Source organism: Carcharhinus amblyrhynchos, chromosome 31 (genome assembly GCF_965287045.1).
Source record: "Carcharhinus amblyrhynchos chromosome 31, sCarAmb.v2.hapA, whole genome shotgun sequence".
In the NCBI taxonomy this organism is placed as follows: Eukaryota; Metazoa; Chordata; class Chondrichthyes; order Carcharhiniformes; family Carcharhinidae; genus Carcharhinus; species Carcharhinus amblyrhynchos.
In genome coordinates, this window is record NC_137354.1 from 11,155,317 (window position 1) to 11,268,141 (window position 112,825).

Here is a 112,825-nt window from a genome sequence, read left to right on the forward strand (position 1 = left end):
TTCTTGAACTGGGTAAGTCGCAAATGGGAGTTCTGGAAACCTGGGATGCATTTAAGAAGCAAAATTGGATTGGAGGGTTGAGGGAGGTCAGCATGCTTTTCCAACAAGGGACTGTGGCTAAATTGCCACAAGATGAAGCTTGTGAAGAAGGGAGTGGGGCAGGCACAATGGGAATGGGATTGGGCTGGGTGGAGCTGGAGGTTGGGTGTGGGTGGGGCTGGGGATGGGGAAGGCTGGGGAATGGTGTGGGGGGTGGGGAGCGGGGGGCGGCTGGGGGGATGGGGAACGGGGTGAGGCTGGGGAATGGGAACGGTGGGCGGGGCCGGTGGACAGCGGGCGGGGTTTGGGTATGTGGGGGCGGGGTTTGGGCATGAGCGGGCAGGGCTGGGGGAACAGTGGGTGGGGTTTTGGGTGTGAGGGGGCGGGGACCGGGGGACAGTGGGTGGGGTTTTAGTGTGTAGGGGCGGGGCCAGGGGGGACAGCGGGCTGCAATGTGGTGGACAGTTTGAGGGCAGGTGAGCCGTGGCGCGCGCGGGTGGTAAGGGGCATTGTGACGTCAGCGCCCCTCTCGTGCGGCCAGCTTGGAACGACGGCTACGGCAGTTGGCGAGGCGGCGGGAGGGAGAGCGGGCGATACGGGAGCTGTCCGCCCCAGCGAGCGAGCGGTTATCAGCTCACCCGCTGTGTGTATAGTATCGTGTGTCCCAGAGATCGTAATAAAAAGTGGGCGGCCAGTTAATTAATTAATTCAGTGTATTTATTCTTACCCCGTTGCGGGGGGCCCGGCCGGGCTGTACCGCCGCCGGGTTTCAGCACCCCCCCCCACCCACCTTGGACAGCCAGGGCAGCCTCAGGCCGCCTCACTCAGCACCAGCCGCTGTCACTGATGGAGAGGAGGCGGGTGGGTTGTGCATCCTGAGCTATCACTAGTTTAAAAGTCCCATCTCATTTATTTGTTTCTTTATTCCTCCCTTTCTCAGGCCTGACGGGTGTGGTTTGTAATTCCTCATTCCTGAACAAGTTTAATCCGATTGGTTTCTCAATGTCAAGCCCATCCTCACTGGGACTTGCTTTCGTGTTTTTTTTTAACTGAAATCTTGTTAGTCCTGTTTCTAGGCAGAGCTCAATTTATTGTGATTTCTCCAAATCAGCATCTGGACAATTTGCCCCCTTGACCTGCTGAGTGTTTCCAGCATTTTCTGTGTTGTTTTCCTTTTACTGCTGTTTTTTACTTAAAGACACAGCCACAGTTTTATCTGCAAAGGATTTTCCCCCTTTTCCCCTGTCCTGCATCATATTCTCTGGTGTTTCCCCCTCCAAGGATCTATCTTTGGACCCCCCCCCCCCCCCCCAACCATCCCACACAACTCTAATCTTGACTCTCCACTGACTCCCAAATTGTTTGACTGCTTTTAAAACATACACTTCTGGGTGGGTTAATGTGGATGAGTTGGGCTGAAGGGCCTATTTTCTGTTCTGTATATCTCTGGCTCCCATGGGTGGAATTTTCCTGTCCTGCCCACCATGGGCATTGTAAGGGGTGGGACAGAAAATTCAGCGAACTTTGCAAAGGTCTGTTGATCTCGGGCAGGAATTTCCAATCTTGGGATGAGCATGGCTGGAAAATCCTGCCCTGTAAGTGGAATTCTACTCCCAATGAAACAGATATTGGAAAGATTGAAGCCATTGCCATTGTCCCTACCACAAACTCCAATCCCTGATCACCTAACTCCATTAGCTCTACCCCACCTTAATCCCTTTTTTCATTTTATTAATTTTTTTTACTATTCTCTACCTTTTATTTCTTTGTCTTTCTTCATTTTTCTCCCCCCCACTCTTTCCCCTACTTTTACCCCCCTTATCTTTTCTCCCCCTTTGCTTCCCCTTCCTCCTTTCTCTAAATGTTACCTTCTCCACCCCCCACATTTTCTGTCACAGCTTACCTTCTGATTTCACCTTCTCTGCTATTCGATCATTCACACCCTTTATTCTCTCTACAGACTAAAATTGTCCTAATTTAATTTGAGTTTGTTTATTTGGTTTGACCTTAAAAGAGGATCTCGAGCAGTCTTTTCCCCTGGTTTCTGTGGCTATGATTCATCTTTCATTCCCTCACCCTGCAGTATAAATATCTCCCACTTTCTATTCCTTTTAGCTTTGGCTCGAAACGTCAGCTCTTTTCTCTCCTTATGGATGCTGCCGGATCTGCTGAGATTTTCCAGCATTTTCTCTTTTGGACTCCATTTCCTTGCTAACTGTCTTGGCCTGAACCAGACTGTTTACGACCTTGGTGTTGTTATTGACCCCCAGGTTGGGCTTCTGACCACACATTAAGATTGCCTGTTTCCACTAATGTAATGTTGCCCAGATTCACTCTGCCTCCACTAATCTGCTGAAACACACATTCATGCCCTCTTTGCTCTTGACAATCTTGAAGCATTCCAGTTCAGTCTCCTATGTTCCACTCTCTCCTCCGTAATCTGTAGTCAATGACCTATGTTGACCCCTGGCTAAGCAAAGCCTCATTTTTAAAATTCTCATCTTGTTTTCAAATCTATTTCTGGTCTCACCCCTACCTATGGCTGCACCTTCTCTTGCCCTCCAATCCTCCAATATGCCAACACTGCTCCAATTCTGGCTCTGAGCATTCTGGTTTTAACATCTCCAACATCCATGTGCCTCAGTGACCAAGACCCGATGTTATTACATATATCTTTACTTAGTTATGTAAATATTTCATTTGTTGTAGGGGTTTGTTAGCTATTGTTATTGTGAAATTAACTTATAATACACTAAGCAGATATTTGTGAAATAGCTAATGAACTAATTTATGTCTACCATATGTACCAATGTATCAGAGATGTTTTGTTATAAAACATTGGCTTTAAATTACTCTGTAATAATGCAAGTTTGTATTAACTAACATAGAGGCGCACAAAATACAAATTGTAAATTTAGTTTTGTGTCTCGGTTTTAATGATTTGCCCCAGCTGTGTCGTATTAGAATCAAAACTAGGGAATAACGTATTTCTGAGATGATGCCAGTGATTGCAAAACACAGGCTGATGTTTTCAAAATGTTAACAGTGATCTGTCTTATTTTTGATTTCATCACTACTGCTTACACAGTAGCTCTGACTGATCCATGCTATAACCTGCATGAGGTTGGTGAAGAGATGCTCATTGTATGATTGTGAATGAGGCTTGATCTAAGACTGAGGTGAAGTAGATACTAATGGATGGAAATATATTTCTTCTGTTCATCTGGAAGTTAGAATTATGACTGCATTATTCAGATTCTGTGCTGAGTCCATGTTCTCTTTGGTTAACTTTCAAAGAAATACTTAGATTTGTAGTTTTAGATTTCAGGATGTTCCAAAGTGCTTTATAGTGAAATAAATACTTTTGAACTGTAGTCACTGTTGTAATGTAGAAAAATGCAACATCTGGTTTGCACATAGCACGTTTCCCCAAACAACAGTGTATAATATTGACCAGTTAAATTGTTTTTGGGATGTTGATTAAGAGATAAATATTGGCCAGGGTGCCAGGGATAACTCCTCTGCATTTCTTCAGAATAGTGCCATGGGATCTCTTGTGTCCACCTGAAAAAGCATGTAGAGCCTCCGTTTACAGTCTCGTCACAAAGACAGCAGCTCCGCCTGTGCGGCACTCCCTCAGTTCTGTATTCGGATGTCAGCCTGCATGGTCGTGGTCCCATCTTGGGATATGAAACCACAACCTTCTGAGGTGGGAGTTGTGACCAATCTGCCCATACTTCAGCTTGTTACCACTAACAGTGGCCCAGCAGTGTACCAATCCTATCTTAAAATAGTGAATGTTATTGTGGCGGGCAAAAAAAGCCCAGGATTTATCAAGTTCTGATTTTGCCTGTGGCAGACCTCATCTCACACTCAGCTTTCATAACAAAAAAAATGAGTCCTAAGACTAATCTTTCAGTAGGTATTAAGGTCACTGCCAAAGTAATTTGTAGCGCTGCAGCTACCAGTATGTGGAATGAAGCAAGCTAAGCAAAGTCGTTGATAAATGAGTAAGAACTACAATTTGTTATTTTTATAATTTTTAAATTCTGATTTCTCTGTTTTTATAGGTTTGTACATAGCAGCAAAAACAGCCATGAATCACCTGAGGGCATTGACTGCAAAATTTAAAGCCCAGGCTGTCAAGAAGTTAACACAACACAATGTAGCCATGAGGCCAGTATTACAGAGTAGGCTTTACAGTGTACCTCAAGCTTCAGAACCATTCCTCAATGGCAGTAGTTCAAATTATCTTGAGGAAATGTATTATGCCTGGCTTGCAAATCCAAAAAGTGTTCATGAGGTAAGAATTGCTCTGTTCTTAAGTAAAAGCTTTTAATTTTGCTAAGTAATTAGTTAATTGCAAAGTTATAGTGCACTGTAAAGCAAAGTAGTGCAATTTGTAAATTAAACTGAAATCCTGAATTAATTGATGCAGATTATGCATGTACATATAGATATGCAGGTGATTAGCAAGGTAAATATGTGGGGTTACAGGGATAGGGCCTGGGTGGGATCGTTGTGGGTGCAGACTCAGTGGGCCGATTGGGACCTCTTTCTATATTGTAGGGTTTCTATGATTCTAGCTTATATAGATTTTAGTTATATTCAGAAATCAAGTGCAAAGAAGCACCTTGTAGTATCCACAATTGACAGTTTAGCTATTATGTGAACATACTGTAGTGTGGAGTGATGATCAAATACTGGTTGCTGATTTGAATTGTATGGTACATATTGTTGCTTAAGATTTTAAAAAAAATCTTGAAGATAATACTTTGAGTATGTACGTAGCAAACTGGTTTAGATTAACATAAGCACTGAAGATTAGTGTGTGTATAATAGCATAAGCAATGAAATACAAGCTGGCATTGTGTGACATCAAAAACATCTTATAGAGAGAACCTCTAAAGGTCACTTCCAGACACAGTGCTCCCATACTCAAGCTCCTCCAAAACTCTGCTGTCCATATCCTATATCACACCAGGCCTCGTTCGCCTATTACTCCTGCTTCTGCTTTCCTGTATTAACTCTTAAATATCTCCAATTCAAGATTCATACTTTTGTGACTAAATTCCTTCATGATTCCACCATTTTATAACTCTGTAGCTTCCTCAAACCCTCCCACCTCGTGTATCCCAAAATTTGTTCCACCCTTTCCTCCTCAATTCGAGTCTGGGATTCTGCCTTCAGTCATTTTTCCTCTATTGAGAATCACATTAAAATCTAGTTCTTTGGCTGAGTCTGTCATTGCTCCCATCCCTGCCCCCCACCTTGGTGTCCATTCTTGTCCGATTGTAACTCACTGAACGACATTGGAATGTTTGTCTGCATTAAAGTAGCTTTATAAATTTTAGGGTGGTACCACACTCCAGGTGAATGATGAGTATTCCATCACGTACCTCATTGAACCTTTTGTATATAGCAAATAGGATTTCATGTGGTGAGCTACATGTCACAGAATGTCAAGACTGCCTTGCTCTTGCAGCCACATTGCGGATATGGCTGGTCCAGTTAACCTCTTGATCAACCCGTTACTTCTCAAGGTACTACAGATACTCAAGTGATGTCGTACCATTGATAGTTAAGGGCTTGTGGTTGAGTTTTCACTTGTTTGAAATTGTCACTACTTCTTTCTTGGCAATTACAAATGTAGGGAGCTACACTGCAGTAATTTAGTTACTTTGGCACAGGGATTGAATGAATTGCTGTTTCTAGTATTCTATTTCTGATTTCCACTAACTGCATTATTTTGTTTTATTGTTGTCATTCTATTGCTGTCATTTATCCACTTTTGTAAATTGTGCTGCTGGTAGGGAGGAGCAGTGCATGTGGTTTTAACTTCTAAAATATTATACAACTATGGATTACTTTATTAGACTTGCTGCATCTGATACTTTCCCTCAAGCCAATTAACACATTTTCAATGTGTAACCTAACTCAGTAGGCTGATAAGAGTGTGTACTGAGAACAAATATCCACAGATCAGGATCAGTTTCCAGACAAAGAGCTCTGTGTTGCAGTAACCGGATTACAGTAGCTCAAATCATGTAATTTGTACCAATATAAGCTTTACTTTGATAATTTTAACAATATTTGGTGCTAAGACAATGTTATGGATGCTGTGGGAGTCGGGGAGGGGTTACTATAAATAGAATGGCATATAACGAATGCGTTATTGGATATTTGATTTTGGAAAATTAAGAATTAGATCTTTGAAAGATGTTTATAATTTGTACTAAGCCAGCTAGCTTATATCTGCATCAAACTACCTGTAACTTTTGGTTTGCTTTCTAACTTAGCTTACTTAGAGAAATTATTAATTTTTTAAAATTGGCTTAATAACTCAGACAGGAATAAATTCAATGTGCAGAGTGACGGGTAAGCCTCTACCTTGCTTGCTCCAAAAACCCATTCAGTTCAATTTGTGGCCCCCAGACAAGGGACATACCAGATCCAAACCGACACAAACAGGTATAAAACATCTCATGCTTGATCTTTCTGAGAAGCAATATTAAGTACAATTATGTAGAGTATACAGCACAGAAACGGGTCTTTCAGCTCAACCAATCTATTTTGATATGTATCCTCCACCTGAGGTTCCTCCCATTCTTCTTTGTCTAACCCTATCAACGACATCCTCTATTCAATTTCCCCTCATTTGCTTGTCTAACCTACCCATGAACACGTCTATACTATTCACCTCAGCCATTCACAGTGGGAGTGAGTTCCACATTTTTTCAGGGTGCAAAGGTTTCTTTTAAATCCCTTATTTGATTTCTTGGTGATTATCTTAACATTTATTTTGCTTTTGCCTGCAAGTAAAACCTCTACTCTATATCCAAAAACTATCTTATTACTCCTCAGTTGTTCCTTCTCAATAGAAAGAAGATCCATACTACTCACCTGTTCCTAATAGATATAACTTTGTGGTTCTAGTACTTTCATATTTTTTTCGTACTCTCCCCAATGCTCTTATCCTTTTTATGCTATGGGGATAATAAAGACAATGCCCCATATTGCATCAACTTCTGGGAAAATTGTGTTCTGATTTTTTTCATTCATTTATGGGATGGATTAGCCAGCATTTATTGCCCATCTCTAATGCCTTTGGAATGAATGGCTTGCTAGGCCATTTCAGAGCACTTTTAAGAATCAACCACATTGCCATGGTCCAACCGTAGGCTAGGGTGGCAAAATTTCCTTCCCTGAAGAACATTAGTGAACAAGATGGGTTTTCACAATTGACAGTGGTGTCATGGTCCTTCTTAAATTCCAAATTGGTGCCATGGTGGGATTCAAACCTGGGTCCCAGAGCATTATGCTGGATCCCTGGATTACTAGTCCAATGACAATGCCATGTAACACTTGCAGAACTTGAATTACATTAGGATAACTATTGCAACAAAATGCAATATTAATTGGTTGCTTTTGTGACACAAATTTAACTTTTTGATCACGTTATCTTAATATGACAATTTGATGAAATCTTTCTGATTCTTAAAAAATCTTGTTTCAATAAACTTGAGCCCCTCTTTGCCCTTCCCTTCCAAAAATGTATAATTTGCTAAAGATACTAAGGGTCTTAACTTTCTATTTATGCACTTCGTACAAAGCTTATCACAACATTGTAAAATACTTAATTCACTATGAGGAGCTTTGGGATGTTTTGTCGATGTGAAAGAATCTGTGCAAGTGCAAGTTCTTACTTTATTCTGTAAAACAATCTGAGAATTGGGCGGCATAGTAGCACAGTGCTGCCTGTCAAGATCAGGGTCACGGGTTCAATTCTGGCCTTAGGTTACAGTCTGGGTGGACTTTACATATTTTCCCGTGTCTGCATGGGTTTCCTCTGGGTGCTCTAGTTTCCTTCCACAATCCGAAGATGTGTGGGTTAGATTGATTGGCCATGCTAAATTGCTCCTTAGTATCAGGTGTTATGGTTCAGGTCAGAACCTCAAGTGTTTTATGGAGCCTGCCTGAATCATAAGTCTTGCACCTTGAATTTGGCTAGGATAAGCATGATATGTTTCACCTTGGTTATGATTCAAAGACCCACTGGAAACTTTTATCAAAGAAAGTTTAGTCAAGAATATGGTTAACATGTATGGAAAGAAAATTAGCAATAATTTTTATCAATTACGAACAAAAACAAAACAACCATGATAATGTATCATCTTTAACAAAGATATCTAAGATATTCTAATCAAACCAATCCCATAAACAAAAATCCTTCCACAGGTTTAGCACAGCAAAGACAAATGATCACGTGACACTGGAACTGAGTCCTTTGGATGGATACTGCCATTCTCTTGATATATGCAGAACAGTTTGAAGTCAGAACAGCTTCCCAGAACATCAGGGAGAAACTCTGGATGAGCCACCAGCAGCAGATTTTCCACTGCAGAAGGCAAGAAGTCTTGCTTTCATCTAACCAGCAGAACTTCCAAACCCAGGGGAAAAGAGAGACAGAGAGAGAGAGAAAGAGAGAGACATTGCTTTCAGTCTGATGTCCACTTTCTTCTAAACTAAAACTAAAGAGCTCAGAAATGAAAAAAAGTGTTCCTATCACCTAACCTGCCAACATTCTTCCTCCTGACAATACAGTGTCTTAAAACTAATTGCCAAAGAACAACCCGCATTTAAGCCACTGAAGGAGCAATAAAAGGTCTCCTCGACAGCTCAGCAATAATGACATCAGCTAACACTGTGAGCTACAAAGAACATGATTTTAAAAAATCTCTTAAAGATACGCTAAGGTCACAGGGAGATTAGCAGGGTAAATTTGTGAGGTTACGGGAATAGGGCCTGAGTGGGATTGTTGTCACTGCAGGCTTGATGAGCTGAATGGCCTTTTTCGGCATTGTCGAGATTCTCTAATTCTGTTAGTAGCGGTGTTGGCAAAATGTTTGGAACAAAAAGCCAGATCCTTGTGCCACAACCAGTGAGTGCTCTGTATTAAATTTAGTAATTAAGAGTTGATTTTACAAAAGGTCATCTGGACTTGAAACGTCAGCTCTTTTCTCCTTACAGATGCTGCCAGACCTGCTAAGGTTTTCCAGCATTTTCTCTTTTAGTAATTGAGTCTTTTTTTAAATGTCTTGATGAGGAAACAGTGCAAATATTTGCCAACACAATTAAATCCTGAAAATTTTTGGAAGTAGTTTGCTTAAATATTTGAGTTAAATAGAACATATTATTTATGTGAATCATTAATGTTAATGAAATAGAATCCAGCAATCACAAATGTGCATGCATTTTCAAAATGTTGTGTATTTAACATTCAGGCTACACATCAAGTGGTTAACACATGCCTCCCTTAGCCCCAGAACATCACAAAAGCCTCTCTGCCTGTACTTCACTTAGCTTTTTGGTTTGCATTCTCCAGGTTGGCATGGGCTGGCTGGCTGCTGTTTTTTTCAGTACAGTTCACTATTGTGATTTTCATTGCTCCTGCTGTCGCTCACTTTGCCTCTTCCTCAATTGCTGCTGTGCTCCTCAGTTCTCAGATATTAACAATGGAAAGCTTTTGGACCCCACCTCCTGATGCGCAGCACTAGCACCTGATGACCTTTTTGACAGGTGTGGCACAAGTGTCAATGCTTTTCTCTGTTGAGGCACTATGCATTGTTGAGTTCTGGACTTGACCACATTGAGAACTTCAGCAGAGAAGTTCAATGCAATATTCTTGTTCTACAGTCTGATTGCATCAAAATTCTGCTTTGTGCTTCACTAATTGTACAGGCAATTTAACTAAACGCATCCAATATTTTATTCTCACTCTGGATTTTTACTCACTACCTCTCCTGAGGATATTGGTAAATGTCTAGGTTACTGTTAATATCCGCAGAATTGGAATGGAAGAATTCCAGAATTGGGGTTGTTTCCACTCAGATGTTCACTGCATCAAATTAAATATTCCACAGAAAGTGTTGGATGAGCATTCTCCCACAATAAGCTACAAATCTTATAGAAAATGCAGCCTATTTTAATATGTGATATATATACTCCATTTTAGCTCAACTGATTTTATTGTTGACTAAGGATTTAGCAAACTGCAGCAGATACATTGGTTTTTGATAAGAGAGGGGATTAAGGGTTATGGGGAGAGGGCCGGAAAGTGGAACTGAGCCACGACAGATCAGCCATGATCTTATTGAATGGCGGGGCAGGCTCGAAGGGCCAGATGGCCTACTCCTGCTCCTATTTCTTATGTTCTTATGTTCTTAACTTGTCAATTGACAAAATATCTTCTGTTTTTTTCCTTGCAGTCCTGGGATAAGTATTTCCAAAATTCCGGTATGGGTGCATCTTCAGGCTCATCGTTGGACAGCCCAGCTCCTTCAGGGAGCCTTCCAGCTGTAGCTCGCAGTCAGAGCAGAACACAGACATCTGCTAAAGCAGAGAAGATTATTGAAGACCATCTAGCTGTTCAGTCAGTGATTAGAGCGTATCAGGTAAGCTTTCCCTATGGGGTGAATGCTCACTAGATAAATTCCTGAGTCAGAAATTTTAAAGAAGCTTAGCAAACAGGACCAAACTAGACACACTTGGGTAGCTGTTCATGTTTTGTGTACTAGTGATAAGATTCACTTTTCACTGTTAAGCAATGGCCTTAATTTTCCCAAGGTACCTTTATGATATAAAGAAGATGCTTTTGAACAATGTAACTAGAAATTACAACTTCTTAAATAAAAGTGTATTACCATTTGACATGAAAGTTTGTGTGACAAAGCTGAAGGAAGGAATTTCCCTTCTGTCAAATGGAACATTTTTCCCCTTTGACTTCTGATTCCCATATCACCAACAACTCACATTTGCATTGTACTTTTAACATAGGAAAAGTGTCCCAATACATCCCACCAAAGTATAATCAAATAGTAGTAGATTCTGAGCCTAAGAACAAGATATTAAGATGGGTGATTGAAAGCTTTGGGCAGCATGGTAGCACAGTGGTTAGCACTGCTGCTTCACAACACCAGGGACTCGGGTTCAATTCCCAGCTTGGGTCACTGTGCAGAGTCTGCACATTCTCTCTGGGTCTGCGTGGGTTTCCTCCGGGTGCTCTGGTTTCCTCCCACAGTCCAAAAGACAAAGAACAAAAACAGCCCAGGAAACAGGCCCTTCGGCCCAACGATCCTGTGCTGCCGTTTTAACATTACCAGTCCCCCCTCCACCCATGACCCTTATTTATGATTATGGCATTCCACATTGAGGGAAACTAATTTAGGGACAATTTATTACCTCCAATCAGCCTAATAGCACATCTTTGGGGTGTGGGAGGAAACCAGAGCACCTGGAGAAAACCCACGCAAGCACGGGGAGAATGCGCAAACTCCCACAGACACTGGCCCAAATCCATGTGTCTGCACAGCAAACAGTGATAGTCACTGAGCTGTGGTGTTGCCCAGCATCTGGTCCAGTTTAAGCGCACACTAACAACATGAAGCACTAGGCTACTCTCGAACGTCCAAGAGCAGCCTTAGTATGACCCATCGCGAGTATGCCCCTCGATGGACTACAAGGCAGACCGACTTAAAACCTGTGAATTAAAAGAGAAAAGCATTAGTATCATTCCACATCCTTATACATTACCAGGGATGTCCCAATGCTAATGAACCTTATTTAAAACAATCTCTTATATCCTCCCATCTCCAACCAACTCATGTGCCTGACTAAGTAACTCCAGTGTGCCTGCCTCCACCACCTTGCTTGGCAGAGCATTCCATACCCCCACTACCCTCTGTGTGAAAAACCTCCCTCTAATATCCGTGTTATACCTCTCCCCCCTCACCCTAAGCCTGTGGCCCCTCGTACTGTGTGTCTCTAACATAGGAAATAGCTTAACTCTGTTTACTGTATCTATACCTTTCATAATCTTATGTACCTCTATTAGATTCCTCCTCAGTTGCTGTCTTTCAAGGGAAAATAGCCCCAATTTGCTCAACATTTCCTCATAACCCAGTCCTTCCATACCAGGCAACATCCTGGTAAACCTCCTCTGCACTCTCTCCAGAGTCTCCACATCCCTCCGGTAGTAAGGCGACCAGAACTGGACGCAGTACTCCAAATGTGGCCTAACCAACGTTCTATACAACTGCAACATTAGACTCCAGCTCTTATACTCTATACCCGTTCCTATAAAATCTAACATACCATAAGCTTTCTTCACAACCTTCTCCACTTGTACTGCCACCTTCAAAGACTTGTGCACTTGCGCTCCCAGGTCCCGCTGCGTTTCTATACTCTTTATAGGTTTACCCTTTATCATATAACTCCCCTCTACATTATTCCGGCCAAAATGCATCACCTCACATTTATCAGGATTAAACTCCATTTGCCAAATATCTGCCCAATATACCAGCCTATCTATATCCCGTTGTATTGCCAGACAGTGCTCCTCACTGCCCGCCAATTCAGCCATCGTGATGTCATCAGCAAATTTGCTGATCACGCCACTTACTCCCTCTTCCAAGTCATTTGTATATACTACAAAAAGAAGAGGTCCCAGTACTGAGCCCTGCGGCACACCACTAGTGACAGATCTCCAGCTAGAAAAGGACCCTTCCACTACTACTCTCTGTCTCCTCTTAGCAAGCCAGTTAGCAGGGAACATGAAAACTGACTGTAAAAGTTTTCATAGGTACGTGAAGAGAAAAAAATTGACAAAAACAAATTAGGCCCCTTACATTCAGAAACAGAAGAATTCGGAACAAAGGAACAGCCAAGGAATTAAATTTTACTTCTGTCTTCACAAAGGAAGACATGAATTAGACAGGCACATGAGTGGGTTGGAGATGGGTGGACATAGGAGATTGTTTTAAATAAGGGTCATTAGCATTGGGACGTCCCTGGTAATGTAAATGGATATGGTATGATAATAATGTTTTTTCTCTTTTCATTCACAGGTTTGAAGTCGGTCCGCCTCATGCCCAATGAGGGGCATACACGCGATGGGTCGTACTGGGGCTGCTCTTGGTTGTTCGAGATTGGCCTAGTGCTTCATGTCGTTAGCGTGTGCCTAAACTGGACCAGATACTGGGCGAGACGACAGCTCAGTGACTATCGCTGATTGCTGTGCAGACACATGGATTTGGGCCGGTGTCTGTGGGAGTTTGCGCATTCTCCCCGTGCTTGCGTGGGTTTTCTCCGGGTGCTCCGGTTTCCTCCCACACCCCAAAGATGTGCTGTTAGGCTGATTGGCAGGAATAAATTTTCTGTATATCAGTTTCCCTCAATCTGGATGGCCATAAAACATTAGACAGGGGTCATGGGTGGAAAGGGGGACTGGTGGGGTTGAGATGGCGGTGCGGGCTCGTTGGGCCGAAGGGCCTGTTTCCCGGGCTGATTTTCTTCTTTGAAAATACCTGGCCTTGTATCCCATGAGCCTTAATCTTTGCAACCAACCTACCATGAGGGACTTTGTCAAAAGCCTTACTGAAATCCATGTAGACGACATCAACGGCTCGTCCTTTGTCGACCGTTTTTGTCACCTCCTCAAAAAATACTACCAGATTTGTAAGGCAAGACTTCCCCTTTACAAAGCCATGCTGCGTATCCCTAATCAGATCGCAATACTCTAAGTGCTCATACATCCTATCCCTAAGAATCCTCTCCATCAACTTGCCTACCACTGACGTCAAACTCAGTGGCAGGACTAGGGGGCACAGCCTCAAGATAAAGGGGGGGCGGTTTAGAACGGAGTTGAGGAGGAACTTCTTCACTCAAAGGGTGGTGAATATCTGGAATTCTCTGCCCGTTGAAGTGGTGGAGGCTGCCTCGCTAAATATTTTTAAGAAGCGGGTTGATGGGTTTTTGATAAGAGAGGGGATTAAGGGTTATGGGGAGAGGGCGGGAAAGTGGAACTGAGCCACGACAGATCAGCCATGATCTTATTGAATGGCGGGGCAGGCTCGAAGGGCCAGATGGCCTACTCCTGCTCCTATTTCTTATGTTCTTATGTTCTTATAATTACTAGGGTTATCCCTCTTACCCTTTTTAAACAACGGTACCACGTTTGCTATCCTCCAGTCCTCTGGGACCTCACCTGTGCCCAAAGAAGAGACAAAGATTTGCGTCAGAGGCCCAGCAATTTCATCTCTTGTCTCCCTAAGCAGCCTAGGATAAATGCCATCGGGCCCCGGAGATTTATCAGTTTTAATGCACCTAAAAGCCCTAACACTTCCTCCCTCGTAATGGATATTTCCTTCAATTGGTCTACAGCTCCCTCGAAGACTGTACCAGACATCAAGCTCCTCTCCTTCGTGAATACCGAAGCAAAGTATTCATTCAGGATCTCCCCCATTCCGTTGGACTCTAAGCACAATTCCCCTCCTTTGTCCCTGAGGGGACCAATTTCTCCCCTAGCCACCCTTTTGTTCCTAACATAGGAGTAAAACGCCTTTGGATTTTCCTTAATCCTACCTGCCAAAGCCATTTCATGCCCCCTTTTTGCCCTCCTAACTCCCTTTTTGAGATCCCTCCTACTATCTCTCTATTCCTTCACTGCTCTCTCCGTTCCCAGTTGCTTAGACCTAACATACGCCTCTCGTTTCTTCCTGACCAAATCCTCAATATCTCTAGTAAAACGCGGCTCTCTAATCCTACCTTTCCTATCCTTCCTCTTAACCGGCACATGCCTTTCCTGCACCCATTTCAGTTTTCCCTTGAAAGACTCCCACGTGCCTAACGTGGACTTGCCCTCCAACAGCCTATCCCAGTCTGTATCCCTAAGCTCCTGCCTAATCCGGCTGTATCTAGCCTTCCCCCAATTTAGCACCCTCCCCTTAGGACAGCACTCATCTTTTTCCATTAGTATCCTAAACTAGACAGGTCTGAATTATGGTCACTATTAGCCACACGTTCATCTACTGCAACCTCAACCACCTGACCCAGCTCATTGCCCAGAACTAAATCCAGTATAGCCCCCTCTCTAGTCGGGCTATCAACATACTGCTTCACGGACCCTTCCAATACACATCTTACGAATTCCTGTGCTGGTTAGATGTATTGGCCATGCTAAATTCTCCCGCAGTGTACCCGAACAGGCGCTGGAGTGTGGCAACTAGGGGATTTTCACAGTAACTTTATTACAGTGCTCATGTAAGCTTACTTGTGACTAATAAATAAACATTAACATTTGTTGAAGAACTGAATTTTGGGAAGGATCTTGAAGGAGCAGAAGGTGGTGGAGAGATGGGACAGGGTTAGTGGTGACACATCAGTTGATAATGTGGACACGTGGGGTGAAGGAAGAGTTCTGAAAAATGCAAGAATCGGAGGACCATGTAAAAGATGGGCTACTTTTGGACTTTGGGCGGCAAGGGATGGGGAAGGGCAGAGCAATGTAAGCGATATTGGGCGGGATCATGAACCCGGGATCGCCAGAGGGAGCCAGAAATCTGGAGACAACCAGAAATCATGAATTTCACTGGTGAAATGCCAGCAACAATGATTGCCCAGGAGGTGGGGTATGGAGGAAATGCTGTTGGCAGGGGGGAGGCAGGGCAAGCCCTCAATACCTCCACGGTTGAAGAGGTGTCTATTTTTACTTCTGATCAGGGCACCCATTAAATATAGTGCCCTGATCTCTCTGGAACCTGTTGCCAGCTCTAAGAGTCCTTGTCCCGCCAGAGTGATGGTGTTAATCACGTCCACGTTTTTTTTTATTCTTTAACGAGGCTCAGAATCTGTAAAGAAAATTGGTCTGTGCAACAGGAGAGTTACACGCTAGTTTTTTGACTGTGCCTGACACTTTGACAATTTCTGGTAAGATCGTCCCCATTGGATGAATGTTACAGGGAGTCATATAGTAAGAGCCAGAGTCAACGTGGGATAGGTTTTAGGTGGCAGTGTTTTTACAGGGGAGGGATGGCAATTGGGGGAGCACTGGGATTGTCATGTATGGAGATACAAAGGACATGGATGAAGTTTTCAGCAGCAGTTAGTTTCAGGTAAACCTTCAGTGTCTGGCTCTGCAATTTACAAAGGCAGAAAACTTGAATAATCCAGCTTTAGATGATTTCATGTGTGATCTAGCCTGGATTTGGATGTATTCAGATGACTTTCAACCTGCTGAAATGGTAAGACTGTATTATGCTAAAAGCTGCTTTCTTTTCTCACTCTCTCCCCAACCAACACCACCTGTGCTCCCTCCCATTTACTTTACAGATCCGGGGCCATCATGTGGCTCAGCTGGATCCACTAGGAATTCTCGATGCGGACTTGGACTCATGTGTTCCATTTGATTTAGTGACTTCAATGGATAAACTTGGTGAGGGCTATCTGCTAATTCTCCTACTCTACCTGTTATTTATTTTCATGTTGTGCAAGTTTCCTTTATCAACCACTTGTTAGATGAAAAACGTAGACAACTTGTGTTCAACTGGGAAGATTTACTATTTGAACTTCATGCTGTGCCTTCAGTGTTCATTGCAATCTCCATCCACTTCTTCCTGTGCTTCCTTTGAGTTGAAATGAATTTCACTTGTAATGTGCTGATGGTCGACACAATTTCTTTTTGTTTGCAATGAGCTTTGAAAACAAGACACTCCAAATGCTGTAGACTTGTTTTTCTTGCAATTGAAAACCATCCTCCTTTTTTCCAGTGGTAAAGGCAGGTACTGGTTAAGAGTTAATCAGGTTTAAAAATTAGCACTACTAACCTTCCTGGATTGACCAGGGGTTTCCAGGATTTGAAGGTCAATCTCCAAGACATTGCCTTGAGTAATCCTGAAGAAAAATCATTTGGACATGAAAATAAATTATTTCTTTTTCTCTGAATGTCTCTGTATACCTGGTGTAAAATATTGAAAATAAGATAAAATACTTTTTGGCTGACAGTCACGCATCATCCGGTTGGGTAATGATATCAAGGCAGCATTTGCCCAAGTGTGGTTTCAAGGAGCCCTTGCAAAACTAGAATAAATAGAAACCAAGGAAAACTCTCCACTGGTTAAAGTCATACCAAATACAAAGGAAGATGGTTCTGGTTGTTGGAGGTCAGTCATCTCAATTCCAGGGCATCACTGCCGGAGTTCCTCCAGGAAATATCCTAGGCTCAACCATCTTCAGCTGCTTTATCAATGACTTCCTTCCATCATAAGGTCAGATGTGGGGATATTCAATGGTGATTACACAATATTCATCACCATTCATGACTTCCCAGATACTGAAACAGTCCATGCCCAAATGCAGCAAGACCTGATAACATTCAGGCTTGAACTGGTAAGTGGCAAGTGACATTTGGGCCACGCAAGTGTCAGGCAATGATCATCTCCAACAAAAGAGCGTCTAACCTTCTCCCCTTGACGTTCAATTGCATTACCATTGCTGAATCCACTAATATCCTAAGGAGTTTCATTGATCAGAAATTAAATTGGCTTAGCCATATAAATACTATGGCTGCAAGAGCAGATCAGAGGCTAGCAATCCTGCAGTGAGCAACTTGCCTCCTGACTCCCAAAAGACTGTCCACCATCTACAATGCACAAGTCAGAATAGATCAGTGCAACTCCAACGCAACTCAAGAAACTTGACATCATGCTGGACAAAGCACCCCATCCACAAACATTCACTTCTGCACCACTGATGCAGGGTGATCACATTATGTAACATCTATGAAGTAAACTGCAGGAATTCACCAAGGCTCCTTTGACAACAGTTTTCAAACACATGACCACTACCGTCTAGAACATAAGAAATAGAAGCAGGAGTAGGCCATCTAGCCCTTCGAGCCTGTCCCGCCATTCAGTAAGATCATGGCTGATCTGAAGTGGATCAGTTCCACTTTCCCGCTTCCCTTGTCTATCAGAAATCTATCTACCTGTGACTTAAATATATTCAATGAGGTAGCCTCCACCACTTCAACGGGCAGAGAATTCCAGAGATTCACCACCCTTTGAGTGAAGAAGTTCCTCCTCAACGCCGTTCTAAACTGCCCCCCCCCCCCTTATCTTGAGGCTGTGCCCTCTAGTCCTGCTGTCCTTTCTGAGCGGGAAGAATCTTTACCTCTACCCTATCCATCTCCTTCATTATCTTATATGTCTCTATAAGATCCCCCCCCTCATCCTTCTAAATTCCAACGAGTACAGACCCAGTCTATTCAGCCTCCGTTCATAGTCCAACCCCCTCATCTCCAGTATCAGCCTAGTGAACCTCCTCTGCACTTACCCCAAGGCCAAAATATCCTTGCGCAAGTGCGGTGACCAAAACTGCACACAGTACTTCAGCTGCGGCCTCACCATTGCCCTGTACAGTTGCAGCAAGACCTCCCTGCTTTTATATTCAATCCCCCTTGCTATAAAGGCCAGCATCCCATTTGCCTTCCTGATCACCTGCTGCACCTGCAGGCTGGGTTTTTGCGACTCATACAAGATGATCAGAGTGTTAGATAGAGTGGACAGTGAGAGCCTTTTTCCTCGGATGGTGATGGCTAACATGAGGGGACATAGCTTTAAATTGAGGGGTGGTAATTATAGGACGGATGTCAAAGGTTCTTTATTCAGAGGGTAGTAAGGGTGTGGAATGCCCTGCCTGCAGCAGTTGTGGACTCGCCAACTTTAAGGGCGTTCAAATGGTCAGTGGATAGGCATATGGACTACATTGGAATAGTTTAGGTTAGAGGGTCATTAGATTGGTTCCACTGGTTGGAGCAACATCGAGGGCTGAAAGGCCTGTACTACGCTGTAATGTTCTATGTTTTATGTTCTACCCTCTGGACACTTTTGTATCTCTCCCCTCTCACCTTAAACCTACGCCCTCCAGTTTTAGACTCCCCTATCTGTTGGAAAAGATGTTGACTATCTACCCTGATCTGTGCCCCTCATTATTTTACAGACCTATTTTATAAAATAAGCTTCCACCAAATAATTATTGGATTAAGTTTTCTTTACAGCAAAGGGATATAAACTGAACATCCCTATGAATATTTAATAATCCGAATGTACAATACAATTGGCAGCATTCAAATATTACCACAGTCCCTCTGCACTGTAGCAAGCTGCAGCTTTTCGCCTTTTAAATAGTAGTCCCTCCTACTATTATTCTTGCCAAAGTGGATAACCTCACACTTGCTAACATTGTACTCCATCTGCCAGGTTCTTGCCCACTCGCTCAGCCTATCTCGATTCCTCTGCAGACTTTCCACACCCTCCCCACAATTTGCTTTTCCACTCATCTTCGTAGCATCAGCAAATTTCGTCACCCTACACTCAGCCCCCTCCTCCAAATCATCTATATAAATGGTAAATAGCTGAGGCCCCAGCACCGATCCCTGGGGCACTCCACTAGTCACCAACTGCCAATCTGAATAGCACCCATTGATACCAACTCTCTGCCTCCTATTAGACAGCCAACCCTCAATACACGCTAACACCTTACCCCCAACTCTATGCCCCCTAACCTTCTGAAGCAACCTTTTGTGCGGCACCTTATCAAACGCCTTCTGAAAATCGAGAAACACCACATCCACTGGTTCCTCTCCGTCTACCGCACTAGTCACATCCTCAGAATTCCAATAAATTTGTCAGACACGACTTCCCCTTAACGAATCCGTGCTGCGTCTGCTCTATCAAACAATTTTTCTCAAGGTGCCTCGCTATTTCTTCTTTGATGATGGATTCAAGCATTTTTCCCACAACAGATGTTAAACTAACCGGCCTATAATTCCCTGCCTTTTGCCTGCTACCCTTTATAAACAGCGGCGTAACATTAGCCGTTTTCCAATCTTCCGGCACTTCCCCGGAATCCAGCGAGGTTTGGAAAATAATCACTAAGGCATCTACTATCACCTCTGCCATTTCCTTCAGAACCCTGGGATGCATTCCATCAGGTCCTGGGGACTTGTCCACCATCAGTCCCGCTAGCCGATCAAGCACTACCTGTCTAGGGACTATGATCGCATTCAGGCCCTCAACTCCTACCATCCTCCTATCTTTAATACCTGGCAAACTATTTGCGTCCTCCTCTGTGAAGACCGAGGCAAAAAACTTATTTAAGGCCTCAGCCATTTCCTCATGCCCCACCACTAAATCCCCCCTCTCATCCTCTAAGGGTCCAACATTCACCCTAGCCAGCCTCCTCCTCTTTATATATTTATAAAAACTCTTACTATCCTTTTTTATATTTAGTGCTAGTTTAGCTTCATAGTCTATCCTTCCTTTCTTTATCATCTTCTTCGTCAATCTTTGTTGATTTTTAAACCTCTCCCAATCTTCTACTCGCCCACTACTTTTAGCCATTCTAAACGCCTCAGCTTTTAATTTAATACTCTCCTTTATCTCCTTCGTTAACCACGGCTGATTATCCCTTCTCCTACGATCCTTCTTTACCATCGGAATAAATTTCTGCTGAGCACCAAAAAAGATCTCCTTAAAGATCCTCCACTGTTCCTCAGCAGTCCTACCAACCAATCTGTGCCCCCAGTCTACATTTGCCAATTCCTCTCTCATCCTATCGTACTCCCCTCTGTTCAAACAGAGGACACAGGTCCGGGACCCCACTTTCTCATCCTCCATCTGCATCAAAAACTCAACCATACAATGATCGCTCTTCCCAAGAGGATCCCTCACAACAAGGTCCCTAATTCTACCTGCCTCGTTACACAACACCAGATCTAAGATAGCTCGTTGGTTCCATCACACACTGTTCAAGGAAACTATCCTGGCAGCATTCCAAGAACTCTTCCTCAAGCCCACCGCGTCCGACATGGGTCAACCAATCAATATGTAGATTGAAATCCCCCATAATTATCACCGTTCCATTTCTGCACGCCTCATTTATTTGCATGTTTTTAGAAGGTCAAGGGCAGCAGAGATGCATGGGAACATCACCACTTGGAAATTCTCTGACAAGCCACACATCATCTCAACTTGGAAATATATCACTGTTCCTTCACTGTCGCTGGGTCAGACTCTGGAACCATCTCCCTAACAGCACTGTGTGTGTACCTACACCACATGGATTGCAGCAGTTCATTAAGGCAACTCACCAGCACCTACTCAAAGGCAGTTAGTGATGGGTAATAAATGCTCACCTAGCCAGTAATGCTGACATCCCAAGAATGAATTTTTAAACAATTAGTCTTTGCTTTCCTTTTTTTATTTGATTTATTATTGTCACATGTATGAGTATACAGTGAAAAGTATTGTTTCTTGCATGCTATACAGACCAAGCGTACTGTTCATAGAGAAAGAAAGGAGAGGGTGCAGAATGTAGTCTTACAGTCAATAGAATTAGAGAGTATGCTGCACATAGCTTGCAAGAAGTCCCCTTGTTCTGGCACCATCTTGAATATTCCAATTGGCGTAGGAAGGCATTGGCCCCACAAGGATAGATGTGTTGGCCAACTGATGGCTTGAGTGTGGGGAAGTCATATGATGAAACCTTCAGGAATACATTTAATTGCAGTTGGCAACTCTGTTTAAAAATATACATTAACTGTTTTGCACAGAAGTGTTTTTGCTGGAATAGATAATGATGATGTAATATCAGGAAGTATAAGAGTATATATTGTTGGCGGTATATGCATTTTAATGGAAACATGGACCTAAACTTTATGTATGGTTTGCAGCTAAGTAGTCTGTATATGGTATATCTGTAAAACAGATGTATGATTTGCATGAACAAAACATCATGAAAGGCACCCAATAACGTGATTCTGTGCATGAGTTGGTGGTACAAAATTTGGCATTTTGCGAACCTTGTATGAAGTATTTTTTAAGGATTCCATACTACAGTGCTACACATATGTGTCTATATTAGTTATTTTTATCCATTGACATGTCTCTTGTTCCATTAGTATAAAATTAGCCTATTTCAAAAAACATCTGACTTCTGAAATGCAAACCAAAAGTTGCAAGCAGCTAAGTTGAAGACCTGGCCATTAGCTCAGTAACCATTTGGGCCTCGTACGACTTATCCAGTTTGTTTCACCTCATTTGCTGTCTTGCTACTTTGAGTCAGTCATCTATTGAATGACTAATTTGTTGCAAGGCAACTCTTATTTATTGTGTAGCATGAATTTTATTAATCAGTTGAGATTACAGCAGCCATTTTCGAGTCCTAACTGTGCATTCTCCAGTTACGTCTATTTTCTGTTGCTTACGTGAATTTTTTATGAAGGCACTTTCATTAAGTGTTTTATCTTCAGTTATGTCCCTTATTATCTTGCAGCAGAACAATCTATCTGGCATGCAATCTAATTTTATAGATACATGTAGAATAAATTGTGATAAGATAAATGGATTGAGATGTTTATTTGAAACTAAGGTTTTAAATATTTGTTAATTTTCACTGAAGTCTATATAAACCAATTCAGTATTGTAAGCCATCGGTAGTGATGGACCCTTGGTATTGTTGGTTGAAGTATCAAGGGTTGGGCAATAAATGCTGGCCTAGCTATCAAGGCCTATATCCTGTAAATGAATTTTAAAAACTCCCAAATATTATGGAGAGATTATATTAAAGAACTGTTTTGTTTAACTGTTTCTCTGATGACGAGGATAATACAGTATAGCATCAACATAATGGATCATGAACAATTATAATTTAACTACAGTTCCACTGTTATAGCTGGGTTCAATTTAACATGTTACAACTTTGAATTTTGGCATTGCCCATAGTATCGTTCGAGTTTGGTTTAAAAATTTATAATGAAGAAGTTCAGTTTTGCACATTATGATACATTTCTAGCCAAGTTGATTGTTTTCAGTTCATTTATCAGTGCAGCAGCACCAGCAATTGTGTGTGTTTCCTGTTTAAGTCTATTAGATTCATTTTAGAATAAGGTCATACATCACCTCCTTTAGTCTGCTGCGTTGAAATGGTTTCAACTTCAAGACTGTCTTTGGCAGCTGATCTGCCAGTATCTTTCATGGTTTGTGGGTCATAATTTTCCTTATTTTTTTTGGGATGACACCTAGCACATACTTAAAGTTTGAACATTATATTTCTGATGCATAGAGAAAGTTATTTTGCAGAGTTGGATTTCAGTTTTAGTCGAACCATCCGTCACACTTCTGCTCAGGGTTTTTTCTCAAAAGGTTGTCAACTTATCATCCACCTTCTTCCAAAACAAACTGGTCTGCTTCTAAAAATATTTTGTTCCAACTTCCATCAGTCTCAAAATCCAGCTCCAAAACTTTTCTTACAAGGACTCTCTTCAAGTTGGAGATTAATAAGAAATAGCTGATCAAATTGCCAGTTTTCATCTTGGATGCAAGTTGAAGATGAGTCCCATTGTGTGGCATTAATTGCATAATTCACAAATGCTTCTACGTTGTTAGAACTGTGTCATAAATGGCTGATCTTGAGTAAACTGTTATAAAATTGACGTGATTTGTTTATTTTGCACAATTAATATGACAAGCCTTTTTCTCACTCCCTTTGAGTTTACATGTGCTTTTACTTAGCTTTTTGCCAATTTTAGGTCTATTTGGTTCAGATTTAGTAAGAGGCCAGTATTTTTTTTGTAACTTGTAGTATTGTTGGTTTCATGTTGCGTTACATCTTTCTTCACTTCCACATTATTATTACTCTTTAATTTGTCTATACATTAACTTAGTTTAACCATTTTTTTCACTATTATTTGTTTTTGTGCTTGTTCATGTGATCAAATTAGGATATTGCAAAAATACAGCAATTAGTGTCCCTAGTTAAAGTTCTCCCCAAGGATGATCTGGGTTTATGTTTGAGAAATTGAACTGAATTAGTGAATTTAATTACAAGCAGTGCAACTCAGCATGAAACAAAATGCAGATGCATGTATCGCAAATGCCAGAATTACTCTTCAGATTTTAAATTGCAATTCTTGGATCTTTGACCCTCTTTTCCACAATGAATACCCTATTCTGTCCCCGTTGAGCAATGTCATTATAATTATTACAAAGGGAAAAAAATAAAATGAAATTACCAGCTGCTCATCCTGTCAGATTAAATGAAAACCTAATGATAACAAGACTTCCCTGACACACTGTTTGTAAAGGTTACCTTTTAACTAAACTAGCCTATTCAGTGATTTTGTCAATCTTTGTCCTCCTGCGTTTGTTTTCATGACCCGTAATTGGCAATGATTTTCAAATGTATGTTTTTTTTAATATTTTCCTCATAATCCAGCTGCTCCAAAGTTCCAGAATGGTTTAGCCCCACTGCAAACCACATTATATAATCTGTAGTATTTTATAATTTTCCCAACAAAGTTGATAATAATTGCTGAAACTAAATTGTTACCCATGGTTAAAGTTGGCTGAAATCCCATGCGGTGAATCGTTTTTTATTTTGCTTGTAGGCAGATTTAAAGTTCCTTCCCCTGCTCCTTTTTGACTGACATTGATTGACCCAGGCATTGCAAAACAAAACCATTTCCTGAGTTGTCTCATCCTGTTGCTAAAAATACAATTTCTCATTAACACATATGGGAGTTAAAGAGTTGCTATGAAATTGTAGAATCATTCTTTTATCATTCGGACCATCTTATCTTTGCCGGTTGTCTGAAAAGAAACTATCCGTTAATTCGAGTGCCATTCTCTAAGTTGGTCCTCAGTTCTTTGTCCAGAATTGTCCTGGTCCCTTGAAACTTGTTATTTCTGAGCTGTTCTTTTGCTAATTCCTCTTCATTCAAAGTCTTCTCTTTCTTCAGCTGCAGCACTACTTTCTCTTTGTCCTTTAGTTTGGCTTCCCCGCTGGCCAGCTCTGTCTCCAGTGAAGCCTTAGCTTGTTTCAATTCATGGCCTATCCGATAATTGTTGCTGGCTTGACTCTGGCTGGTAACTAGCTCCTCCTCAGCCAGGAACTACCTTTCCTCCTTAGCCTTCAGGTTGCATCTGATTGAAGACAGTGCCAATTATTTCTCTGACTGAAGCTTGACCTGGTTGGTTTGAGAAGCTTGGTGATGCTTCCGTAGCTCCGAGAGCTTCCCTTCATTCACATCCAGCTGCTCCCTCAGCACTGCCATCCGCTGCTATGATTTGGGTAGCGTGTGTCGATCTTGAAGAAAGTTTGACTTTGAATCTTTCAACTGGGCTTTGTATTCCTTCTGAGATCTCCTCCGATTCTAATGATTCTTCTAGCTTTGTCTGCAGTTGCTGTTCAGCTTTATGCTTCCCTAGTCAAACCCTCCTGTAGCTTGACCATTTGGGCAGTTAGTCCCTCATTCAGCAGGATAAATATCTCCCACTTTCAATGCCTTTTAGCTTTGATAAAGGGTCATCTGGACTCAAAATGTCAGCTCATTTCTTACAGATGATTTGATTTATTATTGTCACATGTATTAACATAAGTAAAAAGTATTGTTTCTTGCACGCTATACAGACAAAACATATCGTTCATAGACAAGGAAAATGAGAGTGCAGAATGTAGTGTTACAATCATAGCTAGGATGTAGAGAAAGATCACTTTAATGCAAGGTAAGTCCATTCAAAAGTCTGACAGCAGCAGGGACTGATCTTGAGTCGGTTGGTACGTGACGTCAGACCTTTGCATCTTCTTCCCAATGGAAGAAGGTGGAAGAGAGAATGTCCGGGGTGTGTGGTGTCCTAAATTATGCCGGCTGATTTGTCGAGGCAGTGGGAGATGTAGACAGAGTCAACGGATGGGAGGCTGGTTTGCATGATGAATTGGGCTACATTCATGACCTTTTGTTGCGGTCTTGGGCAGAGCAGGAGCCATACCAAGTTGTAAATCGTGGTGAGAATTGTAGTTGACATGCCAAGTTTCCTTAGTCTTTTGAGAAAGTAGAGGTGTTGGTAGGCATTCTTAACTATAGTGTCAGCATGGGATGCTGCCAGACATACTGAGATTATCCAGCATTTTCTCTTTTAGTTTTAGATTTCAGCATCTGCAGTAATTTGCTTATATTTATGGGCTGTTGGTCTGTCAGTCTCTGCGTTCAGCTGATTCTCAGGCTCGTCTTTCCTCCGAACCAAACTCTTCAGCTCATTCACTTCATTTGTTGCACACTCAGATTTTTTCTGCAACTGTTGTTTGACTTGCTTGTATGATTTTTATATATTTAAAGCTAAGCTATTTACAGGTGCTGTCAAAACAGAAAGAGAGTCTCTTTGTCAGTGTCCAGGAAGTTAAGGTCCTACCAGGGTTAAGTTCTCAGCAAGTCCCAGTTTGTATTCTAATTTGAAGTTGCCTGCCAAATAAAGTTCAAAGCTGCGCAGTCAAACAAATTTTCTCTCTTGTTACTCACCAGCCACCCTCCGTGTATATCTACCTCTCAGGCACTCACTCAGCCCAGTGACTCTGTTCAAGCCACCACTTTTTATACCTGTTCCTGTTCCATTATGATGCCTTCCAGGAAAGTGTGTGTGAGACCTGATGTGAACTTCTGGCTGAGAGGAAATGAAACACATGCAGGGAGGTGTTGCCCCTTCACAACTGTGCCCAATGCTCTGTTACAGTTTATAAATATATAATATTTAATGACTATGGTCTTTTTAGATAGTTTCTTAATAGCCTAGTAATAGTGTCATGACCATCTGAACTTTAAATGTGCTTGGATTAATGAACATTATGTTCCATTTCAAAGGTGGTAGTACCTGTAGTGTCTGATTATTAAATGCATGTGTGTTTAACATCTAAAAAGCAGACAAGTTTAAGAATTATTCAGCAATTTTTGAGAAATGTTGCAACTAGTTATTGAAGCTGAGGGTTGGCGGGGGGGGGGGGGGGGGGGGGGGAGTGGAAGGGAGGGTTGTTTGGCTGACAGAATACCATTATCCAATTGGGTATTGAGTCTTTTTGCTTTCCAGTTGGTATAGGAAAACATTGTTTTGCAAGAATGGATGTATTGGTTGAATAATGGTAGGAATGTGAGGGCAAGCCATATGATGAAACCTTCAGGAATACATTTAATCACAGTTGGCAACCCTTGTAAATCCCCAAATATTTGTTGTGCGTTCATGAGGCTTCAGTGTTGGAAATCAGCAGTGTAAGCACTCCTTTTAAAACTAATATAAAAGCAGCTATCATTACTTATCAAATTGCCAGATTGGACCAGAAGCAAGTAATTACGCAACATAGCAGTTAACCATATGGGTTTCTTCTGATTGACATTAATCAGTATTAGAATTGTTGGTTAAAGCCCCAAAGTTGAAACACTGGCATGCAGCTTAACTGATATGTTTTAGAAGGTATCTTTCTAAGTGTCTGGTATTATACTTTATTGGGTGCATAGTATATTGGTGAGGCTTAGCAGCTTATTCATGTCTTTAAAATGTGAGTGCGTTAAGGCTATTTTGTATTTACTTTAGGGTGTATGCATATCCTTAGTATGTTGAATTTTTGGGGACGGAGGAATGAGTTGTTCCTTCACCTCTTTTTGCTTCTTTGTTCTACACTGGCTCCCAAATGCCTCAATTTTAAAATTTTCACTCATGTTTTCAAATCCTTCTGTGAACATAAGAAATAGGAGCAGGAGCAGGAGTAGGCCATCTAGCCCTTCGAGCCTGCCCCGCCATTCAGTAAGATCATGGCTGATCTGAAGTGGATCAGTTCCACTTTCCCGCTTCCCTTGTCTATCAGAAATCTATCTACCTGTGACTTAAATATATTCAATGAGGTAGCCTCCACCACTTCAATGGGTAGAGAATTCCAGAGATTTACCACCCTTTGAGTGAAGAAGTTCCTCCTCAACTCCATTCTAAACTGCTCCCCCCTTATTTTGAGACTGTGCCCTCTAGTTCTGCTATCCTTTCTAAGTGGGAAGAATCTCTCTACCTCTACCCTGTCTAGCCCCTTCATTATCTTATATGTCTCTATAAGATCTCCCCTCAGCCTTCTAAACTCTAATGGGCACAGGCCCAGTCTATTCAATCTCTCTTCATAAGCTAACCCCCTCACCTCCGGTATTAGCCTGGTGAACCTTCTCTGTACTCCCTCCAAGGCCAGTATATCCTTTTGCAAATAAGGGGACTAAAACTGCACACAGTACTCCAGTTGTGGCCTCACCAGTGCTCTGTACAGTTGCAGCAAGACCTCCCTGCTTTTATGTTCTATCCCCCTTGCTATAAAGGCCAACATTTCATTCGCTTTCTTGATCACCTGCTGCACTTGCAGACTGAGTTTTTGCGATTCGTACACAAGGACCCCCAGGTCCCTCTGCACTGTAGCATGCTGCAGCTTTTCACCCTTTAAATAATAATCCCTCCTACTATTATTTTTACCAAAGTGGATAACCTCACATTTGCTGACGTTATATTCCACCTGCCAGGTCCTCGCCCACTCACTCAGCCTATCCACATCTCTCTGCAGACTTTTTGCGCCCTTCACGCAATTTGCTTTTCCACTCATCTTTGTGTCGTCAGCAAATTTTGTTACCTTACGTTCAGCCCCCTCCTCCACATTGTCTATGTAAATGGTAAACAGTTGAGGCCCCAGCACTAATCCCTGAGGCACCCCACTTCTCACCAACTGCCAACCAGAAAAGCACCTATTGATTCCAACTCTGTGCTTCCTGTTAGATAGCCAATCCTCAATCCATGCTAACACTCCGTGGACTCTAACCTTCTGCAGCAACCTTTTGTGAGGCACCTTATCGAATGCCTTCTGTAGCTTCACCCCTCCTTCTCTCCACAATCTACTTCAACCCCAGTACCCCACCCGATCTCTGTGCTCCTCTAAGGTTGAACTCTAGAGCAACCCTGATTTCCATTGCTCCACTATTGGTGGCCATGTTTCAACAGCCAACGCACTAAGTTCTGGAAATCTCTCTCTCAACCACTCTATCACTCTGTCGCTCCACCCAACACCCCCTTAAAGATACTTAAAACCTAATACCTTTGACCAAGTTTTGATAACCTGCTCCAATACCTCCATACGTGTGTTGCTATTGCTGTGGAGATTAGAAGCTATTACATTTTCTAAGGCATAAGTAGTTAGATTTTTATAACAGGAGAAAGTATCGGACTATGGTAGATCTTATTTTGGGTTATTCTAGTAAGCAAAGAGCTAGCCCAAAACACAGTAGGCTGATTGCTTCTTGCGCTGTAAGCGGCTAAGGTTCTGATGTATAACACTGTAGCAAGAACTTTGGGAGAACAGTGGGGAAGGGGTGAGGGAGGACATGGAAAAGAGGAGCAGAGAAATAAAAGCACAGGAATAGCAAGGAAATAGGACTGGGAAAACTTGAGATGGAGAAGGGGGGGGAGAGTGGAATGAGAAAGAAAAGGGAATCGTGCAGGAATATCTGAAAGAAGAATCAGAGCAGGAGAAATAAAAAGATAACAGGATAAGGCGAGACAGAAGGAGTGAAGCAGAAAAGAGATTGAGAGAGAGCAACACAAAGCTAAGTCAGATAAGAGAGACATTGGGTGAGATTCTCTGACCTCCCAATCGTGTGTTTCTCTCCAGCAGGAAGTGGTGCCTTGTTTACTCATGTTGGGATTCTCTGGCCCCGCTGCTGTCAATGGGAATTCCAGAGAATCCCACTGGTGTGAACGTCTGGAGAATTCTCCATTGTATCCTCCAATTTGCATGCAATCCCAAAATAGGGGGGATTATTTTTATATATTTTCTCCAACTGTCCAAGTAATGCGTTTTTTGTATGGCTAGGAAGGAACAGTCTGTTCTAATTATTAAATTATTCTCTGTGCAGGTGAAATATGATGATGTGCGGAAACAAATGTAATGTTTCAGTCGCCTATCAAAGGCTGGTTGGTGAATTATTAAATCTTTATACATTTTCTACCAGATTAAGACAATCTGAAGTTTAGGTGCAACATCATATAGTTCGCTTTTTATGATGAAAGCAAAGAGAAATTAAGTAGTCTTAATCTCCGTGCAATGTTCCTGTTTTAACCTTCCCTTGCACTTGCTGTTAAATCTGGAAGTTGAACTTTGCTTGTCTCACACAGTATCGTAATGCAGTCTTGGAATTCTGCTCTTATGCAGTATAGATGCTATTTTGATAACTTGGGTGAAAGAGGGTATTCATTTTATTTGAAAAGTGCGCTGCAGAGACTCGGTAAATAATTTACTATCACAGTGGGCATCTCTGCAGCTTGTCTTTTGCTAGAATGTATATTATTGAAGGGCAAACCCTGGGCTACTGTGCTTAAAAAGTGCAGGTAAAGGTGTTTTTTTTTGGTAAGTTGTGGACGCTGACAATGGAAATATTTTTGAAGAGCTGTTTTCACTTTGTAAAGACACATCATGGTTACTGAACCCGCTAGGAGCCCATCATGTCAGGGTGGTCTTGCTGATTTGTGTGAATACGTTGATGTTTCTGGGCTGCCAGATGGATTTAATTTCTTTAAACCATCAGAGGCTATAAAACATTTTATTCAATTATTACATAGATTTTGGTAACATGGCAAAAGAATGGTCCTTACCAGTTTATTTATTACATTATTGTATTAAAAATCCCATTTTGAGGGGAGCACAGATTTGCCCCTTGTAACCTGTTGTGTCCTTATAAAATATTTCTTGTTCTTTCATGAGACATGGGTGTTTGATGAGGTCAGCATTTTTATTGCCCCTGAGAAGGTGGTGAATTGCTTTCTTGAACTGCTTCAGTGCATGTGGTGGAGGTACAACCACGGTGCTGTTAGGAAGGGAGATTTTTCTCTTTGCCTAAAAGATTTCAGTTAAAATTATGATAAATAACTAATTCTATGAACCAGAAAACACATGAGATCCAATTCTTTGAGCTGTCTTTTTGTTTTGCTTTAATTTTTGTCAAAGATGTTGTCTTGCTGTCTCTAGCATGTGTTTTAACTCCTCCCTGCCCCTCGATCCTGCTTTATGTACTACCACCTCTTGTAGTGTTACCAACCGTAACTGTATGTGCTACATTGACAAAATGTGACCTAACCAAAACAAAGGATGGGATTTTCTCTGATGTCAGGTGGGAAAAGCTGCCGAGGGCGATGGTGGCATTCTCCGCCATGGAGCACAGAACTTTGCGAAACAATCCTGAAGTCATGGGTTCCACATCGTATCGCTGGCACGTTGGCTTCTGAGTTGCTCGCCCCACCAACAAATCAGCCATTTGAAGATGCAGATGCTGTTTTTTAAAGGTTGTCCCAACACACAGGTAGCAGTTCATCTAGGTTCCTCTCCGTGTCCCCTGCAATACCCAGGCATGACCCTTTCCACTCTCCCACCCCACCGAGCACAGCATTCGCCTCTGAGCTCCCCTGTGAGTACTGCTCGTCAGGTACATGCCTTCAAAAACCAGTTGTGTTTCTGACTGCACACCATCCTGGATGGATTTTTTTGATGCGGGGAATGATTCCAACGCATGGGCCTGATGTAAATTTGTTAGAATGATGTTCATGACTTTGAATGTTGGGGGTAAAGCAGGCTGTCACTGACTGATGGTATAGGGGGCAGTTACGCTGTGCTTTCACGTTGTCCTGAAATGTGACTTCGGAGTTCTTGCGATATTTTCTGCTCCCATTGTCGAACTAGCCCAATACAAACAAGAGCAGAAAATTTGATTTATTTTTTCATTAACAAAATTATTTACCACAAGTCACTAAACTGATGTCACTACTGCAATTATTTCCTCATAATAATCCAGATCCTCAATAACACTGTTACACAGTTTAATATTGATCCTGCATCATTATCCTGTTTCTATTGTTGCTTCTTCCTGTCTATAATCATACAGGTTATTATGGATTGCATGAGTCCGATCTGGATAAAGTTTTTCGACTGCCAGTAACAACCTTCATTGGCGGAAATGAATCTGCAATCTCTTTGCGTGAAATCTTAAAACGTTTGGAGGTCAGTACAGGATTGTCAATGTATAGAATGGTTAATGCTCCAAACCAGAATCGGTTTTCTTTTAACTCATCAAAAACATAATTTTGAAGGTTTGCTAAGAGTCTGGTCATCTATCACCTTCAGAATGTGTGCTCAATGTTATTTCCCAGAGATTGGTCAAGTAACAAGTAGTTTTTGTGCTGAAAGACTTTCCTTAAAAAGGGGCTGTACTGGCAGCATCCTAACTAATAATAAGCCAAACCATTAGCTACTGCAGTCTGCGGCATGTGGGATAGCTGTCCTGGGTCTGACGCTGGGGCACAGCAGTCAGCCATTCCAAATCCAAGCCACAACTCATTCTTCCACACTGGAAGCCTAGCTGAGGCAATGTCCCACTTCCTTGCCGAAGGAGCTATCCCTTAAAGAAACTGGAAATCAGAAGGCAGGATTTTCCAGACCTTACTGCTGACGGGATCTCCCAGTCCCACCGACAAAGCTCCATAGACTTGGGCAGGACCGGATGATCTTGCCAGTGGCCAATTGCAAGCTGCCTCCGGTGCTGGAAAGCACACCCGAGGAGAAGGGAGGGGTGGAAGCCCATCCAGAGTGTGCACAGCAGAAAAATCACATTGAAAAATGCAAAAGCTCAATAGTTGGATGTAAGTGTCATCCGCCTGCCCCCATCCCCGTCATGGTAAGCTTGAGTGTGAAGTGGGGGGAGGGTCAGCATTTAATCAGGGCAGAGTGAGTGGGGAGTCCAGTGTGGGAAGGCTCCAAGACAGTCTTCTTGCCCGACACTAATAGTCAGTAAATGCCCACTTAAAGGTCTCATCGAGGTTGTGGAGTTGTCATGAAAAGAACCCAAAAAACAAGCTGTTGCTTTTGCTTGTGAACCCCTGGAGTGGGGAATTGGGGGTGTTCCTGGTTCAAAGGCACTCATCCAGACCCCCCAACGCAGCCCTCATCCCATGACCTCACCTTTTGGTTTGGGGGTCCCTTGTTAATCCTTGGCCTCTGCTCCGTGTATTCAGGCAGTTGCCAGTACTCCCAGTGGCATTGATAGTAATAGAGAGCTGCTGGTCTTTGCCCTCAGGGTCCTTCATCCAGGGATGACCCAATGCTAGTCACTTAAGTGCCAGGCACTTAAACGGGCTGACAGCTCTGCTCCAATCTTGGACGCGGACAGCTAACTATCTCACTGGTGCCTCAGAGCTGCACTGGCTAACAAGCCTTCATGATGTGGGTATGCCGGCGTTGGACTGGCGTAAACACAGTAAAAAGTCTGACAACACCAGGTTTTAGTCCAACCTATTTATTTGATAATATACTCGCAAGCTTTCGAGGGGTTACCCTCCTGACGAAGAGGGTAACCCCTCGAAAGCTTGCGAGTATATTATCAAATAAATAGGTTGGACTAAAACCTGGTGTTGTCAGACTTTTTACTGTAACAAGCCTTCACCCATGGATGCAACATGGGGCTTCCACCCATTCTCCTGCCAATGGGTCAGACCTCCCTCCTTCCCCAGTGGAGATTAAATTCCACCTAATGTTTGAATGGAAACTCAATTTTAGACAGCTTTGGCATGCAATTTCAGTGCCTATGTTATGTTGCATATGGATTATCAGCTTCTAATGGAAACTATCTTTTGTTACTGAATATTGTATATTTAAATGGCTGATAATGAAGTTGGCACCTTGATGCAACCTCTTCTGCTTGCTTCACTCCCGTTTCGTTTAGCAACTTTGGATGCAAGCCAAAATCCATTACCTCTACCATTTCTGCCTCTACTGATAATGGGCGGGATTTGATGATCTCGTCTGTGCCTGTCCCACTGCAAGTGAGAATGGAGGATTTGGTGTTCAAGCCAAAACTTCATTCACTTTTAGCAGCACTGGAAAATCCCAGCCACAAGCAAGGATGGTGGGTTTTGGCCATTTTGTCAGCATTGATTTCTTAGTGAACACTGATACAAAGCACTCTTGTAGCTTTGCCCAGCCTCCTTTTGTATCTAACGGATCCCATTCTGCTGCTCACTACACACAGGCTGTTTATACTTAAGTAGATGATCTTTGGGTTCATTGCCATTCTTTTCCAGCAATAGTTTATTGATGTTAAATTTAAAATAACTAATTTAACATGTAAATGTTCGCTGTGTGCAGTTTAACTTTCTTATTTGAATCAGAACACCTACTGCCGGCATATTGGCTTGGAGTTCATGTTTATAAACAATGTGGAGCAATGCCAGTGGATCAGACAGAGATTTGAAACTCCAGGCGTACAGAAATTTACTAACAAGGAGAAAAGAAGGCTGTTGGCTCGACTGATCCGTTCAACAAGGTACAATACAATTATATTTTGTTTTATTAATAAGAAATATTTTAGTGTTTCAAATAACCTCTAACAGAAAACTTTAGTTGAAGCAGGTTGACCTTGGTCACAAACAAACTTATAATTTATGATTCTTAAATTTGATGTTTTTTTTTGGAAGCAACGGTTTTAATCAAGAGAGCACCGGCATCTACAGAATATTTGTATCAAACTTCATCAGTAGATTTCTTGTTCACAGGGAAGTTTTGCTAGCTTACAGCATGAGATGAACCAGTGTTGTCATTTTGTTGCTGTGAGACCTGCAATGGTTTTTCATACTTGGTGTTCTTGCTGTGGCTTGAATGTGACCACGGTTTGCCTGTTGTTGTAAGGAACAATTTCTCTTTGTGTAACAATGTGTACCAGGTATCCCTTCTCCTGCTTCCCGGGGTGACATGGTGGCACAGTGGTTAGCACTGTTGCCTCACAGTGCCAGGGACCCCAGGTTTGATTCCACACTGTCTGTGTGGAGTTTGCACATTCTCCCCATGTCACCATGTGTTCTCTCCCACAGACTGAAAGAAGTGCTGATTAGGTACATTGACCCAAACAGGCGCTGGAGTGTGGCAACTAGGGGAATTTCACAGTAGCTTCACGCAAGCCTTACTTGTGACTAATAAGTAAACTTAATTTTACTTTACTCTCCCAGCCTTGATACTACTTGTGTCCATTCCTGGAGGAAAAGCTCCCTTCCATTCGCTTACAACTGCACTATTAAAACTCACCCTCCCGCCTTTGGCCTTCCGTTTATCGCATCATGTTGTAGCTACTGATCTGCTTCACCATTTCTTCTTCTTCACCTTTTGGTGCTTTGTTCTGATTAAAACCACCTCCTGCCAACTACGTCAGCAGCGAATCACCCATTTGGAGTTTGCAGCTCACTGGCAGTTAGGTCTCAGCCCTGAAATGGGCCCGGCCTCCTGCCAGAGGGATTGGATGACTGCCAGAGGGATTTGCATGCTACTCTGGCTTGCCACTCATAATTAAAATCACATAAGAAGCCTCACAACACCAGGTTAAAGTCGAACGGGCGTATTTGATATCACGAGCTTTTGGAGCGCTGCTCCTTCATCAGGTGAGTCACTTTTAGAATCACCCTTTCTTTGTTTGTAGGTTTGAAGAATTTCTGGCAAGAAAATGGTCGTCTGAGAAGCGGTTTGGTGTGGAAGGCTGTGAGGTTCTAATTCCAGCTTTGAAGACCATCATTGATGTATCCATTACCAAGGGAGTGGATAATGTGATCATGGGCATGCCACATAGGTAAGATACCTAGTTTTCCTTTTGAGAAAATCTGATGCTGTATGTTGGGTTGGTGGCACCAATAACATTTGCATTCGTTTGTATCTGATGAATATTCATTAAAAGAGCTGCCGGTGGTGTCCCGTCAGGCGTTCCATTGGCCTTTATAGCGAGGGGGATAGAATATAAAAGTAGGGAGGTCTTGCTGCAACTGTACAGGGTACTAGCGAGGCCGCAACTGGAGTACTGTGTTCAGTTTTGGTCGCTGCATTTGTGGAAGGATATACTGGCCTTGGAGTGCAGAGAAGGTTCACTAGGCTGATACCGGAGATGAAGGGGTTAGCCTATGAGGAGAGATTGAATAGACTGGGTCTGTACTCGTTGGAGTTTAGAAGGCAGAGGGGGGGATCTTATAGAGGCATATAAGATAATGAAGGGGATAGATAGGGTAGAGGTAGAGAGATTCTTCCCACTTAGAAAGGATAGCAGAACTAGAGGGCACAGCCTCAAAATAATGGGGGGCGGGGGGGTGCAGTTTAGATCGGAGTTGAGGAGGAACTTCTTCACTCAAAGGGTGGTGATTCTCTGGAATTCTCTGCCCATTGAAATAGTGGAGGCTACCTCGCTGAATATATTTAAGTCACAGGTAGATAGGTTTCTGATAGACAAGGGAATTAAGGGTTATGGGGAGAAAGCGGGAAAGTGGAACTGATCCACTTCAGATCAGCCATGATCTTGTTGAATGGCAGGGCAGGCTCAAAGGGCTAGATGGCCTACTCCTGTTCCTATTTCTTATGTTCTTCCAATCTTGCATCACACTGGCAGGAAATCACATCAGACCTGCTTGCTAATGAGTGGCATGCACCGGGTGTGTCAAAGCTTTTCTGCCATAGTGTTGTGCTGTTCCAGATGCACTGTATGCCACTCTGCCAGGGCTGACTGGTTTCTGCCTTCCATTTCCATACTGAGCCGGTCTTCACAAACGCCACCATGCTGCTGGAACTATGGACCTTCCTGTATCACCGTCTCAGATCAGTGCTGTGCTTGGGGTTGGGGAGTGTAGGGTTACAAAAAGGTGGAGGCAAATGTAGAAGGAGTGCTGTGCAAAGATTGTGGGGGGAGAGGATGGGGGAGAAGGGATGAAGGCTCAGAATGGCAGGCAGAGGAAAGACCAAGGGGAAGAAAGCTGGACCCTGGCAAGGCTGCATGAAAAGTTCACAAACAAGAGGGTCAAAGGGATACCACATCATTTACTGGAAGGGGATGGCTGAAGTCTCCCGAGGCAGGGTAGAGGTACAAGTGGGATATGGGTTCCTTGCAAGTGAAGGGCTGGAGGGGAAGGCAGTTGAATCAAGGAATAGATTTCTTCTTGATGCTGCTAGCTTTTTCCCTTTGGGTTGCTGACATCCAGCATAGTCTGGGGAAGCTGGAGAAAACAATATGACTGTGCTGGACCAGTATTTGAATTGAACGGGACCAGCTAAAGATGGATGTATGAATCAGCTGCCAGTCCATCAGGAGAGTCAGAGGGGAACTCGTCTGTGCATAATTAATGAGGTTCCAAGCGAAGAATCTGGCGCGAGATCCCACCATTCTGGTCAGTGGGACTGCAGCTGGAGCTTCCTGTGACTGCACCTGGTGTCAAAATGGAAGAATTCCACCCTTTACCTTTTCAATCCCAATTTCCTGTCATTACTTGAAAATAATTTACTTCACAAGTGAACTTTTATTTCTGTATTAAAGTCATTTTACTTTGCTTCAGCGGCTTTATTGGCATATGTTCCAACCATTCTTCTAATGCTTTGAGAACATTTTTTTCTTTATAATCAAGTTAGTGCAGTTTCCCACTATGTTCCTGATTCTGTGTCTCCTGCTGGAGGGAAAATTGCTCCCCGATCTATCCTGTCAATTCCCTTCGTCATTTGAAATACCTCAATCATATTATTTTGACCTCCTTCTGCCAGAAATGTAACCTGATTTACCGATAAGACCATAAGATAAAAGAGCAAAATTAGGCTATTCAGCCCATTGAGTCTGCTGTGCCATTCAATCATGGCTGATATGATTATCATCCCCATTCTCCTTCCTTCCTCCCCCTACCCCGTGATCCCCTCATAGATAGGTTCTTGATCAATCTCAGAGTGAGATTTTCAAACCGCACTTGCACCAAGGGCATAAAGTCCTGTCCGATCGTCCATGTCCCACTTGCTACTATTCCCGTGGTGGGCTGGATGGGAAAATTCTGCATCCGGTTTCTCATCATGATTCAATCCCTTCATCTCTCATATCACCATGTTAATTCATAGTTTGACTTACTTTCTTCAAGGTTAACATATCCATTCCATGTTAGTGCCCCCAAAACAGAACACTGCATCCCAGGAGTGGTCAGCCAAGCCATGCATACTATTGAAACGTTGCTTAGATCATGAAATTAAATTTAGATCATGGGGTGGATTGCAGAGTGATTCTCTTCCTTTCAGAGGGAGTTGGAATTTTGGACAGGCCCTGAGGAGGGTGAACGTGAAGCTACCTGATTTCAGTGGCTGGATATTAAATTTTATTGGAGTCAATACTATAATTTATAGCTGTTGTAAATTCTATAAAAACACTGGTAAAACATCGCTTAAGTTTTCAAAGAAATGCATTTCCATACTACCTTTAAAAAAAAATTGAAAACTTTTCTAGAGGCCGGTTAAACGTGTTGGCCAATGTAATCCGGAAGGATTTGGAACAAATTTTCTGTCAGTTTGATCCAAAGTTGGAAGCTTCAGAGGAGGTGAGTAGTGATCTGTTTTCAACACTTGTTTCATTTGCAATTCTCAAAGTAACCTGATTTTTAAAATTTTATGATGTGGAGATGCCGGTGTTGGGACTGGGGTGGGCACAGTAAGAAATCTCACAACACCAGGTTTGGAATCACGAGCTTTTGGTGCATTGCTCCTTCTTTAGTGGATAGTGATGATGAAGGAGCAGTGCTCTGAAAGCTTGTGATTCCAAATAACCCTGTTGGACTTTAACCTGATGTTGTGAGACTTTTTAATTTTTATTTTTATGATGATGATTGACAAATTTGCACCTATTGTGATATACTGACAGTCAGAATGAGATAAGAAAGTCAATTGATAGATTTTCTGGTTCACCCATGCCAAGACCAGAAATTCCCAACTGAGGCCAATGGACCACAATGGGCGGGTCCAGAAAATTCACCTTGATGTGTTGTATTTTTATTAGGATTTGTAAATTCTAAACTTATCTGTAGGATCTGCACTTAATGGGCAACCATTCATTTATAATATTAACTGAACAATGTTTTATATTAAGTTTCATTGATAATTTTTAAGAATATTATTTGATTTCTGGTAATAAACTATCCTGATGCTAAAAATGTCCAGGACTGTTTCTGGATGTCAGTGAGCTCTGGATGAAGTTATCACCATAACAAGCTACGCATAGAAATTATTTTTGCCCGTTCTTTGAAACCAAACCAAGAGTGCAAGATGGTGCAAAATAAGGTGGAGGGCACACAAAGTCAAGTTTTATTTAAAAAGCACACAATTTGTGACGACAGAATTTCACGTTCCTTGGGCAGAATCTTGCTAGATTTTTTCAATGTTAGGGTCAGACTGAAAACTGGCGTGTCGCTCTCCAGTTGCACAGATCAGTTTTTCTTCCAAATCTTGAGCTTCTCTGAATAAATAAAATGGGTGGACGGGATTTATGCCATTACTCTGGTGGGGCGTGGCCTGAGAGAGTCAGCAAGGCTGACTCCATGTATCCAGCTCACCTACTTTAACAAAATTCTACAAATTCAACTCCAACAAACTCTACAGAGTTCCATTTCAGCTCAGAAGTGGAACATTCCCACCTTCCCCCAAACAGAAATATTGGGCTTCTCCCCAGCTGACACTGTGGAAGTTTCACTGACATTTCCCTCTTCACCACCTGCTCCCCCCTCATACCTGCAATTTCCTTCTCAATGCCTGTACTCTTTTCTCCCCAACTACACACAACTGGAAATAATCCCCCCTCCTCCCCACAGATGTGGTTCCCATGAAGGCCTATCCTGGTACTGTCCAGGCACTGATTGTCACAGTAACACTGTATAATCCTGGCAGTGCCCAATCTGTGCTAGGACAGTGCCAAAGGGGGTGAGGTTTGAATATTCAGTGAGGGAGAATCGTGTTTAGGGTGCAGGCTGAGTAATGGTATTCAAATTTATTCCAAGAATAAGGACTTGTCATTGAATATGGTACTAATGTTTTTTGTGATTCGTTTCTAAATTAGTTACAGGAAATCATGAAGCCACCCAGTTTTTTTTACATAACAAAAACATTGTGAAGTCCCTTGAAAACTTGTTTTGAACATTTCTGTTTCCAAAAATCAGCTGTAAAGTAGAACCAATTGATGTTGCAGCCATTCGGTATCTGTAAATTTAACATGCTGTAAATTTCTTGGAATTTAATACATTTGTACTTCAAATTTGATTTCCATCTGATAGTGAGGAAGGTTATTTAGTGACCCTCTTCTCCATATTTCAAAATATCAGTAACTGATCAACTTTCTGGTAAACTTGCCTCACTACTTGGATGATTGCCCAATTGTTTGCGAAAGTTGTTGCTTTGAAGCTATAAATTTGTAGCATACTCCAGTACTTTGATGTAGCTGTTCAGTAGAACTGGAATATTTTTCCTTGCCTCCTTTTTCCTTTGCTATCATAACATTACTATCTAAAAATAAACCATGCCCCAATATAGTTTCGAATGAGGTCTAGCAACAAACTTTAAAGCAAACATCTGAGGAAATAAAATAAAGACTAACTTCATGTTTCCCTCCAAGGTACTATCTTTTATAAAGCAAAAGATATCAATACTAAATAATTGTATATGAACTATATTAAATATGTCTTAACTTATTGATTAATCAGAACATTCATTTTAGTCATAGATCATAGAATCCTACAGTGCAGAAGGAGCCCATTCTGCCCATTGCATCTGCACTGACCACAATCTCATCCAAGCTCTATCCTCATAATCCCATATATTTAACCAAGCTAGTCCCCCTGACACTAAGGGGCAATTTAGCATGGCCAATCCATCTAACCTGCACATCTTTGGACTGTGGAAGGAAACTGGAGCACCCAGTGGAAACCCACACAGGCATGGGGAGAATGTGCAAACTCCACACTGACAGTGACCCAAGCTGGGAATCGGACCCAGGTCCCTAGTGCTATGAGGCAGCAGTGCTAATCATTGTTCCACTATGCCACACCAAGTCAATTAAACATGCTTAAAGTATCCATTTTAATATAATGTCACCAATGGTTACTTAGCTTTGGCAGCTTCCATTGAATCTTGGAATTGTTCTACATTTCTTCTTTTGTTCGCTACCATGTTTGCTGACTGTTCCAATTGCCTACAGTTTTCTACCGTAGTTTATTTAAGAACAAACAAGGGATTGAGAGCAATATGTCAATATGAGGAATCATGTGTAACCTCCATAATGCATCATTTAGGGATCAGGTGATGTTAAGTACCATCTGGGTGTTTACCATGAAAGGATCAACCGAACAACTAACAAACACATTACCATGTCACTGATGGCAAATCCTTCGCACCTCGAAGCAGTGAATCCAGTGGTACAGGGAAAAACCAAAGCAGTGCAGTTCTACCGTGGAGACACCACAGGCAAAAAGGTAACGGGGAGAAGCAGACCTTTATTTAAATTCCAAACAATTTCTGTTTCATATCAACTTTTGTTGCTGCATTTAAGCTGCTTACTTGTGTTTAATATTCTTTTAGTTGATAAATACTTAAAATAGGTCACCAGCATGCCTTGAAAAAAAAGGCTGGCCGGAATTCTCCTAACAAAAATTCTAAGTGTTGGATTTGCATGAAAATTGAAGTAATTCATGCTGGCTTTTTCGGTGGGAGTTCAGAGAAGAATTTCTGACACACTCTACCAGCCGCGAGATTCTCTCAGCCCTCTGTGCTGAATAAATTACAGTTGAAGTGCTATTGAGCAACATGCATTTGTAAAGAACAGGTCACGTCTGATGAACCTTGAACCTTTTTTTTTGAAGAAGACTAACATTGTAGAAATGTCTGTGGACACAGTTTATATAGACTTGCTCAAGGACATTCAACAAAGTTGACCCATTTTCCTGAATCGCTAAAATATTTCATTTCATTTGCAATATTGTGGTCAAATTTTCATTGAACTAGGTCTGCCAATCAGTGCATAGCTGTTTAAATTAAATTTAGCTGTCTAAATTTGAAATGAATACAAATGACATATAGATATTTTGATGAACAGATAGAAAAGGCGACAGTTTGCAGCAAGAAACTTCCAGTCAATTCTGCCATAGAAGTTAACCTTCATTCCTGACTCTTCTTTTAATAGATGGAGGTGAAGTAATCAGGTATAGCAGTTGGAGTTAAGTTTCTCAGATGTTCAGGGAAGTAAGATATTTTTGAAACCCATATGCATGCTATCAGAAGGAGCCATTGAGATGAAAAAAATGTGCATTCGTATCTTTAATTGATTATAAAATGTTTGGTAAGGTGAAATGTGAAGAATTAATGAGCATGTTCTATGGGATATGGGGAAGGCAGGATATTGATCTTAATGATCAACCATGAGCAAAATGAATAGTGGAGCAGGCTCGAAGGGCCAAATATCCTTCTCCTGCCTCTATTTTCTATGTTGGAAAATTCTTTTGACCTCGATGGCAAAGATCCTAGAGTGATAAGAAGCCTTAATAGGGAAAAAACCGTGGCTGTAAAAACAACCTAAGCAATTTTGTGAAGATTAAAAGAGGGGTTAAAAAGGGAATCTTTTCTCCCTAGATTTATTCCATTTATATAATGAAAGTACTCTTTGAGAGATTGAAGACCTTTCTGGATTATTAATCGGAGGTTACAACTTTAACAGTATAAAATACGTTGATGACACCAGTCTTATTGCTGACTCATAAGAGAAACTGCATAGGATTTTGGGTAGAGTCATGAGTGTAAGTCAGAGGAAAAGGCTGAGCATCAATTTGTAGAAAAACAAAATGTCCACAAAGGAAGTCATATAAAAAGTAAGTTCAAAAAGTCATGCAGGTAGACCAATGTTGTTATCTAGGAAGTATGTTAACGTTGGAAAGAAAATGCAATCAAGAAATAAGATGAAGAATTGGAATGGGCAAATTATGTTATCCATAAAAACAAAATTGGAAATCTTGGAGCATTACATCACATCAACTTTGGCGTACAGCAGTGAGCGTTGGATGATCAGTGAAGCAATGCAGCGAAAACTTGAAGCTGCAGAGTTATGGTTTTTCAGATGAATAATAAAGATACCTTGGATATTTGGCCTTGGAGGGAGTGCAGAGGAGGTTTACTAGGCTGATACCGGAGTTGAGGGGGTTGAGCTATGAGGAGAGGCTGAATAAACTAGGCTAGTACTCGTTAGAGTTTAGAAGAATGAGGGGAGATCTCATTGAGACGTATAAGATGATGAATGGGATGGATAGGATAGAGGTGGAAAGACTCTTCCCGCTCAAAAAAGACAGTAGGACTAGGGGGCACAGCCTCAAGATAAAGGGGGGGCAGTTCAGAACGGAGTTGAGGAGGAACTTCTTCACTCAAAGGGTGGTGAATCTCTGGAATTCTCTGCCCGTTGAAGTGGTGGAGGCTGCCTCGCTAAATATTTTTAAGAAGCGGGTTGATGGGTTTTTGATAAGAGAGGGGATTAAGGGTTATGGGGAGAGGGCGGGAAAGTGGAACTGAGCCACGACAGATCAGCCATGATCTTATTGAATGGCGGGGCAGGCTCGAAGGGCCAGATGGCCTACTCCTGCTCCTATTTCTTATGTTCTTATGTTCTTATAAGTCACACCGCCAATGAAGAGGTGCGAGTGAAATCTGAATCAAAAGGGGTCTATGATCAGGAAGAGATGGTTGGAATTTCTTGGGCACATAATAAGAAATCGTGATTCAGGAAGTGTTATCATGATGGGAAAGATCAATGGTAAAAGAGATCGAGGTAGACACAGAAGCATCTTTCTAAAGAGCCTCATAAACTGGATGAATGTACCATCAAGATGATGATCCATGTCTCCAGGGTAAGATTAACATAAAGATTCATTAATGCCTTCTTAGGGCATGATACCTGAACAGAGAGAGAGATGCATGAAATGGAGCTCAAGAGCAAATTATCTGGATGAGGTCTGAGTGACTGTAAAGGAGAAGGCAAAATAATATTTGTTTTCAAGGTCCACACATAGAAATAATAAACTGAATTATATCAATTGGTAATAAAAAAACAAGGTGTTTTTTAAAGTAAGTGTATGATAGCTTGGACTGCATGGGGCTTCTCCTTTTAAAATTATTTACAAAAATCGACTATCTGGTTTGGGCTGTCCTTCACCAAGGTTTTGTGATTTTAAATAATACATTTTGAATTAGACTATGTAATTTAGTACCTTTTTTAATAAAAAGAAATGAAAAGTGCAATGACTAACTCATAAAATAATTTATCTTTAAATTTAAAGGTTATGTCAATCCTTCTACATGGTGATGCTGCTTTCGCTGGGCAGGGTATTGTGTATGAGACATTTCATCTCAGTGACCTCCCATCCTATACTACACATGGTACTATCCATGTAGTTGTAAATAACCAGGTAAGAAAAGGCATATTTGAGCTAATATACAGTAAAATATGACTGTGGGACATGTATACCAGTGAGTTGTTGAATTATTTCTGACCAGAAACAATTGGGCGGTACGGTAGCACAGAAGTTAGCACTGTTGCTTCACAGCGCCAGGGACCTAGGTTCGATTCCCAGCTTGGGCCACTGTGTGGAGCTTGCATCTTCTCATCGTGTCTGTGTGGGTTTCCTCCGGGTGTTCTGGTTTCCTCCCACAGTCCGAAAGATGTGCTGGTTAGGTGCATTGGTCATGCTAAATTCTCCCTCTGTACCCGAACAGGCACCAAAGTGTGGCGACTAGGAGATTTTCACAGTAGCTTCATTGCATTGTTAATGTAAGCCTACCTCTGACACTAATGAAATAAACTTTAAAACAATGAAATGCAGCCGGTGATGCTGTTAATGTTGGAAGGCAAATGTTGTTGCAGATTGGGTTTACTACAGATCCTCGGATGGCCCGCTCATCTCCGTACCCTACTGACGTTGCACGTGTTGTGAACGCTCCCATCTTTCATGTGAATAGTGATGACCCAGAGGCAGTGAACTATGTATGCAAAGTGGCTGCAGAGTGGCGGAACACATTCAATAAGGATGTTGTAATCGATCTGGTAATTACAAGATGACATATTGCAGTATTTGAAATGTTGCCAACATGGTTTCATGTATGTTTAGAAAAACTACGTGTGGTGTATAATTTGATCAGTCATCAAATAAAACAAAATGATTGTTTTTCTCTCTAATGTACTGTAATTTTGATTGGGAATTCTCCTCCAATTCCATGTTTTGTGGCAGTGGAGGCAGTCTGCTATTGGCCAAAGGCGAGATCTTCCACTCCCTGCCCTTGTTAATGGGATTTCCCATCATTTGCATCCTTGACCACCGGGGGACCTGCAGCAGGAGCATGCTGTAGGCAGGACTACACAGTCCCACCAGTGGGAACAGTCAAAAAATCTCACCCAATATATTCCAGTATATTTTAATTCTTTAAAATGTAGTAATTTTGTGTAACTGTAAGGGCAGGCAGTAATATATTATTGAACATCTGGAGGACCATACCTTTAGGAAACCAATGTAGTTATTTTCTGGCTGCCAGATTGCTTTAGAAATGTGGAACTGGGGAGCACAGTAGTTTAATAGGCTTTCCTTTTATCTGTGGAGCCTGAGATGAAATGCAGCCCAGAATGAAAGGCACACTGGCATGATGGCCGCAAGGGTTATTTGAAAGATCAGGTTCTTAGCAGCTGTGAACCACAACATTAAACCACTTGCAGTTTGTTCATCCTCTATAAGGAAAGCAAGTTTTTTGTTTGGAAACTTTGCACTGGTGTCCCAGTTTTGGAGGTCAGTGCATAGATTCAAGTGGAATGAAGGTAGCATCAGTTTGCTCCTGGATATACTACATCTCACCTCTTGGAACAGACATGAAGATGAAAAAAATAATCAAGAATAACATCATCAGGTTTTTTAATAGCTCAATAAATTGAGTTTAGAGTATGTATGAAAGTGTTTGAATGTTTTGTCGAATCACCTGTTGACCAAGGCAATGAAAATAGACATGTTTGATTTTTTTTCAATTAAGCTTCTTAAACAATTCTGGCACAAACGCTGGACAACATATCTGTTTTTAATTATTTTTGGCACAGCTTCTGAAGTGATAGTAATTTTATTAGGCAGCAAGTGTTTGCACAGATACAGTACAAAATAGTTCTGATTTCGGATAATTATATCCTTCATTTCGATGTCAATGGCTAGGTTTGCTACCGTAGAAGGGGACACAATGAAATGGATGAGCCCATGTTCACGCAGCCTCTGATGTACAAGCAGATCCAGCAGCAGGCGCCTGTTCTGAAGAAGTATGCAGATAAATTGATATCTGAAGGAGTTCTGACACTACAAGAGTATGAGGTCTGCACACTATACCAGCTGTATCTCAAATCTGTAGTCTTAATAGAGTAAGATAGTTTAAGTCAAATGTCCTGATCAGATATAAATCAAATTCAGATCTTCTAGTCTCAGCCTCCATTTCATTTTGTGTGGATTTAGACACCAAATGTAGCTGGGTAAGAAACCTTGCGATAGAAGCCCATGATCCTTGAAATGCAGTAATTGCTTCTGAAGGATTGGATGAGGATGTTACTTTAAAGTGGCGCCAGCCTGAGGCATGCAAGTGGGCAAAATTATAGCAAGGAATTGGAGTATCCTATTTTCTTAACATCCTGTGGCCTCCCATGTGCTAGGTTTTCTAGATGGGGGCCTTTAATCGGGCCAGAGGTTAGAGACTCCTACTGTCGTCTTGTCTCTACCCCCATTAAGTCCATGGCAGAAAAGCCCACAGGTGACCTTCCCATCCTCCGCTGCACAGCAGCCACATGCTGCCACTGGTGTTCACCCAAAGGCAATGGGGGACTGGCCATGCAGGAAGCCCGATAAGTAAATCCTGCTTGGGTTGCCTTTGGGTAGATTCCTCATTTAAAAGCATTCGGTGCCTGACCCGGCATCAGGAAGAGGGGCTTGCTGAGAGCCAAACCCCTGCCTTTGCCCCCTCCCCCAACCATCGCTCATTAGTGCCTAGGTCCATCTATGATCTTGGGCCTTGGGTGAGTATAGTACCATAAGAAGCAACTGCCTTCCTAGTGGGGCTGTCAAGCCATGAAGAACTGCCCAGCTCTGACTTGCTGACAGCCCTTGACAGGTGACTCTTTCATCTCCATTATCCTTGATCTCAGCGAATCCCCATCTTTACCCAGTTTAAGTGCAGGATTAGCACTTCATGTGGCGGGACTTCCCAAATAGAGGTGACGGGGTTTCGCCAGCTAATGAGCAAAACCCTTATTGCTTCCATTAAAAACAGCCCCTATGTAAGCTCCTTGATGCTCTTAAGATTGCTGCTAGAATTCTATGTTTTAAGTTTAGAATTTTGATCCATGTTCCTAATTTAGTGTTAATACTCTGCATGTTTTCTTTTTGGTGTTATTTGCATTACTGGGGAATGTCAAACTAGCCAAAAATTTGGATTTGTTTTTATTCTTTCATGAGATGTGGGTGCTGCTGGCAAAGTGAACATTTGTTTCCCATCTCTGTTTGCCCTAACGGAGCGGCTTACTCAGCCATTTCAGCAAGAATTTAAGAATCGAACATTGTTGTAGATCTAGTGGCACGTGTAGGCCAGTCCAGGTATGGGTGGCAGGTTTTTCCGTAAAGCTTATTAGTAAATCAGATGGATTTTTATGACAATCAATGACTATTTCATGGTCACTATTACAGAGTCTAGCTTTATATTACAGAATTCATTAACTGAATTCAAATTTCACCAGCTGCCGGGTTGAGATTTGATGTGGAGATGCCGGTGTTGGACTGGGGTAAGCACAGTAAGAAGTCTCACAACACCAGGTTAAAGTCTAGCAGGTTTATTTGGTAGCACAAGCTACGGAAGCTGCAGGCAAGTTCCGCAGTGGTGTGCAGTGTGCAGGAACCTGACTATACCTTCAGTAGATTGTGCTACAAATAAATCTGTTGGACTTTAACCTGGTGTTGAGAGACTTCTTAGTGAGATTTGAACCCATGTCCCCTGGGTTTTAACCTGGGACCTCTGGATGACATTATCACTATGCCGCAATATCCATTCCCATGCCCAAATCTATCCAATTACCACTCTTTCACTAGCTCACTATGTGCTGCCAGAACTCTTGGCTGGAACGTCCACCCTGCTCTCGCTGACGACGCACCCCTGCCACGGGTTTCCCAGAGGCATGGGGTTGATTCAATGGGAAATCCCATTGGCAGTGGTGGGACAGAAGATCCTGCTGCTGCCACCAATGGTATACCGCCTCCCACCATGAGAAAGACACTGGGGAGGCCAGAGAATCTGGCTGCTTGTCAGCGCTGCCAGGAAGTGCACAAGTTACTTTCTTTCCCCTTCTTCCTTTACCCCGAGCCGCTGCCAGACCCCTCCCTTTCTTGTGGGGAACACCTGGTCTTCTTTCAGGTGACTCCTCAGTTTGGATATTTAAGCTCTGTAAACTGCATTTGATGAATTTTTCTATTTCAAGGAGGAAGTAGCAGATTATGACAGAATTTGTGAGGAAGCCTATACCGGGGCAAAGGATGAGAAAATTCTTGAAATTAAAGAATGGCTAGATTCCCCTTGGCCAGGTGAGCAAAATTCAATAGCCTTACATGGAAGGATATTCTTGTAAAATTTGTTCTAAATATACATAGTGATAAACTATGGTTTTAAACAAAGGTGTAAAAAAAAAACAAGCAAGTAGAACCTGATGGTACCTGAGTGATAGTGCTACTCCCGGCAGTTGAAGAAGGTATTTTAAAAATATGAGTACAAGCAAAGATACATTATTAAACTAGCTTCCATTCCATTTGACTATGGGTGGTGTGAGGGTGGAGGGGTGGGAGGGGGAATTCTCAGTGGTCGGAGGTTACATGCTGTTCACCAGTGGCAGGATTCTCTGTTTCTGCCGCTGACAGTCGGATTTCCCACTGATGTCAGCTCTGCTGCTGTGAAACCTGTGGAAGGGGGTGCACTGCCAGTGGGAGCAGAGAATCCTGCTGGCGTGAGCAGCCGGAGAATTCCCTCCCTCCCTCCCTCCCTCTCTCTCTTCTCCCAACCCACCCCCCCACCACACACACACACTTGCCAGAATGTATTTAATCTGCGTCTCAAAATGAGCACTGATCTCACCTTGCTCTCATATTGCCTGATCAATATTAGCAGTGTTAAATTATACCTCAGAAGTGCTAAAAAAAATTAACTAACTGTTAGGTGGTGTAATGAAAAAATGAACAATTTGACAATCAGCATAATGATTACAAAATAAAACTTTTTATCTTAGGTTTCTTTACTCAGAGTGGCGAGCCAAAGAGTATGACTTGTGCCCCAACAGGCCTTTCTGTAGAAATCCTGCAACATATTGGGAATGTAGCCAGCTCGGTGCCAATAGAAGGTTTTATCATTCATTCGGGTATGTATGTATGTTAACAAAACACATTTATTAGGTGAAAGCATGATCAGTGCAATTATTTTATGTCAAAAATGATTCTGAAAATTGGGCGATTAATAGTATTAGTTCTATACTGATGTACTTCTAAAATTCAGGTTTACACATGAACATACCCAGTGTTTTTGTTTATCAATATTTCATTGTATCAGAAAGTTCACAGTATTAGCTATCAGCCTGTGGTGTAGGAGATGGACCGAAAAGGTGCAGTGGGTCAAAGCAAACACCATCTGCTGTTCAAAGGAGCACAAATGAGCTGTTTCCCTAATTTGGCATGAATGTGGAATTGCTTTAATTGTGAACTCACCACAGTCAGCCAGCCAAATACGAGCATTTATGTGTAATATTCAAATGAAATACATTCTGCGTAGAGTAGGATTCGTATGACCCCATTGGTCTTTTTTATGCATGAGACTACAGCTGTATGTTATTGGCCATCTGCAGCTTGTGCCCATTCCCTCCCTACGATTCATGCTGTGCTTGGTACGGTGACAAATCTGTCACTGACTGAAATAGAAGCAGAGCTGGAGAAAGGTGGTCACAGGTGGGTGTAATTATTTGAATGTAAAAGAAGGAAATATAAAAGAAGGAAATATAAAATATGATTCATGTTGGACCTTTGAAATGACCTGCCAGCCTGAGAGTGTTTCTTGTGCACCAATATAATTGGTGTTTTACTATGTGTTACACAAGTCCTATTTGTAACTTTTAAACTGAGGCCACCAATAAATAGATTTCTCAGAAGTTTATAAAAAATTGGATGAAATGGGAGTACAATAAAACACAGTAAGAGCAAGAAACCCAACTGCAGGCTTTGCAATGTCAGGCAGATCGTGGGTTCAATCCATGGTATGCACTCTTAGCAGATTTCAGCAAGCGTGATTGTAGAAAACCTGTAATTTAATCTTTACGTTCCTGACCTTTCAGAAGCTCTGATAACTTCTGTTACAGAACCCTGATTGTCACGTTGGTGTAGCTTTCCATCCAAAGCACTTAGCCTGCCATATTTGGATTCTACCCAAGATGTTGGCCAGAGTGCCAGTGTTATATGGGGCAGTAAGTGACCATTTTTAAGGCTGGTGCTGTTAATTTATGGTTGTCAGAGTAAGTTAGAATCAGACCTTCAGTCTTTGACAGGGAAACAGTGGCTCAGGAGAGGACCAGGCACATTTCATAAACAACTGTTAGAGGCACCAGTGGTTGTTTCCCCCTTATCTCCTTACCACCCCTCCATTGAAGGCATGCTCCCCCCCTCCCAATATGTTTTGCTGGTTATGGGGCCCTCCTGATGGGTCTTGATTCATGAACCCCCTCTAGTCCCACACCCTTGGCATAGTATTGCAAAAAGGATGCAAGCATTGGCACAGTACAAAGCACCATCTCCATCCTTAAATGTGAGAATCTAAGGACATTCTGCAATAAATTCTGAAGCTGCATCATCATTTTAAACTCAAATGCCAACGGTAAAAAACCTTTAGTTGATAGAAACCAAATGGTTGCTTTGAAACTTGTGTTGAAGACTGCATTGATGTGATTAAGGGAAATATATGCAAAAACCACCTGGTATTCATTTGCTTGCAATTTACCTTGTTCACCCTGCTGCTATCAAAAAGTATATTATGGACATAACTTTCCCTGTGTCATTTTTGGTGAGAAATCTGGTGTGATGCCAACCTGAATCAGATCACAATTTTCCCACACTCATTCTTTTTTTAGGAAGGGGCAAGTTTTGCACTGGTTCTGAGAGGAATCCCAGTCTCAAAGTGAAATTGAAGACCCCCATCCTCTCCCAACAGATGTCAGGGAACCCTCCCCCTTGAAGGCATGTTTTCCCACCCCACTCCCAACATAGATCGCCAGTATTAGAGGCCCTCCCAATGGGGCTCGCTTCATGACCGCCTTCCCCCCACCCACTGCATGACCTCCTTCATAGCTCCTGCTGGTCCCTTCTCCTTGGGACTGCCCCTGGAACCTTAGCAGTACCCATCAACAGTGCCATCTGACAGCGCCTCTGCAGAGTGCTAGATGGACATTGTCATTTCCCCATTCACCTGAGGAAATGACTGCGTGCCTATCAGGCCTGATCTCCATTTGTGGAGACCAGCAGTGATTCTCACCAGGTTAACGCTGTGCCTGAGGGTCAGAGAATCTGGGAAGCAGGGAGAATACAGCTTCAAATTGATTAAGCATAATAAGGAACCAGATTATGTCTGCACACAGTGGCTGAGAGGTTTGCAATGGGTTTTTTCCTGTGGTCCTGAATGTGCTAGACCTCTCAATAGCGATTTTTCCGACTCTGTGCCATCCCAACATGATCTGCGCTGTGCGAAATGCATCAGGAAAACAACAGCCTTTATTTAGGACACAGCAAAGGATTAACACAGATTTTGTATATTGTACTTGTTTTCCAAGGATTCTTTGGTGCTAAATCTAAATGCCACAAAAGCAATACTTTGTTTTTGTGACAAATGTTTTCTTTCCTCCCAATCTAAATTAAATTGTCAATTGCAGGAGCTTGTAGATGCTGTTTTTAGTTTATGTACCTATTGAGAAATCCATTTACAAATGGCATTCTTTGCCACTTGCCAGAAACATTATTGATCTGTGGCATGCATGTGACTGCTCTTGCTATTTGTCAGGCGCAAGAGGCACTGGGTATGGTTGTACAATATTTAAGCTAAAAGTATATTAATCCAGATGTTGTATTCAAATCTGATCATGGCAGTTTAGAATTTAAATTCAATTAATTAAAGAAATCTGGAATCAAAAGGCTAGTATTAATAACAGTGGCCATAATGACAGGACACAGTTTTAAGGTGAGGGGATTTGAGGAAAATCTTTTTCACCCAAAGGGGAGTGGGAGTTTGGAATGCATTGCCTGCGAGGGTAATAAAGGTGGGAAACCTCACAACCTTTAAAAGATATGTGGATGAGCGCTTAAAATGTCATAACATTCAAGACTAGGGGCCAAGAGCTGGATTAGTGTAGATTTAATGTAGTTTTGTTGGTGTAGACTCAACAGGCTGAAGGGCCTCCTCTATATTGTATGATTCATGAGGTGGAGATGCTGGCGTTGGACTGGAGTGGGCATGGTAAGAAGTCTCTCAACACCAGGTTAAAATCCAACAGGTTTGTTTAGAATCATGAGCTTTCGGAGCAGCGCTCTGAAAGCTTGTGATTCCAAATAAACCTGTTGGTCTTTAACTTGGTGTTGTAAGACTTCTTACAGTATGACTCACTGTGACTAAAACTTGATTGTCCTAACATTCATCTGGTTCAATAATATCTTTTAGGAAAGGGAATCTGCCATCTTTACCTGGTCCAGCCGATTTCTGCATTGGTTTTGTTAGCTGCCGTATTACCTTTCCTCAAAGTAAAAAGTTAAAAGTTAGACAGTGTGGTGAGTGATTTAGAGAACATGAGAAAGAAAGATGAGGAGAGCAGCTGGGGAAAATAAATATGAAACTGATGATTGAAGGAGCACCACAGAGAAGGAGAAAATGAATAGCAGATAAAAACATGGGGGAGAGTTTGAAATAACTAGATTGAGCGACAAGCAAGTGGGAAATAATACAAAGACTGAGACCGAGAGTTTCACTCTTGGGTCAGGTGAGCAGATGTGGGAGAATTCCCAACTCCACGCACTTCACATTTAAAAATTTGTGCCCAGATGTTAGATCTTCTGTCCAGGGGATGTGTTAGAATAGCAGTCGAAGTGGATAAGTGGATAACTGCGAAGAAGTGAAGTGACTGCCAGAGCCCCAAGCCGGCTGGATGGATTGATGACCTGCCTCCAGACTCTGCACAGTATCCAAAATTAAAAAAAAGTTAGAACATAAAACATTCCCCAAACCTCACCCCACATCCCCACACACCCTCCATGCCAATACATGCCCTTATTCATTCCTATGATCTTTTATAGTCTCAGTATCAATTTTGTGTCAATGTATGCTAACCCACCATCCTTTAACCCCAAGTTATCTAGTTTCCAGTATGGGCAAAGGTCAAGAGCCATGTTGACACACAATAAAGTTATCTGTATTGATGACCCTGCTATTTTCATTGATTTTAAAAAAAAAATTCAATAGATTGAAATTTCTTCAACTAATCTCTTATGAAAATAAACATTTTTGTTCCATAACCACTTCATAAAATCCCTATAGTGCTAAAGAAGGTCATTCAGCCCTTCAAGTCTGCACTCAGGGTCTATCTCCGTAACCCATGTATTTGCCCTGCTAATTTACACTGACACTAAGGAGCAATTTAGCATGGCCATTTGACCTAACTGTAACTTAGGGCTGTCAATCAAACTGCTCACTTAACAGTCAACCACAATGATAATGTTAACTTGTAAAGCTACAGCAATCTCATGTGCCAGCACTCGCATACAAAAATGTCAAAATCTAGGGCCCAGATTTTCAACACAGTGGAAAGTCTGCCCTATGTTTGCAGGTTTGTGAATGGAGATCATTGCAGCACAAATCTTTAATGACTTCCATCAGGTTTCTGGCAACAGACAGAATGAAATATCAAGTGCTGATTTTTTTTTGAAACCCTCCACACTTTTAAAAAATGTTTACTTTTAACAAGTACTACTAGATGCTTTGTCTACTCTTAACAATCCCAAAGTGTGTCTTACCTCTCCCTGAGGTGACCCAGAACCATATCCAAAGGGGTACCTTATCTCTCCTGGCTAGCCACTGAGTTTAGAGCACCCCTTAGCTAGTCTAATCTGCACACACAGTCCTGGCCTACCAAAATCGCACTTCAGCTGAGGGAGCTGATGGTAAATTCCTCCACAAACCGCACATGAGCAAACTCCAATTGACTTGATTACCACCCGAGCAACTTCATCGTGGCAAAAATCTGGGCCCTAGATTTTGACAATTTTTGTGAGAGTGTGCTGGTACGTAAAATCATTGTAACTTTTAAATAATTTCAAATGCAGATTGTATGACACTAAGAAATTACTCTTCCATTTCACTGCGCACATATTTTTCCAGCTGGAGACATAAACAGCAAAACATCCTTGGTGATAATGGTCTCTGTAATTATGCTAATCACATATTTATTTAAAGGAAACCATTATGGCTTGATAGCTCAAGAGGATTCTCCAGGGTAACATTTCACTAAAGTCTTGATTCCATTTCTGTTAATTCTGGATCTACTGTACATCAGTGAAATTTACTCTATTGGAGAGTCCGAAATAGAGAAATGATATACTTGGTGAGGGACTAACAGCACTGTCAATCTATTATATTCAGGTGAAACACATGGTTTTTTTGTAAATTTTTGAACTAGCAAGATTGAATAATTAGACACTCGACTACAGGTGAACAGTTGTCATCTGAGAAGGCTGTAAAGGCATAAAGAACAGAGCTGTTTATTTATTATCTGTGTGACAGATGTGCATGAAGGACTTCTGCATTGATGTATAAGAGCTAATGGCTGTTTATTAATTGTGCTATTTATCTTCATATGCATAATATGTATTCTTAAGCATCATATATTCTTAAAAGGGATTTGAGGAATACTTCCACAACAGCTTTTTGATATATTTTTTAAGTGTATGCTACTCATAATGTTTGACTGGCTAATTTTATCATTTGAATTCAAATTTGTGCTTTGCAACAAAACAGGCTAATAATCCTCGAATTCAGAATGCCTCACTGCATGTTAGCACACAGTGATTGAGAGACTTGGGCAAAAATTGGCAGGCTGACAACCATCCACATGTTTGTTACATGCATAGTTAAGGAACAGTACATTCTCTGCTACATATTCTAAGAATGTCCCTGGGAAATGGGTTTCTGTCCTGCTGGGGGCAGGGGTGGGTGAGGACGTAGGCTCAATAGGCCAGGCGAGCATTAAAAGAGGAAGGATGACCTATGTAGAGGGTGCCTTTACTAGGCCCAGGAGACCTGGAAAGGAAGAGTCTTCCTTGCCTACTTCACTGCATCCAAACACTTTCTTGCACCCTCAGTGGATTTCTTGTCAATTTGTAACCCAGTTTAACTTATTTATCTTTTCAGCTCTTGAATTTCAGTTACATTTGACAATGAATTTGTAACGGAGACATAGTGGCTCACTGAGTAAATACACTGGCTGACGTGGTGCTGAATTATCCAATTTGGGAAGGAGTTGGATACTTCAGAGTGAGCCGGTCTCAGCTAGTTGGTGTTTGGGGAGGGAAGATTACAGTTGGTCTGTGTCCTCTGGCAAAAGAAGAGAGATATTGGGTGTGGATATGGTCATTCACCAGTGATATGTGATGGGAGACTATAGGTGGAACCAGTACGTCCACCTGAGGTTCGTACGATCCTACCCAAAGCTAATGGAGAGTGCCATTCTGAGTCTCGCCAACCCCTGGAATTGGAGTGGGCATGCTGGTAAAGTTCCGGCCATATGTGCACATCAGGTGAGGATAAGATTGAGCCTGCTTACAACATTCCTCATAGTCGGCTGCTCAAATGTAAAGGTTAATTTCCAAAAGAGCCGAGAATGTTCATGTGACAGCTCTCCAATTAATGGCCATTTAAGGATCTCATTCCACCCCGCCAATATTTCACTCATGGCAGGAGAGGGAAAGCCCAGCAGCTTAACTGCGCATCTGGTTGGGCAAGGAGTAGTCTTTTCCAGATCTCCTGGTTCACCTGTACTCAAGTGTCTAATTATTCAATCTTGCTAGTTCAAAAATTTACAAAAAAACGTGTTTCATGGGCCTAGTAAAGGCACCCTCTCCATTGGTCATCGTCCCTCTTTTAATGCTCCCCTGACCTGTTGAGCCTAGCTCCTCACTCCTAGCCTTAAATTGGTGCAGGGCAGCCATCGGGATTGTGGGCAGGCACCCCCTTCACTACACTTCACAAAGCACTTCTTTGGTTGTACAGTATTTGAACTGTTAGTGGTTGTGAAAAATACTATCAGAATGGAAGCATGTCGATCTTCCTTTCATTGCATCTCAAATATTTTGCATGGGCTACTATCAAACACTGTGTTCTGTCTAGTTAATGAATGTGCTGGGAACTGTCTCCTTGACCATACATCTGGGGAAGTTAACATTTAAGCTCTCAACTCAAAAATCTCTTAATTGGATTCTCACCACTCTGGGGTCCTCGAGGATATTAATATGTAGGAACATCACTTTCCATCTGTTCGTGAATAGTAAGTAATTGCGCTAGTTAGAGGAAAAAGAGAATTGTACTCTCTTGCATTATACCACACCCTTTTTAAGTGATTACCTATTTGAAGAATAAAACTAAACTGTGACGAGCAGGGAAGAAACAGTTTTAATTTATTTAGGGGTTAAATTAATCTTCAGGTCATTCCGTTAGTTACAGACTGGATTGTTCTGTAGGCAAATATAATAGCCAATGTGCACTAAGGACTCATGAACAGAAGACAAATAAATGTTTGGGTAATGTGAAATATTGTCCATGTTACTGGCACTGAACCCCGCTCCTTTTCAAATAATGCCATGAGATCTTTGATGTCCCCTTGAATGGAAATGGTTTTCCTCACAATACAGCACTTGTGCAGTACTGAACTCCAGTGTTAGCCTATATACATTATGCCCCCAAGTTCTAGAAGGTAATTTAAATCTATAACTTATCTTGGAGGCTACTGCCTCAGGCAAGCTGAAACAAACTTGTAAGAAAGGTGAACCATGCGCATTCCCCCCTTATGGGAGGGAATAACTGGAACCTTTTTCAAAAACAAAAAGTTTCTATCACTAATGATTAGAGATCATTAGTCTTTTAATCATTGATAGCAACATCTTGTTTTCATTTCTTTTCCTTATTTTTTGTTATTTACCTGAACAACTATTCATCGTTTTTCCAGGTTTGACTCGTATCCTGAGGGGACGAGCAGAGATGGTCAAGAATCAAATGGTTGATTGGGCACTGGCAGAGTACATGGCATTTGGTTCTTTACTGAAAGATGGAATACATGTAAGGCTTAGTGGACAAGATGTTGAACGAGGCACCTTCAGGTAAATTGGAGTGCTAAATTCGATGGGTAATCCAAGTTTCTACGCTGCCTCATATCAAAACTTTGTGAAATGCCATGGAAAGCTGAGTATTTCTTGATTCCCCACAAACTCTGAATTTCTTTTATTAATCTATAACTTCAGCCATTCCATTTTTTAGAATCAGTGAACTTGTATTTGTGCTGACTTGAACGTTTCTTGAAAATGTTTATTTATTTACTTTTTTCAATAAATAGAAAATTGGCAGATATATAAATAGAGAAGTTATGTTAAGAAGGCAATTATAGACCAGTCAGCGTACCATCAATGATGGGAAAAATAATAGAATTCCTACTAAATCAGAGAATGGAAGAGCAGAGAAAAATATGGCAATGAAATTTCAAAAGAAAATGTTGCCTGATCAACCCTATTGAATATTTTGCAGAGGCAACAAAAAGAGTAGATAATGGTAACTTAGTAGATGTTATCTATCTAGATTTTTAAAGCACCTTCCGTAACGTGTCCCATTAATAGAAATAGACTAATGAATAAGACCAGATAATATGGTGTCAAGGGACTAGTGATGGAGTGGATTGTTAGTTGACTTCAAGAACATAAAGCATAGAGTGGGAGTCGAGAGTAATTTTTCAGACTGGCAGAAATGGGAAGTGGTGTTCAACAAGGATCCGTACTGGGACCAGCGCTGCTCAATTTACATTAGCGATTTGGGCTTTGGAATCAAATACATCCCAGTCACTGAATTTGTGAATAACACCAAATTGGGCTGTTAGTCAATACTGAGGACTGCAACATATTAGAGGAAGATAGTGATAATCTTGCAAAATGGACAACTAATTGGCAAATGAAGCTCAACACATAAGTGTGAGGTAGTTAATTTTGGTAATGAGGAATTTACTTCATACTTGGAAGGTGTCAGTCTAGATTGGGTAGAGGAACAAAAGGAACTTCAAAATACAAATGTCCCAATCACAAAGTTGCACCACAGTTTAGCAAAGATATAAAAAAAAAACAGACCAACATTGGGCTTTATTTCTTGAGGGGTAGAACTGAAAAGTAATGAAGTTGTGCTCAAACTGTATCAAGCCTGGGTTGGACCACATATAGCATGCAGTTCTAGTTACCATATTATAAAATGGATATGGAACAGAGAAGAATTACAAGAATGATAACAGAAATTCCTGCCTATACCTATCAGGAAAGGATGAACAGACTGAGTCTCTCTCATCTGGAGAATGAAGGCTGAGGGGTTCTCTAATAGAAATCTTGATCATGAGAATACAAAGAATGTTTCCATTTGTGAAGAAGAGCAGAACTAGAGACCATCAATATAAGATGGCCACCAAGAAATCCTATACACAACTCAGAAGAATCTTCTTTATCCAAAGAATGATGAGAATGTGGAATTCATTACTGCAGAGAGTAATGGAAGTGAATACTTAGTAAAGTTGAATTTATGGGGAGGCTAGGCAAACATACAAGGGAGAAAGCAATATCAGGTTATAATGGTAGGCCTCCATCCATCTTTCCACTTCTAAACCTAAAGTAGAACCTAAACATTGGCATGGATTGTTGGATGGTTGATTTGTCCTGTATTTCCTACGTAATTGCATCTGATTATGAACGATAGATGGCCAGATACTATGAATTATTACATTTATAGATATGCCTCTTGCTCTAACTGTGTAAAACAAGTACTTTCTAAAAAAATTTCTATTTTAAATTAATGTCTGTTCGAAGGATGCAATTTCACAGTTAGAAAAACAAATAATCTTCCTTGGAAGGACGTGTTTAATTTAACTGTATTCAAGAGTCAGCTACTTCTCAATAAATCTTCATGTTGCAATGATAAAACTATAACATGCATTGATGTAAACCATCACCCCCATTATATTAATATATGTCTAAATTATGGTGACGTGGTATTTTAACTTTTTACTGAAATTTGATCCATTGTAAGTTTTATGAGCTTTCAACCTGCGTGAGATGAAGTTTTATTTGAGTAATTTTCTTCCAAGAAAGCCTCCAGAAATCAATGTAGCGAACTAATTTCAGATACTTGGTTTGATGCAGACCAATCAATTGGTATTGCGTTTGTATCCAGCATCAGACTGTCGGACAGAAGTCATTGTTCCACGAATAAGAAAAATGAAAAATTGAGATAGCTAAAACCTTTCAATCTGCCTTTTTTCTAAAAAAAACATTTTGTTCCAAAATCTGCCCTAGTCTTTTTTTGACTGACTAGATTAAGAATTGCTTTTTTTTAACCTGAGCTAAATAATGCTGCAGTCCATGCTGTATTGCTGTCCCCTTAAGAAACAATTACTTAAAACAAAGTGTTCAAAAAGATATTGCTCAAAATTGAATGAGGATAAAGGAAAATTTTGCTTTTTGAATTATGTTGACCACAGAAGTGCAGTATTTTGGAAGCAATACATTAATTTCTGCTCCTCAATGTGTGCTCTTGTATTTGCGTGGATCTTTAATGTCAAACATTGTTACTTCCGCAGCCATCGTCATCATGTGTTGCACGATCAAGATGTAGATAAAAAAACCTGTGTGCCCATGAACCATTTGTGGCCAGACCAAGCTCCTTACACTGTTTGCAACAGCTCACTTTCTGAGTTTGGTGTCTTGGGTATGTTAAACTGTGTTGGTATCCTTTTTCTTTGAATGTAATTTTAATTTTTTACTACTAATAAGTGTAAATGCTGGACTAGAACTGGTGTAGAAGCAACAGGTACTAGCTCAATATGAATTCAAAGATTTCAGTGTGGTGGTTACTTAAAAGTAATTCATGATGCGTTCATCTAATTATTCATCTGTGTTTTGCAAATTAGATAAATCATTATGGTTTCTTTACTGTGTTTCAGCAAGTGTCTATAGTTAATGCTCATAGAATTTCCTTTTAAGTAAGATGTTTCTACTGTGTGAATGTCTTGATTGAAAACAATGATCCTGTGAAGTTCTTTAATGTCCCTGACTGAGCCAGTTTAAGAAATAGTAGTGATGCAACTAGACCAATCTTGCACCCTTTCAGATCGGTGAACCTTATTTACATGTGAATAGGTAGTGTACTGACTCAACTGAAGAAAATGTGAGAAAATGGCAAACGTAGAAATATGGAAGATAGTGCAGGCTCGATGGGCCAAGTGGTCTCCTTCTGCAATGTAGGATTCTATGATTGTCAGATATGAAATTTAAACAAATTTAAAACTGAAGCAGAAAATACTGCCAAACTACAATGGGTCCGTCTGCTTTACAATAAAAGTGCTGCCAAAAGGGAGTACATAGTTACTAAATCAGAGAATGGAATAGTATTGTGAAAAGAAAATATAGTAATGAATAGTCAACATGGGTTTCAAAAGGGAAACCGTTGCTTGACCAACTCGATTGAATATTTTGCAGAGGCAATTACTAATGTATCCTCCGCATCTCCTGGCAGGCCAAGATCTCAACCTTGGAGGTCCTGGCGGTGTGCTGATTCCATCAGTGTACACGCATTGCTAAGCCAATAATGCCTGCAGTAGCTCAGCCACATTCAATGAATGGATGACAGCCAAAGACTTCCGGGGCCGGGAAATTGCAGCGTGGGGGGTGGGGGTGCGGTAGCATGAGTCGTGGGCACTTGTATCTGTACTTTACCACCAGTACTTCTATATCTGGTCTGATGTGTCATTAAAGCTTCAGTGAGGTTATCATCCATTGTACTGAAAAACTGGTGAAACTTTTGCTCATTTTAAAAGTTCTGCCGAACGAAAACGCCCAATAACATACTGATTATAGTTTTTAAAGTATGGGTAATTCCCAAGTGGTTTAAAATTTTAGTGCTGTTTAATTCCGTAAAATAACTCTGTGGACCAGTATTACAGTAGCATTCGAGGACTTCCCTCAAGTTATCCTGTGTGGAAGGCACAAGGCAAGAATCATTATAAACTTACAAGTAGCTTGGCTGCCAGATGTTACCATATAACACTGGCACCTGTTCAAAACTTAGAAGCTTTCTATCAAGTTAGTCTTGAGTATAAAATGAGTATCTAGGGCTGTAAAGTGCCCCTGTGGGAGAATTTTCTGAAATGAGCGATGTGAAGCTAAATATGGATTTTAAATAAAATCTCACATATAACAGAATTGCAAACTTGTTAGAATTCTGAATATTCAGTCATCGAGTTATCTTTTGAGATTTAAGGAGAGACATTACTTGATTTGTCATTTTTTTCAACAAGTATTACATTCATATTTTCAGGGTGATATTAAGTAATTGTGCACTCGCTGTCATCCAAATACCCATGAGTGATTTTTCAGATTATTAGTTTACATAAAACGTGTTTTAATTTCAGAGGATGTTAAAGGCTACTTTGTTTATTTCTCAATACATTTGTCGAGTAGATGAGACTGCCCTTGCTTGTTTCCACTTCCAACCTTTTGAAGCATCTCCATCTATGGAAGCAACTTCTAGAAGCAACTGCCACCATCGGTTCTGAAATAGCTCAAAGATTTACACTTGGTCTCCCACCTCTTCCTCCTCTGTGCTGCCCTGAGACAACATGTCTACACACGGCAACAGATGCCACACATATGCCAATGACACCCAACTGTACCTCTCCACCACTTCTTTGGACACTCTTCACTGTCAGTGTGTGTAAAATTGTGTGGCCTATATTTATTCTTGCATGAGTCCAAGCCTTTCCAGTCAAATATTGGCAAGAGGGAAATCATGGCCCTCTGCCATAACTCCATATCCTTACCACCATCCCCTTACCAGGAAAATGTTTTGGATTAGAGTAGAGTTTTCACAATCTCAGCACCCTTTTCCACCCTGAGTGAAATTTCAAACTTTATTTGTCACAAATGCCACCTGTTTTCATCTCTGTGACATTGGGGGCAATTGGGCATGAACCCCTTAGCATGCATTAATCGTTATTTACATATGCAGAGTCGGTTTAAAGTTGGAGTCAACTAGCTCCGACAATTCACTGACCCTCCAGCGCAACCAGGAACCAGACGCGATTCTCAACTAGTCTCCAGAAATGTTTGGCACTGCAAAGGAGGGAGGGGGGTTCCTCTGGCGACCCCATATTTTGCTAACTTTTGGTGGGGATGGTGGGGTGTGGTTTTTGCCAGTGAGTAGATTGCCCATATATATGATCCCATATCCCATACACGTCTTTGAAATTAGAAATTCTGGGGTAGAATTCTGCCTTTTGTCTGTGACTGACCTTTACAGTGAATAGTCTCACAGCACCAGGTTAAAGTCCAACAGGTTCATTTTAGTAGACCCTTAAACCATGCACTTACCCATCAGCTCTCACTACACCCCAACCCACCTGCAGCTATCCAGCCCTAACCACTTATACCTCATCCCCTGCGCTTACACTCTAAAATTTCTTCTCAGATCTTCTTCATCTCTCCTCCCTTCAGATCTTCCTTAAATCCTTCCTCTTTCATAAAGCTACCAGTTATCCTTCCTACTATTTAGATCAGCACTTCTTTTGTTTGTTTTATGCTCTGTGACCTTTTTTTAGTGTGAAAGGTGCTACATAAACACAGGTTGATGTCATTCTTACATCATTTTGAATTTTCTTTTTTAAAGCAATGGAATTAAAACAAATGTTTTCACTTTAGAACATGAACTTATGCAAATTTGTACGTAATTGGGTTAATTGTGCATGTGAAGTAATTACGGCCTTAATATAATTGCTAATAAGCTATAAGATGGCAAGACCAGTTAAAAGGAATTACCCTACAACCTTGCTTTTCTGTGATTTCACTGTTGATACAAAAATTTGCACAATTCACATCTGGGCCGAAAAGTTAGCTAGCAGGGAACCCAAGCCGGGAATCGAGCCTATGTCCCTGGCGCTGTGAGGAAGTAGTGCTAACCATTGTGCCACCCTGCCACTCCTGCCAGCTAACTTTTCAGCCCAGATGTGAATTGTGCAAATTTTTGTATCAACAGTGAAATCACAGATAAGCAAGGCTGCAGAGTAATTCCTTTTAACTGGTCTTGCCATCTTATAGCTTATTAGCAATTATATTAAGACCGTAATTCCTGGCTTGGATCACTGTCTATGTGAAGTTTGCATGTTCTCCCACTGTCTGCGTGAGTTTCCTCCAGGTGCTCAGGTTTCCTCCCACAATCTGAAAGATGTGTTGTTTAGGTGGATTGGCCATGCTAAATTCTGTGTACACGGATATGCACCAGAGCATGGCGACTAGTGGATTTTCACAGTAATTTCATTGTAATGTTATTGTAAGCCTACTTGTGACTAATAAATAAACTTTAACATTGGTTCAGAAGATCAGTGGAAATTAGGGACTGGGAATTGATATGGATCAGAAGGGCAGAAGATTAATTTGACTGAGTTGAATATTTAATATTCTGTCCATAATCAAAGCAATAGTCGGGCAACTTACGCTGTGTAATATAATCAAAATAACATGTTTATACATATTATGCATAGAAAAACTCTTGGTCGTAAGGGGCTGTTTCACTGGGAATTGTTATGAAACAGGCAGCTGGTACACGTTGATTTGGAAAATAAGCTAATATATTGGAAGACCAGCAGAAGTTGAACTTCACCATAAGCCTCAATTATATTAATTTGCTATTATTTTTCTGTGAGATCCCCTCCCATTATTATGGATGTTTGATGCTGCATTATACCTGGTGTCAATCCAGCTGAAAGCCTAAACTTGAATGTGATGATCATTGGGTAATTTTGTATCTCTAACAGAGCTTTGTTACTGGCTTTTCAAAACTTTGGGCAGTTGCGTGAACCACATATTCATTTTAAAGCTCTTCTCTCATGTATTAGGCACAAGTCCAATGCTTCATGGATATATATTGCATTGTATGACTGTCACCCTAATTATAATGGGACTTTTTATAACATGGAACAATACCAGTGATTCATTAAGAGCTTCAGGGGCAATGTTGTTATTCTGTAGGTGTCTGCCTTGCCCTCTCCACCTTCAAAAGATTGCTCCTAAACCAATTCTTCAACTGTATCATTACCACCCGACAATTTCTTCTTTGCTTTTTGCTCTGTCTAATCTTCATAAGGTAGCTTGGCCTGTTAGTTGCCTAGCTTCTCTCATGCAGCTGTGTTACCTAGGCAGAAGGAATGCCATAGAGAATTATTATTGCCAAATTTGCTAGTCTGAAGAATTATTATTACCATAAATGAACTGCAAAACCCTAACTGATTAAAAATGCCCTCACTGCATTCTGAAGTAAGTTCTTTGAGGCTTAATTTACTTACATTCCTTGTCAATGCTAATATTTTATCATATGCTTGGCTGCTAAGTTACTTTAAAAACATTATGGATTTCTTAAATTTATCAAAGAATAAGTTGCACTCTTTGATCTGAGGTTTCAAAAGGTGGGCTTCTTCCCCCCCACCCTCCCCGAAGTGTGTTTCTTGGCGGGGGAGGCAGCCTACTGTTGGCCAGTGGTAGGATATTCTGGTCCCTCTGAATCCACCCCATGCTGCTGGAAAACCCATGGCAGGAGCGTGCTGTCGGCAGGACTGGAAGGTCCCTTGAGAAAATCTGGCCTAGCATTTTAAAAATACAAGGATTTTTAGTTTAAATGAATTATACTACATTTCTCAGTGCAGTTTTATATAAAAATATGTTTTTGATTGTATTTTTATGGGATGGGTCTTTAGATAGCTTTTATCTTACTATGAAAAAATAAACTTGTTATTTAAACAAGTCATTTGCAATTTAAAAAATGATGCTGTTTTGATTTGGGGAAGAGACACAATGGATGAACAACATTGCAAGCTCTTGATTTTTAACAACTAAACCCATGCTGTGAGGTTCTGCCAACAATATAAACAGGTGGGTTCCAGGACACCAGAAACCTGTGCCAAATCACAGGACTGCTTTGTGATATTTTATGATGTACATAATGCAGGAAAACCTCTTTACAATCTCTTTGATATCCACACACGAGTTGTAAAAAGTCTCATTAATTATGGATTGCATTTTACATGCTCCAGCCAATCATGGTTTTGGTGGGGGCTGCGGAAAATAGGGTGGGTGCCCTGTGTGCCCACTCCATCACCATTCCACTTACCCCTAAGCTCACCTCCATAATACAGGGGGCTGGACTACTGAACTCAGTAGCTTCCCCTCCATATTTAAATAGATGATCAAGGGCCAATTATGCCAAAAACTCTTGAGTTTTTGCATTAAAACTTAAGAGTTTTAATGCAAAAAACTCTTGCATTAAGAGTTAATGTAAAAACTCGTATTAATTAATGCAAGAAATTATTAATCTTGCAATAATTGCAAAATTATTGCAATAATTGCAATAATAGTTGCAAAATTATTATTGCAAAAATAATTTTGGCAAAAACAATTATGCCAAAAACTGTTGTTCATATGATCAACATATGAACCTGATCATATGTTGCCCACACCTTGCAACATACAATGCGGGCTGTCGGTGGGAGTAGGCCGTCCAGATTTTTTAAATAAAGGTTGGGTGGGAAGGGGGCTTCCAGGTTGGGGGCTGCCCTTTGTCAAACCGGACAGCCCCCACTAAGATGAAACCCTCCTGCCAACCCACCCCCCCCTCTTCCTAAACTGCCTGCAGACTTAAACTCATCTTCCCAACCCCCCCCCTCTCCCAGACTTGCTCAATTCCTCCTTACCCAAGACTTGCCTGTTTTCAGGGATCCATTAGTCCTTGCTCCTCCTGCAGTCTGAGGAGTGGCAACTACTGGGACTGATAGAACTACCAGCCAATCAGATTGGCCAATAACTCCTAAGGGTGGGATTGGCTCCTGTGAAGGGGCAGTTGTCCTTTGTCGAGCCTGCTTGCAGCACAATACAGGGTGAGCCAGCGTGATGTATGAAGACTCCACACTTACTTTACTTCCAAGCTGTCTGCTCGCCCCTACTCTCATGCCCTCACAGAATCTTATGGTGCAGAAGGCCGTCCGGCCTATCGAGTCTGCACCAACTACAATCCTACCCAGGGCCTATTCTCACAACCCCATGTGTTTACCATGCTAGTCCCTTGACACTAAGGTGCAATTTAGCATGGCCAATCCACCTAACCCACACATCTTTGGACTGTGGGAGGAAACTGGAGCACCTGGAGGATACACATGCAGACATGGGGAGAAGGTGCAAACTTCACACAGACAGTGACCCAAGCCAGGAATTAAACCCGGGTCCCTGGCACTGTGAGGCAGCAGTGCTAACTACTGTGCCACCGTCTTGGCCCTGTATCTCAACTTGTTCAAGAACTATATCAGGGAGTGCAGTGTATCAAAGACATAATGCAGGGGAGGTACACTTAGTTTTTTTGAAAAAGAAGGATGTGCATTTATAAAGCACCTTTCACAAGCTGAGGATTGCCCCAACATCAATGAAATACCAACAAAATAAGTGTGGTTAGTGTTGTAATTTAGACAATTATCTCTAAAAGTCAGGAATGAGAATAACCTTAGTCTTCTCTACAACTAGTGTTAATTAATTCATGAGAGATGATCTGGAAGGAAACACCAATTGAGGAATGAGGGTTGTATAATGCTCTCCAGGTTACATGATATCTGTCAAAATTCATCCAACTGAAGCAAGTGAGCTTTATTGATTGGCAATCATTGAATTTGAACTTATTTTCTCGATAAATATGTGGTCCCCAGCTGCTAAAGCTAAAAACTGCTTTCATTTTTTTCTCGTTTTCCAGAGGCGCTCTTTCTACATTTTACTGTACAGACATTTCTTAACATGATTTGCTGCCTCTTGTTAATAAATGTGCTGTAAGATGATGTGCGTGGGCAGTCAGTCTCCTTATGTTTATGACAACAACTTGACATGTCTGTCTCCAGATCCCGTTGCTCTCCCTTATCCCCAGAGTTTTGCAGTTTCTCTATTACAATTTACTTTTGATTTTTGTTTAATTGCAGACGTTAGTGCACATGTGATTAAATTTGAGCTGGCAATTGTTTTAATTATCATCGGATCAATGTAGAACCTTTTAAAAAGAGAACACTTTGGGGCTTCACACAGATTTTTCCATGTTGGAATTGCATGCTTGAACAAGTGAAAGTCCTCCTCCATCCTGTTATATGCAAAGATTTTGTCTTATAGTCTAATAATCAAAAATATCTAGTGGTGATAATAACATGGATATTATAATATGTTTATATTATTACATTTTTTTCTGCCTCTGCCTCTGCCCCTATTTTTTCCACCACTTGTAAAACTTCAATCCGCACACCGTACCTTTATTGTCTTGAGATTCATGTTCTGAAACATTCTTGAGGTTATTCCAACTAATTAAGAATATTGTGCCCAATAATTTCATCTGTGCTGCTGTCTTTGCCAATTGCTCCATGCCCTGAGGAATTGATTTAAAGACTCTGATCCTTGCTCTCATGCTTTGCACCTGTGTCTCTGCAGTCTCTGAAAACCATACATATCCACATGAGAACTCTCTGCTTCTTTGGCTTTTGTATGCCTCATCCCATACTTACGCTCTTTACTCCTATCCTCGATGATGCTATTGTAGTTATGCCTCTATCCTCAAGCTCCCTGCCTTTTCATTTGACATCCTGCTTTTAGAAACCTTCTGAAAAATATCCTCATTTACCTTATTTTTGGTTCCACCTGCAACTTCTTTCCCTGTTCTCCTTTTAGGATCTGTTGTTTTCACTCTGCTTTGAGACATTTTTTGATAATGGATGCTACAACAATTTAAGCTGTATACGATGGTTGATTGTAAAACCTGTCCAAGATCCTTTACAAATTAACTTGCAAAGATCGATCCCATTCGTTTTAGAGCCATAACTGGAAGTTATCCAGCGTATTTACAGAAAATTCCCCAAGCTGTAATTTATTTGCTCTTATAGATAGATGTAAAGGATGTTGTAGTTTGCATTATTGGCACTTTTGCCAGAAAGTAAATGTTTGCCCATATCACTAATTTTTAAAACTCAGTTTTATTAAAATTTTAAAGATGAATTTTTAAAAAACGCATATACGCTAAAACTTTATGCAAGTTGCTCAAAATAACATTACACTATAGGAAAACAATTAAATTTAAAGAGCTTGTTTGATATTCACTATCCTTTCCTTTAAAAAAGGAACTAGCTTTTACAAAGAATTATCCAAAATTTCAAAATCTTTGTTCCTGATTTTTTTTAAACTAATATTTAAGTAAAGTTGTTGCCAGCAACAAGCGCAGCAAAGTGATGGAACTAAACTAATATGCAGATGAAGCTGTGGGTTAATGACTGTATCCCTGTTGATGCTACCTCTGCTTTGTCACACTGTTCAGCTCAGTAATTGCTCCAAGCAACTAAGTGATATAATCAGCACTTCTGTTTAAGCAAACAAATATTGTAAATTATTGCAGTGGGGAATGGAGCTAAAGGAGGATTGTCAGGTTGCCAACAACTAGTGGTTTAAGCAGTGATGGTTGAAGAAACCAGTTTTTCTGGGCCCCCTGTTCTGATGAATTATTTAATATGAAACCAAATAAAAAAACTCTCTTGTATATGATTTAGCAAGGAGCTGTCTTGAAATATTGTTCCTGTTTATAAGCTAAATCAATAAATTCATTGTATTATGATACTTCTCCATGAGAGACGGTACACATGCATAGTTTTGATTTAACTCCGTTACTGAATTAGAATGCATTGTTTCACATTGGGCTTAGCCAATAGTTAAGTCCGTCAACTGTTATAACGATGGCACAGTGGTTAGCACTGCTGCCTCACAGCGCCAGGGACCCGGGTTCGATTCCAGCCTCAGGTCACTGTCTGTGTGGAGTTTGCACATTCTCCTCATGTCTGCATGGGTTTTCTCCAGGTGCTCCAGTTTCCTCCCATAGTTCAAAGATGTGCAGGTTAGGTTGATTGGCCATGCAAAATTGCTCCTTAGTGACAGGGAGATTAGCAGGGTAATTATGTGGGGTTACAGGGATAGGGCCTGGGTGGAATTGTGCTCGGTGCGGACTTGATGGGCCAAATGGCTGCCTCCTGCACTGTGGGGATTCTATGCTTAGGCTATCAAATATGATTATATTTATACTTGAGTCAATAGACTGAAGAAATTGTAATGTAACCACTTAGTATTTTACGTGATTTAGACTGCTTCTCTGCTTCTAGGCTTTGAACTTGGATTTGCAATGGCTAACCCAAATGCTCTGATCTGTTGGGAGGCTCAATTTGGTGACTTCAACAATACTGCACAGTGCATTTTGGATCAATTCATAAGCTCGGGCCAAGCAAAGTGGGTCAGGAACAATGGAATTGTGCTGCTCCTGCCCCATGGAATGGAGGGAATGGTAAGACCGGTTTTATTTGTGCCTGCAAAGATGTACAGAGCATTTCAGTCAGATTAATTAGTTTTCCAGGCTCCAAGAGGGAGAGAGAGAAAGCAGCGAGATGCTGAAGCAGGAGATGTTACTCCCAGCATGGTAGTCTGGATGCAGCAGCGCTGGATTCTCACTTCGTTGAGTGCCACCAACCTCACCATCAGCAGAGGAATTGCTCTCAGTGGCTAGCTGAATGGCTGACTCCTCAAAGTCCATGAGGACTTGCTGCTCTGGCATCCCCCTCCACTCATTTGGGATCTCTTTCTTGGTGTGCCAGCCTGCCTTGCATGATGATAGATGGAGAGAGTAAAAGCAGGATGCATGCCAGAGCAGATGGTGAGGACACCTGACGTGAGTAGGACCAAGGAGGGGATAGGGATATGGCCTGATTGGGAAATGAAGGAGGGAGAGTTAGTGATGGTATGCCTTGAGTTGGCATCAAGTGAGATCCCTGTAGATACGTGATGGGTCTGCAAGTTGTGAATGATGAGAAGAATGATTTATCCTGACAGAATGGAGATCATTCATCCTCTTCTGCAGAGTTTATGGCCGTGACCTCTGCTGCTAGTGCTTCTCATGCTGGATTTGTTACCTTGGCTGCAGGTTTCTGCGCAGATTGTGGGTACAATATATTGCAGCGAGTCTTCACTCTGTCCAGCAGATATTTGAGGGAAATGTCCATAAAATTAGGTACAGAATATTTCTGGATCTGGCAGCCGTGACTTCCCAGGAACCTCAAGAGAGCTACCAGTGTGTAGGGGGCGTCCTTTAAATATGGCACCTGGATCATTGAAGCACTGAGGTGATGGCAGGGTGGGAAATCAGAGGACACTGGTTAGCGATATAGTATGGAATCCATGCTTGTAAATTCTTTTCACCCAACGCTATATAGTGTAAAAACATCACCACTGCTGTCGGTGGGCAAAACACCACATTCCCCAATCCAATTTTTGTCTATTTCTGAGAATTTCACCCTTAGTTTTGAAACAAAAGTATTGGACTTTCATGTAAAGCAAGCAGAGGTTTGGCCTTTGAAGATCTCTCCTCCCCCCTCCCCCCCCCCAAACACAGTTGATTCTTTCTTTACTTGTTTGAGATGCAATGTCTAATTTTTACTTTTTTTTGATCCACCAAAATGTAACATTTTATAATACATGTCCAGGGAGTTGCCCCAATCTCCCAGTGTACTGTGTACATTGTTCACTAAGTTGATCATTCTCTACACCTTATCTGTGACTACTAAATTCTGCATTCTCGTTTCCTCCTCCATGAACAGTATGCTCTGTATAGCACGCAAAAAACAATACTTTTCACTGTATGCTAATACATGTGACAATGATAAATCAAATCAAATGGGAGATCTGTCACTTCCTAACCCCCACCCAACCCCTGCAATTGCCAGCCTGGGCAATCACTGCCCCCACCGGTCAACCCCGCCCCCCTACAGAGCTTCCCTCACCCCCAAGCATTGCTAAGGTGCAAAGCTAGCATGGCTCCATGGGCACTACCCAACCCTGCTCCTGACCACCCGAGGGCTTCAATGGCCTCTGGTTCCACCAGTGAGGCCAACACACTTGGTTTCTGTTGGTGGAGGCCTCAGGTAAATGAGCCCAGCAAGATCACAAGAGGATGGAAACCAGGCACGAACCCAATCTTACCAGCTCACCATGCCAATTGACCAGCTTGACAATCCTGTGAGATTGTGTCCAATATGTCCCACGACATTTCACGTGAGCAATATGAAACAAAACATGATGCTGTGCTATAAAGTAATAAATTAGCACATATAACCAAAATCTTGATCGAAGAGCTGTGTTCTAAGGATTGCCTTAAAGGAGGAAAGTGAACTAAGGGGACAGAAAGGTGTGTAGGGAGGTTATCCCAGAGATTAGGGCTTGGGCAATAGTGGGCAAGGCCACCAGTGGATACTCGAGACCAGAATTAGAGAAAGGCAGATATCTTGGAGGGTTTTGCGTCTGGAGGTAGAGGAACACAACTCATGGAGGGATTTGGGGGAAAAAAGGTTGAGAATTTTAAAATCAAGGCAAAAAATACTTCTGTTTAATCAAAGTTAATTTAAGTTTACTCATACTTTAAACATCATTTTTATTTAGTTCTTAAAAACAGTATTGATAGTCCACTGCTTGTATTCATTAATTTTCAGAAATGCATTTGTGCATTCTTCAAAATTCACCACATTATCTTCTATGTATTATTACTGTAAGGAGAGTAAACTGCATGTTGGTCTTTCAATTAATCATTTAGGATAAGGATAGTTTGCTTAAGATAGATTAGACTTGAGATAATTATCTTGATATCTGAGCTTAGCATTAATGAAAAACCAAACAATTAATGAACAAAATTACTGAAGAGATTGATTTAGGCAAATTTTCCCTGCTATGCTGATTAAAAAATTTTAAACAATGGTATACATTTCCAATGCAATGAACAATTTTAAATTGATCACATCTTTTTCCTTTTGATGATTACTTTACTTTTGGCCTTACTTTATACCGGATCTCAATCTTTCATGCTTACAAAAAAATGTATCTTCCTAGCCACCTTTAGCTCATTATAAAACCCAACTCCATCTAATACTGGAGCACTTTTCTTGCATTTTTCCCCTCTAGCATTCCTGCATCAGATTCAATAAAATGCCTACCTGATAATTGAACCTTCCCTACCTCTAATCCCTCTCTAACACAGCCTTTCCTGATTTTCATTCTTCATAGAACCCCTACATTCAGCACATTGAGTCTACACAGACCCTCCAAAACAGCACCCTACCCAGGCCCACTCCCCTGCCCGATCCCCGTAACCCTGCAGGTTGCTCATGGCCAATCCATCTAAGTTGCCCATCTTTCAACTGTGGGAGGGAACCAGTGCACCCAGGGGAAGTCCACACAGACGAAAGGAAGAACGTGCAAACTCCACACAGTCACCCAAGGCCAGGATCAAACCCGTGTCCCTGGTGCTCTGAAGCAGCAGGGTTGACCACTGTGTCTCCATGCTGCCCTAATTTGTTATTACTAAGATTAATGCTCCTCTGAATATCTATCCTCTTCATTCTAAGCTTCAAATATGTTGGCTGCGATTCTCCCATCCCGCTGTGCTAATCTTTTAGTGCAGCAGGCTGGGTGAATCCTGTGGTAGCTAATTCGCGGGTTTTGCTTGAGCGTTCATGCCCTGCTTGCGCTTCCAGTGCTGGAGTTCCAGCGGCGTATGCTTAGTGCTTGAAATCGGCAGGGAGACGCACAGATCATTTAAATAGTCATTTCAATATTAATTGAATGTGATTAGTGGGTCAGCTGGTGTCTCCCATCCCGCCAGTGTGTTCCACTTTCGGGGAGCTAGCAGCTCAACCCCTTGAGTGAAGGGAGGTCATTCGGAGCCCTCTGAAGGGGTCAGGCAGTAGGGGGCGATGCCCCCTGGGCATTGGTACCCTGGCAGATGTAACCTATCTCCCCTGGCATGAAGTGCCAATGCTCAGGTGGCACCTTGGCACTACTCATTGGGCATAGGGCTGTGCCAAGGGGATGGAGCCTCAGGGGCGATCTATGAGTGGGGGTCCCACTGCCACTCTGCAGTCAGCACTGCGGAGGGGGTGATGTTTGGGGCTGGGCTCAGGGGATAGCAATCGGACCATGTGGGATGGAGAGCTGGTGTTGCAGGGCTGACCAGCAAATCGGGAGGCTGTCAGTATGGGGCTGTTAGTGCGAGTGGGCGAATTGACCACTACGGACTTAGGGTGAAGTTCAATAACGGCACAGTTTTTGTTTTTACGTCGACGGAGAAGCACAGTCAGGACATACAATCGGACTGTCCCGAAAGCGCTCTGCCTGTCCCTCGCAGCAGGCTATAGTTATACCTGAACTTCAGTGCAGTATGCGATTCAAATGCTAATACTTTATTTACAGTATTCGACCTTAGCCATCCTGTCTCGATGTTTCCAAGTGTTGAGGAAGTTGTTTGAGGTGTGTGTTAATTGTTTTGTCTGATTGGTTATTTAATAGTCTAGAATCTCCGGGGTTTGAACCATAGGTGTGTCATTGATCTCAAAAGAGGTTTTGAGGGACCAGGAATGTTCCCTTAACTATGCTAATTTTAGGTGTCTCCATGGGTTGTTTGACTGGTTTAAAGGTGCTGATTTTGATGGGGTGGAGCTTTAGTTCCTGTAGGTGCCATCCTGTCCAGCTTCCCTTATGTGCTAGCCCTCATTTGCATTCTAAAAGCATGCTTTTGCCTACTGATCGGTATCTGTTACTTTGTGATTTTTTTTAGTGGAGGGCTCTGAGGGTAGCTTTAGTTTGCTTCCATTTTGTGTGCCCAATTTCATAAAATTTGTTGTCCGATAACAGGGCTATTGTACATGCACTGATCTTGGCACTGACAGATCAACGCATGTGCAGTGGCCCGTTCAGCATGCTGATTTCCGCCTCTCCATCGGGAATAGGCCCTGCTGCCTGAAATGTAATGATATTCACACTGGTGGCCTCTGCAGTGCACAAGTGTGGGAGATTCTTCTCTGAACTCCCACTGAAAAAAACCAGGATGGATTACTCCAGTTTTCATGCACTTTCGACACTTAGAATTTTTTTGGGAGAACTCTACCCATTATCTTGCACAATATTTCTCTTCTCCAGAGCTCCAAGAATGTTGGAAACAAGACCCGTTATAAAGTCTGTTGCTCAAACGTACTTTCCCCCAGTTCCTCATCTCCATTTCCTTCTCTAACAGTCAGTCAATTACTACCCAAGCCTGGCATTATTTTATCATTCCTTTGAGTTGCCTCATCTTTTATGCTTATTTTACAACTGTGGTGTGCTCTGCATTGGCAATCAGCTGTTGAGCTGACATTCAAGAACATTTCTGCTTTTTGTTCTTTCAGAATAACTGAAGGAAGAATAACCCAGTCTCACATTGCAGGGAGTGTTTCATTTATGTTATCTTTTGGAGTTATAACTGAACTTATCTCTGACAATCTCAACTGCACTAAGAACCCAAAAAAAATCATTGAAGCCTGTAACTGAATTACTCCCCAGAAATTTAGCTCATTATACAAGACTAATTAGATATTCCACGTAGCGTCCATTTAAAATGTGATATAACTGAATCAAACCTGTAGTTTTCCCCATGACAACTGCATCTCAATGGTTCCATCTTTCATACAAACCCATGATAATAGAATGAGGTGTAGTTCTGAAATTGTACCTGGTGCAGGAGCATTGGGGAAGGAGTAACACACTAGAGTTTTGAGCTTGTATGTAATAAAGCAGAAATGTACCAAATATAATGCCTCACAAGCTTCCATTCTCATCTAATCATTGGATTACTCTCCACACAGGGAAGGAGAGTTATTCCAATACTAGCCATCCCATTACATCCTTCCTAGTGACTAGCTGCCCATCATGTCACTCAAATCATAGAATCCCTACAGTGCAGAAGGAGGCCATTTGGCCCACCAAGTCTGCACACTGACTAGAGAACCATTAAAAAACACTTACGTTCTTACATAGCATCTTATCCTGTCCTCATGATGTCCCAGGGTGCCAATGAATTACATCGAAATTAACAGTCCTTAAGAAGGTGGACATCGATGAGGAGAAAGCAAAATCATATAGAAAGAGTGTAACGCTTTAATGAACAGTTTTCACATGTAGGATCTAGTGTGTTTGTTAAGTGTGGTATTATCATAGCTCTAAGGTTAATTTCAACTCCAAGGTCGGCACAACAAAAGTCATACTTCTGAATTTTCTCAGAGCCAGTGCTCAAATGGACAAGATTCTACATCCTCATCTCATTTGTCATTGGCAAAATTATTTTAAAGTCTTACTTAACTCGTATGAATGGTCCTGCTGAAGATCTCATTGACTGAAGTGAGGCAATTGCCAAGGGTTTATAGGAAATAACAGCAGAAGAGGAGGCCAGTCAGCCCATCAGGTGTCAGAGATTCATTTTTCAGTCCTTGACAGTAACCAGTAAATCGTGGTTCTACTGATGGATAGCCATGCATACTGCATGTTTTAAAAGATTTCTGCTCCTCCTCCCCCAACTCCTACATCCATGCAGCCTCTCACTTTTAACCTATGCCTCCTGGTGACTGACTTCTCTGCTTTTAGAAATAGGTCTTTCCATAACTACTTTGTCAAGGCACCATCATTGTTTTGTGTATTTCAATTAAATCTTCCCTCAGCCTCCTCTAAGTCAAAGTTAGAAACCCCAGACATCCAAACTTGAAGCTGGACAGAGTTTAAAAAAATACAGTAAAAGGAAAATGTGGTAAAATGAAACTTATGGGTTCAGTAAGAAGCTTTGCAGGCAAGAATGGTTACAACAAACATTGTAACATATTTCTGCTTTCGAGGAAGGTCAGGGGCTTGGGTAAAAATTGCAGTGTTTTTAAAAAATGGGGCCTGAGGAAAAGCAAGGGGTTCTCCCTCGTGAAATTGAAGGCTTCTATCAATCAAAGCCTTCAGAGATCTGGTAACACTTGGGAAATGAACCCAGGACAATTGCTAATGTAGAATGGAGTGCTGCTGTGATTTGGAAGGCTGCCAGGTGTTCAGGGGGAGTGTGGATTTTAATGAGCCCAGGCCTTCAACAGAAGTTTTACAGAACAGACAATAATAAAGATTTTTTTTTAAAACCAGAAAGGTGCACCATCCTAAGAATGATTTGCACATTTTCCAGAGCAACAAGGGGAGGTTCAGCCACAAGAGCTGCATTCTAAGGAAGACATTCGAAGTCAACCCCCAATTTAATTAGTGAGAGCTATCAAAATAAATAATTGAATTTCATTGACTAATTTATCAAGATTTGTACAAACAGGGATGCAGACAAACCAGGGGTAGCTTATTTTCAGCTCGACTTTTAAAAAGCAGGAGCAATAAGTTGCTGCTTGTCAGAGATTTTGTTTCCACTAAAGGTTTAAACCTACTTTAAAAATCCTGACCATCAATCATTAATGTGCCCATGGTTGCACTTCTTTTGCCTCTAATTTACTGAGTTGATTAGTGCTTCTTACTTATGTAAGAGATAATTAATATCAAAGCTTCATCCATCTTGTGATTAGGGCCTTGTAATTAATATTGCAAATGTATAAGCTGAAATTGCAAAGATAAACCTTTGCCTTGATTAAGCTAAAGTGGGCACCAGTTTAGGCAACAGTATTTAATGTAGTATTACAAAGCTAATTTAAATGAGAGTCGTTGCAAACATAATTTGAAAAATGGTCTTATTGGACAATGTAGTACTAATATCTTTACTAAATTAGTTTTTTTAAGCTATATAGCTGAAAATATTTTCTGTAATTTGGTTTTTGTTAACAACCAAACTATGGAAGCACAACCTTTAGATAAGTAAGAAACTAGCGAAACAAACCAGTCTAACACAATTGCCACAGATTCCATTGTCTACGTCCTTCAGTCAACGTTGAATACTTCAACTTAAGTACTAGGTTATAAGGCCCTGGTGCCTCTCAATAGTGCAGATGGACATGAAGCACTATGTAAAGAAGAGGATGAGTCCTCTGGGTGTCTTGGCTAACATTCCACACTCAGCCATCAGAAAAAATTTAATTGCTTAGCCAGATAAGTTTTGTTTGTAATGTCGAGCTGTGTAAATTGGTTTCTTTGCTTATCATCATAAAATCAGTGATTTTCAATTCATTTGTGAGCTTTGAGCATTGCTGGCAAGACCAGTATTTATTGTTCATCTCTAGTTAACCTCAAGAAGTTTGTGTTGATCCACCTTTTTGAACTGCTGTCATCCATGTGGTGTAGGTACACCCACAGTTCTGTTAGGGAGAGAGTTCCAGGATATAGTGACAGTGTAAGAAAAGCATTACTACTCCAAGTTGGAATATTATTTGGCTCAGAGGGGAATTGATAACTGCTTTTGCTCCCACAAAGGAGCTTCAACAGTGCCTTTCAAACCTGCAACATCCTTTGACAACACCTTCCAAACCTGCAACCTCAGCAGATGCATGGTAACATCACCACTTTGAAGTTCCCCTCCAAGCCTCATTCTGACATATATCACCGTTCCTTCGCTGTCGCTGGGTCAAAATCCAAGAACCACACCACATCGACTGCAGTGATTCAGGAAGGGAGCTCACCATCACCTTTCCAAAGACAAATAGGGATGACCAATAAATGCTGGCCTGGCCATTGACACCCACATCCTATGAATAAATAAAAAATAAAATTTGCTGGCCTTGTCCTTCTGAGCAGTAGATGTTACAGGCTTGTTGAAGTAGCTTTGACAAGTTGCTGCAGTGTACATTTGTAGTTGGCACACACTGCAATCACTGTATGCTGGTAATGGAAGGAGTAAATGTTTAATGTGGTAGATTGGGTGTGATCAAACAAGCAGTTTTGAAAATAATTTGTGGTTGCTTGGCCAAGTTGTATCATAATTCTGTAAGTAGCAATTTTCTCAGCAACTACAGTATCTATCTGACCACCACTGTTTCCAAGGTTCAATTTTGTTACAGCACCCAATACCACTTTAAATGCTGGTGAATCCAAGAGGACTGATGATATCTATTTTAAAAGAAGGTTATAAGGGTTGGATGTTCTAACAAAATCTTGAAGTTCAGATAATATCTAAATTAAGCAAAGTTCCTTGTCTTCTGGTAGCCTTGTCTTGGAAAATTGTGATTTGATGTTCAAGGGTATTGAATCAGTTCAATGCTGCCACCTGTTCTGAGAATTTATAGCACTAAGTATTCAAGCTATTTCATCCCATTTCAGAATGGGATATTCTGGGGATTTATACCAATTACTTCATTGGCCTTTTATAATTTAGGGTCCGGAGCACTCTTCAGGCAGACCAGAACGATTCCTACAGATGTGCAATGAAGATTCGGATGTATATCCTGTGAGTTTAAATATCGGTCCATTTTTGTGGTTACACAAACAGAATAGACACGTAATGGTAAAATAGCATCCATGTAAAATAAAACATTCAGAATGAAGTGAGAGTGCAGAAAACTGACAGTATTAATTGTTAACCAGATTTGATGCACCTTCATTGCATATATAAAATACAGGTAGAAATTTTTAATTGAAAGGTTTAAAGAGATATTTGCCTGGCTGCTTGTAAATAAATATAAAGGACATGAACTGAATCAAACATTATCCTATGTGTACTCTGAAATCCCTTGTACGGTTTTTATTTTTATACTGGTTTCAAATCCCATTTACAATCAATTCTTTTGCATCAAGTACACAGAAATCTCATGTCACTGGTTTTGCGTCACCCAGCATTATGTGAATGCTTGAACTGCAGAAATTGCACACCTCTTTTTTTAAAGGGGTAATGTAAAAAGATGAGATGATTTCAATCCTTAACCCCGACTAAAATATGAAACATTTTGCTTTGCGTCTAGCACCTGTGCGAGAATTAACAAAACAATGGAAGAGTTCTGATGAAAAACCATTCAAAGGGATTAGTGGAGTGCCCCAGGGGCCGGTGCTGGAGCCTCAGCTATTTACCATTTATATAGATGATCTAGAGGAGGGAACCGAGTGTATGGTGTCAAAATTTGCTGATGACACCAAGATTGGTGGAACGGCAAATTGTGCGGAGGGTGTGGAGAGTCTACAGAAGGATCTAGATAGGCTGGGTGAATGGGCCAGGAACTGGCAAATGGAATTTAATGTTGGCAAGTGTGAGGTGGTCCACTTTGGTACGCTAAATATTTTTAAGACGCGGGTTGATGGGTTTTGATAAGAGAGGGGATTAAGGGTTATGGGGAGAGGGCGGGAATGTGGAACTGAGCCACGACAGATCAGCCATGATCTTATTGAATGGCGGGGCAGGCTTGAAGGGCTAGATGGCCTACTCCTGCTCCTATTTCTTATGTTCTTATGGTTAACAGTTTCTCTATCCAATGTTGCCATTTGACCAGCTTTTATTTCAGATTTTCAGCACCCACAGTATTTTGCTTTTTAGCGAAGGAAGGCGTGTAGATTCAATTAACAGGAAATTTGAGTCACCAGCTTTGTGACTCATTGGAAATAAATTGAGATGTTCTGTATTTGGGAGGAGTTGGAACTAACCTTATCTAACTCAAGCTGCAGATTGAGCTTGTAAATCAGAATTGAGTTGGTGATGGTCATGTGGAAGTCATTGAATTCATCGAACAACCTGGAAAGGAGAAAATAAATTAAAAATTTCCCTTTTAGATTCTCCTCCTTCAGGCCCCATGACCTAAGAGGGCATTGACAACCATGGATTTCCTTGGATTGGTCCATGATTATGCCTGGTCAGCCATTTGCCTTCTACAGTATGGCTGCCCAGGAAACTCTCCCACTCTTGCCAACTGCTGTTGGGGCTTTGGAAGGATTTACAGGTTGATAATCAATCTGTTTGGCTACATTATGGATGTAGTTGTTCTGCCTATCAAGTCCTGAAGTAAGACTTGAACTTGCTTCTGACTTAGAGGTACGGACACTAGCACTGCGCCACAAGACCTCCCCCCCCTTTAGATATTGTCCCAAATTTTAACTTTTTTTTGTACCAATGCAATCTGAAGTTGAAATCCATTCAGCAAAAGATATATCTCCAAAACTCTGTGTACTGTCCACTAAAATTAGGCAGCATATATTGTCCTTTTAGATCTGAATTAAATTGATTTGGGCAAGTGTGAGTTGTTACAATTCAGATTTTCAATGCTTTTGCTGTTTTAAAGTACTGAACCTTTGCACAAAATTAAATTGCTGAAAGAAAATGAAGGAAAGTTACTGGGTTTATGCCTTTTACTTTAATGTGTTCTTTGGTTAACCAGTACATTGAAACATTGAACTGTGCTATGTTCAACTAAACTCATTAAAAGGCTGTCGGCAAGCACCTATTATAAACCATAGCAACAGATAACCCTTGCAGATTGCACCTTTGTTTCGAAACCAGATTAATTAGCTACAACGCTTGTATAGAGCAAAGATGCAGTACTGTGCTGTATTACACAAATCATTTTACTGGCAACATCAGTAATCAGTATTTTACCCAAATGTTCCCTAGATGGATAAAAAATTTTAGATTGATTGGCTTCTGGTGTCATAACATTTGTGTGTTAAGGTTACAGCAAGATTGTACCATTTAATTGTACGAAGGCACAGTGGTCAGCACTCCTGCCTTAGTGCCAGGGACCTAGGTTCACTTCCCAGCTTGGGTCACTGTCTTTGCAGAGCCTGCATAATTCTCCCTGTATCTGTGTGAGTTTCCTCCAGGTGCTCTGATTCCTGCCTCCTCACAGTCCAAAGGACGTGCTGATTAGGTGCATTGGCCGTGCTAAATTCTACCTCAGTGTATCCACACAGGCACTGGAGCGTGGCAACTAGGATTTTTACAGTAACTTCACTGCATTGTTAATGTAAGCCAACTTGTGACTAATTAAATAAAAACTGTTTTTGAACAAATGAATAATAAATTACAAAAGGCAATTTTTGAACAAAAGTGCCAGCCCAAGTAGAATGACTTGATTCCAGTCAGTCTCCTGCTTTTTAATTCAGTAAGAATAAATTCTGATTAATCTGTTCAAGTTTTGGTTGAGGATTTAAAGTATAATCTCACAGAGGGCTCTGTGTAAACTATTATCACAGTGTGCTTCAGCTTAAAAAAAAACATATTCCTGAATGATTTTCCTTATGATAGCTATCTGAGAGTGCAAAGACAAGTGATGATTTAAAGTAAACTTGCGTGATATTTCCAAGAAAAACTGCAAATATTTTGCCGCATGATTGCTGTCTGAATTTTACAAATACTCTGACTTTTTCTTCAGGATTACACTGAAGATTTCGAAGTGACACAACTGTACGAGTGCAATTGGATTATAGTGAACTGCTCCACGCCGGCAAACTACTTTCATGTGTTGAGGAGACAGATGCTGCTACCATTTAGGAAGCCGGTATAAAAACTTTCCTTATTTCAAATTTCATCAGAGAAAAATATTATTGTAATAACGCCTTTTGAGTTTAAAGTTACAGTAGGAATGTTAGGATTGGGTTCATTCCATAAAAAAGATTTTCCTTAAAATTGGTATCATGGAGTTTACCCTTACAATTTTAAGACCATAAGATATAGGAGAATAATGCTGTCAGCTCAGCCATTCAGTCATGGCTGATAAGTTTCTCAACCCCATTCTCCCACTTTTTCCACGTAACCTTTGATGCCCTGACTAATTGAGCCTATTTATCTCTGTCTTAAATATATAGAATGACCTGCCTCCACAGCCTCCTGTGGCAAATAATTCCATAGATTCACCACCCTCTGGCTGAAGAAATTTCTCCTCATCTCGGTTCTGAAAGGTCATCTCTTTACTCTGAGGCTGTGCCCTTGAATGGCAGTCTCACCTACTAATGGAAACATTTTTTTCACGCCCACTCTATCCAGGCCTTTAAGTATTCTGTAAGTTTCAATGAGAACACCTCTTCGCACCCACCCCCCCCACACTGCCCCAACCTTCTCTAAACTCTACAGATCCTCTTTACTCAGAGAGTGGTTGGGATGTGGAATGCATTGCCAGCTGTGATAGTGGATACTTTAAGAACTTTCAAGCAGTTGTTGGATAGGCACATGGAACACACCAGAATGATAGGGAGTGGGATAGCTTGATCTTGAATTCGGACATAGCTCGGCACAAAATCGAGGGCCGAAGGGCCTGTACTGTTCTATGTTCTAAAACCCTGAAACATCCCTCAAGCTCTTCATTCCTGGGGTCATTCTCATGAGCCTCCTCAAAAACCTTTCCAGGCCCAGCACACCCTTACAGACACAGGACCCAAAATTGATCACAGTACTGAAATTGTGATCAGACAGAGCATTAAAGCCTCAGCAGTACATTCCTGCTTTGTATTCTAGTCCTCTCGAATTAAATACTAATGTTGCATTTGCCTTCCTAATTATCGACTCAACCTGCAAGTTAACCTCCTGAATTCTGAACTAAAGACTCCCAAGTCCCTTTGCACTTCCAATTTCTGAATTCTTCTCCCCATTTAGAAAATATTAATAAACTCACTTTTCCACATTGTATTCCTGCCATTTCTTTGCCCATTCTCCTAACCTGCCCAAGTCTTTCTGCAACCTCCCCACCTCCTCAATCCCACCTGTCCCTCCACCTATCTTTGTATCATCTGCAAACTTAGCCCTCAGTTCCTTCATCTAGATCAATGATGTATAAAATGAAAAGTTGTGGTCCCAACACTGAACCCTGTAGAACTCCCTGGTCACCAGCTGCCATCCTGAAAAGGACCCTTTAATCCCCACTCTCTGCTTTCTGCCAGTCAGCCAATCTTCCTTCCATGCTAGGACCTTGTCTCTAACACCTCGAGCTCTTATCTTTGTCAGCAGCCTTGTCAAAGGCCTTCTGGAAATCCAAGCACATAATGTTCACTGGCTCTCCTTTGTCTGACTTGTTCGTTACTACCTCAAAGAATTCTAACAGATTTGTCAGACTTGACCACCGCCACCCCCCCACAACCCCCACCCTACCCTTCCCTTGATTAAACCATGCTGATTTTTATTTATTTTACCATATACTTCCACTTCCAAGTATTCCAAAATCTCATCCATAATAATGGACTCAAATCCATTATCCAATTACCAATGTCGAGTTAACTGCCTGTAATTTCCTGTCTTTTACCTTCCTCCCTTCTTAAGCAGCGGTGCAATATGAGCGATTGTCCAGTCCCCTGGGATGCTCCCTGACTCCAGTGATTCCTGAAAGATCATCACTAATGCCTCCACTATCTCTTCAGCTATCTCCTTCAGAACTCTGGGATGTAGTCCATCTGATTTATCCACCTTCAGACATTTCAGCTTCCCTAGTGCCTTCTCCTTAGTAATGGCCACTATACTCACCTCTGCCCCTGACTGTCTTTGAGATTTAGGTATGTTACTGATGTCTTCCACCATGAAGATTGATACAAAGTATTCATTCAGTTCTTCTCCCATTTCTTTATTCAGCATTATTTCACGGACCACTCCTTTAGCCACTTGTTTACTTCCCTAATTTTCTCATCCCAATGCCAATTCGCACATGGCTCAGGTAGTGATCCAGAGATTATAACTCTCGAGGACCTGTTCTTTAATTTAGTTCCTAATTCCTGATAACCCCCAAACAGGTCCTCTTTCCTAGTCTTGCCCATGTTATTTGTCCCAATGTGGACCACAACAACTGGATCCACCCCTTCCCATTCCAATATCCTTTCAAGCCAGTCAGAAATATCCTCCACCCTGGCACCAGGCAGGCAACATATTGTGCAGCACTTTCAATCCTGTTTACAAAGGATGCTATCAATCCCCATTATTATGGAATCCTCTATAATTACCATGTGTTTTTGCTACCCCCGCTTGAATGGCCTCATGTACCATGGTGCAGTGGTCAGCTAACTCATCCTCCCTACGGCCCTCTTCCTCATCTACACAAGGAGCAAATACCTCAAATCTGTTGGACAAAGTCAAGAGCTGAGGCCTCTCCTTTCCTGAATTCAGGATCCTTCTATCTGTTTCACTTGCAGTCACCCCCTGCTGTTCCTGACCACTGACTCAATTTGTGGTATTTAATGTACAGAGTGTGACCACCTCCGAAGTAAAGCATCCAGGTAACTCTTTCCCCTCCCAGATGTGGCGCAGCATCTGAAACTCAGACTCCCGCTCATCAATTCTGTTTTTGCTTTAGATGTGGCCATTGCAGCTTGCAGTGGGATCTGCCAGCTCCCATATCATTCAAAATCAGCTCATCACCTGCCCAGCCATCTTTACTTAGAGAATTTTTTAAAAATTAGTCTTGTAGTTTTTGTCTTCAAATTTAGAGCAGACTTTTTGTTTTAAATATAACCCTTACAAATTATAAACCACAAGAACTATTTCTGAACCTACAAGTGGTAGAATGATTACATACTTACCTGACCTTACTACTTACCAATCAACTCTTTCCCTTGTGTCCTGTACTAGACCACAGCTGGGATTTAAAAGTTAGAAAGCAAGGAAACAAAACAGAAAGCACGTCTTTCCTCACAGCGTCAAATTCTCAGTTCCAAATTTCTGATAGCCTTTCCCCCTCTCTGGCTGTGACCTCACTCTGAATGAGGTTGAGGTGACTCTCACACCAGTTAGAATTCTGAAGTGTTCACACTTATTGAGATCCTAATCGGGCTTCAATTGATTGACAGATAACCGCCACTTAGCTAACTGGCGGAGTTGCTTATTGACCTTTAAACTAAACTACTGAATTTAAAGAGAGAAATGCTTACCAGTAGTTAGCCATTCAGCTCCAATTTCTAGTAGCCTTACCCCTCACTCTGGCTGTGGTCTCACTCCGACTGAGGCCTCTCTCTCTCTCTCTCTCTCTGTCCACCACCACCACCTCTTCCCCACCTCCCCCTGCCCAAACTGGTCATGTGCAAGCTCATAATCACTACACAATTACGATAAAATGCACAAAGATATTAATAAATTGCAACATAAAACATTGGGCTGGTTTTTCCTTCATTAACAAACACATAGCCGCCTTTATATGATTGCATAATCACAATAATAGTTTAGCAATGATAACTATGTTGATTATTGAACAGTGAAGTGCGTTCTCTAGAGGTCTAATGTGTTGAAGAAAGCAGCCAGTGCCACAGCATGCATACTTCACAGCCCAATCACTTCATTCCGTAAAAGCAGTATATCCAGCAAAATGGCACTACGTAAAAATGGGATTGGCCTGTTGATCACTAACTACTGTCATAGAGGATGGCACAGTGGTTAGTACTGAGGCCTCACAATGCTAAGGACCCAGGTTTGATTCCCAGCTTGGGTTACTGCCTGTGTGGAGTCTGCATGTTCTCCCTGTGTCTGCATGGGTTTCCTCTGGTTGTTTCGGTTTCCCCCACCTCAGTCTGAAAGATGTGCTGGTTAGGTGAATTGGCCATGCTAAATTCTTCCTCAGTGAGCCCAAACAGGCGCCAGAGTGTGGCAACTGGGGGATTTTCACATAACTTCATTGCAGTGTTAATGTAAGCCGACTTGTGACAGTAATAATTTTTAAAAAAATAAAAAAGTACATCACTGGCATATATGTTAATTTTTAAATGCGTTCTTAATGTTCTGCCCTTCTAGTTCGTAGTAAACTTCTGACACTTTTCCTATTTCAGTTGATTATTTTCACACCAAAATCTCTGCTAAGACATCCGGAAGCCAAGTCCCATTTTGATGAAATGAAAGAAGGTAAATTTTGTTTTAAAAGTATCAACACAAAGAATGAATTGCGAAAAATTCGATACTGACATTAGGAAGTGAAGTTTCAGTATTGGGCAATCAGTCAGTAACCCAGGTGGGTTGCATGGGTTTTCTACATTGAAGACATTTGCTCAAGCTTCCACTCAAACTCATTTGCATATCACCAAATGTAAAGGCTGGAATTCTTCAGCCATTCACGATGAGGGGAGTTCTCCAGTCCTGCCAGCCCCCCACCCCAGTGGATTCCCACTGGCGTGGGGTGACCCCAATGCGACTTCCCATTGACAGGTCCAGAGAATCCCGTCGCTAGCAAATAATGCGCCACCTCCCAATATCTTGCCCAACATTTTTCATGAGCCAGTGATAACCTGGTGCTGTTTTGTCTGTGTTGCGTCCACGCACCACCTGTGAGTAACCTGATTTTAAACAACTGAAAGTTACTTGAAGAATTATATAGAGAAACATTTAATTTCATATATGTACACTGGTCGGTTGTTCATGTAGCATTTGAAAATGTTGAAAAGGTGTCCATTTGTCTCCCATGCAATTTGTAGCACCATTATTTGAAGAGAATCAAGTTATAAATGTTCAATATTTTTCCCAAAATTGAAATTATTGTATTAACCATCTGATTACTAGGGTAAAGGTCAGGGCCTCGCCATGCAATGAGACCAGATATGTTTAAAAACTTAATAAATGACCTAAACTTGGCCAGTGACCACATAGAGATGCTTCCTGTAGTCTAGTTTCTAAACTACATGTGCTACTGACCTCTGAGGCAGTGCCCGCTCTGATCAAGTTGAGTGACCCTGCATCTTCCAGTAAGCTAATCTCCTCTTCCAAAAGCGACAGAGGTATAACCATATTTTCAGTACCCAAAATGAAATACAGGAGTGAAGGTTTGATCTTAGTGGGAGATCTCCTGTCACTTGCCAGTTACCCCCTGTGCCGTCCTACCTCCCCCCCGCCTCACAGACTTGGGTGTGAAGTGGTTCGTGCCTTTCAGAAAGGAGCCAGGAAAATAGCAATCCGTTTGCACTGAAACTCTCAATGTCCATCAACATTCTGGCCGTACCCAGACACTTGTAAATTTGGCTCAGAACGACAGAAGCACTGGACGTTTGATAGTGTTTCTACTGAGACCTTCAAAAATTGCTCATCTCTGTGCAAGATGAGGAATCAACATAATACTCCAGAATCTTTCATAAGTCTTGTATAAATTCAGTTCTTTACATGTACTTGTATGAGTTGGAGTTCTTAAATTATTAAACAATCTGCCAATATCCAAGTATAACATCAGATGATCAGTTTATATTAATTTTGCATTCAAAAAGACAGAAAATCCCAGTGCAAATATGATGCACTGTGTCTCCCTGTCCAATGATGCATATTTTGAAGCAAGCTACTAATAAATATTGTTGCTATTTCATAGGTACAACATTTCAACGCATCATATCTGACGAAGGGCCTGCAACAGAAAGTCCAGATAATGTGAAGAGGCTAATTTTCTGCACAGGCAAAGTTTATTATGACCTTGCAAAAGAAAGAGCAAACAGGAAAATGGAGAAGGAGGTGGCTATTGTTAGGCTGGAACAGGTAAACGCTTAAATGCTTAGAGAAGCAAAGGTCTGGGTATTATGATTTGTGCAGAAATGGCTATCTGGTTCAGTGTGTCAAAATTATAGAACAAAGAACAATACAGCATAGGAGCAGGCCCTTTGGCCAATCAACCCTGCACTAATTCTTAATCCTTATTTATAGCCCATACACAGTTTCTGTCTCTCTCTTCGCCTCCCACTCATGTGTCTATCAAGATACACCTGTGCTGCATCCACCATCTTCATTGGCAGTGCGTTCCAGGCACTCATCACCCTCTGTGTGAAAAACCTTCCCCTGTACGTCTCCCTTAAACTTTATTCTTCTGGGACTTCCTTATTATATTTTTTAAGATCTTATTTTTGAACTTATTCACATTTTTGCTGGAGTTCTGCACTTTTCTGACTTTGATTTTCCATTCATGAAAGCAAACATTGTGTGGAGATAAATAGAAAACCAGAACTCTCTGGTCAATATAATTGCAATGTGCAGTAATCTATGTATTTGACTGCAGTCTCTGCAGATTTAATGAATACTCTTCAAAAAGAAAATGAACTAGCACATTAGATCTGCACACTCTAGAACCTGGAGTGAAGGGATGAACGTTTCACTGTTTCTTTACCTGTTATTAAAAGGCCAAAAGCAGGATGTTCCCTGATAATAGCACAATGTTCAGCATCATTCATGACTCCTCAGATACTGAAATAGTTCATGTCCAACTGCAAAAAGAGCTGACACATAGAAACAAGCATTTGGGCTATGTAAGTGCCGGGCAATGACCATCTCCAACAAGAGAGAATGTAACCATCTTCCTTTGACATTCAATGGCATTACCATTGCCGAATCCCCTATCAACATCCTAGGGATTACATAAGAACATAAGAAATAGGAGCAGGAGTAGGCCATCTAGCCCTTCGAGCCTGCCCCGCCATTCAATAAGATCATGGCTGATCTGTCGTGGCTCAGTTCCACATTCCCGCCCTCTCCCCATAACCCTTAATCCCCTCTCTTATCAAAAACCCATCAACCCGCGTCTTAAAAATATTTAGCGAAGTAGCCTCCACCACTTCAACGGGCAGAGAATTCCAGAGATTCACCATCCTTTGAGTGAAGAAGTTCCTCCTCAACTCTGTTCTAAACCCCACCCCCCCCCCCCCCACCTTTATCTTGAGGCTGTGCCCCCTAGTCCTACTATCCTTTCTGAGCGGGAAGAGTCTCTCCACCTCTATCCTATCCATCCCATTCATCATCTTATACGTCTCAATGAGATCTCCCCTCATTCTTCTAAACTCTAACGAGTACAAGCCTAGTTTATTCAGCCTCTCCTCATAGCTCAACCCCCTCAACTCCGGTATCAGCCTAGTAAACCTCCTCTGCACTCCCTCCAAGGCCAAAATATCCTTGCGTAAGTACGGCGCCCAAAACTGCACACAGTACTCCAGCTGCGGCCTCACCAATGCCCTATACAGCTGCAGCAAGACCTCCCTACTTTTATATTCAATCCCCCTCGCTATGAAGGCCAGCATCCCATTCGCCTTCCTGACCACCTGCAAGCTGGGTTTTTGCGACTCATGCACAAGGACCCCAAGGTCCCTCTGCACCGTCGCCTGCTGCAGTTTTTCGCCACATAAGTAATAATCCTTCCTACCATTATTCCTACCAAAGTGGACCACCTCGCACTTGCCAACATTAAATTCCATTTGCCATTTCCTGGCCCATTCGCCCAGCCTATCTAGATCCTTCTGTAGACTCTCCACACCCTCCGCACAATTTGCCATTCCACCAATCTTGGTGTCATCAGCAAATTTCGACACCCTACACTCGGTTCCCTCCTCCAGATCATCTATATAAATGGTAAATAGCTGAGGCCCCAGCACCGACCCCTGGGGCACTCCACTAGTCACCATCCGCCAATCTGAATAGCACCCATTGACCCCCACTCTCTGCCTCCTATTTGACAACCAATCCTCTATCCACGCTAACACCCTACCCCCAACTCCATGTCCCCTGACCTTCTGCAATAACCTCTTGTGAGGTACCTTGTCAAACGCCTTCTGAAAATCCAGAAAGACCACATCCACCGGCTCTCCTCTATCCACTGCCCTAGACACATCCTCATAGAACTCCAGTAAATTTGTCAGACACGACTTCCCTTTAATGAAACCGTGCTGCGTCTGCTCTATCAAGCAATTCCTCTCAAGATGCCTCGCTATTTCCTCCTTGATGACAGATTCTAACATTTTACCTACAACAGACGTTAAACTAACCGGCCTATAATTCCCTGCCTTTTGCCTGGCACCCTTCTTAAACGACGGCGTAACATTAGCCGCTTTCCAATCTTCCAGCACTTCCCCGGAATCCAGCGACGTCTGGAAAATAACCACCAAGGCATCCATTATCACCTCCACCATTTCTTTCAGAACGCTCGGATGCATTCCATCCGGTCCTGGCGACTTGTCCACAATCAGCCCCTCCAGTCTGTCGAGCACCGCCTCTCTCGTAACAGTAATGTCATTAAGACCCTCCAGTCCTACCACCTTTCCATCTCTAACACCCAGCAAATTATTCACGTCCTCCTCCGTGAAGACAGAAACAAAAAAGTTATTCAGGACCTCAGCCATATCCCCATCCCCTACCACTAAGTCCCCCTTCTCATCCTCTAAGGGACCAACGTTCACTCTAGCCAGCCTCTTCCTTTTTATATATTTATAAAAACTCTTGCTATCCTTTTTTATATTAAGCACTAGCCCAGCTTCATAGTTTCTCCTACCCTTCTTTATCAACTTCTTTGTCAATCTTTGTTGACATTTAAACCTCTCCCAATCCTCTTCTCGCCCACTACTCTTAGCTACTCTAAACGCCTCCGCTTTTAATTTAACACTTTCCTTCACCTCCTTCATTATCCACGGCTTATTACCTCTCCTCCTACTGTCCTTTTTGACCATCGGAATAAATTTCCGCTGAGCACCAAGAAAGATCTCCTTAAAGATTCTCCACTGCTCCTCAGCAGACCTACCTTCCAACACACTCCCCCAGTCCACATTCGCCAATTCTTCTCTCATCCTACCGTACTCCCCTCTGTTCAAGCAAAGGACATGCGTCCGGGAACCCACTTTCTCCTCCTCCATCTGCACCAGAAACTCCATCATACAATGATCACTCTCCCCAAGAGGATCCTTCACCGCAAGGTCCCTAATTCTACCCGCCTCATTACATAACACCAGATCCAAGATAGCTCGCTCCCTCGTCGGCTCCAACACACACTGTTCCAGGAAACTATCCCGGCAGCATTCCAAGAACTCCTCCTCGAGCCCTCCGCGTCCAACATGGGTCGACCAATCAATATGTAGATTGAAATCCCCCATAACTACGGCCGTCCCATTCCTGCACGCCGCACTTATTTGCGCGTTAACAGCCCGCCCCACCTCCAGATCATTGTTCGGGGGCCTATAGACGACACCCACCAGCGTCTTCCTCCCTTTGCTGTTCCTAATCTCTACCCACAACGATTCCGCTTTCTGCTCCTTGGCTCCAATATCATCCCTTGCTACCACCCTAATGCTATCCTTAATCAGCAGAGCTACGCCCCCCCCTTTTCCCTCCCGCCTATCCTTCCTAAACACTTGATACCCCTGGACATTCAGCTCCCAGTCCCTGTCACCTTGCAGCCACGTCTCTGTAATGGCTACCAGATCATATCCATTTGTGCTGATCTGCGCCACCAGCTCATCCACTTTATTCCGAATGCTTCGTGCATTCAGATAAAGTGCCTTCATCCCAGCCTTCACCTGGACCCTATTTGCCGTAACGCCACCAACCATACTCACGCCCCCTACTCCCTCTATTATTGGGACATCCTCGGCCTCTTCCCTTACTTGTACCCTCTCCTGAACTCTAGACCCCGTAATGTCACCTACCTTCGCACCCTCCCCCCCCCAATTAGTTTAAAGCCCTGTCTACAGTCCTCTTTACTCTATTCGCCAGCACTCTGGTCCCAGCACGGTTCAAACCAACCCCATCCCGCCCGAACAGGTCCCACCTACCCCAATACTGATGCCAATGCCCCATAAATTCAAACCCATTCCTCCCACACCAATCCCTGAGCCACCCATTCACTTCCTTAATCCTATCAACCCTACGCCCGTCTGCACTTGGTTCAGGCAGTAGCCCAGAGATAACCACCTTGTCGGTTCTACTCTTTAATTCCATTCCCAGCTTCTCATACTCCCTCCCCAGATCCTCAGTTCGCATTTTGCCTACGTCGTTGGCACCCACATGTACCACAATGACCGGATTCGCACCCTCCCACTCCAGGTTCCTCTGCAGCCCAGATGCGACATCCTGGACCCGAGCACCAGGCAGACAACACACCCTTCTGTGCACTTTGTCATTGTGACAAAGGACAGTGTCAATACCCTTCACCCCACTATCCCCAATCACTACTATGTTCCTTTTCACCTTCTCCTTGCCTATGTCCTGCTGCATCACTGTACCGTGTGCAGTTTGCTCACCAACCTCACCTCCCTCGTCCTCGTCCAGACTGGAAGCAAGAACCTCAAACCTGTTGTGCAGATTGAGAGGCTGAGGCCTCCACTCCCCACCCCCCTTCCTCCACTCCCCACCCCCCTTCCTCCACTCCCCACCCCCCTTCCTCCACTCCCCACCCCCCTTCCTCCACTCCCCACCCCCCTTCCTCCACTCCCCACCCCCCTTCCTCCACTCCCCACCCCCCTTCCTCCACTCCCCACCCCCCTTCCTCCACTCCCCACCCCCCTTCCTCCACTCCCCACCCCCCTTCCTCCACTCCCCACCCCCCTTCCTCCACTCCCCACCCCCCTTCCTCCACTCCCCACCCCCCTTCCTCCACTCCCCACCCCCCTTCCTCCACTCCCCACCCCCCTTCCTCCACTCCCCACCCCCCTTCCTCCACTCCCCACCCCCCTTCCTCCACTCCCCACCCCCCTTCCTCCACTCCCCACCCCCCTTCCTCCACTCCCCACCCCCCTTCCTCCACTCCCCACCCCCCTTCCTCCACTCCCCACCCCCCTTCCTCCACTCCCCACCCCCCTTCCTCCACTCCCCACCCCCCTTCCTCCACTCCCCACCCCCCTTCCTCCACTCCCCACCCCCCTTCCTCCACTCCCCACCCCCCTTCCTCCACTCCCCACCCCCCTTCCTCCACTCCCCACCCCCCTTCCTCCACTCCCCACCCCCCTTCCTCCACTCCCCACCCCCCTCTTGTTCCTGACCCTTAGAGTTAGCCAGCCTAGGGGGGGTGGATGTCACTTGCACCCCATTGACAATGTCACCCTCCCTCCCCTTGATGAGCCTCAGCGTCTGTAGCTCAGAGGCCAGCTCATCTACCTTGAGCTGGAGCTCCTCCAGCAACTTGCACTTACTGCAGACATGGTTACTGGGAAGGACCCTGGGGTCCACTGGTTCCCACATCATACAGAAACAACACATCACATGCCCCTCCATTATTCACTGTAGTAGTATTGAAAATTTCCACACGAACTTAGCTGGCCCTTTTTCTCTCAAGCCCTTTTGATATTAAGCCCTAGTAGCTCACTCTGCTTCCTCCTCACTCCGCTGCCCGCTGTCTATATCAGGTCTCTTTTTAAACCTGGCGCTGATTTAAAGCTTGCTGGTCCACAACTCCCTTCTAACCACTCCCTCAGAATTCTTAAAGAGGTAAATACAAAAAGCCCACAAAAATGCTTTTAAATGATTTAAACAGTTCCACAAGGAACAAAGTGCTTTAAACTTTACCATTGACCAGAAACTGATTTGCCAAGGCATATAAATATTGTGGCTACAAGAGCCAGCCAGCAGCATGGAATCCTCCATGTCCACCATCAGCAAGGCATAGGTCAAGAATATGATGGAACACTCTCCACTTGTTTGGGTGAGTGCAGCTCCAACAACACTCAAGAAGCTTTAACTATCCAGGGCAAAGCAGCCTGCTCGATTAGCACCCTTTCACATTCACTGCCTTCCCCTGTCGATGACCAGTGACAGGAGTGTGTACCATCTACAAGATACACTGCAGGAACTAGTCCAGGTTCGTTTCCTTAGGCAGCACCTTCCAACGCTATGACTGCTACCATTTAGAAGGACAAGAGCAGCAGATATGTGGGAACATCACCAAGTGGAAATTTCCCTCCAAGTCATTCATCATCCTGACTTGGACTTGCATTGATGTTCCTTCACTATTGCTGGGTCAAAATCCAGTACTGACTGTTTATCTACACCACAGGAACTTTAGAGAGTCAGGAGGATTCCTAGCCTCTGGCCGGCTCTTGTAGCCACATTTATACTTAAGTGGCTCGAGACGGTGGCTCGCTATCATTTTCTCCACGGCAGTTAGAGATCAGCAAGAAATGCTGGCCTAGCCAGTGAAGTCCACATCTCATAAAATTAATTCTTAAAAAAGAAGTACTGAGTGGCAAGTATCAACCCAGTTCTTGGTGCAAGTCCTTTGCTCAAAGTAGCCTGCTTCACAATTTGAACTTCATTCAGAAACCACAAGGATGACTGGTCACGTGAAAGGATCATTGCCATGAAGAATAATTTTAATTTTCTTTGTTCTTCATACATGAATAGGATGGGAATAGAGGGATATAGTCCCCAGAAGGATAGGGGTTTAGTTCAGTCGGGTAGTAGGGTGACTGCAGTCTTGGAGGGCCAAAGAGTCTGTTCCTGTACTGTAATTTTCTTTGTTCTTTAATATGTTCTCAAGCTCCAATAAAAATTACTGTTTCCTGTTTGCTAAAAGATTTTTAATGTCACTCTACTTAGTGAGTAAACATGAAGCATAGTATAACTCTCAATCAGTTTCACAGGCTCATTTTTTAAAAATCAATCCATTAAGCACTTTTAGTTTCAGCTTATGTAGTTAAATTGCAGTTTAAAATGATGCTAATACTAGAATCCAATACTGTAATAGGCAGTTGTAGTTGTGTATCATACGTCACTCCAAATTGCCATGAAAATATCTGTGCATAATTAGCTTAAGTAATCAGCCTTTTGAAGATTGTACAAGTTGTGTCTTTTTCAGAAACATCCCTGCACAGGGTTACAGAGGTACCACTTCTTCAGTTTTAGTTAGGACTTGAATTTTTTTCCACATTTTTATCTGTATTCTGATGTCCCCCTTTTGCAGATATCACCATTTCCTTTTGATCTTCTGAAAGTGGAGATTAACAAATATCCTAGCGCGGAACTTGTCTGGTGTCAAGAAGAGCACAAGAACATCGGCTACTATGACTATGTGAGGCCTCGTTTGAGAGTGATATTACGGTTTAAAAGGCCAGTTTGGTAAGTATGTAGACTTGAATTATTTTCATTGCATTTTCTAGATATGTTGCTTGAGATGAATGATTGTGAAAGAGAGAACAAAATTGGAGTTTGGCGTCAGTTCAGGTTGTGTTGGCACCAGGTGACACAACTTGTAAGGTACACAGACAATTCAGAATATGTCAGCTATGGCTCTGCATTTGTGCCTCAGTCAGTAGGTTTGTGCCTTTAAGCTCCATCGACTTCAACATAAAATCTATACTCATACTCCCAATGTAGTGTTGAGAGTTGGGTACCATCCTTCAGGAGAGATGTTAAACATCGCCCTCAGATGATGTAAAAGATCCCATGACACTATTTCATAGAAGAGTAGGAGAGAAAGTGTTGATATCTTGCCTAATATTTATTCCTCAACCAGTGTCACTTTTTTAAAGAAACATATTTTCTGGTCATTACCACTTTGCTGTTTGGTGGGGCCTTGTGGTACATAAAGTGGCTACTGGGTATGCTACTTTACAACAGTAACCATACTTTGTTGGTTGTAAAGCACATTGACACATGCTTGATAATGAAAATTGGCATAAAATGCAAGCCTTTTCTCTTTACAATAGTGTAAGTTTTTCACATGAGCTGCTGAGCAATCTTATGCAACACGTGGCACAATGATTAGCACTGCTGCCTCACAGCGCCAGGGATCCAGGCTCGATTCCCGGCCTAGGTCACCGTCTGGGTGAAGTTTGCACATTTTCCTCATGTCTGCGTGGCTTTCCTCCCACAGTCCAAAGATGTGTGGATTAGGCTAATTGGCCGTGCTAAATTGACCCTAGTGTCAGAGGGATTAGAAGGATAAGTATGTGGGGTTAGGGGAATAGGGCCTGTGAGGGATTGTGGTTGGTGTAGACTTGATGGGATGAATGGCCTCCTGCACTGTGAAGTTCTACTTCATTCCAGCACTGAGGGAGCATTAACCTTGGAATGAAATGTTGAACTGAGGCCCCTGATGCCTATTTGAGATAAGAAGTCTCACAACACCAGGTTAAAGTCCAACCAGTTTATTTGATAGTAAACCCACAAGCTTTTGGAAACGCTGTTCCTTCGTCAGGTGTGACAAAGGAACAGCGTTTCCGAAAGCTTGTGGGTTTACTATCAAATAAACTGGTTGGACTTTAACCTGGTGTTGTGAGACTTCTTACTGTGTCTACTCCAGTCCAACGCCAGCATCTCCACATTATGCCTACTTGAAGTCCAGAGGCTGGTCAACACTTCTTCCTTGGATCTCACAAAGAAATGGACTAATTGGCCTGTAAAAGATTCACAGTTTGTGGACTTGCAACATCCAATTTGCTTGTTTTATTCCTCTCCTTACAATCATGTCAAAAAATGATTCAAAGGATGGTCTGAAAGATCTGACCAGTTGTTCCATAAATACAAGTTTTCTTTGTATTTCTCATTTTAAATGCTGATTAAATAAGGTTGCTGTATATTAATATCTGCAACTGTATACCAGAGAGAACCCAAAATAATAGCTTGCTGATGTCAAGTACATTTTAATTCTGTATTTCTTAGGTATTGTTGCAATCCTTGGAAATGTGACAAACTGGAAAAATGCTCAACATGAATTCATCACTTCTTAGAAATTCATGAGCACAATTATTGTTAAAAAGCGTCGCGTTCAAGTTAAAACTTAACTCAATTTCCCTTTCCACAGAGCTGCTGAATATTTCCAGTGCTTTGTTTATATTTTATATTAGCACACAGCGGTGCTTTCTTTGGTGTGCAGTTTCAGATTTTAATGGCCACGACTTTTGGGTCCATTCACCACAGGCGCAAAGCCTGTTATGGCCACTAATTCTCAGGAGAGGGCCATAATGGAATTTTATGATGGTGAGATCTCAGTTGGAAATCCACTCACCACCCCGCCACCACCACCCACCCCCCGGACCACCACCACCACCACCGACATGATCGCCCATGAGGGTGTGAACTGAAATACTAATGATGTTGAATGTATTTAAATATTTCTAAGCAGCTTAATGCCATTGCTTCTGGGTTTGCCTGAGGTTCTTCATTCCTCTCACCCCTGCACCCCCCCCTTCCCCCCTCCCCTTTGCTGTCAGCATAAAATCACTCCTAGTTTCCAAAACTCAGTCATGGTGACCATACCAGGGACTAGGAGGTGAGTATAGCCCCCGGGTGGTGAGGGACATGACTGGGCAGTGCCCTGACCCCCTTGCATTGTAGGTTGGCAGTGCCATGGATGGGCCTGTTTTGGGGGCAGAGGCAATCTTTTCTTGGCCTATCTTTGCAAACTATCTTCAATTTAAAGTATGCTCATTAAATTTAATTAAGATCCAGTTTGTCATTGTATCATTGTTTTCAGTGTTTTTGTTTTGCCAGATCACTAAGTAATTAAAAGAGTAAGTTTTGAATGTTAGGAAAACAGATAGTGAAAATTGGTGTGTTTTATGTCCAAATATTTGGGATTCACGTCAACATTCACTCTGTTTAAACTGACATCTTTGTTTTCCTACAGGTATGTTGGGCGTGACCCTTCACCAGCTCCAGCCACAGGTAACAAGAACACTCACCTCATAGAGCTGCAGGAACTCCTGGATGCATCATTCAATCTTGAAGCCTTTAAGGGTATGACGCCCTAGACTGAATGGAACCAATCCTTGTGGACATACTCTTGGGTATTGTTCAGGGAAATGCACTTCTTAAACCATTGAGAAATAATGCCCAAGCAATTCCTCCAAGTTTCTTATATTTTCCCCCATTGCTTTCATTTCTCACATAAATGAGGTCTAATGAATGTTTTCAGATTTTTTTCTTGCTCATGGGATGAGGACATCGCTTCCCTAATTGCCTCCTCCCCCCCCCCCCCCCGCCCCCAAGAAGATGGTGGCAACATTTATGGGTGGGTTATTTTGCCAGGTAAGCGGCTCATTGAAATAGAGTTTTTTTTCATATTGGTGTTTAAGTAAAATGTGAACAAACAAGTTGAGAACCAGGAAAAAAGGATATATACTTCTGTCATTTTATGCATTATAATCACTTTTGTTCAGTCAAAGTTAAAAATTAGTGTACTGCGGGTTTTTTTGGGGGTCGTCGTCTTTACAATTTTGGAAGGCACACTATTGGGGTAGCTACAATAATAAAGTATTTTAACATTATCATTCAGCTTTCTCAAAGATTATACTTGTAGTTAAGATAAAACAGGCACTTCACTACATATAGTTGATGCCTCATGAAAGAATATCAACTAGTTAGTCTCGCACAAAACACCATGACAAGGGCAGTTGGAAAATACTTAATGAGCACAATTTGACACTTTGTCTGTATATAATAAGAGGCCTGTTGTGATGTCCTGTTGGCTCCTACCCATTGCTGAGGGCGTTTACAATCAAAGGAAGCATGTTTCTTTTGGGCGGAGTGGGAGTTTATTCGAAAAGTAAGGGAGGAGAATTTATACTGTACCAGCCTACTAAGGATTTGTTCTGTGCAATACTTTCTATTTTTCCTTACCCACCACTACCCCTCCTCCCCAGAAAATAAATTGAGACCAGCAAGTTGCCTTTAGAATTGAGCTTTCGGCAGTAGAATAGGTGTACTGAGAATCTTACTTCGTGATATTTTAAATTACAGTATTTATTCTGCAGGTGAGTTTGATCTGATGAGTAACAAAATTGAAAATATTCAAGATCATCTTTGCTTGTGGAAGGAATTGTAAGATTGTTCATGATTCAGCATTCTGTTGAAATATATTTTGCATTACAAATATAAGTATCTGAATGGGCTACAACCCTGCTATGGAATATGGAAATAGCAACAGAAAATGGCTGCATATTGGGGAAGGTTTCTGCTAGTTTTATCAGGGATGCATTGATTATCCTTCATGAATGCAAAAATTGGATTTGTATTCAAACTTGGTTGAATGATTTGCTCGGTATATATAGCAAGCTGCCAATTTCTAAATTTGTGAAGAGTGAACTCGAAATCTTAGGTTTTGAGATCAAAACCAAACTGAAGCACGTGGAGAGAACTCTTATGTACCCTGCCCAAGCGTTATAATTTGCACTGCTGTTAACAATTTGTTGGTTACCATTGCAGCAGAACAGATAGATGAAAGATAATTGCAAGGGGAGAGAAGCTGTCGTTCTTTTTTTTTCCCCTTACCTGCCTCAACAGGAAACTATAGATGTGGAACACTTGCACGCCTTACTGTGCACGTAACGATCGGACTCCTGAATAAATTCTAGGATCTGCAATAAGACACATTTCAACAGTCCCAACTTTGAATGTCACCCTCGACTAACATTGACTGACTTCTAAATGTAAATTGTTTTTGTTTAAGCCATTGTGGAGCTCTTATCATAATGAGGCACTTCATCTAATGGGAAAGGTCAAAAGAAAACCTGTATGAAGAGCAATCCAATCCCTTAATGTGCAGCCCTCTCTTTGAGAGATGGAGTGATGTTCCTCAGTTTACTGGAGTTGGCACATTTGGAAGATTAGCACTTAAGTCATAGCAGTTTGTACCATTCATCTTAAACTTAATGCAAAATAAAGAATGAGAAAAGGACATTGAGCTGTGTATTCTGTTTGCTGATTTTAGCAAAGACAGGTTGACGCAAGTATAAAGTGATTAACAGATTATAGAAAGTAACGAGTGCACAGCAAAGGGGTAGCAAAGAATAGCAATGTGACGCATCAAAGGAGAAATGACAAATGCAGTAGAAAGGATGACCAGTCTTCCATATCGGGGACACAATTTCTGAAGAGGAATCATTTGCAACAGATTGATGCAGCCATACATCATGTATAATATAAATCCCCCATCGCAAGGGATTGCGATAGTTTTAAGAGCAGAATATTTCTTGCAACTGTTGCTAATATATAACTTGTTTATGTGTGATCATTGAGTCATCAAGTCTACTTACGTCAAGCTTCAATCAATTTTCTTCTTCCTCATTAGTTAATTATTAAAAGTCTATTTTTCTCTTTTCCAATTTTTAATGTTATTATGTAACTGTCATATTACATTAAATCTTTAATTTTTTAACCCAAAAATGCTCTCCATAATATTTCTAGCATACAAAATAAAAGTTCCTCATCCACATTATCTGGCATTCCAAAATAAAATTAATCATGTGCACAATTTTATTATTAGGTTACACACAAACTTTGAAATGAAACAACTCTTCCATGCTTCCGTAACCGCACAGTAGTACAGTGGTTAGCACTGCTGCCTTGCAGTGCCAGGGACCTGGGTTCAATTCCCGGCTTGGGTCACTGTGTGGCGTTCGCATGTTCTCACTGTGTCTACATGGGTTTCCTCTGGGTGCTCCGGTTTCCTCCCATATTCTGAAAGACGTGTTGGTTAGGTGCGTTGACCCAAACAGGCACCAGACTGGAGAATTTCACAGTAACTTCATTGCGATATTAATGTAATCCTTACTTGTGACTAATAAGTAAACTACTTTAACCAGTTCACAGCCTGGACTCTAGTTATACCCAGCTTCATTGTTCAATCCCCACCTTGCTGGCCAAATCTGCACAGTTGGAGACTCTGTGTAAGCAAAAGATGCAAATACAGGAGTTCCTTTTAACATGAAATCCTGCAGTTCCTAGAACTCAGTGCATGATCAGGATGTGCAGTGGAGCATGCAACTTTCTGGTGGTGTGATTTTGCCCCAGCAGAGCCAACATGATCCTGAGAAGAGAATTTTTTTTTATTTTAGAAAATACTTTCAAACAAATCGAGAGAAATGTTAAAGGGCAGCAATGTAACCAAGAGGAAATTTTAATCACGTGTAAAATCCATCGGCCTTCAATTTTGCATATCACACTGTAAATAGATGTTCTGCAGTGTGTGTATTTAAATGACCCAGACTTGGATATTGAGGTATATGTTTGGCGACAACACAAATCAGCAGCATGATTAGGAAGGACTGGAAGATACTTGAGGACGTGGCTGAGTTGATGGTACAGGAAAATATCTGATGAAGGCAGTGGGAAGTGTAGGCAGAGTCGATGGATGGGAGACTGTTTTGCATGATGGATTAGGCTTCTTTCATGACCTTTTGTAGTCCCTTGTGGTCTTGGGCAGAGCAGGAGCCATATCAAGCTGTGATACAACCAGAAAGAATGCATTCTATGGTGCATCTATAAAAGTTGTTGAGAATTGTAGCTAACATGCCAAATTTCCTTAATCTTCTGAGAAAGTAGAGGCGTCGTTCGGCTTTCTTAACTATAGTGTCGGCATGGGGGGCAGTGGGCAGTACAGGTTGTTAGTGATCTGGACACCTGAAAACTTGAAGCTCTTGACCCTTTCTACTTCGTCACTGTCTGTGGGGAGTTTGCACATTGTCCTCGTGTCTGCGTGGGTTTCCTCCGGGTACTCCGATTTCTTCCCACAGTCCAAAGATGTGCAGGTTAGGTTGATTGGCCATGCTAAAACATTGCTCCTTAGTGTCCTGAGATGCGTAGGTTAGAGAGATTAGTAGGTAAAATATGTAGGGATATGGGGGTAGGGCCTGGGTGGGATTGTGTTCAGTGCAGACTCAATGGGGCGAAGGGCCCCTTTCTGCACTGTAGGGTTCTATGATTCTATGATAAATGTAATGTTGTGACAGAGGGTGAAGTGACGTTTTCCCTGTGCTAACTTTAGCAAAGATTGTAAATGCCAGTACTGGATTGTGAGAGAAATTGAAAGGAAATAAGCATTAAATAGTGAATAGAATACAAATGTACAGAGGTAATACGTAAAGCGGTTGTCATAAATTGAATATTGAGCACTGTTTTGAATGTCCTTTAGTAGAAATAGGAAAGGTATGATACAGAAGATCATTTACTGATATGAGTGTTAAAATTTATTTTTAAGTGTCACAAGTAGACTTGCATCAACACTGCAAATGAAAGATACTGTGAAAATCCTCAAGTTGCCACACTCCGGCACCTGTTCAGGTACACTTGAGGGAGAATTTAGTACACCAATGCACCTAACCAGCACATCTTTAGGACTGTGGGAGGAAGTCGGAGCACTTGGAGGGAACTCACGCAGACATGGGGAGAATGTGCAGAATCTGCACAGACAGTGACCCAAGCTGGGAATCGAACCAGTGTTCCTGGCGCTGTGAGGCAGCAGTGCTAACTACTGTGCCACTGTGCCTACCATAAGTCCAAGGATGAAAAGTTTCAAAGAGAATCACAGAATCGTTAATAGGAATGCAAAAGGAACAATTTACATAGTGGCACTCCACCTTTTCCCCATAACTCTGCACATTCTCAGATAATAGTCCAGACCCCATTCAAATGCCTCAATTGAACCTGCCTCCACCACACCCTCAGACAGTGCATTCCAGATCCCAACAAATTGCTGCGTTGGAAAGCTTCTCGTGCCTGTTTCTTCTCTTGCCCCTTATGTTAAATCTGTACCCTCTTGTGCTGTAGATACTGGAAATCCTTTCAGTCAATGAAGAAGATTTAACTGGAGGTCTCTGATAGAGGCATTCAAAAGTATCAGGGTTTGGAAAGAGTAAAAAGGAAAGCAGTTTGCAGTGGTTTGGTAACAAGGGGCAGAACTTGAAGATCGTCAGTAGAAGATCGTCAGTAGAAGAATGACAGCAGTGTCTCAGAGAATGTGAACGCAAGTAATATGAAATACCCTGGCAGTTATGGGGGAAGCATAATCCATAATTTTTTAAAAAAGGTAAACATTTGAAACAGTGTTACAGATAAGTGAATTAGAAATGAGAATTGTTTCAATTGCCATCAAAATTCCATATTCAAAATATGGAATAAGAATAAGCCATTTGGCTCAATTATCCAATTCCTTCCATGGACATTGCGCAATCCAACTAATTATGGATTCTACCCCATCTAATTGTCCTATTAACACATTCCACTCCTCCTCCATGTACCAACATTTTTATTTGATTTCATTTATTGTCGCATGTATTTGTATACAGTGAAAAGTATTGTTTCTTTCGTGCTATACTGACAAAGCATACCATTCAAAGAGAAGGAAAGGGGACAGTGTAGAATGTAGTGTTACAGTCATAGCTAGTGTGTAGAGAAGATCAACAATACAAAATAGGTCCATACAAAAGTCTGGATAAAAGCAAATTACTGCGGATGCTGGAATCTGAAACCAAAGAGAAAATTCTGGAAAATCTCAGCAAGCCTGGCAGCATCTGTAAGGAGAGAAAAGAGCTGACTTTCGAGCCAAGATGAGCTTTGAGAAAGGGTCATCTGAACTCGAAACATCAGCTCTTTTCTGTGCTTACAGATGCCTCCAGACCTGCTGAGACTTTCCAGCGTTTCTCAAAAGTCTGATGGCAGCAGGGAAGTTGTTCGAGTTGCTTGGTACGTGACCTCAGACTTTTGTACCTTTCTCTCAATGGAAGAGGGCTTTGACAACCATGAATTTCCATTGGATTGGCCCATGATTATGGCTCATAAAGAGTTAAGTACTTTGCCCGTTGCCTTCTCCAGTATGGCTGACCTGGAAACTCTCTCAACCTTTACCAACTGCCATCAGGGGTATAGGAAGGATTTACTGGTTGATAATCAACCTGTTTGGCCACACATGAATGCATCTGCCTTGGCCATTGAATCCTGAAGTGGGACTTGAACCCAGAGATAGGGACATTATCACTGTGCCATAAGACTTCCCCATATTTTCCTCACCCTATTTAAATATGTCTAGTTGTATCTGGTTCCTGTTGAATGAATAACATATGTCCTCATTTTAAACTACTTGTATGCTTTGTCAAACAAAAACTTTTAAGGCCAGCAACTGAATAATACATGCATAATTCAGAAAAGACCTTTGCAGAAGAAAGGCAAGTGAACTATTAAGCTGATCTTTTGTGCAACTTTCTAACTGTGTTCAGTAGCTGGCACTCCAGAGGTTTTCAAATTAGCAGTGAAATTTCCAAGTGTTTTGATTCAATTTGCCTGGGTTAAGCAAATAAACAGAGAAGAGAGTCTGGAGCTTGCAGCTGCGGACTTTCCACTCAGCTTCAAAGCCTCTAATTTGGGCACTAATGCAACAGACTAACAAGAAGTGCTTCTTCCTAATGCCCTCCTTTGAAATATGTTTAAATGTCAGGATGTGAATTGAAGAAAAGAACACCAAAATAAAGGTCAGAAGTGAGCTATAGTTGAGGCTCATCACTAAGACTAAAATGCCAGAGTGAAGTCTCATTTCAGATCAGGAAATTGGCTATTGTTATGTGTTAAGAATTCTGACCAATGTTATAATATTGGCCAAGTTAATAAATAGAATGAATTCAGAAATAAATCATTTTTTTAAACAACCCACATGTTTAATTTCAGATACACATAGTCAGCATTTCTGGTAGCAGAGCCAAGCAGTGAAGGATAGAATTGAGTCTGATTTTAAGCTTTTATTCACAGAGAGACACCTTAACTAGTTTATTAGTAAGAGGTCTCACAACACCAGGTTAAAGTCCAACAGGTTTATTTGGTATCATAAGCTTTTGGAGCACTGCTAGGGCTCACCTGAAGACTCACCTGATGAAGGAGCAGTGCTCTGAAAGCTCGTGATACCAAATAAACCTGTTAGACTTTAACCTACTGTTGTGAGACTTCCTACTGTGCCCACCCCAGTCCAACACCAGCATCTCCACATCATAGTTTATTAGTGTCACAAGCAGGCTTACATTAACACTGCAATGAAATTACTGTGAAAATCCCCTAGTTGCCACACTCCGGTGCCTGTTCAGGTACACGGAGGAGAATTTAGCATGGCCAGTGCAACTAACCAGCATGTCTTTCGGACTGTGGGAAGAAACCGGAGCACCTGGAGGAAACCAAGAATCGAAACTGGGTCCCTGGCGCTGTGAGGCAGCAGTGCTAACCAGTGCGCTGCCCTATGGTGCACCTCTAATACAACAGTAAAAACACAACACCAGGGTAAAGTTTATTTGGAATCATGAGCTTTCGGAGCATTGCTTCTTCCTCAGGTGACTCAGGAAGGAGCACTGAGCATTATGAAACTTCTTGCTATGCCACACCAGCCCAATGCCAGCACCGCCACATCATGGCTATCTCTAATACAGCAATCACAATTTCAGCCTGCTACTTTATATATGAGAACAGTCTCATTTCTTCTTAATGTCCACCACTTGAATACCAATAAACACCCAAGCACATACAATTAGCAAGCAGTTTGACATAACTTTTTCTTTAATTCATTTATGGGATATGGGCGTCACTGGCTGACCATATTTATTGCCCACCCCTAGTTACCCTTGGAGGATAATTGAGAGTCAACCACATTACTCTGGAGTCAAGTAAGCCAGACTTGTGAGGACAGCAGATTTCCTTCCTTAAAGAACGTTAGTGAGCCAGCTGGGTTTTTCCAACAGATAGCAATGGTTTCATGGTCATTAGTAGGTTCTTAATTCCACATATTTTTTACTGAATTTAAATTCCACCACCTGCTGTGGTGGGATTCGAATCCAGGTGCCTAGAACATGTAGCTGAGTTTCTGGATTAATAGTGTAGCGATAATACCACTCGACCATCACCTCTGCTAGTAACTTTAAAACTAAAGACTACTTTTAATCATATTGGCAAACGGCTGAAGCAGAGTGAAAATAGCCGTTTTGAAACTCAGAAGTCAATGAGCACCATTACTACATTACGGCAAGGGAAATGCAAATGTACCACAGATTGGTAAGATTTTTCAAAATCTCAACTTACTTACACCAGGGTTTTAAACGTGCAGAGAAGTATCTCCTTTGTAAATCTTTTGTTTTGCTTTTCATTTGAATTAAAGCAAAACATTATGGAAGTAGTATTTTACAGTAGTTAATATTTTGTTTGTTATATACCTTACGCAACTTTGAAGATTCTTCTAGTAAATGAGAAGCTTATTCTGGTATTTATTTATTTATTGGTCATTATTTATTGAAATATTCATTGCTTCTCCAAGGAGTTGATTATTTAACAGTTTCATCAGTCCCAATTATCCAGATATGTTTTAGTGTGGATTGACCGTAGACTTTAATAAGTGGCAGTTTAAGATGTATCAAATATTTTTCATAACCTTGTTATTTACTGCTTCTGCCATTTCTGTGCTGTCAGCTGTCTCTGCATGATAACAAGTAAATAGCGATTCACGTGCCCACTCACTGTGCATTTTGTGACCAGCATGCTCTGCATCCATGCAAGTGCTGTCCAAATGAAGTATAGATAGGCAGCACTGTTAACTAAATTGCTGAATTAGGCAGCACAGTGGTTAACACTGCTGCATCTCAGCGCCAGGGACCCAGGTTCGATTCCAGTCTTGGGTCGCTGTCTGTGTGGAGTTTGCACACACTCCCCGTGTCCAGGTGGGTTTCCTCCGGGTGCTTCGGTTTCCTCACACAGTCCGAAAGACGTGCGGGTTAAGTGGATTGACTATGCTAATTTGTCAGGGGGACTAGCTAGGGAAAATGCATGGGGATTGTAGTTGGTGCATACTCAATGGCCTCCTTCTGCACTGTAGGATTCTATGAACCTGGGTTTCCACATTGAATATCAGAATATATGAGGTTTAACAACTGCAAGGGAGTTGCTAACAACATACTGTATTCCAGGATGAAAATTAGCAAGCTAAATTCAATAATACATAGAACTATTAACAATCAATTTAAGATTGTCAAGCAGAGGAAAATGAACAATTTGGAAAAGGTGACTAATTATAGTCAATCTTGAGTTCCAAACCATAACCTAAGTGTTGAAAGTACTGAATGAATGAGAAATAGTTGGCAACTTAATTTTAACCAAGTTAAAATCAGTGACGCAATGCAATGAAAATGTACAGTGGATTATCATTTTCCATGTACATCCTGCCTCAAGTAAAATTCTTGTTTTTAAAATGAAGTGTTCTTGAAATCCAAGCCATAGTAAACTAGTATGGAATAAATGTACACCGAATTAATCCCTACAATGCAGAAGGAGCCTGCACCGACAACAGTTCAATCCAGCCCTATCCCCATAACCCCATGTATTTACCCCGCTAATTCCCCCTGACACTAAGGGACAATTGAGCATGGCCCATCCACCTAAAGCCAAAAGAGAAAATGCTGGAAAATCTCAGCAGGTCTGGCAGCATCAGTAAGGAGAGAAAAGAGCTGACATTTCGAGTCCAGAGGACCCTTTGTCAATCAACCTAACCCAGTATGGGAGGAAACCAGAGCATCTGGAGGAAGCCCACTCAGACACGGGGACAACACGCAAGCTCCACACAGGCAGTGACCTGAGGCCGGAATCGAACCAGGGTCCCTGGTGCTGTAAGGCAGCAGTGCTAACCACCGTGCTGCCGTGCCACCCCAACCTAGTGAACATAGTGCTAAATGGAATGAAACTCACCACACTGGTCTTCAATTCCATTTTGTAACAGAGATGAAATGCTGCTGTTCGGTTATCCAGTTAAGTAAGTGATTCCTAATTGTGCAGCCACAGGTCCTCCTTTACCACTGAGGGCGTGCAGACATGCTCCAAATCTCAATTAACACATCAGGTTTCTTTTCTTTAATTTTTAAAAAATTGAATTTTCTCCAACGGTGCCAAATGATTTATTTGAAAGAAGGATCTGGGGAATTGTTTTGTTTTGGTTGCCTTTGGAGGTGTGAATTACAATTCTATTGAAGGCTGTGCAGAATGTTTCCTCCTGTGATACGAGAGGTCAAAGTGCTTGTAAATGACCATCTCGACATACTACAGCACATTGATTACTAAATTTGGTTGCTTGCATTTTTTAATTGAAAGAGGATAACCGGTATGGTAAAAAAAATCCAGTGAGAAGAAAAGGAAGGGACTAGACATTGCCTTTTGCCTCTTAAAGTTTGTTTATTAGTGTCACAGGTAGGCTTACACTAACACTACAATGAAATTACTGTGAAAATCCCCTAGTTGACACACTCCTCCATCTGTTCGGGTACACTACGGGAGAATTTAGCATGGTCAATGCACCTAACCACCACGTCTTTCGGACTTTGGGAGGAAACCCACTCAGACACGGGGAGAACGTGTAAAGTCCGCACAGACAGTGACCCAAGCCAAGAATTGGACCCGGGTCCGTGGCGCTATGAGGCAGCAGTGCTAACCACTGTGTTGCCCTACTTTTGTGCCTCGTAACGTTTGACAGCACTGTCTAGACAGTCATTTTCATGGACCCAGTTTTAGTGATTTGCCTTGGTGATCATATGTTTGAAATGGAAGTGGATTAAGTTCATTCAGAAGGAATTGTCAAATTTAGCTGCTTCAACAATATTAAGATTAATAAAGTATGCCATGTAGGTTGTGTGTGTGTGTGTGTGTGTGTGTGTGTGTGTGTGTGTGTCTCCCACTGGACTTGAATTATCTTTTTCAATGTACTGTTTTTACAACAACATCCAGTAATTAATGTTTTAAATAGCTGATTGATGTAATCTTTTGGATGTGTAACTAGATTGTGGGTCAATTATCTGTATAATGCGTGTACGTGTAAAATAGAAGATGGTAAAAGCAGCAAAACACTCCCTTTTCCATCAATTCTGTTACCTCCCACCGTAGTCCAGCATCATTATCCCTGTAAATAATAAACATCTTTCCCAGCTGTGTGACATGAAGCAGACAACAAATTATTAGTGTAAGTTAAAAGAGTTTCATAGAATCGTAGAACCCTACAGTGCAGAAAGAGGCCCTTTGACCTGTCGAGTCTGCACTGAGCACAATCCCACCCAGGCCCTATTCCCACATATTATACCCACTAATCCCTCTAACCTACGCATCCCTGGACACTGAGAGGCAATCTCTTAGCATGGCCAATGCACCTAACCAGCACGTCTTTCAGAGTGTGAGAGAAAACCGGAGCACCTAGAGGATACCCACGCAGACACAGGGAGAATGTGCATACTCCACACAGACAGTGACGAAGTAGAAAGGGTTAAGAGCTTCAAGTTTTCAGGTGTCAAGATCATCAATAACCTGTATTGATGCTCCCACACTGACACTATAGTTAAGAAAGCCCACTGACGCCTCTACTTTCTCAGAAGACTAAGGAAATTTGGCATGTTAGCTATGACTCTCAACAACTTTTACAAATGCACCATAGAAAGCATTCTTTCTGGTTGTATCACAACTTGGTATGGCTCCTGCTCTGCCCAAGACCACAAGGAACTTAAAAGGTCATGAATGTAGCTTAATGCATCACGCAAACCAGCCTCCCATCCATTGACTTGATCTACACTACCCGCTGCCTCGGCAAAGCAGCCAGCATAATTAAGGACGCCATGCGCCCTGGACATTCTCTCTTCCACCTTCTTCATCCAGGAAAAAGATATAAAAGCCTGAGGTCATGTACTAACTGACTCAAGCACAGCTTCTTTCCTGCTGCTGTCAGACTTTTGAATGGACTTACCTTGCATTAAGTTGATCTTTCTCTACACCCTAGCTATGATTGTAACACTACATTCTGCAGTCTCTCCTTTCCTTCTCTATGAATGGTATGTTTTGTCTGTATAGCACAAAAGAAACAATACTTCTCACTGTATGCTAATACATGTGACAATATTAAATCAAATCAAATCAAGCTGGGAATTGAACCTGGGTTCCTAGCACTGTGAGACAGCAGTGCTAACCACTGTGCCACCATGTCACCCCATGTTGAAACTGAAGGTGTGAGGGGTAAGCAGAAAAATCATATTTGCTTGCTGAAAAATGAAAGAGATGTAGGTCCACTCCATGCAGTAAACACTGATTCAAATGAGAGTAAACTGTACTAGTTTTGCTGTCCTCTTTAATGTCATTATATCCCCATAAGCATGCGACAGCCTTGTAATAAACTCCTAACCATCTGTCATTCTCCATGTATTAAATATATCATGTTGCAATTAAACGGATGCAGATTAAATATTCAAGATCCATATTTTGTTGAAAAGAGCCATGAAAGAGAATGGATAATTTAATGAATAAATCTGGCACCTCTCTGCCCTTAGTGTAGGAAAACAATGCATAAAATCAGAGGAAAAGTTTCTCCATGTTCCAGTCGCTGAGGGAAAAAGGCTTCTGCACCAGCGACTGTGAGCTTTGAATGCTAATATCTTAGGATGGTTTAAAATGTCGATGGGATAGTTGCTTGAATCTTTCAGGAAAAGTCACGCTCATCAAAACTTCTAACAGCCTGAAGAAAATGGTGGCTTCTTGCCCCAGAGATTGACGTGCTAAATACATGTTTCTTAGCTAGCCTTCAACATTGACCAGATCGAGTAAGCCTATTAAACTGTAAACACAAGGCTGTTGGAATATGATTAACTTAACTTTTATATGATCCAATGCTCCTTTGAAGCCAGCACAGAAATAAGCGGGAACCACAGGCCGGATTTTTGTCAGGGTTGGAAGGTGTGCGTTTCAGTGTGTGAATAGCCACACTTGCTGTTTGCAGAGGAAATTTGATTTTCCCAGAAGTTGAGGTTGGATGGGAAACAGACTTTAAGTCGCCAGTGATAGGCTGCTGAGGGGCCTCGGATGGTGCAGTGGCAGCTAACCCATCTAAGGCCCTTCCTGCCCAGGGTGTCATAGTGGGATCAGGGCAAAAGGAATCCAGAGGGAATCCCACTTCTTAAATTTCAGGTCTCCCCATCCCACCTAAAAGTCAGCAGCAGGGGAGGGTAATTGTCAGGCCTAGATGTTCTATTGCTCTCACAATGATTGACAGTTTCAAGAAGTTGTAATAACAGGTTGTTCTTTTGATCTAGTTTCCAGTTCGTTGATCCAGGCTCATAGGATTGGAAGACTTTTTTTCCCAAATGTGTTTTTTTTCCTTAGTATCAAGTTTATGATGGATGTTATTAGATGGTGAGATGTTAAGCTTTTCCCGCCCCCATCCCTCTGGGAATAAAAAATATTTTCATCAGTATTGGAATCAGATGAGATGTGGCTATGGCGGATACATGGGGGTCATAGAAATAAGCATTGGTGATCCAAGGGGGCATGAGGTGGCATAGGCCATTTGAGAGGACATAGACTGACACCTGACTGGAGACGGAGGTGAGGGGGTGAGATTTAGGGGGACTTTCAAGAACATTGGGAGTTTGGATATAGTGTTAGAGAACTGAGATGGGCCTTCTAACCAGCCTGCCTCTGCACCCATGTTCTCCCACCCCGGTTCACAGTTCACAAGCTGCACTGTTGACCTGACCCAATGTGAGAAGATAGAAGTGGTTTGTGCAGTCAGTCACACGTGAGTCAGGTGTGCAGTTTGCAAGCTGTGAAAGTGTGCAGGTCAGCTTTTCCCAAACCCTGAGGAAGATTGGATGGCACTGTGGTTAGCGCTACTGCCTCACAGCACCAGGGACCTGGGTTCAATTCCGGCCTCAGGTGACTGTCTTCGAGGAGTTTGCACATTCTCCCTGTGTCTGCGTGGATTTCCTCTGGGCACTGGTTTCCTTCCATGCTCCAAAGATGTGCAGGTTTGGTGGATTGGCCATGCTAAATTGCCCCAAGTGTCCCAAGATGTGCAGATTAGGGGGATTAGCTATGCTAAATTTCCCCCAGTGTAAAAGATGTAGATTACAGGGATTAGTGGGTTAAATGTGTGGGGTTACAGAGAGGAGGAAAGAACTTGGACAGGATGCTCTTTTGGAGAGTCAGTGCAGATGCGATGGGCCAAATGGCCTTTTTTTGCACTGTAGGTACTCTATGGTTCTGTTGGGCCCAACCTGTTAGACCAAATTAATTTTAAAAATGCTGCTAAAAGGAGTTCCCGAAACAAATTAAGTATCACTATGGATTGTTTTGTAAGTTTTATTTCACCCTGTTTTAAATGCCCCAGCAAATCCCAAAATTCTGAGTTTTATCAAAGACATTGTTACATTTTGACTGAACCCTGTGGAAAAAAAATTGAAAATAATATCACAATCTTAGTCCATTTCCCAAATGCTCCAGCATCTGAGCCTCAAACATCAACCCCCTACCTCACCCCCACCACTGCCCTTCAATATATCCTCTCCTTCCACCAAAACCCATTGTAGTCAACAAAAGACTCTATGCATTCTCCAGTTGTTTACCTGTGTTACACATGTCGATATGTGGAATCCCATAGTGCAGAAGGAAGCCAGTCGGTCCATCGAATCTGCACTGACCACAGTCCCTATCCCTAGGCCCTATCCCCACGCATTTACCCTAGTTAGTCCCCCTGACACTAAGGGACAATTTAGCATGGCCAATCCACCTAACCCGCACATCTTTGGACTGTGGGAGGAAACCGGAGCACCCGGAGGAAACCCACGCAGACACGAGGAGAACATGCAAACTCCACACAGACAGTGACCCAAGGCCAGGAATCAAAAACGGGTCCCTGTAGCTGTGAGGCAGCAGTGCTAACATCTGTGCTACTGTGCTACCCTTTATAATGCAACATTACTGCATCGTAAGTTCACCTGAATGCAGGAGTTTAATAAAGTGAGTTACTGTTACTAAAATAGGTGCATGTCTAGTGTTCCTGCTGAAGAGAACACAAGTATTCAAAGCCAGAGAAAAGTTGGTGAAGCGTTTATGTTCCAGAGTTCAACTCTGTCTTGTAACCATGAATGGGCTGGAAATCTAGCCTTTGAGGCGTAAGTCCAAGAGTTGAAGAGTCTTGTAGCCCAACCTCTATTGTTGCTTTCTCAGGTCTGGAGAGGTCCAAAGCTCAGCCTCTTACTGCAATTCTTTGTTTGCCTTATGTTGCTGTTCAGGGTCATTCTTTGCCCCTTGGTTTCACCATGGCCACTCAGTTCACAGAATCCTACAGTGCACAAGAGGCCCTTCAGCCCATCGAGTCTGCACCACTGCATGAAATGCCCTGACCTGCCCACCTAATCCCAGCACTTGACCTATAGCCTTGAATGTTATGGCGTGCCAAGTGCTTATCCAGGTACTTTTTAAAGGATGTGAGGCATTCCACCTCCACCACCCTCCCAGGCAGACTCGATGGGCTGAATGGCCTCCTTCTGCACTGTAGGGATTCTGTGATTCGACTCCGTAATGTGAGATCTAACATATGTGTTACTTATGTGCACCAGTATTGCGCATTCCAGGCCATCACCACCCTCTGAGTAAAATTCTTAAATCCCTCCCCAAACCTCCCATGCCTCACTTTTAGCTTGTGTAACTTGTGTTTAACAGTTCCTGATCTAATTTCAACAACTTGTCCAAAAATAGGTAAAGGAGTTGAATTCGAAAGGTGAGGGGAGAGTAATTGCCATCGGCATGAAGGCAACTGCTGGCCAAGTGTGCGTTACGAAGCCTGAGCAAAGCTGGAGTCAGTGGG

At 41.9% G+C, this 112,825-nt stretch overlaps 1 protein-coding gene across 3 annotated transcripts; it reads left to right on the top strand.

Annotated features, from left to right (window-relative positions):
* The first annotated feature begins 468 nt into the window (after positions 1 to 468).
* On the top strand, positions 469 to 97,395 carry LOC145360548 (2-oxoglutarate dehydrogenase-like, mitochondrial). Of its 3 annotated transcripts, none has more exons than XM_080215821.1 (23): positions 469 to 515; positions 4,110 to 4,342; positions 10,308 to 10,493; positions 16,207 to 16,309; positions 31,655 to 31,770; positions 33,933 to 34,087; positions 35,231 to 35,377; positions 38,042 to 38,132; positions 40,869 to 41,048; positions 43,893 to 44,021; positions 44,477 to 44,656; positions 45,801 to 45,953; positions 48,098 to 48,200; positions 48,896 to 49,024; positions 56,903 to 57,053; positions 59,558 to 59,685; positions 69,182 to 69,360; positions 78,199 to 78,270; positions 81,176 to 81,301; positions 85,536 to 85,608; positions 87,053 to 87,216; positions 94,382 to 94,536; positions 97,049 to 97,395. In XM_080215821.1, the coding sequence occupies exons 2-23, from the start codon at positions 4,136 to 4,138 to the stop codon at positions 97,170 to 97,172; spliced, it is 3,051 nt and encodes a 1,016-aa protein (XP_080071947.1). In that variant the 5' UTR covers positions 469 to 515; positions 4,110 to 4,135; the 3' UTR covers positions 97,173 to 97,395. The 3 variants fall into 3 exon arrangements, with proteins under 3 accessions (XP_080071947.1, XP_080071949.1, XP_080071948.1); XM_080215822.1 differs by lacking the exon at positions 469 to 515 and adding an exon at positions 664 to 682; XM_080215823.1 differs by lacking the exons at positions 69,182 to 69,360; positions 85,536 to 85,608; positions 87,053 to 87,216; positions 94,382 to 94,536; positions 97,049 to 97,395 and having other exon boundaries at positions 81,176 to 81,288.
* Positions 97,396 to 112,825: the final 15,430 nt, after the last annotated feature.

Bases quoted from the DNA above. Each gene is read 5' to 3' on its own strand.
- LOC145360548 (XM_080215821.1), top strand. From the start codon at position 4,136: ATGAATCACCTGAGGGCATTGACTGCAAAATTTAAAGCCCAGGCTGTC. The intron at 16,310-31,654 runs GTGAGGGCTATC...ATAATCATACAG, and splicing joins GACTTCAATGGATAAACTTG to GTTATTATGGATTGCATGAG. The intron at 45,954-48,097 runs GTCTGCACACTA...TTCTATTTCAAG, and splicing joins TGACACTACAAGAGTATGAG to GAGGAAGTAGCAGATTATGA.